General features: G+C 43.9%; 3 protein-coding genes and 3 pseudogenes across 3 annotated transcripts; 2 read left to right on the forward strand and 4 right to left on the reverse strand.

Annotated features, from left to right (window-relative positions):
• Positions 1–7,253: 7,253 nt before the first annotated feature.
• Positions 7,254–31,066, reverse strand: LOC110496790 (annotated as a pseudogene).
• Positions 31,067–46,276: 15,210 nt separating this feature from the next.
• On the reverse strand, positions 46,277–65,470 carry LOC110495980 (insulin receptor substrate 2). Its single transcript, XM_036952479.1, has 3 exons — positions 62,494–65,470; positions 61,720–62,219; positions 46,277–46,690 (listed from the first exon to the last, which is right to left on the reverse strand). Exons 1-3 carry the CDS (start codon positions 65,133–65,135, stop codon positions 46,686–46,688), a joined length of 3,147 nt encoding a protein of 1,048 aa, XP_036808374.1. The 5' UTR covers positions 65,136–65,470; the 3' UTR covers positions 46,277–46,685.
• Positions 65,471–79,093: 13,623 nt separating this feature from the next.
• LOC110496791 lies at positions 79,094–87,245 on the reverse strand (annotated as a pseudogene).
• Positions 87,246–87,593: 348 nt separating this feature from the next.
• LOC110515180 lies at positions 87,594–91,591 on the reverse strand. Its single transcript, XM_036952480.1, has one exon. It carries the CDS (start codon positions 91,589–91,591, stop codon positions 88,292–88,294), a length of 3,300 nt encoding a protein of 1,099 aa, XP_036808375.1. The 3' UTR covers positions 87,594–88,291.
• A 16,439-nt stretch (positions 91,592–108,030) lies between these two features.
• Positions 108,031–108,853, forward strand: LOC118940974 (ubiquitin-conjugating enzyme E2 A-like). The gene is made up of 3 exons (XM_036951036.1): positions 108,031–108,094; positions 108,184–108,272; positions 108,707–108,853. The coding sequence occupies exons 1-3, from the start codon at positions 108,031–108,033 to the stop codon at positions 108,851–108,853; spliced, it is 300 nt and encodes a 99-aa protein (XP_036806931.1).
• Positions 108,854–124,424: 15,571 nt separating this feature from the next.
• On the forward strand, positions 124,425–128,931 carry LOC110496792 (annotated as a pseudogene).
• Positions 128,932–144,179: the final 15,248 nt, after the last annotated feature.

Consider the following 144,179-nt stretch of genomic DNA (forward strand, 5'->3'; position numbering starts at 1 on the left):
GTCATTCAGGACCAGGAGAAGAATAGCAAGGCTGTACGGGTGATCAACAGTGTCTCTCAGACCAAAGTGTGGCTGCGTCCTCTGTGGCTTCGGAATTCTGGTCGTTATTTCCTTTTAATTTGTGTCCAATTAAGACACCCAGTAACATAATAAAAAACTCCCCATCAAAATATGTCAGATTAAGCTAGATCAACAACCAATTTCACAGAGCTTACAGAATTTTTCAAAGAATAATAGGCAATTGTTGCACAATCCAGGTGTGGAAAGCTCTTAGAGGCTTACCCAGAAAGACGCACAGCTGTAATTGCTGCCAAAGGTGCTTCTACAAAGTATTCACTAGGAGTTGTGAATACTTATGTAAATTCGATATTTCTATACATAATTTTCAAGAAATTTGCAAAAATGTCTAAAAACATGTTTTTACTTGGGTATTGTGTATAGACGGGTAGGAGAAGAAAATATATTTAATACATTTTCAATTCAGGTATGAATATTTTCTGAAGGCACTGTACATAACAGAAACTAATATAATAGCATAGTATAACGTTACTTTAAGATGGAAAAACACCACCTATTTTTTAATGAGATTTTAGGATGAATTTGCAAATGGTCAAATTTGTCTTTAATGCAGCCAAAAAACAACAGCACACACACTGGGTAAAATATGTTCTTTGATTGTAAAATAACACAGGTATGTTACAATGTATTAACACCATCAACTCTAAAATTCACTCACTGTACATAATTCAGAGCAACACTGTACTTCAAAACCACACTGTACATAACTCAAGAAAATGTAAATGCATATTCCAATGAAATTGACTGAAATCAAATGATTGGCATGCAGATGCTGTATGGACATTTCACCTGTAAAACTTGAAAAACTATCATTCACAATTGACAGTGGGAAATGTGAAGGTTGGGTGACAAAAAAAGGCATGCATAAAGTAGACGTAAAGAATCACACTCGCAGAATGTGATACAGATTTTTGGACTTTAGGGAAGAGGCTCCCATGGGTGGGACGGGGGCAAAACGGGGTGGTTACCTTCCGAAATGCAGCTACAGCCACATTTAAACTCAACTGAAGACTCTATGAAAATGTATAAGGTGTGTATTCAGGATACTTTGAACATTAAATGAACACTCAAAATTCTACGACTTTGTTACTCTGAGATTTTTGGGGGATGAAACTTTAACATCTTTTTTTTGGGAGGTTTGACACTTTATTCAGACAGTAATGAAGTGGGGAGAAAGGCAAATGCTAGAAACAGTGGGAAAGTTGGAAGCAGGGATCCCTGCTCTCAGGTGGAAAGTTGTACGCGCAGGGGTGTGTTATCACTACACCAAGACTTTGCACAGGAAATAATAATATTAATGGTTGATGGCAGTGGGTAACCAAATCAAAGATTGCAGTATCGTTCTCCATAGACTGCTTTCAAGGTAAGGACACAAACATTTTGTATTTTGCAATTTGGGTGAACTCTCTCTTTCAAATAGGTCTCGAAGAAAATCCTGCTTGCTCCCCAGGAGGGTTGGTCATCCCTGATCTATGTTTCCCAAGTGCTGGGTGTTTGAAAATGTTCTTGCTATAACAATAATTTCTCAAAATCACCCAACCTTCAAGAAAAATAGAATGAATATCAATATTCAGGTGGTTTATGTCTATTAGTTGAAGATCCTTGCCATCATCTTACTCTACATAGACAAAATGTGAGTTTATGAGTTGAGTCCCCTTACCATTTCTGTCAAGCATGTGCACAACATTAAAATGTCAAAAATGACATTTGATTCCTGGAGCATTTAATAGCCAAGCTTTTTTGTATGACTTATTCAAAACTGTCCATGAATGGCTGCAATAATATATAGCTTCATATAATACATTTTCAAAGACACAAGTAGGCATATCAGATTACCCTGGCAAAATTGGGAAGAAGTGGAATAAAAAAATAAGTGTGGAGAATAACAGTAGTGATCTTGCTGACAAGCACACTAATTGTTGATTATTTTAGACCAATGTTAATAATGATAATTGTTCCACTAATCAGCCTAAATAAAGTAAATAGATAGTCAAATCTCCTGAAGACAAGATTACATAAATCTACCCCTACACCCTAACTCAAATATTTGTATGTTCATTGTCCCTCCTCTAGAATCAAACTTACATTTTTCAGTTCACAATCTGTTTGACAAAATGATGTTCATAGCTACAAATCAGGTCACCCTACAGAAGTACCCTGCTAAAACACACTTAACCAGCATGGCTACCACAGAATTCTGCAGCAATATACAATCACATCTGGTTTGTGCTTAGTGAGACTATCATTTGTTTTTCAACATGACAATGACCCAACACACATCCAGGCTGTGTAAGAGCTATTTGACCAAGCAGGAGGGTGATGGAGTGCTGTATAAGATGACTTGGCCTTCACAATCACTCGTCCTCAACACAATTGAGATGGTTTGGGATGAGTTGGACAGCAGAGTGAAAGAAACTCAGCCTACAAGTGCTCAGCATACTGTATGTGGGAACTCCTTCAAGACTGAATATGGATGAGAGAATGCCAAAAGTGTGCAAAGCTGTCATCAAGGCAAAGGGTGTCTACTTTGAAGAATCTCAAACATAAAACCTTTGATTTGTTTAACACTTTTTTGGTTACTACATGATTACAAATGTGTTATTTCATAGTTTTGATGTCTTCACTATTATTCTACAATGTAGAAAATAGTACAAATAAAGGAAAAACCCTGGAATGACTAGGTGTGTCCAAACTTTTGACTGGTACTGTAAGTATTCAGTACCCTTTGTTATGAGACTCGAAATTGAGCTCAGGTGCTTCCTGTTTCCATTAATCATCCTTGAGATGTTTCTACAACTTGATTAGAGTCCACCCGTGGTACATTCAATTGATTGGACATGATTTAGAAAGGCACACACCTGTCTATATAAGGTCCCACAGTTGACAGTGCATGTCAGAGCAAAAACCAAGCCATAAGGTCGAAGGAATTGTCCGTAGAGCTCCGAGACAGGATTGTGTTGAGGCACAGATCTGGTGTACCAAAGCATTTCTGCAGCAATGAAGGTCCCCAAGAATACAGCGGCCTCCATCCTTTTTAAATGGAAGAAGTCTTCCTAGAGCTGGCTATCCGGCCAAACTGAGAGAAGAGAAGTGCCTTGGTCAGGGAAGCGACCAAGAACGTGATGGTCACTCTGACAGAGCTCTAGAGTTCCTCCGTGGAGATGGGAGAACCTTTGTCGTGGAAATTTCCTGTATTACCAAATCATGAGAGAGCAAACCACACACAAGTCAGAGTTATCATAGAGTCCATCTTTAATTATATGAGCTTCACCATAGCCCTGTGACTCTCAGATCAATTCAGTGTCTATAAATGAATTCTCTGATAGTGCTTACAAAACAGTCCTTAGTATCATTTATAGCCAAGACACACCCATCAAAGCTCACATGACGAATAACAGATCTTAGGAACATTATACAAAGAACCTTTTACCAGAAAAAGGAGTATTCCATAGCCAGACAGCATTGGCTATAAATTATTGTTCAGTTTGGTCTCCTAAACCAAAGCTCTTATCTCGTTCTTGGTACCACTTAGAACCAAAAACATTACCCCATTCAATGGCATATATCAAATACACCCCCTCCTGGACAAGCTTACAGAGAGATGTGACTGGCACACAGACATTGTGGAGCCAACCTAACTTGTTCCCCATTAATCACACCATCCCTTCACATGGTTTAGGAATAGTTACAGACACATTCACAGATAAGACTAACCCGACCTCTCCCCTCTCTGGGCCCAAGTAACTTTACCCACATAAGCATACTTATGAAAATAAAACATCTTATTTATAAACGTTACCTAAAGAATTCTGATTCTGCCACGACACCTTGCAGAAGGATAACCATCTCTGCAGCACTGCCCCAATCAGGCCTTCATGGTATTGTGGCCAGACTGAAGCCTTTCCTCAGTAAAAGGCATGACAGCACACTTGGAGTTTGCCATACGGCACCTAAAGACTCTCAGACCATGAGAAACAAGATTCTCTGGTCTGATGATACCAAGATTGAATGTCACGTCTGGAGGAATCCTGGCACCATCCCTACGGTGAAGCATGGTGGTAGCAGCATCATGCTTTGGGGATGTTTTGTCAGAGGCAGGGACTGGGAGACTAGTCAGGATCGAGGAAAAAATGAACGGAGCAAAGTACAGAAATGAAAACCTGCTCCAGAGCGCTTAGGACCACAGACTGGGGGCGAAGGTTCACCTTCCAACAGGACAACAGGGCAAAAATGTTAACCTGTTTTTTGCTTTGTCATTATGGGGTATTGTGTGTAGATTGATGGGGGGGAAACACAATTTAATCCATTTTAGAATAAGGCTATAACGTAACAAAATGTGGAAAAAGGGCCTCCCGGGTGGCGCAGTGGTTAAGGGCGCTGTACTACAGTGCCAGCTGTGCCACCAGAGACTCTGGGTTCGCGCCCAGGCTCTGTCGCGACCGGGAGGTCCGTGGGGCGACGCACAATTGCACAATTGGCCCATCGTCATCTGGGTTAGGGAGGGCTTGGGGAGGGCTCCTTGAGCTGACGCACAATTGGCCCATCGTCGTCTGGGTTAGGGAGGGCTTGGCAGGTAGGGATATCCTTGACTCATCGCGCACCAGCGACTCCTGCTAACCAAGGTTGCCAGGTGCAGTGTTTCCTCCAACACATTGGTGCTTCTGGGTTGGATGCACTCTGTGTTAAGAAGCAGTGCGGCTTGGTTGGGTTATGTATCGGAGGACGAATGACTTTAAACCTTCGTCTCTCCCGAGCCCGTACGGGAGTTGTAGCGATGAGACAAGATAGTAGCTACAAAACAATTGGACACCACGAAATTGGGGAGAAAAAAAGGGGTCAAATAAATAAAAAATATATTTTTAAAAAATGTGGAAAAAGTCAAGGGGTCTGAATACTTTCCGAAGGTACTGTATGTGGCACTTATTCAAATAAAATGTTCCAACTAGTTCACAGGTTGCTGTCAATGTGGACCCCAATAACTCTTAAGACTCAATTGAATTAAACCACACTGTTTACTTGGTTGAGATGGCACCTTATTCCCTACATAGTGCACTACTTTTGACTGGAGCCTTATGGGTTCTGGTCAAAAGTAGTACACTTTATATGGAATAGAGTGCCATTTCAGACAAATCCATACACTCAACAGGGACTGGTTGGGAAGGGAACAACAACAGACATTCAGTCCCACGGTACCTCTGTGACCTTTTCTCGAGAGGGAACATCTTTGCCGAGAGCCCCAGGAGGATCCTATTTTGGAGGACTCCCGTGGCTTGCCCATCTCTCTCAAGAACCCCACACGGCTCACTGATTCTCTCTACTCAAAGCATGGAAGGCAATGCACTCTTTCTCCTCTCACTCAACAGGCATGGCTACTGGAGGTGGATTGTAAGGTACAAACATGAAAAAAACAGTACACCAGCAAAGACAGATGACCATTCTTGACTTTGTTCAAGGTCAATTGTCTGTCTTTACTAGTGTGCTGTTTTTCATGTAATGTACAGTACCATGTCTTCACTATTATTCTACAATGTAGAAAATAGTACAAATAAAGAAAAGCCCTTGAATGAGTAGGTGTGTCCAAACGTTTGACTGGTACTGTAGATCTATACTGGCATATCAATAAGCTGATTAAACAGCATGATCACTACACCTTTGTTGTCGTTGGTACTGTGGCTTTTGGTGGTGTTGTAACGCAGAAGACGACCATCTAGCCGGGTACCCCTTTCGCAGTAGCAAAAGCACTTTCCCGGTCGCGACAGAGCCTGGGCGCGAACCCAGAGTCTCTGGTGGCACAGCACCTTGTGCTGGGGACAATAAAAGACAACTGCCGTTTTGTCACACATCACAATGCCACTGATGCCTCAAGTTTTGGTGGAGCGTGCTATTGGCATGCTGACTGCAGGAATGAATTTCTCTACCATAACCCACCTCCAACATCATTTTAGAGACTTTGGTAGAACATCCAACCGGCCTCACAACCACAGACCACGTGTCCGGTTGGATGTTCTGCCAAAGTCTCTAAAATGATGTTGGAGGTGGGTTATGGTAGAGAAATTCATTCCTGCAGCCGACATTGTGTGGCGAGCGGTTTGCTGTCAACTGTCAACGTTGAGAACAGAGTGCCCCATGGTGACAGTATGGTTATGGTATGAGCAGGCATAAGCTACAGACAACGAACACAATTGCATTTAACAATGGCAATTTGAATGCAGAGATATAGTGACGAGATCCTGAGGCCCATTGTCGTGCCATTCATCCACCCCATCACCTCATGAGAAATCCATAGGTTAGGGCCTTTATTTCAATTGACTGATTTCCTTCTATGAACTGTAACTCAGTAAAATCGTAGAAATTGTTGCATATAGATGTAATTTAATTACCAGCTCTGACGAATGCCTTGAGGCCGATTACGTAAAGCTTACTAGGAAGATAAGTGTGCGGGTTTCTTCTTTTTTTGTCTCAAATTAACAGATATATAAAAATCACTTTTTCTTTCATCAAAGTCAGTTAATTTACTGAAGTTAACATCATAACAACTGTTTAAATATGTAGATACCTGGACAATACATAAAGACCATCTTCTAATACCAATTCCCATATTTATTCAAATTATTTATTTTAGTTCCAAAACATGAGAATTGAAAATATTGTTTTTTTAAGATACAGTATAATATAATTTGCATTAAATGTAACAAATAGTTTAGGGGATAGACTCGGTCCTCGGGAACCCAAGGGTTGCAGTTTTGGTTTTTGCCCTAGCACTACACAGCTGATTGAAATAATCAACTAGTCATCAAGCTTTGATCATTTCAATCAGCTGTATAGTGTTAGGGCAAAAACCAAAATGTTTAACCCTTGATGTCTCCCTGTCAGTTTGGGAAACGATGGGATAGACCGTCTTTAAATATCTTAACACAATAGTCTGCATTGGTAAGGACATTGAAATAGCTTACCTCAATTACAGTAGATACACCATTAGATATAGGCCTACACTATATCCTTGAGTTCCCTTTGTCCATATTCAAATGTGTAGAAAAACACTGCATACCGCTGCCTTCTGATTCAGAAAACCCTTTAAAACAAACATTTATTTACACTCTAAAGAGATGTGTCAATCATAATGTGCTGAGTGTCCAGTGCTTGCATTAGATAACTTAATGGATTGGCTTTAACCATCACACTAGGTAATCATTGTCATTCCGCAAAAACCCTGCTTTGGTAGACTCTGTTACCCATGACTCTCTAACAATCTTAAACCGTTTGGTAAATAGTCGTCTGAGGGTTCTTAAAGCCAACACTTTTGTTTCCTCCACCACTATGACATGAGGGACCCCGAGCTTCTCCACTACTGTAACTCCGTGTAAGCGGAATTCCAGAGCCCAGACAGGTGTGTCCAGACAGGTGCTTTTAGGGTCTCCTATGTCTGCGTACCTGTCCTGGTAGACCCTGAAAGGTCTGAACATGCTAGTGGGGAGGTCATCCTAGCTATAGCGTTCCTCCAACTTAGCGATGCACTGTGCCATCAAAGTGTCCACGCTACAAATCCGACCGAAGACTTCCCTCAGCTGCTGCTCGTCCGTGTCCACGAAGTAGCTGTCTCCGTAGCAGTCGTATTCCTTGGTGGAGGGCAACATGTGTATCATGTGACACAGTTTCCATGGCACCACCTGCTTCCTGTGAAGGCACTCCAGCAGCCAGGCAGCCCACACCCCGTCGCGCTGGTCTGAAAAGATCAGGTTCTTCACATGTGTGTTCTCCACAGCGGCGATCACACAGTAGGTGTCCGGTCCCTGGTTCTGGATCACAAAACCGCTACATCGGGCCACTGCTTTCTCTAGCTCCGCCTTGGGGTGCGCCTTAATTCCGTCCATAACACAGACCTCCATGGCCTCAAACATGTTTGTCTCCTTGATGACGTCAGATAGTTCCTGGGACTTGAAGTGGTCAATTACGCCAACAGACTTCTTGGGCTTGGCTGCTGCCGGTGCCTTTCGCTTCTTCTTTTCGGGCTCGTCATTGTCATTGATGCGGAGGTGGCGCGAGAACAACTTCCCAGACGGCTTGTTGTGAAACTGATTGAGCTCAGCTAGAGTCATGCACTCGTGCCACTCTTTGTCCTCCCGGATCTTCTCGATTCTGGGGAAGCGTAGCGTGCAGTTGGTTTTGTACATGTCACGATTGACTATTTCTGCTGCCTTCACCTGGATGATGACCGAGTTGCATGGGTCAATATAGACTTCCGGTCTCTCCCTCCCACACAGGAAAGAGGCCGGAGGGTCGTTCTTCCGGTAGACTTTCCAGTGCTTGGCCAGCTTCAGCCCCAAGTCGTAGAGCTCATTCATGGTGTAGCCAGACTCGATGCGACAGAGCTTGTGGAAGACGGAGGGTTTCTCTCCAGGCTTCAGAGCTTTGGCCACCGCGACAAGTAAATGAGACATCATACCACCACCTCGCCTTCCTTTTCCCCAGTAGCCTCCGACAATCAACAGGTCGGACTCATCCATCAAGCCAACAACGTACTCCGGCTTGAGCCAGCCCTCACCTCACTTATCGGGCTTGTAGATGGATCAGGGATCTTTCACCATGATGCCCTCCTCCCTGTTGTCAATGGCTTCAATGAGGGGAGTTCACCACCTCTTGCATGGTTTCGGCCTTTGTTTTCAGAACCACGTGGAGACCGTCTGAAGGTTGTTGTGGCGCTCCTTCAACATCTCGTTGCCAAACTTGTGGTCGTTCACAAGAAGTACATCGAAAACGCAAAAGCACGTCTGCAGCTCGGAGTCGTCCACTAGCCTCTTGAAGTCAAACTTGCTTCCTTTTTGCATGAAGGTGTCAGCGGTGGGGTTGTAGACGATCTCCCCATCCTGGATGCAGTTGACTACATGGGGCTTGAAGACATTGTGGATTAAAGGCGTCAGGGAGCCATCTAGCAGCGATGCACCAAATTACTGGGTGTACTCGAAGGAGTTCCGTGTGAAGTATTTGTAGACGTCGCCATCGTTGTGCAGCTGGATGTGCTCTCCATCCAGCTTGGTCTCTATGAATAAGGTGCTATTGCCCATCTGCTTCTCCACCTGGTGCATGTTGGCCACGGCGGCCAGCATACAGTAGGTTTGAAGGCAGAGAACAGGCCAATGGACAATTCGCTGAGGGACAGAGGGGTTGTGGAGCTGCCGGCATACCTTGTTTAGGTCTGTGGTGATATTGTAGAGCTCGGCTGCATCTGAGTGGAACACCTGGAGCACGGTCTCTTTGCTGACCCCCAGCTTCATATCCTTCAGGATCATGCGGGTAAGCCAGTTCTGATCCAGTGCCGTACTTTTTGTGATAAGGCTCTTCTTCACCAAGTCCTTCTGCTTACTGACGTTGTTGATGGCCACCAAGTCCAGAAAGTCATTGACTTCTCTGATGGTGAGGTTGCCCTGGCTTGTGCAGTGTTTCTTTAACATAAAGTAGTCCATAAGCCTCACCCTGAGATGTGTTGGGGGTGCGGTAATTCAACAGATTGTTGACCTCCGGTCTGTTATTGGGGAGACCCAAGATGTCTACGTAGAGCTTGGCTGACATGCTCTCTTTAATGCCATAGGCCATATGCTCCCTTTCGAACGGGGGCACTATGAGACGCAAGGCCGGGTAGAAAGAGTCTGTGGTGGTAGGGTTGTATTTGTGGAGAGCCGTATGACCTTATCCATCACACCAGCCACATGTTTAGAAACTAGTTTGCGAGAATGTACACTGAACAATGCATAGCCTAAATATTTATTGAAAACATCTCAAGTTAGCTACCTATCTTACCTCAAAGCAACCAGCCAACTCGTGTCTTGAACTCTTTGGGGATCCCTCCTCTGCAACATGTGACAAGCCCGGGTTATGACTGCATCATACATTTCCTGACGAACCTGAAATAAACCAGACAGTAGTTGAGTACTTGATTACTAAGCACAGCTAGCTAGCATTGTTGTGCCAGAGGTTGTGCAATGGTGCATGGAAATGCAGTTGGGGCCACTTCAGTAGGCTATGCTAGTTAGCATGCAATCTATAGACACAGCTGTTCGATACTAACGTTAGATAAATTAATGTTGTCATGTTGTGTGATACGATTACAAATTCAACAAATAATGTATCAAATTACATGATTACTTCTTCTCAGTCTCAAAACATAACCATTGGGGTTTTCGATTATTATTTACTAACTGTTACTTGAGTTTCTAAAAAACACTTCCTTGTTCACAAAGCAAAAATCTGCCACGTAAAACATTCAGTCGGAAACAAAAGAAGGGACATAATGTACCTGGGGTAAAACAATTATTTAATGCGTCAGGGGAGGGCAACAGACATATGTAAAAAAATAAATAATAATAATAATAATAAATATGTCAATTCACAGCTGTATGCAGGAGTTGCATAAATGAGATATTAGTGCAGTGCTAATTAGAATGTCCTTTATTATGTGTCCACCTTTTTTATATATAAAGGTGATAGGATAACATTTATTTTAATAATGTTTCTGTAAAACATCTAATTTTGATACATATTCATTGAAGAAGATACAGTACATGGTCACAATACCTTTGGTTACATGCAGATAAATAATCATAAAGCAATAATCATTTTGTAAACACACCTCTATAATAGCTTTGAATTTGATCAAACTCATGTTCCAATGTCCATAAAAATTGGTTAAGTAATTTAAGTCCTGACACAGTATGCAACACACGCACACACCTCAAGACTGTATTACCCTCTATAGTCTGGAAATTCATTCAAATTCCTCACTGTGCACTGCCCTGCCTGCCCTGAATATAACACACAACATAGGCTTACAATCAACCAACAGATTTACTTGAGGTCAAGAGTCCCCGCACCGAGCAAAACATGAAGATAAAGATGTATATGAACTGTGGTGCTTAAGTTACCCAAAAAATGATTGTACACGGAAGATTGTGTGCACATGCAAAACATTTGTTCTTGTTTACTCTTTACATGTATTTGAATTCTATACACAGTACCAGTAAACAGTTTGGAAGCATCTACTCATTCAAGGTTTGTTTTGGGGGGTGGGGGGTTTGTTGCCATTTTCTACATTGTAGAATAATAGTGAAGACATCAAGACAGTCGTGAAGAGGGCACGACAGAGCCTATTCCCCTTCAGGAGACTAATATTTGGCATGGGTCCTCAGAGCCTCAAAAGGTTATACAGCTCCACCATCATGAGCATCATGACTGGTTGCATCACTGCCTGGTATGGCAACTGCTCAGCCTCCGACTGCAAGGTACTACAAAGGGTAGTGCGTATGGCCCAGTACATCACTGGGGCCAAGCTTCCTGCCATCCAGGACCTCTATACCACGTGGTGTCAGAGGAAAGCCCTAAAAATTGTCAAAGACTCCAGCCACCCTAGTCATAGACGGTTCTCTCTACTACTGCATGGCAAGCGGTACCTAAGAACCAAGTCTAGGTCCAAAAGGCTTCTTAACAGCTTCAACCCCCAAGCCATAAGACTCCTGAACAGCTAATCAAATGGCTACCCAGACTATATGCATTGCCCCCCCCCCACCCCCCCCCCCCCCCCACCTCTCTTTTACGCTGCTGCTACTCTCAGTTTTTTTATCTATGCATTAACATTAACGCATTAACGCTACCTACATGTACATATTACCTCGACTAACAGGTGCCCCCGCACACTGACTCTGTACTGGTACCCGCTGTATATAGCCTCGCTATTGTTATTTTACTGCTGCTCTTTAATGCTCTTTACTTCACTATTTTTTACCTAACACTTATTTTTCTTACAACTGCAATGTTGGTTAAGGGCTTGTAAGAAATAATTTCACTGTACGGTCTACTACCCCTGTGTAACGATTCTCTTCTTGTGAAGTAGAGGCGGACCAAAGCGCAGCGTGGTGGTTGTTCATTGTAATTTATTGACGACACTATACATGAACAAACTAACGAAAAAACAAGAAACGTGAGAACTCAAAACAGCCCTGTCTGGTGCAAACACAAAAACAGGAACAATCACCCACAAACACACAGTGAAACCCAGGCTACCTAAATATGGTTCCCAATCAGAGACAATGACGAACACCTGCCTCTGATTGAGAACCATATCAGGCCGAACATAGAACTAGACAAACTAGACATGAAACATAGAATGCCCACTCAGATCACACCCTGACCAACCACAACATAGAAATATACAAAGTAAACTATGGTCAGGGTGTGACAGTACCCCCCCCCCAAGGTGCGGACTCCGGCCGCAAAACCTGAACCTATAGGGGAGGGTCTGGGTGGGCATCTGTCCGCGGAGGCGGCTCTGGCGCTGGACGTGGACCCCACTCCATAATAGTCTTTGTCCACCTCCTTAGCGTCCCTAGATAGGTGACCCTCCTAAGAGACAGCTCGGGACAGAGGGACAGCTGCTCGGGACAGAGGGACAGCTGCTCGGGACAGAGGGACAGCTGCTCGGGACAGAGGGACAGCTGCTCGGGACAGAGGGACAGCTGCTCCGGGCGGAGGGGCTCTAGCAGCCCCTGGCTGACTGGCGGCACTGGCGGCCCCTGGCTGACTGGCGGCCCCTGGCTGACTGGCGGCACTGGCGGCCCCTGGTTGACTGGCGGCGCTGGCGCTGGGCTGACTGGCGGCACTGGCGGCCCCTGGCTGACTGGCGGCACTGGCGGCCCCTGGCTGACTGGCGGCACTGGCGGCCCCTGGCTGACTGGCGGCACTGGCGGCCCCTGGCTGACTGGCGGCACTGGCGGCCCCTGGCTGACTGGCGGCACTGGCGGCCCCTGGCAGACGGGCGGCATTGGCGGCTCCTGGCAGACGGGCGGCACTGGCGGCGCTGGGCAGACGGGCGGCACTGGCGGCGCTGGGCAGACGGGCGGCACTGGCGGCGCTGGGCAGACGGGCGGCGCTGGCGGCGCTGGGCAGACGGGCGGCGCTGGGCAGACGGGAAGCTCCGATGGCGCCGGGCAGACGGGAAGCTCCGGCAGAGGCGCCGGACAGGCGGGAGGCTCCGGCAGAGGCGCCGGACAGGCGGGAGGCTCCGGCAGAGGCGCCGGACAGGCGGGAGGCTCCGGCAGAGGCGCCGGACAGGCGGGAGGCTCCGGCAGAGGCGCCGGACAGGCGGGAGGCTCCGGCAGAGGCGCCGGACAGGCGGGAGGCTCCGGCAGAGGCGCCGGACAGGCGGGAGGCTCCGGCAGCGGCGCCGGACAGGCGGGAGGCTCCGGCAGAGGCGCCGGACAGGCGGGAGGCTCCGGCAGAGGCGCCGGACAGACGGGAGGCTCCGGCAGCGCTGGAGAGGAGGAAGGCTCTGGTAGCGCCGGAGAGGCGGGAGACTCCGGCAGCGCTGGAGAGGAGGAAGGCTCTGGACGGATGGGCCGGAGAGACAGCCTGGTACGGGGAGCTGCCACCGGAGGGCTGGGGTGTGGAGGTGGTGACGGATAGACCGGGCCGTGCAGGCGCACTGGAGCTCTTGAGCACCGAGCCTGCCCAACCTTACCCGGTTGAATGATCCCGGTCGCCCTGCCAGTGCGGCGAGGTGGAATAGCCCGCACTGGGCTATGCAGGCGAACCGGGGACACCGTGCGCAAGGCTGGTGCCATGTAAGCCGGCCCAAGGAGACGCACTGGAGACCAGATGCGTAGAGCCGGCTTCATGGCACTTGGCTCGATGCCCACTCTAGCCCGGCCGATACGCGGAGCTGGAATGTACCGCACCGGGCTGTGCACCCGCACTGGGGACACCGTGCGCTCCACAGCATAACACGGTGCCTGCCCGGTCTCTCTAGCCCACCGGTAACCACAGGAAGTTGGCTCAGGTCTCCTACCTGGCGTAGCCATACTCCCTGTTAGCCCCCCCCCAAGAAATTTTTGGGGCTGACTCCCGGGCTTCCATCCACGACGCCGCGCTGCCTCCTCATACCAGCGCCTCTCCGCTTTCGCCGCCTCCCGTTCTTCCTTGGGGCGGCGATACTCTCCTGGCTGAGCCCAAGGTCCTTTACCGTCTAATTCGTCCTCCCATGTCCATACCTCCTCGCGCTGCTCCTGCTGCTGCTTTTTCCTTTGCCCATTACCACACCGCTTGGTCCTGTTGTGGTGGGTGATTCTGTAACGATTCTCTTCTTGTGAAGTAGAGGCGGACCAAAGCGCAGCGTGGTGGTTGTTCATTGTAATTTATTGACGACACTATACATGAACAAACTAACGAAAAAACAAGAAACGTGAGAACTCAAAACAGCCCTGTCTGGTGCAAACACAAAAACAGGAACAATCACCCACAAACACACAGTGAAACCCAGGCTACCTAAATATGGTTCCCAATCAGAGACAATGACGAACACCTGCCTCTGATTGAGAACCATATCAGGCCGAACATAGAACTAGACAAACTAGACATGAAACATAGAATGCCCACTCAGATCACACCCTGACCAACCACAACATAGAAATATACAAAGTAAACTATGGTCAGGGTGTGACACCCTGTTGTATTATGCGCATGTGACAAATAACATTTGATTTGATATGAAACTATGAAATAACACATATGGAATCATGTAGTAACCAAAAAAGTGTTAAGCAAATCAAAATATATTTTACATTTGAGATTCTTCAAAGTAGCCACCCTTTGCCTTGATGACAGCTTTGTACACTCTTGACATTCTCTCAACCAGTTTCATGAGGTAGTCACCTGAAATTAATTTCAATTAACAGGTGTGCCTTGTTAAAAGTGAATTTGTGGAATTTCTTTCCTTCTTAATGTGTTTGAGCCAATCAGTTGTGTGGTGGCAAGGTAGGAGGGTATACAGAAGATAGCCCATATTACGGCAAGAACAGCTCAAATAAGCAAAGAGAAATGACAGTCTATCACTACTTTAAGACATGGTCAGTCAATCAGGAGAATTAAGAACTTTGAAAGTTTATTCAAGTGCAGTCGCAAAAACCATCAAGTACTATGATGAAACTGGCTCTCGTGAGGACTGCCACAGGAAAGAAAGATGGAAAGTTACCTCTGCTGCAGAGGATAAGTTCATTAGAGTTACCAGCCTCAAAAATTGCAGCCCAAATAAATGCTTCACAGAGTTCAAGTGACAGACACATCTCAACTATTCGGAGGACACTACGTGAATCAGGCCTTCATGGTTGAATTGCTGCAAAGAAACCACTACTAAAGGACACCAATAAGAAGAAGATACGTGCTTTTCCAAGAAACACATGCAATGAACATTAGACTGGTGGAAATCTGTCTTTGTCTCTGATGAGTGTCTTTGTGAGATGCAGAGTTGGTGAACGGATGATCTCCGCATGTGTGGATCCCACGGTGAAGCATGGAGGAGGAGGTGTGATGGTGTGGGGGTGCTTTGCTGGTGACACTGTCAGTGATTTATTTAGAATTCAAGGCACACTTAACCAGCATGGTTACCACAGCATTCTGCAGCGATACGCCATCCCATCTGGTTTGTGTGGGACTATCATTTGTTTTTTCAACAGGACAGTGACCCAACACACCTCTAGGCTGTGTAAGAGCTATTTGACCAAGAAGGAGACTGATGGAGTGCTGCATCAGATGACCTGGCCTCCACAATCACCCGACCTCAACCCAATTGAGATGGTTTGAGATGAGTTGGACTGCAGAGGGAAGGAAAAGCAGCCAACAAGTGCTCAACATACGTGGGAACTCCTTCAAGACTGTTGGAAAAGCATTCCAGGTGAAGCTGGTTGAGAGAATTTCAAGAGTGTGCAAAGCTGTCATCAAGGCAAAGAGTGGCTACTTTGAAGAATCTAAAATCTAAAATATATCTTGATTTGTTTAACACTTTTTTTGGTTACTTAATTTTATTTTAATTTTATTTCTTCATTATTTTACCAGGTAAATTGACTGAGAACACGTTCTCATTTACCTGCAACATACCGGGGAATAGTTACAGGGGAGAGAAGGGGGATGAATGAGCCAATTGTAAACTGGGGATTATTAGGTGACGGTGATGGTTTGAGGGCCAGATTGGGAATTTAGACAGGACACCGGGGTTAACACCCCTACTCCTAATACTCCTAATGGTTAAGGGATCTTTAATGACCTCAGAGAGTCAGAACACCCGTTTAACGTCCCATCCGAAAGACAGCACCCTACACAGGGTAGTGTCCCCAATCACTGCCCTGGGGCATGATTCCATATGTGTTTTGATGTATTCATTATTATTATACAATGTAGAAAAAAGAAAGAAAAACCCTTGAATGAGTAAGTGTGTCCAAACTTCTGACTGGTAATGTAGTTCAACCAGTGACCAATATATCTATGATTACACAAGCAGGGCTTCACTCCATTTCTTTATAATATAATAATAATTATAGGGTGTGCATTTGATGCAGAGACACTCGTTGGTACCCTGACACTGATAGAAAGTCAGATATTGTTTCATACTCCTAATGGTTAAGGTAAGAATTCGGGGTAGTGCAATCTGATCCTAGATCTGTGCTTCGGGGGCAACTTCTACCTCTGAAGCAGGTTATCTGGTTTGCTAATTAATCTTTGCCCACTAGAGGGCCTCCTCTCCCCCTACATGTGTGTGTGAGAGAGAGAGCAGCATAGTCCTGAGTCAACAGTGGTGAAGCCACCCAGGAAGCTGCAGTAGTGAAGCCAACCAGGAATAGATGGAGCCGCAGGACAGAGAACACACACAATGTTGGTTTATCATAGGGGGACATGGCTCCTTTATTTTTATTTATTTATTTTAACCTTTATTTAACTAGGCAAGTAAGTTAAGAACACATTTTTATTTACAATGATGGCCTACCCCGTAAACCCTGACAACGCTGGGCCAATTGTGCGCCACCCTATGGGTCTCCCAATCACAGCCAGATGTGACGCAGCCTGGATTCAAACCAGGTACTGCAGTGATGCCTCTTGTACTGAGATGCAGTGTCTTAGACCACTGCGCCACTCAGGAGCAGATGCCTGACTTGAGCTAAACTAACATCCACAGTCAGTCATAGCATAGGACTGCAGAGTTAGCCAGGTTCAGAACAGAGGTTGCGTAACAGTGCTCTATGTGCCACAGTCAGAGAGCGAGGTAGAGTGAGCGCCGACCTAGAAGATGGTAAACAAGTGACATCAGCTACTGCTGCTGCTGCCGATGCCGTGGCATGCTTCTGCTCACTCCAGGGTGAGGGGGGAATGCAGGATAGGATTTGAAGGGGTATGGGGGGGGGGGGGGGGTAGTATCATCTGGGACTGGCAGGTTTGTACTGCTCACTCTTCACAGAGGTGCTGGATATGGAACATGTTTGGATCTTGACTTAACTGTAAGTAAGCTTCTACTGGGACTGTTATGGTTCTAATACCAGGGGAGGTATTTATCAGTCCTAGATCAGCACTCCTACTCTGAGACGCTTTATGAATATGGACTTGCTGCAGTAATTATATCCCAGAAACCGTAATGGATGATCCATCCCTCATTTAAACTGTTGCGGAGAACAAGTGCCACAGACAAGTTACGCAAAACAAAGTCACAGGCTTTACACAAAACTCCTAAGACAAAAATTAGTATTTTCATAGTAGCATATAAGAATGACATTTTGGGGTCTACTTTGGGGCATATTTTAATTTAGCATTTTTGTGGCTTAAATATGACCTGGTACAAAATTGTGTTAAGTACGGTAAAAATACCAAGCCTCACAGATGTAGGCTCCCAGTTCTCAGAATGAGACACCTATAGGTATGTGCTGCTGGCAGTAGTTGTGTAAACAAAGATAGTGCATCAACGTTGCCAAGGTAGGTTTTATTTAATCTGCCTCCATCTGTATCTGCAGCAGTGTAAACATTATACAACAGGCAGGTCTGAGACAGGGTAAGTTCATGAAATACACACCTTACACAGTGTGTGTGTGTGTGCGTGCGTGTGTCAGTGGCGTACCACAGTTTTGCGAGGCCCGCTCGCATTGTCTGAGCAAGGAACATGGCTTATGAGGTGTTCATATGCTATCTTGGGGGACAGCGCCCCTGGACCCCAACCCCTCAAAAAAAGTATTGGGTTGAGGGCCCCCAAGAGCTCATAGTCCTGCCCACATTGCGAGGGCGTGAGGTACGCCAGTGGTGTGGATAGTCCTGCTGTGTTTGCTTTATTCTACTGGCAGTGAGAGCCAGACAGTGCAGAGCATTCTTCTACTAAATTTAGATTGACCTCCACACAATATCTGTGATCTCCTTGTCATTCCACCAGATCATCTACAGATGTTAGATATTAATTTGACCCCCCTGTTGCAGGATAACTGTTCTGCAATGCAGTGTATTTGAGGTTTAAAAATGCTTCTGAAGTTTGTATTTTCCACTTTTAAATTTCTGACTTGATTTTCCATCACAAGAAATGTAACAACATTTTGGGGGTGCTAGCAAAACAGAGCAAAGGGAAAAGGCAGGAGAATGGAAAACCACACACTAGTTGACTTGACAAACAAGACACACTGGCAACAGACAAGCAGGGAACACAGGAATAAGTACCCAGGGACTAATGAGGAAAACTGGCGACACCTGGAGATGGGTGGCGACAATCACAAAGACAGGTGAAACAGTGAAACAGGGTGTGACACTGTTACATACAAGGACCAGGGGTGGAATTTCTACATTTTGACTGACATTTTCTCCCTTTCCAAAAACTTTTCCCCCTATACCTTTTCAGGCCTCTGGGATTTGTGGTGGGAACTGAGAACAACTGAGCACATTACAACACACACTGGAACTTGTCCCAGTCATCACAACCATGGACATGAGGTCACAGAACATCTCCCTCTTACGCAGCCAACCCAGGATATCACAGGCTTTCCTTAAAAGATTTGCCTGAGGAATCAAAGTGAATTCTTCCGCTGCTCTATGTTCACTACATAGATCAGTCTTAAACTGCCATCATTGAAGTGTTTTTATGTCAAAATAAGGAGCATTGTATAAAACTAAATAACCAGTGATCGGATCATAAAAGCCTGTGACAAATTTTCAAACCACTGCTTTACCCACGTGTGTTCTCTGGCTCTGGCCCAGCCCATCGATTTCTGGGACCAATCATAATGGTTAGACTGTTTTTCCATTCTAGAATTCGTAGGGGAGGAACTCAGAGCCAGATTCAGAAACGGGATTAAATTATTCTGGCCCGGGAGCCCCGAGTTGGCGTGTGTGAAAGTTGTTTGCATTCGTTTTGGAACCGCCTCCCACTTGCCCTATTCAAAGCCCATGGCGAAGTTGGCTCAAATTAAACGTGAAGTAAATAGCAAGTGGAGTAATGAGTAGGATTGTTTTGTCAAATGTAAACGTGATTGCTTTTGATAAAAACGCTATATCTGCCTTCCAAAATGAAAACTAGTTAGAAATGTCAAAGATATTATAGCGACCCTGGTTTATGAACATGGATTTTCGACTCTGCCACTTGAGCAGGCTTTTGTGGCAGTCAGGGGTTCGAGATGTGTTTCCTGCCTGTTTCATTATATTGGTGTTGGAAGGGATCAGACCTTGCATTCTTGGCCAGTGACCGCGTTCTTGTAAGACTGGGTCCTATGGTCTAGTGTGAGGACGCGCTCTTTGAAAGGATGGAGTTCGACTTTGTCACTTGAGCATGCTTTGGTGGCACAGTCGATGACGCGCTGGACAAGGCCCGCACGCGGGTGGCAGCCCGGGATGGCCCTAAACAGTTTCTCATGCATTGTCAACCAACCCGGATGTGATATAATTCTGGCCACATGTTGATTCAGTGGGGCTTCTCCGTGCAGGACGTGGGAAGGGGAAGGGATGCACACACTGTAAACAGGAATAGGTGCATCACCGGTCACTGAGTTAGCAAGCTAAAGTTAGCTAGCTAGTTAGTCACATAAATGTACGTTCAGCCTGTTAATTATTTCAGTTTGATTTGACTTATCTTACGATAAGGGGGTGCTCAAGATAGGTACATGGGCCATACAGGAGAGTAGGAGGGTGCTACCCAAAAACACACCAGACATGATGTGCGTGGCTATTGTGGCGTCGGGGGATGTTAAAGCTCCGCCTGAGAACTTGCCCACGGCTCCCCCTGTGGCCGTTTCTCCCTCACTATATCCACAATTGACAATGGAGGCAGTTCAGCCCCCGCCATACTCAAAGGGACAAAATCACCGGAGCCCGTCACACAACCCATTCCTGCCCAGGGCACCTCCCACAATACAGGCTCCAGTTCTGAGAATAGACCAAGGGGAGTTAAAAGGGGAAATTACACTGGGGATAACGGCTGGCCATATGGTATGTGAACAGTTCGAAACTGGGATTCCAGGAGCAGGAGACCTCCCCCAGGAACGGAGGCCGCAATGCTCCTCTGTGAACTCTCTCACCTCTGAAACCAGAGGACACCTACAAACAAGATTAGATTCAAACCACTTCTATCAGACGGATAGGGAGGACTGTCATCAGAACATGGATATCGAAAACGAAGAAGAAATTGACATGGTGCTCACCCCAGCTCCGATGGGAGCTCCAAACGTGACTAAGATGCAGGAGCTGCTGAAATCATCAATAGCTCGAGCTAAGGAACTCAGGGAGCTAATAGCTAACCAAGATAACAACAGAGAGGGAGCCTACCGTGTGGAAGGCATAATGAGAGGAACAGTAACCAAAGTTACCGAATCAATGGGGTCCGAAACACTCCGTCGGTCCTCCAGAATTGCTGATAGAAGAGAGCGAGAGCAGGAGATGGCAGGACAGTACCCCCTGCGACCGACACCAGGTGATGCACACACTGTAGAGTACCAGCCCTGGAAAATGACTGATTTAACAACACTGATGGGACAGATGCCTAGCCTACATGGAGGAGCTTCAGCGTGGCTACTTCAACTGCAGACACTTACGTCAGGCCTGCAACTCTGCCTAGGAGACATGAAAGCACTTCTAGCAAGAGCCACCGACCACGGAACCATGGAGGCCCTCATGACAGCAGCTGACCTTGGATGGCGGGCCCCAACACTGCCCATAGACCACTTCCGTACCAGATTATGGGAAGTTCTACGGAGAGCATACCCTACAGAAAGAAACCATGCCACCTTATCCTCCTTTACAATCAACCCAGGTGAGCAACCTGCAGCATACCTGGACAGGGCTAAGACCACATGGAGATCGGTCCACGAAGAACCATTCGATCACACTGATACCACACTCAGCATGTGGAAGGAAATGGTGGTCAACGGGTGTCCTGGAGATGTTAAAACCAAACTCAGAGGAACGGTAGGGTTGATTGCACTTCCTCTGACCCAATTCAATACGCATGTGCACCACCATGTGACCCAGCACAACAAGGAAAGAGGGGGTGCTGAGAGCCAGGTGCAGTCCCTCCAGGTACAACTCCTGAAACTCCAATTGAAGGAAGCACAACAAGGAGAAAAACCTAAGAAACAGATGGTGGCGGAAGAAACGAAGGAGACAGGCACCAAAACAGACATCTCTCAAATAGTGGCCCAGACTATCTCCCAGATGATTCAACAGCAGGCCGGTCCTCAACCAGCCAACCCGGGGCCTACTCCAGTGGGGCAACCTGGAGTTACTCAGCCTTGGTATCCCCCGCAACCACAACTTGCATACCAGCCGCAATGGATACCAGGCCATCCAAGAGGAGGGGTTTGTTTCAACTGTAGAACTCCAGGGCACTACTCACGAGAGTGTCCATACCCACTCACACCACAACAACGCCAGTGGAACTCTACGAGAGGTCCATATGGGAAGGAAAGGGGTGGAAATAGACCTCAACAGTACGAACATCAGCAACCAGGACCCACACCCATGCATCAGCAACCCGCATACAACCAACCGCAGTTCCAGAGAATGACTGGGAACACCATCCCCTGGCCATAAAAATGCCCACCACCCACGGCAGAAGAAGGAAACAGCAACTCCCAGACGGTTCACATGTTACCCTTCAATCAGCCATCATCCCTCAACCAGCATCGGCCAAATTAGCTGAAATCATCGGATTGACGCAGGTCCTCATCAGAGGAAAAGGAAAGACTGAATATCTATACAGACTCAGCCCATGCCCATGAAGCAGGCCACACTGATGGACCCAGAACTTTTATGAGAAACACATGGCCCCACACACGAAGGCAAACTAAAGACCCTCCAAAAAGGCCTCGCACATCTGGTGGCACCCTCACATAAAAAATATGACTGACTTATTTTATGACGATAATTTATTTTGTGACGAATGCAATGTTTGTGACAGACCCAACCCAAAGAAACCATATCGAACACCAATGGGCTCATACTTAATACCTAATGCATGTTTTCAGGACATTAGTATAGACTACACCGACATGGGCCCCGACAATTTATCTAAAGGCAAACGCTATCTCCTAGTTATAGTAGATAGGTTCTCCAAATGGGTAGAGGCAATACTAACAAAAGGGGAGGATGCTAGGTCAGTCTTTGAGTGGCTACAAACCAAACTAATACCCCGGTATGGCATCACAAGACTAATCAAATTTGACAAATGGCTCACATTTAACAAACACCTGAGACAGGTGGAAGAAAGATTTGGCATAACCCACAGATTTGGATCTAAGTACAGGCCCCAATCCCAAAATCTGGTGGAACGTCAAACCAAAAGCAAAAGCTAAGATAGCTAAAGTGTGTGCCTCATGGGATAATGACTGGTAGAGTCATGCATGGTCCACCAAGGGAGGGAGGTCATATGCCCGCCCTTGATGTACAACAAATTGTAATGTCTAATTATGTGAAAAAACTGACGGTTCTCTCTGCAGCACTCTCTACCCAGGTTCACAAGGTCCAGGAGGGGGAGCTGCCGGGGGACACGCCACTACTGAAGGTAAAGGTTGGTGACTGGGTGAGGGTTAAAGTCCACAAGAGAAAGTGGCTGGAACCCAGGTGGACTGGACCGTACGAAGTGAAGGAGGTTACTTCACACTCAGTCCAGGTCAAAGGTAAATCAGGCACACCTTGGCACCGCCTTACACATTGCACCCCAGCCCCAATTCCTTCTAGAACACTGACTGAAGTCAGAGCTGATTTGAGCGGCCTAAATTCGATTCCAAATGAAGACACTCCTTCCTCAGGTGATGCGGCATCAAACTCCGCCTCCCCTGAGAAGGGAACCTCGCCCAGTTAGAGGGAAATTTCTCCCTCTCTGGGTGAGGCTGGGGATATCTGGTCCCTTATTTGTGATATTCCTACTGATATTTGGAGTAACCCTAGGACTTTCACATGGTTAATTGAACAACTATTTCACCCTGCCACATCACGTACACCAACCCCTACACATGCCCCTAACTCTTTTCCTGATATCACTCCCTCCAATCACTCCCGTCCCAAACGTAGCACTACACCTACAGACCCACCATACACACCAGACAAGGTTATAAGCACCACGAATGCAACCACCACCATTGCACTATAGTTTTCACGTCTAATAGATGTGAAGAGGGAGATTTGTTATATAAATATTCATACACATAGCTCATATAAACAAAGACATTCCGTCGTAAGAACACATACACCCAGCCATAAGACTGACCCCCTCTTCCTTATATAAACACACATCTCATCTCCCTCTAACTGGCCGGTCCCAAGAGCAAAGGACTTTTGCTGTGCACCAATGGGGTCCGCTCTGGCTAGAGCAAGGCCCGCCTCCAACCCTCCGACCAGTCAAGAAGACCGAAACGACAAGACTCCACCTACTTTATTCTATGTATAAAAATGAATGTAACCGTAGTATAAGGCCTCTTTTTCACCTGGCTCCTTGTCGAGTTATGTGAACTAGGTCCGTGCACGTAAAACTGCGGGACAAGATATCTCTGACTCATTAAAACTGTCTTTTGTTACAACTGAAATCCACTCTGTCCAGCGTCCGTGATTTGGTCTCAACTCTCCAGTATTTAAACACTAACAGTAGCATGGCTTAACATAATTTCTTTCGTTTTTGACCTCGACATTGTTGCTCGATAGGTATTTTCATGGCTACCATGCTGTCGCTGTTAGCTAGCTAATGCTAGCAGCGCTAGCTAACCTCATATCTGGATGCCTGGAAGGTTCCCGAAAGAGAGCAGCATACTGGTAAGTCAACTTTGCTTTCAAACTTTGTAATCATCTGTAAAGTTGTTTTACATGTAGTCAGACAAGCTAGATATATTGATGTTTTGTTAAAAAGACTATTGTCATTCATTGGTTGTTTCTTTGGAGCTAGCTAAACTATTACTAGCTAGCTAGGTGGATAATAATGTGATGTACAGTAGGCGACAGTACCGTTATAGCATTACTGAATGACAACAATATAGCCTATATAATCACTACTAGTTGGTTGATATGGGGTGCAGTAGGCTACAGTACAACATTCCTAAATTATAACAACGTAGCCTTGTGACCAGCTAGTAGTTGGTTGATGGGTTAGGGTACAGTATACAGCAACAATAGCCTTCCTACTGTTTTGTTTTTCGTTGGGTCCCTTTTGTTAGAGTTGCGTCAATTCGAATCTGGTATCAGGATAAATATGACAATGAGTCACCGATTGTATACTATGTATTTTTTATTAGCTAAGCAATAAGTGGTAAATGCAATTTTCGTATATACGGGCTCTCTGTCCCACCTCGCAGGGCAAGCAGAGAACTGACAAGACATGTAAACAGTATTCTTTATACTGTGATAGACAGTTCCAACCCGTCTGTTGGCCTATCACAGTAGAGACTGGGCGTGGTTTAAACTTGCTCAGCCTATTGCAGGCGCTCAGGCGGGTCCCCGCCTCTTGGCGCTTCTGTTGATAGATGTAACTTGCTGTGTCGAGTATCTATGCGCTCATTCCCTAGATACCGTTATCACATCTGGTTTCTGTTATTGTTAAGTTTGAGTTCTAACAAAAACAGTCTGTGGTTTGCTACACTACGTTCTGTATGTGTCCGTTTTTATGTTATTCTGTATTTTTCCATCATGAGAAAGGCCCATGGCCTTGAAACTGTTAACAATGTTTCAAGTCAGCTATGTTGCATAACACATACATACATCCACACAAACCAACAGCAGATAATATTCACTCATATATATAGTAATGGCTACAATGTAAAACACAGAAACCTCATACTTTACAAAATGATGTTGTTTTTGACATGGTAAAATAAGCTAATGGTTGTGTACACTCTCGCTAGATAGAATTGTGTGGTTTGGTGGCAGATTTTCAGAAGAAAATAGACATACAGTATAACATAAATTCTCTATCAGATGAGGGTACACAGCTACCCCATATTGAATTTCATTCATTCTTAAGTGTGGACACTAATTATTGTTAATATTCCAATTCTCTAGGCCCTCCATTCCCAAACCTGAAGCCAACTGTTCCCAGCAGGAAAGATCAGGAAAAGGTGTTGGCTTAAGGTACAACTTCCTATTGAAGAAATGTAAGACAACTCAATGTCATATTTACTGACATGAAAAGAAGCATATACACAATCTATCAAATGTATTTTATAAAGCCCCGTTTACATCAGCAGTTGTCACAAAGCGCTTAAGCAGATACCCAGGTTAAAACCCCAAAGATCAAGCAAGCAGACGTAGAAGCACAGTGGCTATGAAAAGCTCCCTAGAAAGGCAGGAACCTAGGAAGAAACCTAGAGAGGAACCAGGCTCTGAGGGGTGGCCAGTCCTCTTCTGTCTGTGCTTGTGGAGATTATAAAAGAGTACAGCCATTTAGGCCAGATTATTCTTAAAGCTGTTTCAGCGTTCACAGATTACCAGCAGTGTTAAATAATAGAGTGCAATAGTTCAGCACCTCAGGTGTAAATGCCAGTTGGCTCTTCATAGCTGAGCATTTAGAGGTTGAGGCAGTAGGTCCGGTAGAGAGAGGCAGGATCAAACAGCGGGTCTAGGACAAGGTAGTACCTCCGGTGAGCCTTGAGCAGGTCAGGGTTCCATAGCTGCAGACATAAACAGCAGAGACTGGATCAGCAGCACGACCAGGTGGACTGAAGACAGGGAAAGCCAGGAGTCGTCAGGCCAGGTTGTCCCGATGCATGGTCCTAGAGCTCATGTCCTGAATTTACCGTACCTCTCAATCCAGATCTGAATATTTGATATCCTTTATAATTGTACGCTGTTGAGATTAGTTTTGTTCTCAAGCTAATCACTGAGTGTCCTACTATAAGGATGTGGTCAGGTTGACACATCCTTGTCCACCTGACCAACACAGAACACACACGCATATCACATTGCAAGGGTAAGTACGATGAGCAGTTGCAAAAAAGAAGTCTGCTGCATGGGTTGCCAGACACACACACACACACACACATGAACATATTTCATTTGTGGTATTGTATTTATTGTGGATCCCCATTAGCTGCTGCCAAGACAGCAGTTACTCTTCTTCGGGTCCTGCAAAATTAAGGCAGTTATACAATTTTAAAAACATTACAATATGTTCACAACACATTAAGTGTGTGCCCTCAAGCCACTACTCTACTACCATATATATATATATATATATAAACACGAACTCCTTGTGTATGTGTGTGTATGCGTATGTTATCGCGTGTATGCATGTCTCTTCACAGTGTATGCATGCCTCTTCACAGTCCCCGCTGTTCCATAAGGTGTATTTTTATCTATTTTTTAAGTCTAATTTTTTTTGCATGAGTTACTTGATGTGGAATAGAGTTCCATGTAGTCATGGCTCTATGTACTACTGTTCGCCTCCCATAGTCTGTTCTGTTTAGGTTAGTGTGTAGTCAAGGCTTTGCCAACCTGCTCGGTGGGTGACGGGTAACCGTCTTTCCACCAAGCTGTTCCAGGCCTGGAGTGGCACGCTGGAACTTCCAGAGGCTTGTAGACCTGAAGCAGTGTGATGTGGTCCAGGTACTTATCAAACACACGTATACACACGCACTCACTCTGTTTTGTTGTATAATTATTTTAATTTGAGAAAATTGTTCCTCTCTGTCGTCTGCTCCTGCATCTGCTACACTGGCCACAACAGGTGATACAGGTAATTATCACATGAATGTATACACACATGCACACTCTCCCACACTTGGGGCTCTATTCAATCACATCCGCTTTAGCCGACATCCACATAGCGGTTGTTTTGGCGGTGTCTGAGGTGGAACTGTGTTAGAGCTGGCAAATTAACAAGCGGCTCCTGGCATTATACCTTAAGCGGACATTGCCGTTGGCTGCATGGAGTCGCATTAACAGAAATCTCATGCAGCCCTATTTACAAGTTAGAACAGTGGAATTTAAGATGTAATCTGCATCCCAATTAGGCTGATAGAAATCCTCATTATTTAGATGAATGATTTTGAATTTGAGCGTCATTGTTTCTATTGTTACATTTTCTCGTTCTGAACTTGTAACGCGAGTAGGATGGGTGTGGGTTTGTGACAATGATCAAGAGCTGCTTCTTACCAAGTTGACAGATCCAACGCAGTTACACCTCCGACACCACCAAGACATCAGCTATACATACGGGTGTCGGCTATCGCCGGTTAACGCTTGATCTGATTGAATCTAGGCCTTACACTCATTCAGTTTATGACTTTTGTATAGTTGTATAGTTATTGTATGTTAAGAAAATTGTCTTCTGCTGTGGTAGTTAATTTACCAGCTGCACCAATGCCTTCTACACTGGCCGTGAAAGGAGAAACTTTTGGGTATTCCCAGATGGATACAGGTAATTCAGAATTATTAGATGTACACACAGACATGTTGTTGAGCTGTATACTTACTGTCACTTTGTGCATCTCTCCACCACTGCCTGACAGCCTCACCCAGAAGTGCATACACTGGGCCTATCAGAGAAGGGTGTCTGACAGGGAAAAATAAAACATGCACACACACACACACACATCCACAATGTAAATAAGTTGTAATTACTTGTTTAATGTTTGCTCCATTTTATTGTAGGATTGGAGATATCTACTCCCTCATAGCCATGCTCAATATCTACATAATTACTCAAACTATCTATCAAATCAGTGTGATTGATAATATTGTAAAATACTTGCTTAATGTGTAGTTTTAGGAAATTTTTGAAAAAGTAGAAAAACATTGAAAAAGTTGAAAAACATGCCTCATGCACACATTAGACCCAATGTAAATCAGTTGTAATAACTTGTTTATTTTAATGTATGGTGAATTTGATTTGAGGAAAATATCTGCAATAAAGTACATTCTCAGTTAAAGCAATGTCCTATTTCTCAGAATACAATGTGTGGCCAGAAGGAATTCGGCAGACCTGCACCCCTTGGCCTGTGTGCAGGTTTTGTCATCTGGAGATGGGGAGGAAGAGTGAAGTTTAAAGGTTTATCATTAATATTCTATAATGATTACATATTAGAATAATACATAATAGAGTGTCCAATAGTTTCTGTATTGGGATTGTTTCATGTTTTATTTACTTAATCCTTCCCAAGGAGGGATCGAACCATGTCTCAAAAGCAGCAGAAAGGGTCAAGTAAGGTCGCCAAAATGTCCGTTACAGCTATACACGACTGGCCCCTTGTGGGTAGCCAGCACTTCTGCTTCAAAACAAGCCGTTCTGCTTTTTGATGTTGTATTTTACCTTTATTTGACTAGGCAAGTCAGTTAAGAACAAATTCTTATTTACAATGACGGCCAAATCCGGACGAGGCTGGGCCAGTTGTGCGCCGCCCTATGGGACTCCCAATCACGGCCGGTTGTGATACAGCCTGCACCAATTAATGATAACATTAGTATGATCCAATGTACTGTGAAGGTATCCCATATTGCGTAATCCTGGGGCTTAATTTATAACCGGAAACTAGAGACCTAGCCAAGAAGGTGGCTCTGGTACAAAAACAAAGGTATAACATTTAAGTATAAGGGGTAAAAATACCATATCTGTGTCCAAATGGCACCATATTCCCAAGCGCACTACTTTTGAACAGAGCCCTATAGACCCCACTCATGAAAAATACTTGTGAATTACTACACGAAACCTGTTTGAGCAGTAGTGACTATGTAGTGAATGTGTAGTTTATGCACTACTCAAGATACACAAGTAGAGTTTTGTAGTGTTCAGTAGGAAAACAGTAGTGTTTCCAGTAGTAATCAGGTAGAGATTTTTAATACTTGGTGCTACACTAGGGCCAGGCTACCAGCTTTTTGCGACCACAGAAGAAGTCAAAACAGAAAGTAGTAGTAGTTAGCTGGCAATAATCTTCCATCCTTTGTAGTCCTCTCTTTCATAGCCCTGTAGGTTTTTAGGATATACCCAAAAGCTCAGTAGTTACACAGTAGTCATTAAGGGAGAATGGAAATACATTGTAAATACATAGTGTTCACCAGTAGTGAAGCATCCCAATGTATCACTCATTACTACTTAAATTACTACATAAATCACTACTAAAGCCTGGGTATTAGTTTGGGGAGTTAATACTAGTCTCAGGCAAGTTTACTCATCACATAAGCATGATGGGGCAACGCATTGGACAATGAAACTGTTTGTTTGACTTCCGTGAGTGCAGGTTTTCCTTTTCCAGTTTCAATGCCATTGAAGGCATATATTCCCCTCAGAAAATGTCTTGTTTTAGAAAACTTTATTTCAATCTACCTATGCAATATGCATCAGTTAAGATATCTGTCACAGTGAGTTAGTTATAGCAGACATGGTCTAGCCACCCTAGACCTGAAATGCAACTATCTCCAAATGAATGAATGTTAAATCTATTAAGTTCTTACATCTATCATAGACCTGGCCAATCAAGTGTGACCTGTGACTGCAGTGTATCAATTAAAAAACAAGCCAACCTGGAAACCTTAGTTTAGCATAATCAGTAACTCAATGGGGAAGCTCCTAGTCTCTGGGAATTAAATAAACATTTGGGAACTGATCATACCTTTAGCTTTTACCGGGAGCTCGTCCGCAGTAGTCCCAATCTGAAACATTTGGCATGCTTCTCAACCCAATTAGTTGGTAAAGACCTTTAGAGTCTGTTAATCTGTAAACAAACATAGCAAGCCATTCATAGAACCCAACCAGGAAGCAAGCATATATCTAGTTCCATACCCTTTACACTAGGTGTGTGTAGCGACTGGCCTATCTAGTATCTGCTATGCTCACATGTAAATCATAGAGCAATGGCCTGTATTTAAATGATGAGGGTATAGGAACACTTTGAGTTATATCATAAGGTTATGTAAGTCATTAAAGGATAGTTCAGTATTTTACAACTTGATGTTAGATGGTTCTTCAACCTGATAGTAGTCTATTGTTCAAGAATAAATGTAATCCAGGATTCTGTTTTTTAAACAGCCACTACAAACTTCAGCTAAACCTAGCCACCATAAGCAATGTGGTGACAGACAGACAGAGACAGACAGACTGTGTAAATCAGTGGTGTGTGTGTGTGGTGTAAATCAGCTACTGCAGCTTTACTGCTGAACTCACTGGCACTTGACTTCTCCATGTGTCTGATCCATCAGGGAAACCCTGGGCTGCAGAAGGGCAAGTTAGATTTTGAATTCTAGTACCCCTTTAGGTATAGAAAATATATATTACAAGATTATTTGATGAAACACTGAATTTGGCCTTACTGCTATTAGCCCACACAACCCCATTGAATAACCGATTTGTACGATATAAAAAATAAATTACCACAAAAACAATCCTAATATTGAGTCGTCGGGCATGGACTCTACAAGGTGTCGAAAGCATGTCAATGCTTACCACAGTTGTGTCAAGTTGGCTGGATGTCCTTTGGGTGGTGGACCATTCTTGATACACACAGGAAACTGTTGAGCATTGTTGAGCAAATGTTGAGAAGGCTACCTTCAGATTAGCCTTGTGAGGCTTGTACAACATGTACTTATTTGTGTTTGTGAGAGTCTCACCTTTCCACAGAGGGGTCATACTAGTGTTTAGGCCAAACTGTTCGGACGCAACAGGCAGAAGTTGGCAGATCGGGGGTACCGACTTCAGGCGAGTCCCGTGACTCTTGTGGGCGTCGTAGAGCAGAACGGAGAAAACCATAGAGTTCGTGAGAGTCTCATCTTAGAGTGGTCATATTAAACCATTTGTGGACGCAAGAGCTCTTTTCGTGAGAAAAGCGATTTTTTTAGATGTCTCATGGTCTGACAAACACCGCTGTATCTCGGCCACCTTCCACCGCAGATCTGGAAGGTCGCCATTGGTAGATGTGGTGGATTGAGCCATGCAAAAAACAGATATCTCTAGTTTAAACAGACGGAATTTGATGGGAATATGTTTATTATGCTAATTACATTTTTGGAACATGCTGCCGTACATGTCGATCCAGAGCATACCAAACATGCTAAAATTGGGTGACATTGTCTGGTGAGTATGCAAGCCATGAAAGAACTAGGACATTGTGTACAGCTTCCAGGAATTGTGTACAGATCCTTGCGACATGGGGCTGTGCATTGTCATGCTGAAACATGAGGTGGCGGCAGATGAATAGCACAACATTGGGCCTCAGGATCTCATCTAGATATCTCTGTGCATTCAAATTGCCAATGATAAAATTAAATTGTATTTGTTGCTCGTAGCTTATGCCTGCCCGTACCATATCCCCACCGCCACCATGGGGCACTCTGTTCACAACGTTGACATCAGCAAACCGCTTGCCCATACCAGGCCATACACGCTGTCTGCCCGCTACAGTTAAAACCTGTTCAGTGATTAATCCGTGAAGAGCAAACTTCTAGAGTAGGAGAGGATGAGTGATATATAATGAGAAGGATGGATGATATTGTTCTCCCCTAAGTGGAGAGCTGAACAGACATGGGGTACCTGATGTAGATAAAGAAATGGAGGAAACTACTCTACACTCTACCGTACATCTCAAAAATGTAGAGTTATTTCCTCTCCTTTTCTTAATTTACACTGATCTGAGAAGACATCTGGACCTTTCAAATCAGCGCAGATTACAGAAATCAAATAGTCCCAAATGGCGTCCCAAATGGCATGCTATTCCATATGAAGTGCACTACTTTTGACCAGAATCACTATGGCTCTGGTCACAAGTAGTGCACTATATACAGATGTAGGATCTTAATTTGATCACTCTTTTGTTGTGGAGAATTTTCCTATACAGCAGGAAATGCAAACTTGCAGTGTGTTCAAGATTTAAAAAGGCTTTTAAATGTTGAAATTTCCACTTTAAAATGTCTAACTTTTTTGCCCTAACAAAAAAGTATCCATTAATTATAATTCACATTTCTTGTTACTGCAGGATTATTTTCCTGCTATTGCAAACTAGCTCAAATTAAGATAGAGTGTAATTTGGGACACTGCCAGGGAGAATAAATAACTTTACATTATTGAGATCTCTCTCTGTCAAGACAGTCCTCCATGTCACTTTGAACTTGTCTTACAGCTGTGCCAAACTTTAGGGAGCCCCCGGCTTTAGCCTTGTTTGGGTAGCTTTGATTCGAGTTTGGGTACAGCAGCTTTACTTTAGGCTTCTCTGCTAGATTTGGCTACAGTCGTGTTGCGTGCCATTAAGCCCCTGAAAATGTATGTCTCTGTCTACTCAGTACTGTGTACTCTAAGCTTTAGCCTGGTGCCTGGCATGTTCCAGGTGGCAGTTTACTGGGAGACTGGACACGCAAACAGCACAACCCATCCTGTGAGCAGTGTCACATCCACTACTAACAGGGGGTCATACTGGGACTTGTGTGTGTGTAGCTACAGTACATTGAGGGAGCAGTGTCGGTGGCTTGTTGGGTGAGACTTACAAGGCTCTCAGCCACCCCGGATAATAGGATTGGGCTGGGTGCCAAAGGATTCCGGGCCGACAGAAGACCGCTTCAAAGGTCAGGGGTCACAGGGAAACTTAAATAGGAAGCAGCGGGATGCAAAGGCCAAGCAGAGAGAGGAAGGTGGGGGGAGTTTGGGTTTTCTGCATCAAGTTTTGTTGATCCGGTTGAAAGGGATTTGATCAGAGCCCCCATTCTGTGAGCAGGTAATTCGTAGGGAAACACGCAGTATTTGAGATCATGAAATTGTTTCCCCAGCCTTAATCTGAATGTTTTTGGTCTTTTGACCTGTTGGTAATGGGAAGGCAGCAGTGTAAATAGCATCAAAACAAGCAGATATCAAGTCATTTTGAGCAAACACACAGCGTAGCAAATCTATTACATAGTTTATACCTAGGAATGTCTGCCTCATGGCTCTGGTCCATCCCCACAGACTTACCACAAGGTCAATGAAGGACCCCAAGAGTGTATTATGTTGTAGTGTGTATGAGCCTGTGTTCACAATGGAACCAATGAAATAGTCCCAATAGAAAAACCCCATGTGGCACTGCTGAATGGCTCAATCAAAAGTTCAAAGTATTTGAAAGAAAATAAATACTATTCGGACCCATACAGCACTACACTGATGTGTCATATGTCATCATGTTATGTCATAAGTCATGTCATATATCATCATGTTATGTATGGATTACATAAAGCTAATCTGTGATCCATCATGCCATTGTTTGCAGTAGCTTTATGATGGGACTACTCATTAATGAAGCTGATCTGAGATCTGTCATTCCTGTGTTTTTCCCATAGCCTAATGTTGATACTCCTCAGTAAACATGCCCTGAGGAGTGTGTTTTCACTATGTTCAGCAGCGTGAGCTGATTATGCTGTTATCGTTGGCATGACCATAAAAACCTGGCTATGGCTCATAAAAGAGCTATGCACTGGGACACACTGAGCCCGATCGGGCTGTTAACATCATAAAACAGAGGCAGCACAATATTATTGAGTAAGTGCGTGCACACACACACCCACATACACACAGATACATAGATACAGACACGGAAGTGTCAAAGTCTGGCCAGTTGCCAAGAAGTGTGTGTGTGTGGAGAACATTTCCTGTATGATAGACTATGGCATTAGGTAAAATTACTCTCTTTAGGTAAACATCCTTTAGGAGTACGGGTTCCGTAACATTACTGATACACTGTAGCTGATCACCTTTAAAGTATTCCATAGAATAAACCATTTTGACCTGAGGAATGGTTACCACTTAACAATCACTGCTGAAAGTACAAATAACAAGCCTATAATAACCATATAATAGAGTATGTTAGTGTAAGGGTATTCGGGCAATGTGCAATCAAAGTTTGATGAGGACAAAAGGTAACGCCTCTGAACAAAGTGGTGAATCCATGTGGTGAAATGGTGACGCCATGCTCAAGGTCACATCGACAGATTGTTCACCGAGTCGGCTTGGGGATTCAAACCAGCGACCTTTTGGTTAGTGACCCAACACTCTTAACCACTAATGGTGTCACACCTGCCGCCCAATGGAGTGAGTAACTCCTGAGGCACTGAACACACACACACACACATATCCCTTCTATCCCCACACTATCTGTCCAGAGGCATTCTTTTGATAAACGGCATTTTGAATGTTGATATGAACTTACTGGCCTTAGAATATTGAACAGGATGACATTTAGGGCTCCCGAGTGGTGTAGTGGTCTAAGGCACTGCATCTCAATGCAAGAGGCGTCACTACAGTACCTGGTTTGAATCCAGGCTGTATCACATCTGGACGTAATTACAGCGTCGTCCCGGCTTAGCTGGGGTAGGCTGTCATTGTAAATACGAATTTGTTCTTAACTGACTCGTTAAATAAAGGTTAAAAAAAAATTAAATGACGTGATATGTTTGCAGTCAGGAGAACAAACCTCTCCGGAAATCTATCTGAACTATGTGAAGGGAATAGAAATAAAATATTTCCATATTTTTGCCAGGTAAGTCAGCAAACAATACCTTTGGGAGCTCATTTAAATGGCAGAATCAGCTACAGCAGTAGTAACAGCTAATGTATACAACAATGCGAGAGAGTTTGTTGAAATATCATTTGCAATGCGAAAAACTTGCTGACTGCACAAACAGTTATATTTTATTATCATCATAAAAATTGACTAATTGAGAATGTGCTTAGAGTTTTGAAACAACTGGCTTTTGATGATCTATTTTAAGTTTTGTAGTAAGAGTTGTGAAAATGTACCACATACAGTGCCTTGCGAAAGTATTCGGCCCCCTTGAACTTTGCGACCTTTTGCCACATTTCAGGCTTCAAACATAAAGATATAAAACTGTATTTTTTTGTGAAGAATCAACAACAAGTGGGACACAATCATGAAGTGGAACGACATTTATTGGATATTTCAAACTTTTTTAACAAATCAAAAACTGAAAAATTGGGCGTGCAAAATTATTCAGCCCCCTTAAGTTAATACTTTGTAGCGCCACCTTTTGCTGCGATTACAGCTGTAAGTCGCTTGGGGTATGTCTCTATCAGTTTTGCACATCGAGAGACTGAATTTTTTTCCCATTCCTCCTTGCAAAACAGCTCGAGCTTACTTTCAGTGCAGTAAACTCTCTCCAGAAGTTCAGTAATGATCTCTGAATGATCCAATGTTGACCTAAATGACTAATGATGATAAATACAATCCACCTGTGTGTAATCAAGTCTCCGTATAAATGCACCTGCACTGTGATAGTCTCAGAGGTCCGTTAAAAGCGCAGAGAGCATCATGAAGAACAAGGAACACACCAGGCAGATCCGAGATACTGTTGTGAAGAAGTTTAAAGCCGGATTTGGATACAAAAAGATTTCCCAAGCTTTAAACATCCCAAGGAGCACTGTGCAAGCGATAATATTGAAATGGAAGGAGTATCAGACCACTGCAAATCTACCAAGACCTGGCCGTCCCTCTAAACTTTCAGCTCATACAAGGAGAAGACTGATCAGAGATGCAGCCAAGAGGCCCATGATCACTCTGGATGAACTGCAGAGATCTACAGCTGAGGTGGGAGACTCTGTCCATAGGACAACAATCAGTCGTATATTGCACAAATCTGGCCTTTATGGAAGAGTGGCAAGAAGAAAGCCATTTCTTAAAGATATCCATAAAAAGTGTTGTTTAAAGTTTGCCACAAGCCACCTGGGAGACACACCAAACATGTGGAAGAAGGTGCTCTGGTCAGATTAAACCAAAATTGAACTTTTTGGCAACAATGCAAAACGTTATGTTTGGCGTAAAAGCAACACAGCTCATCACCCTGAACACACCATCACCACTGTCAAACATGGGGGTGGCAGCATCATGGTTTGGGCCTGCTTTTCTTCAGCAGGGACAGGGAAGATGGTTAAAATTGATGGGAAGATGGATGGAGCCAAATACAGGACCATTCTGGAAGAAAACCTGATGGAGTCTGCAAAAGACCTGAGACTGGGACGGAGATTTGTCTTCCAACAAGACAATGATCCAAAACATAAAGCAAAATCTACAATGGAATGGTTCAAAAATAAACATATCCAGGTTTTAGAATGGCCAAGTCAAAGTCCAGACCTGAATCCAATCGAGAATCTGTGGAAAGAACTGAAAACTGCTGTTCACAAATGCTCTTCATCCAACCTCACTGAGCTCGAGCTGTTTTGCAAGGAGGAATGGGAAAAAAATTCAGTCTCTCGATGTGCAAAACTGATAGAGACATACCCCAAGCGACTTACAGCTGTAATCGCAGCAAAAGGTGGCGCTACAAAGTATTAACTTAAGGGGGCTGAATAATTTTGCACGCCCAATTTTTCAGTTTTTGATTTGTTAAAAAGGTTTGAAATATCCAATAAATGTCGTTCCACTTCATGATTGTGTCCCACTTGTTGTTGATTCTTCACAAAAAAATACAGTTTTATATCTTTATGTTTGAAGCCTGAAATGTGGCAAAAGGTCGCAAAGTTCAAGGGGGCCGAATACTTTCGCAAGGCACTGTACGATAAAAAAAAACGAACATAAGTTTACATTACGTTATATTGCATTGAGGATCCCTACAGGTTCATGAATAAGCACTTTATGTCACATTGCAGCACAAGCTTTGCTTTTAAGGAGTTTTTTATGTCCAAAAACGTAAATCACAGGTGTTTGATGGGCCATGTGCTATTATGATTTAGGGTGGAGGACTTTTGTCTTTAGAGAAATCAAGCCTAAGACGGTTAAATTACAGTCAACTACTTCGTATAGGACCATCTTACCATTATTATGGGTTAGTAATGAGAAAGTAAATTAGAATTGTATTCTATATGGTTAATGGCATTAACCTGCAGTCACATGGGTATATGGTAATAATAGACCTTATTGATGATTGGGTGCAGAATGGGGGAGGGGGGGAAGGTGAGCATGGAGGGAAGAGCTGTAAGAACCAGCTATTCACTCTGATTATATTTTTACATCAAATTTGTGTCCCAAATGGCTCTATGTTGTGCACAAACTTTTACCCTGGCCTATAGGACTCTAGTCAAAAGTAGTGCACTATATAGGAAATGGGGTGGCATTTGGGACACAGGTCTAAACCGTTTTCTCTGTGAAATGCTATTGGGGCCAGTTGCACGGGAATGGACATCACATGGACACATCATTAAAACCTCTTCCCACATATGTCTGAGGGCCTCCTGCTGAAGAGAAAGAGGGAGAGAAGGGGGAGAGAGAGTGCAAGGGAGCGAGAGAGAGAAAGAGCATGAGAGAGAGAGAGAGAGAGTGGTGGGTGGGTGGAAGGAAAGATGGACGGATGGAGAGGAGGGAAAGTCTTCAACCATTTCCATTGCTGAAAGTACAGTTGGAACACAAAAATAAAATACTATGACCTATGAAGACTCTCAGATAGCAGGTGAATGTGTGCTCTCAGCAGTGTAAATAACCAAATTACCAGGGGTAATATCTGTTTTTCAAATAAAATCAAATTTTATTGGTCACATACACATATTTTAGCAGATGTTATTGTGGGTGTAGCGAAATGCTTGTGTTCCTAGCTCCAACAGTGCAGTAGTATCTAACAATTCACAACAATACAAAAATCCAAAAGTAAGAGTATGGAATAAAGAAATATGTAAATATTAGCACAAGCAATGTCAGAGTGTCTGTCACGTGTGCTCCCTGTCTGGCCTCTAGGTCACCAGGCTGCTCGTTAGGGCGCACACCTGTCACCAGCATTACACGCATAATGACACTTACCTGGACTTCATCACCTCCCAGATTACCTGCCTATATGTCACTCCCTTTGGTTTTTTCCCCAGTCGTCATTGTTGCTAATTATCCGCATAATTTTCCTCCCTCATAATGCCTATCTATTTTGTGAAGTGCACCAGTCCCTCCTGCAGCTAAGCACTCCCAGAACGAGATGCTGCCACCCACGTTCTTCACGGTTGGGATGATGTTCTTCAGCTTGCAAGTCTCCCCCTTTTTCCTCCAAACATAACGATGGTCATTATGGCCAAACAGTTCTATTTTTGTTTCATCAGACCAGAGGACATTTCTCCAAAAAGTACGAACTTTGTCCCCATGTGCAGTTGCTAACCGTAGTCTTGCTTTTTTATGGCGGTTTTGGAGCAGTGGCTTCTTCCTTGATGAGCGGCCTTTCAGGTTATGTCGATATAGGACTCGTTTTACTGTGGATATAGATATTTTTGTACCTGTTTCCTCCAGCATCTTCACAAGGTCCTTTGCTGTTGTTCTGGTATTTATTTGCACTTTTCGCACCAAAGTACGTTAATCTCCAGGAGACAGAAGGCGTCTCCTTCCTGGTCCTCAGAGCCTCAAAAAGTTCTACACCTGCACCATTGAGAGCATCCTGGTTGCATCACTGCCTGGTATGGGAACTGCTCAGCCTCCGACCGCAAGGCACTACAGTGGGTAGTGCGTACTGCCCAGTACATCACTGGGGCCAAGCTTCCTGCCATCCAGGACCTCTGGTGGTGTCAGAGAAAGGCCCTAACATTTGTCAAAGACTCCAGCCACCTGTTCTCTTTGCTACCGCATGGTACCGGAGCGCCAAGTCTAGGTCCAAGAAGCTTCTAAACAGCTTCTACCCCTAAGCCATAAGACTCCTGAACATCTAATCTAATGGCTACCCAAACGAGTTGCATTGCCCCTCCTCTTTTAAGCTGTTGCGACTCTCTGTCTATGCAGTCGCTTTAATAACTCTACCTACATGTACATATTACCTCGACTAACTGGTGCCCTAGCACATTGGTCTCTGTACCAGTACCCCCTGTATATAGCCTCACTATTGTTATTGTTACGTTCCCCAGTTTCTGTGTTGTTGTGGGTTTGTATGTGTGTGTGTATTTCAGGAAATGGAATCCTGGATTCCTCAAGCAGCTGATTGGTCGGCCCCATCAATGATTGGAGCTCTGAACCCTCCCTCTCGTCAGGGGAAACAGCTGTCTTCAATTACCAACTCCTCAATAAAAGCCAGTGTTCCTTTTTCAGGAAGAGAGAGCTTCTTTGATGTCTTGTATTGGTTGTTAGTCCATGAAAGTGTTTGTTGAAAGTATTTTGTAGCTGCTACTCCTGAGGTATGTGTATGCCAATACATTAATTATTCAGTTTTATTTGTTCCCCGGGGGGAAGGGGAACAAACCTTGGGAGTGTTTAGGCAAGAGGCCTGGGGGCATACATATCCTGTAGTATTTACTCGGTCTATACACACTAGGTAAGACCTAGGTGGATCACCCCCTGTATTTTGGTTAGCGTGCCAGGTGCTAAAAGATTAGGTAAGTAGTGGGTAGGCAGGTAAGGTAGGAGAGGGGCTCTGACTTTTACTTTCTTTGCTTTGGTTCCGTCCAGCTCCTTTTCCCCACAATACCGTGTTAGGAATTTTTTTAAATCCCTGTAAACGGTAATTTTCTCTGCCTCTGTTGTCCCTGCACCTATAATCACATACCTTTTTCACTCCACTGGGAGTTGAGTTGTAGCAGGGTGTTGCGTTCCCTCCGCCAAGAGACATATGTAAGTAATTTTACTGCTGCTCTTTAAATTAGTTAAGGGCACAGGGCGAGACCCAGGTTCAGACACGGGAGGCAGATGGTTTGAGTCTCTGATATGTATTATAATCCAAGGGGCAGGCAAGTAAATAGTTGTGGACAGGCAAAAGATCATAAGGTCAGAGTCCAGGAGGTACAGAGTGGCAGGCAGAAGGGTCAGGCAGGCAGGGTCAGAGTCAAGGCAGGCAAAGGTCAAAACCAGGAGGAAAAGCAGGAACACAGAACAACCTTATGGTTGAACTGGCAACAGGAAACACTGGAATAAGTACCCAGGGACTAATGGGGAAAACAGGTGACACCTGGAGGTGGATGGAGATAATGACAAAGACAGGTGAAATAGATCAGGGTGTGACAATTTGTTAGATTAAAAAAATACAAAAAAATAAAATATATTAAATATATTTTGTAAGAGCTTGCAAGTAAGCATTTCACTGTAAGGTCTATTGTATTTGGCGCATGTGACAAATACAATTTGATTTGAAGTATGTGATGCTTGGTGTGTGGATACAGTGTATTTTAGGCTCTGCAATCCAATTTCTCCCACACCTAAAGTTAGTGGTGGCACGTTCCATGTTGTCTTTTTTGCAGTCATCTCAGTAGATTTCTACATGATATTGATGGGGTTTGTGGGGTGTTAGTTAGTGTGTGCATGTGTGTGTAGTTAGTGTGTGCATGTGTGTGACCTGTTCTTATTATTGTTGTCTTTACCGCCCATGCTTCGTTGTCCAGCAGGCGTCACATGTATGCAGGTACACTACCGGTCAGAAGTTTTAGAACACCTACTCATTCAAGGGTTTTTCTTTATTTGTACTATTTTCTGCATTGTAGAATAATAGTGAAGACATCAAAACTATGAAATAACACATATGGAATCATGTAGTAACTGACTGGACCTGATTGGAGTCTACATGTGGAATATTCAATTGATTGGACATGATTTGGAAAGGCACACACCTGTCTATATAAGGTCACACAGTTAACAGTGCATGTCAGAGTAAAAACAAAGCCATGAGGTTGAAGGAATTGTCCTTAGAGTGCAGAGACAGGATTGTGTAGGCATTGAAGGTCCCCAAGAACACAGTGGCCGCCACCATTCTTAAATGGAAGAAGTTTGGAACCACCAAGACTCTTCCAAGAGCTGGCTGTCTGGCCAAACTAAGCGAACATGGGAGAAGGGCCTTTGTGAGGGAGGTGACCAAGAACCTGATGGTCACGCTGACAGAGCTCCATAGCTCCTCTGTAGAGATGGGAGAACTTTCCAGAAGGACAACCATCTCTGGTGGAGTGCTGCAATCAGGCCTTTATGGTAGAGTGGCCAGACGGTTGGAGTGTTGGAGTGTGCCCCTGACTATTCTTAAATAAATAAACAAGAAAATTGTGCCGTCTGGTTTGCTTAATATAAGGAATTTTAAATTATTTATACTATATTTTTGAAATTACATTTACTTTTGATACTTAAGTATATTTTAAACCAAATTATTTTAGACTTTCACTCAAGTAGTATTTTACTGGGTGACTTTGTAAGTAAAATTAATTAATTGTCTGTACCTTGCGGGTTTAAGGGAGAGGGATGGCATATCTCTTTAGACAGATAAAAATGTTTGTTTGATGTTCCATTAGTGAAGAGTATATCTTTTAGACAGATTGGAATGTTTGTTTTATGAGGGGAGTAGAAGACGATCTCCAGACCTGAAGACACTGCGCTATTGTGTGGATCGGAGAGAGTGTGAGAAACTGATGACGTCACTTTATGTTCTCTCTTTAAAATGTAATGTTCTTTGTATTTTGGGTCAGTACTCATCAAGAATAAATGCTGAACTTGTTTTTAAGACTGGTCCCTTTCTATTTCATGCAAATGATAAATTTACAACTTATCATGAAATAGTGTGAATTTGGTTTTGGCTACAAAACATATAGGAATTTAGAATTCCTCTAACAGAAACCAAGATTGAACTTTTTGGCCAGATGCCAAGCATCACGTCTGAAGGAAACCTGGCACCATCCCTACGATGAACCATGGTGGTGGCAGCATCATGCTCTGGGGATGTTTTTCAGCGGCAGGGACTGGGTGACTAGTCATGATTGAGGGAAAGATGAACGGATAATAGTACAGAGAGAACCTTAATGAAAACCTGCTCCAGAGCAGACTGGGAGGAAGGTTCACCTTCCAACAGGACAACAACCCTAAGCACACAGCCAAGAGAATGCAGGAGTGTCTCTGAATGTCCTTGAGTGGCCCAGCCAGAGCCTGGACTTTAACCCTATCTAACATCTCTGGAAAGACCTGAAAATAGCTGTGCAGTGATGCTTCCCATCAAACCTTGAGAGGATCTGCAGAGACGAATGAGAGAAACTCCCCAAATACAGCTGTGCCAAGTTTGTAGTGTCATACCCAAGAAGATATGGCTGTAATCGCTGCCAAAGGTGCTTCAACAAAGTACTGAGTAAAGGGTCTTAATACTTATGTAAATGTGATATTTTGTTTTTGTTTATACAAACTGTTTTTGCTTTGTCATTATGGGGTATTGTGTGTAGATTGATGGAGAAAACAATCATTTAATCAATTTTAGAATAAGATTGTAACGTAACAAAATGTGAAAATGCACGGTATGTACATATAGTTAGGGGTAAATTGACTAGGCAACATGAGAGATAAACAGTAGCAGCAGTGTATGTGATGAGTCAAAAGAGTTCAATGCAGATAGTCCGGGTAGCTATTTTGCAGTCTTATGGCTTGGGGGTAGATACGGGCTACCCACTGGGCAAAAACTGGTTTAATAAACGCTGTTTCCACGCTATTTCAACAAAGAAATTACATGTGATGATGTCGAATCAACATGGAAAACTTTTTATAAATGTTTTATTTAACTAGGCAAGTCAGTTAAAAACAAATTCTTATTTTATAATGAAGGCCTATCCCAGCCAAACCCAGATGACACTGTGATACAGCCCGGGATAGAACCAGTGTCTGTAGTGACTGAAGGGGTTAAACCAAGGCCTTATACCTTTTAAAGGGTTAATAAATTGTAGTGAATAAACTGTAAGGTCTCCTCTTTAGGATAAAAAATAATAATAATTTGTTGCCAGGGAAAGTCACACAAGGAGGACTGGGGAGGCTATATGTTACAGGATCTCTTAGACATTTTGCAGAACCTGGGGAGAGCTATCATATACTGTACTCTGTACCAACTTCTGCCTACAATTGTATTACTAAAGGAGATTTTTAATACTTAAAGAGTCTGTGTTTACTTTCCATTACTAATATATGTTTGATAATTATATAGATCTGATCATCTGTTGAGGAAATTGACCAAAACGACTCCTCTAAGCACTAAGATGCAGTGCCTTAGACCGCTGAGCCACTTGGGAGTTTGGGAATTTCATATTTTTTTCACCCAACTTTGAACCTAAATCCAATGTCATTGTGTAATTTTTGTTGATTTCACATTAAATTCACATTAGTTAACAAATTAAATCAAAAATAGACATTGAACTGACATCTGTGGCAAGTGGGCAGTTGATCTGGACATTAATAAATCATCTCTAAGGTCTGCCATGACCAACATGACGAGGAAAACTCCTCATGCACTTCCCAATTTTGAAAATGCACCCTGTGCATTCTATTATTGCAACTTTCAAGAGTAAGTTGAAAGCCTGAAAAGGCAGATGGAAGGATGGTGGATGTGTATTCTTTAGTTAATGGTCTGGAACTGTTTGGAAAACTCTGATTTAGCAGTGGAGTTAAAATGACCAGATGTTGGGAGATGGAGAGAATTTGAAGGACCCTTGAAGGAAGCTTAATTTGATGGGCCAAATGTCACTGTCACTCTGAGGTCGTGGTGTGGTCCTTTTGTGGAGGTCAGTGCTTTTTGACCACATTCGGTCGTGTGGTTGAACCTCCAGTCGAGCCCCAGGGTCAAAAGAAAACCAAGGCAGCTGGGGTTGCGGGGGTTCTATTTGTGTTTCAGTGTTCCTCTCAGCTGGGTGCGTAGGTGTGAGAGCAAAAGAGAATGAGACCGAGAAAGGATTCGGTTATTTGGTTGTCATTTTTGTGTGTGTATATATGCAGCAGCGGAAAAACAATTATGTTTTCCCATATCCTCCAGATGCTGATAAAATGATCAGAAGAAACTATTTCCCCAACACACTCCACCAGCGGTCATACAACACGCTCTCTCAAAGAAGACTGAAGGCGCCCTTTATTCTATATTCTTATCCATCCTTTCTTTCCTGCTGTAGTTTGAAAAAAATATGTCCATAAACAGGGCCTGTGAGACTGGAACAGAACAGTAGCTCAGTGGGGGTATGGAACACTTTGTACTTGATATGATGACAGGCATTGCATAAGACTGCCTGACCTCCTGGCTTCTGAGCTCCAGTCATCTAGTACTGCACGACCCTTTCTGGCTGCCTTATTATGCCTTGTCCGATACTAACCAGGAAGGAAGTCATTTGCTGAACATGAGCTTCCTATGGTCTCCTTCTAAAAGGGGAAATGTTTGCAGGCAGCAGGAAAAGGCAACGATACTAAAAAGCCCAAGAATATCCCGATGGGAGTTATGGGGATGCAAATGTGCAGGTATCTTCTGAATGGAGAGAGGACATGGTCTCTGTTACGCATTTTTTCGCAGTGGCATGTTGTTTGTCCCATCAAGCGTACCTAGGAGGGATAGAGCCTCCACAGGGACAATAGAGCCGAGTACTCTGTGCACTACGGTTGAGAACTGGAGCAGTTGGCCTATTGATGTGAGTGTTGTAGCGTGAGTGAGAGAGAACCCTCTTGACCCTCTCTGGCTGCCCAATTAAGCCCTGAGTCAGACACTAACCAGGAAGGAAGTTATTTGCTGAATGAGTTTTCTATGGCCTCCTAAATAGGATACATTTTTCAAGCAGCAGAAATACACAGACGCCTGGAATATCCTGATGGGAAGGAGGGTTCTCTTTTCGTTTCAACCCATTACATAAGTTTGTCCACTGAGTCCCAAATGCCACCTTATTTCCTACATAGTGCACTACTTTTGACCAGAGCCCTATTGGGCTCTGGTCAAAAGTAGTACACTACATAGGAAATAGGATGCCATTTGAGACAACAAAAAAGTGTTAGTTGGTGATACTGACTAATACAATTAAAAATCTCTTTAGAGCATCACAATCAGTTTTTATGAAGACATGTTCAATCTGTGCCATCTCAGTATAGTTCACATTTCAATCTTCGAGTAAGAAACAGTAGACATACACTAAAAGTGAGTGCACTGTTGAATATATATACACTATATGTCTCCAGTGACAAAAAAAGCATAAAAAGTAGGTAGAAAGGTATACAAAGATCAAAATAGTTTCCTTTGTTCAAAAACGTAAAATATAAATCAACAATGTGTACATTTGGTTACAAACTAAGTTAATGTGTTTCACTATTGAATATGCCATGTGGGTAAAGTGTTGTCAACAAGGCAAAGATAACTAAATATACTGAAGGTAATTCTCTTTAAATATTAAAGACTTATTCACAAGTAAATGTGAGGGGGTAAAGTCATACATTACAATCCAAAAACATTTTCTTTACATTGTTTAGTAATTTCATTGCAACATGACTAAATGTATCTTCACAATCGACATCCTATTTCAGATAAACTCTTATGTACATAATCTACACAAAAAAAGCCTTTGAGGAAATACTTCATAAGTGTAGTACATATTAAATAATACAGTTTGATAAATGTCTCCCCCTCCCACTTAATTTTCAATGGTCGTTTCTACTACATTCAGATGTGTCTCTAGTTTGTTACAATCTAACGAGTTGTGAGAAATGTGAGAGAAAACTGGGTAGTAAAAGCCTCCAAACATTTACAGTATATGTCCAAGTAGTCTTCCCTTGTTTCAGTCCATTTTCTTCCGTTTGGTGCCTGGGTTAGTTGAGGTTCCGACTACTACTAGGAAGTACACAGACCAACATCTTTGCATTCTTACTACATGAATGTACTTAAAAAAATATTTCTCACCTCATAATTGGAACTAGTAATAAATGCTCTTAAATAGTATCATATTGCATGAAATTAGAATTAAAAAAATACTTTAATAGCAGAAGAATAAATCAGATTGTTTGTATTTGTAAGGCACAACAAAGACACAGTAAAGACCGTAGGCTTTGGGTTGGTCTTTATGAAACATTCCAAAATAAATACAACCTAAATATACACACATTACTCAGTATGCGGCCTTGCTCTTTCTGAGTTAGGGATTGGATTATTTTAAATGGTTTGCTAGCGAATGTGTTACTGAAACTATCATGGTGTCTGCTTTTACACAAACAAACTTCGACCCATCCATACTCATGTAAGTAAATAAATATTATATGCGTGCTGTGTGTTGTTGGGGGGGGGGGGGGGGGGGGGGTTGTTGACTAATCTTTTGAGGAGGGTGTAAGTACTGTGCCTTACATGTCCTGTCTTGTGGGTCAACAGACAGGCTACTCACATTCCACGAGACAAAACCAAAAACGAGAGGGAAAATTCAAAACAAATAAACAGAGCCAGAAATATAGCCTCTAGACACATACAGGGGTCCCCCATATACAGGAGCCTCTGGCCCCATCTCCTTTTTAGTACAGAGTCTCTGGGACAGCACCAGTGTTAGGATTCCCGTCCATGGGCGAGGGAGTTAGTCATGGTGGGGATGTTTGTTGGGTCACAGCCTTACTTCTCAAGTTTATTTACAGCAGCAGGTTGTCTCGGTCACCCCAATGTATGACTGTCCATCTCAGAGCATGGATGATGAGGGCTTGGATCGTTCACTGTCCTGTTCAGTCTTGGGGGGGGGGGGGGGGGTTAAGAATGAAAGAGCGAAAGAGAGAGAAGAGCATGTTAAGTATCATTGCATTACATAGCGCTTTGAGTCAATACAGACTGCAATTAGCTTAGAAATTCTTGGATTTCTTTGAAATATCTTATGTTAGCCAAACTACCTCAAATTAGGGTTCTTAGTTTCCACTGCTACCACAAACAACTCTTATAGACCAAAAATCCCACAGTTATATCTGACATTTGGAGAGGGATAGATGTAAAACAGACTCCTGTTACCATTCATTCCATCCTCGGAGAGATTACACTGTTGAGCCTGTTTGTGTGTCAGAACAACACACTCCGAATTATAGATGTAGGATCTTAATTTGATCAGTCTTTTGTTGGGGAGAAATTTCCTGCTCAACTATAATCCACATTTCCTGTTACTGCAGGATTATTCTCCTGCTGTAGCTCATATTAAGATCCTATATCTGTAGCTGTTGGGGTAAAAAAAAAAAAATCTAGACAACCGGAACAGCAAGTGTGCGTAGTACGGCTCTCGCGCACACACGACTAGAAGGAGTCCAACCGCAACTGATTTGATTGTGCAGGGTTCAAACGTTCTGCCGGTGTTACAAAAAACCCCACAGCGAGTGGCTGTGTGACTTGCACCCATCGTCTCCCTCTCTCCTCCCTGCTGGAGCCAGTGTTTATCGCGCTGTCCGTGTTGCTGAGGCTGCAATATAACGACAGCCATTTGTGACTGAAAAAGTATTTTACCGAAATCCCTCATTTGTTTAGGAAAAACATTCTCTATTCCCTCAACCCTTGCTCTCTGTATATAACACATGTATGCATCGCATGCATGTGACCAATAGGGCCTGACCTATAGCATATCATAATCACATCAATAAATTCAACAAACTCAGAACACGTGTGACACCAAAATGGATGCAGAGGACTTGACAAATGAACTCGAAAATGGGGGAATGTTTAGGTTGCTAAGGAGGTAAAGGGGAAGTCAGACTTTGGAATAAATTTGACTAGTTATGGAAAATACTGGAGATGAAGAAAAATAAAAGTTAAGGAGCAAGCACTGAGTGCATATTATGTGTGCCAATTGCCAAACAGGTGCTGTTTGATTACAATATATTTTCTCTGACTGTTTGGAACAATGTAAACAACACTAAATAAATTACAAGCATACCAGAGTCTTTTTTGTTGTTGTTGTAAAGCCTTTATTACAGCAAAGTCTAAAATCAGTCGCAATCATTAGTGAATGCAATTTCCAAAATGCATGTTTATTTATTGTTTATGCTAATTATTCAAGAGTCACTTTGCTATTTTATTTTAAATCTAAAGGGTTGATTGCATTTTAAATCATGAATGACTTGTATGCTGTGTGATAACATGAATTAATTAATGATTGATACAGTATATACGCTACAGTAATGTAAGTATTGAAACATAATACCATAACTTACTTTGGCCTAAGACTAAACAGGATGCACTTAGGCCTACAGCTCGATGGTGGCTACACAAGGTTGCTATACTAAGCCAACTAATGATAATGACATTACTTGTTATAATAATGATTATCATAACAATAACAATAAGGAGATCAAGAAAAAGGAGGGCTATTATTATTATGGCTCAGTGGGGCGATGCGTTTGGGACGCCATCACGCCAAGCAAGCAGCAGCAGCTTTGTAGGGGCTGAGGAGGGAGGAGGGGGGTTAGGAGTACTGCAGTAGGGGGATAAAGCACCAGCTGTGGAGCTCCTCTATGCCATCTGGGTCTTCCAGAATTGGGCCCGGCCAGCGATGATGGGGGCTTGGAGAGCAGAGTGGCCCTGCAAACCGTATTACAGAGGGCACGGTTGGGGCAGAGAGCCTTGTACCTCACTGCAAAGGCTCTGATATGTTGCTGTTCAGTGATTGTACATCTCATAGACTGCTTATTCACATATAATACACATGCCACTATGGTGGGCTTCGGCAGTTTACAATGTCGAAACTGAACTGCAGTGCAGCTAACAACTAAAGCAAATTTGTGAATGGTTTTGGAAGATGGTGTGTGTTAATGTGAGTCTAAGGCAGAGAGAGAGACAGAGATTGAGAGTGTATGCACACACCCTTTCATCCCACCTCCATAACGAGCAACCTGGACACGGCTGCGGTGTCTAATCCCCAGCCACACACGGTGTGTAATCTCATCTCTAACTCTAACCCTGGCTGCAGCGGCTGAGGCTAAATGTAAGGGAGTGCTGCCTGGCGACGCCTGCCGCGTGGGTTATCTGGCGCCGGGAACATCCTGGCCTAGTTTAGTCACCGTGTCACAGCGTCTGCACTGCAACCGCCACCTGCTGGAAACTCTGACGCAGCAGTGCGTGTGTTTGGAGGGGATGTTTGTGTGTGATACTAAACAGAGTGTGAAAGAGAGAAACATGAAAAGAGCGTTAGCACAGAGTAAGCAAAAAACTACAAGGATAGAAAAGAACACCAAAAGAGGAAAGAGAGAATAGGAAAAGAGCAGGAAAGAGTGAGAAAATAAGCCTGCGGAAAAGAGCGGGAGCAGAGGGGGAGACAAATCAAGAGAGGAGAGGGAGGGTCGAACTGCCTCTAATATCTCAATTTCTTTTGCAATGAAAGCAGAGCCTCATTGAGCATGCTCCCTGACTTCTACTCTCTGAGCAATAGAGAGAAAGTAAAAGGTGGGGAGGGGAGTGTGTTGTGCAAGAACAAACCCGTAACACACACACTTGGCCTGGCCCAGAGCGAAAATAATCTGCATCTGGCGTGCGGGATGTTCCACTATTCTACTGTATTTGGGTGTTCTAAACCAAAAGCAGCACTGACAAATGATGATGATCTTTGATCACATCCGATTCAACACGCAATCTGGAGATGAAGACCAATCGCGGCTCTGATTCACAGTCACGGACAGGATGGATATCTGAGAGAGCTGTGCTAGAGAGTGAGCTACTGGCTACGGCTTCATCCCCCCCACCTCAACCCCCCCCGTACCCCTCCCCAGGTTGATGGACATTAGATTGGCCCCTGGGCTGCACCTGCAGCAGCAACAGAGGCAGCACATGGTGTGCAGTAGGGCTGGGCAATAAATCAATATCAATAATTATTGAGGTAATTACTTCCCTCAATAACAATATAAAACGTTTAGATTAATTTTCCATAATGTCGATATAGAGTAATTAGGTACAACAGTCCATTTCACCTCTGTGATGTTTCAGGAACATGCGGAGAAGTGACAATATGCACTTGGAGAGGTATACTCCCACTAAAAACCACTTAGCACCTTGAGTGATGGAGTAGCCACTATTAACCACGAAAAATGAGTGATGTAGGTGAAAACAGTGGCAGTGATAGCCATGGAGAAGGAGCAGCTTCCAACAAAGAAATAATTGATAAAAAGGGTTCAACTGTTTCAGTTATTTGGAAGTGGTTTGGCTTTTTGAAGTCCGACAAAGAGCAGAGCAATGTTCGGTGCAAATTGTGCCGTAGACAGGGGGCTACCAAGTCTGGTAATACGACAAAACTTTTTCACCATCTGAAGCAAAATTACTCTTTGCAACAAAGCAGGAAGTTTGAGTTTGCGTCACGATATTGATAAACGCCCCTCAAGCACCAGCCAATCTAGGGATGTTTGCCCGAAGCAGTCAACACTGACAGCGTTACAAGCAAACATCAAAAAGACAAAGACATCACAAATGCTATTATGCATTGCATTGCTAAAGACATGCTACCAATTAGCACAGTTGAAAATGAAGGTTTCAAGAGGCTTATCAATTTAATTGACCGCAGGTACGTGCTCCCTGGCAGCAAACATTTCTCTCACACCGCACTGCCTAAACTACGCCGAGTGTAGGGAAAAAGTTGAGGAACAGCTCAAGACAGATATTACGTATTTTGCTACTACTACCGATCTGTGGTCTAGTCGCATGTCCGAGCCTTTCTATACTGACAAAGAGTGGAATCTTATAAATAAATGCCTTCAAACATCATACATTCCCGACGACCACATGGGTGAAGCTATAAGCAGAGGGGCTCATTGATGCTCTCGCCTTCTGGAGACTCAGTCAAGACAGACAGGTCTGCATTACAACGGATAGTGGTGCGAACGTGGCGAAAGCCGCTCAAATCAACAAATGGACTAGACTGAAATGTTTTGGACAGCATCTGCACTTGGCCATTGGTCAAGTAACCTTGTCAATTGTGCATTTTGAAGTGATTGGATAAATTAAACTAAATGTGCATTTTTTTCATCAACTGATTAAGTTAAATATTACATTTGTACATAACTAAAGGGATTATTGTTATTTTAACATTTTATTAAAATCTCTTGATTTCTCTTAGAGAGTGGGTAGAGACAAAGGGGTGGATCGCGCAATTGGAGTGTGTAAGAAAGTGGTAGGTGCCTTTTCCTATTCATGGAAAAAGAAGAGAGACCTGGCAGTTGTGTAACGGTTTTCTTGAGTTGAAAGAGAAGCGGACCAAAATGCAGCGTGGTTTCTATTCATGTTTAATAAAGATGAAACACGAACAGTTCAAAAACAATAAACGTAACGAAAAAACCTAACAGCCTATACTGGTGCACAAACAGAGACAGGAACAATCACCCACGAAACACTCAAAGAATATGGCTGCCTAAATATGGTTCCCAATCAGAGACAACGATAAACACCTGCCTCTGATTGAGAACCACTCCAGACAGCCATAGACTATGCTAGATACCCCCACTAAGCCACAAACCTAATACCTAACAAAACCCCAAGACAAAACACACCACATAAAAAAACCCATGTCACACCCTGGCCTGACCAAATTAATAAAGAAAACACAGAATACTAAGACCAGGGCGTGACAAGTTGCTCAAAAAGAACACAACCTACCCCAGCACAAATTGGTGACAGAGTGGGGATCAAGTCAAAAGGTGGTGCAGAGTACTGGAGCAGGATAAAGCCATTTCACAGGTCTTGTCCAGTGACAAGAAGACCCGGCGCTTAGCTCCCACCTATACAGATATAGACGTTCGAGTCCATTAACCAGGCATTGACCCAACTCCTAGAATTCACAGATGCTCTGTCTGGTGAGTCTTATGTCAGTGTGTCTTAGCTGAAGCTAGTGTTACACCTATTCAATACAGAGGTCATGAAACCTGATGATGGTGAAACAGAGCTCACCCAAACCATCAAAACAATAGTCATGGACTATCTGAACGAGAAATATGATGACCTAGCCACAGATGAGCCACGTTGGTTGACCCTCAGTTTAAAACACATTTATATCAAAGAGGAGAAGGTGGGCCACATAAAAGCAAGAGCTGTCTCAGAGATGGTCAATGAGGGACATGAAAACCCAAGCCCAGCACAGGGAGACAATGCTGCTGCTGCTTCACCACAACTGCCAGCTAAAAAGAGAAAGTCACTGGGCAGTTTTTTCAAAAAGCCATTCTCCACTACCACAGGTCTCACTGAAATCCAGCTGGTAGAAAAGGAACTCAGCTGCTACCTTCAGTGTCCTGATGCTGACAGTGAAGCCAATCCACTGGACTGGTGGAAGATCCACCAAAAAAACTTTCCCAAAGTCAGCCACCTGGCAAAGCGCTACCTGTGAATTCCTGCGACCAGCTCCCGCTCAGAATGTGTTTTTAGCACAGCTGACCTGCCATAGGGCAGCTTTAAAGCCAGAGACCATAGACAGACTTGTCTTTCTAGAAACTACCCCAACTTCAACTGTGATGTGCCACTAGGCTAACAGTAATAATGCATATTGACTTGCACTATTTTATTTTTTATTACTCATGAATTGTAACGGTTTATTTGTGAGTTCTACTTCTGACAATAAATAAGAAACATTAAAGCCTTTGGTTTGTTCAGGCATTCTTGAGTCTGAAGCAGATATGAACCTTTAAAACATTTGATTAATATCGTGATAATTATCGTTATTACATTAAAAAAAGTGTTATATATATATATATATATATATATATATATATATATACACACACACACACACACAGTGGGGCAAAAAAGTATTTAGTCAGCCACCAATTGTGCAAGTTCTCCCACTTAAAAAGATGAGACCTGTAATTTTCATCATAGGTGCACTTCAACTATGACAGACAAAATGAGAAAAAAAATCCAGAAAATCACATTGTAGGATTTTTAATGAATTTATTTGCAAATTATGGTGGAAAATAAGTATTTGGTCAATAACAAAAGTTTCTCAATACTTTGTTATACCCTGTGTTGGCAATGACAGAGATCAAACATTTTCTGTAAGTCTTCACAAGGTTTTCACTCACTGTTGCTGGAATTTTGGCCCATTCCTCCATGCAGAACTCCTCTAGAGCAGTGATGTTTTGGGGCTGTTGCTGGGCAACACAGACTTTCAACTCCCTCCAAAGATTTTCTATAGTGTTGAGATCTGGAAACTGGCTAGGCCACTCCAGGACCTTGAAATGCTTCTTACAAAACCACTCCTTCGTTGCCCGGGCGGTGTGTTTGGGATCATTGTCATGCTGAAAGACCCAGCCACGTTTCATCTTCAATGCCCTTACTGATGGAAGGAGGTTTTCACTCAAAATCTCACGATACATGGCCCCATTTATTCTTTCCTTTACACGGATCAGTCGTCCTGATCCCTTTGCAGAAAAACAGCCCAAAAAGCATGATGTTTCCACCCCCATGCTTCACAGTAGGTATGGTGTTCTTTGGATGCAACTCAGCATTCTTTGTCCTCCAAACACAACGAGTTGAGTTTTTACCAAAAAGTTATATTTTGGTTTCATCTGACCATATGACATTCTCCCAATCTTCTTCTGGATCATCCAAATGCTCTCTAGCAAACTTCAGACGGGCCTGGACATGTACTGGCTTAAGCAGGGGGACACGTCTTGATTTGAGTCCCTGGCGGCGTAGTGTGTTACTGATGGTAGGCTTTGTTACTTTGGTCCCAGCTCTCTGCAGGTCATTCACTAGGTCCCCCCGTGTGGTTCTGGGATTTTTGCTCACCATTCTTGTGATCATTTTGACCCCACGGGGTGAGATTTTGCGTGGAGCCCAGATCGAGGGAGATTATCAGTGGTCTTGTATGTCTTCCATTTCCTAATAATTGCTCCCACAGTTGATTTATTCAAACCAAGCTGCTTACCTATTGCAGATTCAGTCTTCCCAGCCTGGTGCAGGTCTACAATTTGTTTCTGGTGTCCTTTGACAGCTCTTTGGTCTTGGCCATAGTGGAGTTTGGAGTGTGACTGTTTGAGGTTGTGGACAGGTGTCTTTTATACTGATACGTTCAAACAGGTGCAATTAATACAGGTAACGAGTGGAGGAAAGAGGAGCCTCTTAAAGAAGAAGTTACAGGTAAGTGACAGCCAGAAATCCTGCTTGTTTGTAGGTGACCAAATACTTATTTTCAAATACTCATCTTTTTAAGTGGGAGAACTTGCACAATTGGTGGCTGACTAAATACTTTTTTGCCCCACTGTGTGTGTGTGTGTTATATATATATATATATATATACACAGTGCCTTGCGAAAGTAATCGGCCCCCTTGAACTTTGCGACCTTTTGCCACATTTCAGGCTTCAAACAAAGATATACAACTGTATTTTTTGGGGAAGAATCAACAACAAGTGGGACACAATCATGAAGTGGAACAACATTTATTGGATATTTCAAACTTTTTTAACAAATCAAAAACTGAAAAATTGGGCGTGCAAAATTATTCAGCCCCTTTACTTTCAGTGCAGCAAACTCTCTCCAGAAGTTCAGTGAGGATCTCTGAATGATCCAATGTTGACCTAAATGACTAATGATGATAAATACAGTCCACCTGTGTGTAATCAAGTCTCCGTATAAATGCACCTGCACTGTGATAGTCTCAGAGGTCCGTTAAAAGCGCAGAGAGCATCATGAAGAACAAGGAACACACCAGGCAGGTCCGAGATACTGTTGTGAAGAAGTTTAAAGACGGATTTGGATACAAAAATATTTCCCAAGCTTTAAACATCCCAAGGAGCACTGTGCAAGCGATAATATTGAAATGGAAGGAGTATCAGACCACTGCAAATCTACCAAGACCTGGCCGTCCCTCTAAACTTTCAGCTCATACAAGGAGAAGACTGATCAGAGATGCAGCCAAGAGGCCCATGATCACTCTGGATGAACTGCAGAGATCTACAGCTGAGGTGGGAGACTCTGTCCATAGGACAACAATCAGTCGTATATTGCACAAATCTGGCCTTTATGGAAGAGTGGCAAGAAGAAAGCCATTTCTTAAAGATATCCATAAAAAGTGTCATTTAAAGTTTGCCACAAGCCACCTGGGAGACACACCAAACATGTGGAAGAAGGTGCTCTGGTCAGATTAAACCAAAATTGAACTTTTTGGCAACAATGCAAAACGTTATGTTTGGCGTAAAAGCAACACAGCTGAACACACCATCCCCACTGTCAAACATGGTGGTGGCAGCATCATGGTTTGGGCCTGCTTTTCTTCAGCAGGGACAGGGAAGATGGTTAAAATTGATGGGAAGATGAATGGAGCCAAATACAGGACCATTCTGGAAGAAAACCTGATGGAGTCTGCAAAAGACCTGAGACTGGGACGGAGATTTGTCTTCCAACAAGACAATGATCCAAAACATAAAGCAACATCTACAATGGAATGGTTCAAAAATAAACATATCCAGGTGTTAGAATGGCCAAGTCAAAGTCCAGACCTGAATCCAATCGAGAATCTGTGGAAAGAACTGAAAACTGCTGTTCACAAATGCTCTCCATCAAACCTCACTGAGCTCGAGCTGTTTTGCAAGGAGGAATGGGAAAAAAATTTCAGTCTCTCGATGTGCAAAACTGATAGAGACATACCCCAAGCGACTTACAGCTGTAATCGCAGCAAAAGGTGGCGCTACAAAGTATTAACTTAAGGGGGCTGAATAATTTTGCACGCCCAATTTTTCAGTTTTTGATTTGTTAAAAAAGTTTGACATATCCAATAAATGTCGTTCCACTTCATGATTGTGTCCCACTTGTTGTTGATTCTTCACAAAAAAATACAGTTTTATATCTTTATGTTTGAAGCCTGAAATGTGGCAAAAGGTTGAAAAGTTCAAGGCACTGTATATATAGTGATAATTTATTTTCTATATGTCCAGCCCTAGTGTTTAGTCATTCATGTATAGTAGTGGGTGGTGCTAGCCTGACATGACTGTCGTGCAACGCACTGTCCAGTACTCACCAGTGACTGCTGCTCTTGTGGCTTGTGTCCCAAATAGCACCCTATTCTCTATGTAGTGCACTACTTTTGACAGGGCCAATTGCACTCTGTCAAAAAGTAGTGTATCATATAAGGGTGCAATTTGGGACAGAGCCACGTGTGCTACATGCTTGTGGTCCATCGGTAATAAGGTGGAGGTAGTGGGGGTGGAGGAGGGGACAAAGGTGGGGATTGACGGGGAGATAGTGGTGCATGGCAGGTGCATTACCCCCCCTTCCTCCCGGATGCAGAGCCATCTGCCATCACTCAAGAAGAGTTTGCAGTTTTCACCAAGCGCCACTCATAGGAGCACTCACTCTCCTCTCAAGGAGGCCCAAGTGTGTGTCCGCACGTGTGTGTCCGCACACAAAAACACTCTGGGTGTTTACCCTCGTTGCTGCCAGCCATTAGGGCAAAACACCTGACGTCAAATCACAGAGAGTGATGTCAAATGAGAGAGAGGGGGATTGAAAAACAAGACAGACCTGATCAGATAAAAGGCTATTAGTCTCCAGAGAGGAAGAGACATCCCTAAACCTCTGCCTGCCACTTCTATTAATCTCTGAACACCTTGTTCACCTACGATGAGCACCCAGGTCATGGGGTTAGCTCACATTAGCACACTCTCAGGTCATTGTGATAGGATTTACATTAGCATACATTAGTACACAGAGGTAAACAGAGTTGGTGCCCACGTGCCCTGGCCTGCCGATAAGGTAGAAATTAAACACAGTGACTGTTCTGTGACCTTTCTATTTATGCAACCAACTGTCATCTGGATAATCACGCAAAATATCTATCCATCAACAATGTCACCGCCGAGGCCCAAGTCCTTTGACTGATTGATAGTGACGGAGGGGGAAGTTCGGGAGTCTGTCTGAGGGGCGCCGTTTATCCGTAAACAACCCTGTGTTGGCATTTCAGGCAGACGCACATGGTGTCGGAGGCTCTAAATACCTGGGATGGCTGAGTTGGTACATTGTACATAGCAAAACTGCCATGTCTCTCTCCCTCAATGTGTGGCTTTGAAGTTAAAGATAGACACCGTATTAGGCCTCTGACTAGCAAGAAGTCACCGAAGATATGTGAACACCTGCTCGTCGAACATCTCATTCCAAAATCATGGGCAATAATATGGAATTGGTTCCCCTTTTGTTGCTAGAACAGCCTCCACTCTTCTGGGAAGGCTTTCCACTAGATGTTGGAACATTGTTGAGTGGACTCGCTTCCATTCAGCCACAAGAGCATTAGTGAGGTCGGGCACTGATGTTGGGAAATTAGGCCTGGCTCACAGTCGGCGTTCCAATTCATCCCAAAACGTGTTCGATGGGGTTGTGCAGGCCAGTCAAGTTCTTCCACAAGTTATTTTTCCACATTTTGTTTTGTTGTAGCATACATTTAAAATTAATTACATTGAGATTTTGGGTCACTGGCCTATACCCAATAATGTCAAAATATAATTGTTTTTGGACATTTTTACAAATTAATAAAAGCTGAAATGTCTTGAGTCAATAAGTATTTATCCTCATTGTTTCGGCAAAATGTGCATAAGAAGTCACATAATAAGTTGCATGGACTGTGAAATAATAGTGTTTAACATGATTTTTGAATGACTACCTCATCTCCACACATACATATAATTGTAAGGCCCCTCAGTCGAGCAGTGAATTTCAAAACATAGATTGAAACACAAAGACCAAGGAGGTTTTCCAATGTCTCCAACACCCAGTCACTACAAAAGATACCTGCGCCCCTCCTAACTTGCCGTAGAGGAAGAAAACTACTCAGGGATTTCACCATGAGGCCAATGGTGACTAAAACAGTTACAGAGTTTAATGTCTGTGATAGGAGAACACTGAGGATGGATTGTAGTTACTCCACAATACTAACCTAAATGACAGAGTGAAAAGAAGGATGCCTGCACAGAATACAAATATTTCAAAGCAGGCATCTTAAAGTAAAACTGCAAAAAAATTGTCCTGAATACAAAGTGTTATGTTTGGGGCAACTCAACACAATATATTCCAGAGTACCGCTCTTCATATTTTCAAGAATGGGGGTGGCTTCATAACATTATGGGTATGCTTATCTTTTTTTTTAAATGTTATAAAAAAAAGTTTTTTTTAAATTTACCCCATTTTCTCCCCAATTTCGTGGTATCCAATTGTTTAGTAGCTACTATATTGTCTCATCGCCACAACTCCCGTACGGGCTTGGGAGAGACGAAGGTTGAAAGTCATGCGTCCAAGCCGCACTGCTTCTTAACACAGCGCCATCCAACCCGGAAGCCAGCCGCACCAATGTGTCGGAGGAAACACCGTACACCTGGCAACCCTGGTTAGCGCGCACTGCGCCCGGCCCGCCACAGGAGTCGCTGGTGCGTGATGAGACAAGGATTTCCCTATCGGCCAAACCCTCCCTAACACGAACGACGCTAGGCCAATTGTGCGTCGCCCCACGGACCTCCCGGTCGCGGCCGGTTGTCTCTGGTGGCACAGCTGGCGCTGCAGTACAGCGCCCTTAACCACTGCGCCAACCGGGAGGCCTGGGTGGCGTATGCTTATCATCAGCATGGACTAGGGAGTTTAGGATAATAATGTATGTTCAGTTGACCCGTTCCTCCCAGCAGCCTTTGCAACACAGACAGGAATTCCGAACGTGACACTTCGTCATTACCTGGCGTCTAGTAAACAACGAGCTCACTTGTTATTCTGACCTGCGGAGCGACTAGTGACTAGCCAAATACATGAAAGACATTGGCGTGGATGCCTTCTCCAAGGGACCCGCACATGGATGAGGCCTCACACACAGAGAAACAGTCACATACGCTCTCGCTCTCTCTTTCAAACACACTGTTTGATAAAAGTGCAAGCAACTAAAAAAAACCTCACCTGTCAAAAAGTCTCCTGCACCTCAATGTTTACAAGCTACAATGAGTGAATGACTGCCAAAACACTGACTCCGTGTGCCTTGCCCCCGAGACTGGAACATTGGTTTGTTTATAGCCACCACAGGGACTATTCTGGGCCAGAAAACTGAGTGACACCAGGACAGTCAGATGGACCTGGGATATGCCTTGGATGATTTAGTGACGCGTGTTTGGGGCTGCAGCATGTTTTATTGCCTGTCTGCTTTTCTGACTGAGGCATGGAAGGAACAGGCAGTGCCTAGGGCTGATGTGTCATAAAAACACTGACAAGATGTTCTAGCTTTCTTAGGCTGGATCCCTACTTTGAGTACAGCATTCTCACAGCACTTTCCTAAACAGATCTCTGAAGGAGTTGCATACAAGTTCTGCAGGTGAGTATTTATGAATGAATAACGTGAAAAGTGTTATTACAGTAGATGTACAGTACCAGTCAAAAGTTTGGACACACCTACTCATTCAAGGGTTTGTCTTTATTTTTACTATTTTCCACATTGTAGAATACTAGTGAGGACATCAAAACTATAAAATAACACATGGAATCATGTAGTAACCAATATATTTTACATTTGAGATTCTTCAAAGTAGCCACCCTATGCCTTGATGACAGCTTTGCACACTCTTGGCATTCTCTCAACCAGCTTCATGTGGTAGTCATCTGGAATGCATTTCAATTAAAACATGTGCCTTGTTAAAAGTTCATTTTGTGGAATTTCTTTCTTTCTAAATGCATTTGAGCCAATCAGTTGTGTTGTGATAAGGTAGGAGGGTATACAGAAGCTTGCCCTATTTGGTAAAAGACCAAGTCCATATAATGACAAGAACAGCTCAAATAAGCAAAGAAAAACGACAGTCCATCATTACTTTAAGACATGAAGGTCTTCAAGTGCAGTCGCAAAAACCATCAAGCGCTATAATGAAACTGGCTCTCATGAGGACCGCCACAGGAAAGGAAGACCCAGAGTTACCTCTGCTGCAGAGGATACGTTCATTAGAGTTAACTGCACCTCAGATTACAGCCCAAATAAATGCTTCAGAGTTCAAGTAACAGACACATCAACTGTTCAGAGGAGATTACGTGAATCAGGCCTTCATGGTTGAATTGCTGCAAAGAAACCATTACTAAAGGACACCAATAAGAAGAAGGGACTTGCTGGGGTCAAGAAACACGAGCAATGGACATTAGACCGATGGAAATCTGTCCTGATAAGTTCATATTTGCGATTTTTGGTTCCAACCACTGTGTCTTTGTGAGATGCAGAGTAGGTGAATGGATGATCTCGGCATGTGTGGTTCTGAAGAAGGTTAAACCAAGGCCTTATATCGTTTAAAGGGTTAATAAATTATGTTATGATAAACTGTAAGGTGTGTTAAAACCTGTTTTGAGTGTTGTGACCTTCAGACACTATCAGAAGGCGTCTACATTCAGACTCCTCCTGTCTGGATCCCACCTTGGTTATCTGGTTTCCCCGAGAACACAAAGCTGCCAGAGACCTGATGAAACCAAACACCTGTCAGAAGATGCTTACACTCGTTCACATTGTTATGACTCCATACTTGTAGTGAAACACCACGTGACACGTGACTGGGTACTACCATAAGCTTCATAAAAATGTAGCTTGTGAAATTAAGAATGCAATGTTCTTTATCTCCTAATGTATTGCACAAGTTGACTGCAGGTATTTACTTAAAAAGTAGCTACAAATATTCACTTTTTTAAAATTTTTATTCCAAGAAATTGTTTAAACAGTATTGACGGTAATGAAAAACCATCCTTTGGCTATTTACAAATACCCTGGTATATGGTATACCACCCAAGCCTAAAGGTGATGCCATTGCGCAGTATATTAAACATGTAATGCAATGATAATTGCTATAAAAATGTGCTTCTCAATAGGAGATCAATGTAAGTTTAATGTAAACAAGCCATTATATCGACATTAATCTATATTGACATTATTTAAACCCTTCGTTCTTCACTGTCCATGTATACACCTCGCCTGCGCACTGAGCGTAATATCAGTGTGTAATTCGATCAACCATATTCGCTCATGTGTCTTTTCTAATATAATTAGTATGACACAGAGAATAAACACTTCTCACTTGTTTTATAAAATGGCTGGTGCCCAAAATCAATTTTGTCCTGCAGTGTCATGGTGCCTACGTAACCACCCACCACTTGTTTACTTCAGTGGTTTCAAAAGTCCAACATTCGTCACGCAGCAGGTCCGTTTTGAATACATGTACCACCTACGCATCTTCGGTGGTAAACATTAGAAATTCAAGGCCGCCACAGCAAATAATCTCAACGTGTCCATTTCGAAAGATGTGTTTTTCATTATCTCGTCTATCACAATACACTTGGCAGAATAGCAAGCTGAAGAGTAGTAGGAGGGGGCCTATGCTGTACTAACTGAAATAACATTAATTTTTAATTATCTCATTGCCAGTCCTTCATTCAGGTTTTCCTCTCATGCAATATAAACCCCTTATTGTTGTTGACAGTGACAGCACCCTCCAGTATAAATGAGGGAAGCCATAAACTAAAATGTCCATGATCACCATAGAGTTGGACACATTTTTCACCCCAAACATACCATCAAAGTCTCATAGTCTCTAAGGCAGCCAGTCAACAAGCATTTAAATTATTTTCTCCCATTTCTAAAAATGTGTTGATTTAATTATCATCATGTTTCTTCATATAAAGTATGGACAAAGTTGTTTTTAGCAACATTGCCTTAAGTATATGACCACTGCAGACCTCTAACCCTACCTTTACAAACTCTGACCAGCCATGAAATGGGCAGTTAAAACACACACACACACACACAAACAGGAGCATCACTCACCTTTGACAGTGGTCGCCGCCTCCTTGAACCCCAAACAGACATACGGCGTGACGTGTAATCCATGGAGGGATCCCTTGCAGCTGGTGGCCGGCTTAAAGCTGACCGTGGGCAGGTCTTCGCAACAAGGTCCCTCCAGGTCCCTGTCCCGGTTCTCCATTAGGTTCAGGGCAATATAGTTCAGTCCATTCTGGAAGCCTGCAGAGGTCTCTCTACTCATGGGGCTGTCACACTCCTCGTCTGAGCCCTCGCTGCTCCGTATCGACAGGTTCTCCACCGAGCTATGGCGTTTGGCATTCCCATGGGCGAACGAGGGGAACACAGGGGTGACGGTAGCCGTAGAGGAGAAGGTTTCGGAGCTGTGCCGCCTGCGCCCATTGGGGTCGGCCCGGATCACCTTAGCGGCCCTGTCAGGATCCACGGGGTTGACGGCGCCAAGGAGGAACACCCCAATGCCGACAGGGAGGCCCTGCTTACCCAGGGATAGCCTCTTCTCTCTGGCACTGGGGTTGAAGATAATAAACAGAGTTAATATGTATTACAGTACATGGTCTATTACAAAACATCCATAGATAGATGCGATATAGAAAATATTTTATACTTATCATGAACTCAATCCACTTGAACTTAATACACTTACAAACACAACAAAGTGCCTGCCGTGCCAGGGGAATCTTAATCCTATTCATAGTTTGAGATGCTTTTCTATAACTAGACAAATAACTTTGCTGAATAATGTATTTATAACTGACATTATGGCTAGAGTACTGAGTGTACCTTGCTGAGGTCTGAGGGACGAACTGGGGAGGCATGTTGGCCATTCCAAGTCCAAATGTCATCTCGGTGTACTCATCCTTGCCTCTCTGGGGGCACTTGGATTCCCTCTTCGATCGGAGATGGTACACTGCCTCCCTATCCAGACAAGGGCACAGGGATGACTCAGGGACCGTGTCCAACCGTCCAGCAGGGGTGTCTCTGGCCTTGGGTGAGTGCGAGACAATGTGGTGCAGGTTCACGTAGTCGGAGAGAGGGGACCTTGGCTGGCTGCCGATGGAGCCCAGAGACAACTCCTGACTCTCATTGGATGCTGACGGCGAGGAGTACTTGGTGCTCTCACTGAAGTCTATGTTGATATACTCGCCCGGGCTCCTGGGTTCCCCGGGCAAGAGGTGCTCGTTCATGCTGGGCAGGATCCTAAAGCTGTCGAGAGACAGCCGGTTGGGTCGCCCCATCTTCCCCCGGTGGGACGTCAGGCTCTCAGTCCCCCGGCTCTGTCTGATGGCCGAGGGCACCGAGGAGTTGAGCGTGGCCGCATTGGTCATCACTGAGTAGTAGTCATCTGACTCCCCACCTATCGACTGATGGCCTTGAGGGCTCATCAGGACGTACTGGTCATCAGTGTTCCCCACCTCCTTGGAAGTCTGGTGGAGTTTGGTGGGGCGTGGCAGGGAGTCGGCAGAGTAGATGGAAGACTCAACACCCGGAAGCTGCTCCAGGAAGTAGTCTGGGGGGGTCTGCGAGGTGGTGTAAGCAGAGTTGCTAGGGGACATGTTCATGTAGGTCGAGCGGCTGTCAGGGCTTTCAATGGACGACTTGGAGCTGCACCACATCCTCATGTAGCCACTGTCCTCCAAGGAGCCTCCTCTGCTGGGTGAGTTGGTCCGGTAGCCGCCCCCGTCCAGGTGGATTTGGGCCCAGGGATTGATGATCTGCTTGGGAGCCGAGACACACATGGGGCTCATGGGCATGTAAGCGTCTGCCTTGCTGTTGTTTCTGTTGGATTTGGGGTAGGACACCTTTGGGGAGGCAGAGATGGAGCTGTTTCTGGAGTGGTGCTCACTGTTGGTGTGGTGGGCAGCCCACAATAGGGTGTACTCATCCAACGAAGCAGACGACAGCTGGGCGGGCACCCTCTGTTGGCGTGGTGTGGTGAGAGAGTATGTCCTCTTCCTGTACGCCTTCTCCAATGTCAGGCCCTCCTCCTGGCACGCCCGCTGTTGGTCATTCGTCCTGTCCATAATCATGTAGCCACACAGGTTGTTGGCCTCCCAGGAGGGGGGAGTGCTGGAGAGGGAGTCGTGGGTGTCACTCCTGGTGAGGGGTAGGAGCCTGGAGGTGTCGCCTGGGCTGGAGCTGTACTCGTCGCATGGCATGAAGCTTGCATCACTGAGGGAACCTGAGATGGAGGCACTGCAGCTGAAGGGGCGGTGGACCGCATCAGGGGTGGGGAGGGTCCCACTCATGGGAGAGAGGCAGATGGAACTGCAACCTGGGGGGGGGGAGTTGGAGACGGGCAAGGAGCGGCTGTGCTGGAGGCTAGACTCCAGTATCTGGCAGATGCGCCCGCTGGAGAGTGTATTTGACCGGCTCAGGGGGATCCGGTTGGAGAGGGGACTGGTGGGACTCCCGCTCATAGATATTGACATAGACACTGGCCTGACAATGCTGCCATCCCCCCCATTAGCAGTCCTTATCCGACAGGATGTGAACTTGCTCATTGGGGATGTGGCCACTATGCTGTTTGTTCTCGGCCTCCTCACTAACCCTATCTGACTTGGGGGAAGATTGTTCAAGTTGCGTCTTGTGGGCACTGAAATGGGGTTGGTTCTAGCCGACTGACTCTTACTGCGAGGTCTGAATTCGGACAGCTCTTTCATGGCTTTCATTGCCTCCAGGATGGTTTCGTGGATGTTTTGCGCAACCACCGAGTCATCAGCCTGCATCCAGAGCTCACCGGGGCCTGTGACAGCCGACCTACCAACCTCGATGAAGAAAAAGCTGTCAGAGTGGCCACATCTCCGGATATTCATGAGCTGTAAACTGACAGCCGCAACCTCCGAGTTCAGTTTCACAAAGCTGATAGTCCGACTGGATAAACACAGCCTAAACACCCCTATCAAATGTTTTGTTTGACCCAGTCCTGTGGATTTCAAATTAACTTGCCATACCTCCTTGTAAAAGGCAGTGGTTGGCGTGATCATACCGTAATTCGCCTCCTCGAAACTGAAAAGAGAGGTGGAATTAGACGCGGAGCTGTCATAGACTTTCCCCTCTTCGATCATATCCGACAACACTCGAAACCAGCTCTCCTGCTCCTGCTCGTTTTCGGCTGCCACTGCAAAGTATTCGTCCTTGGTGTAAAAGGCGATGAGGTGTTTGTGCTTAGAGTCAGCTCGCTTGTTTATGCAAAGACATGAGTCCAGCAGTATCACCCTTTTAGCAGCCGACTTATTTTTCCACTTCTTCTCGCTCTCGTAGTATTCCAGCCGGGCAGGAAAGCTCTCGCTGGGTTCTCGCAACACGAAAAAACGTCTGTGTCCATGCTTCTGTTTCTTTAGATATCCACATTTGTTAATGTTATTACTGTTATTGGTCACATTAGACAACATCTGTCCTCCACTCGTTGGAGGTCTCGCCATTCTAATGCACACGCTTCACTTATTTTAGAGAAGTTGTTCGTGCTATTTTCCAAAGTACCGAAAAAACGAATGTAAATCCGCTTTACTTATTCCATTCCCCGAAACGGGTATTTCCTCCCGCTGTCTGCAACAGTTAAGCACCAAATAACACCACCGTGAATGCGCTGGAGAGAAAAACAACATGTGACGTTATTACATCCAGTTCTGGCTTGCAATAAAAAGTAGAAGAAAACTACACAGCCATAAAAGGCGGCGCAACCTTGGAAAGGCGTGCCTGTCAATCTAGCCAATTCTGCCCAACTCATTGGTGGAATGAACGAACAGCTGGTAAACGGGACCCGACTCACAGCAGCCATAGCCATCCCTTCTGTTCTTTTAAACCCGACTCCTATATTACCCGTTTTTCCTTTCCATGTACATATAGTACAGCAGACATCACTGTAACGTAGGGTAACTGTATCAAAATAGCAAATGAACGCCTCCTTCCGCTACATTGTAACGATGTAATAATCGAGTAAGTGTCCAAATGCAGGCGTTCTACATAGCAGAAATAGGCTCGATGTTGCCTCTTGCATTGCACTCTGATCATTTTGGCAGAGACGCGCATAGCCTTCAGCATCGGTGCATAATATAGAGGATTACATTTTTGTATTATTTTTTTGCTGTGGAAATACAATAGGCCTACCCTGTATAATGTGGTAAACTGTGAATGTTTATTCTTTATCAAATGCACAATATGTAGCTAAGCACTATTCGCATTGTTGTGAGACTGCAGTGCATGTCATGGAGCGTCGCAATCGCTAAATAAGCATCGCCCTACTTTTAAATAACCGTGCGTTGTGATATATTTTGCGCGCTTGGGTATCCCTCTCCCTGTCCAGCAGAGAACTGCGTATCCGACCTCTATATTCTTTCTACTTTCTACTCATGGTTCATCAACAAGCCTGCAATTTAAAGCATTTGATCTCCCAGATGGAACTGTGATAATTGTGTTTCTATGCACATTGATAGTTTTTCAACAAAATAATTTTAATCGCTTGTCATACTGTGGGAATCACGTTTAGGTTGGAGGGTGGCTATTTACATCGTGATGGTGATGAGATGGATGAGATGTGTTTTGGGGGGTTCTATTTACTTCTATTGCGCGTAAAAGCCTGAAATGCTGCCACCGTCTGGCTATTTTTGATATAACTTTATTTCTCGCGTGAAAAATAGTAATAGTCTCACCAGACACTTCCAGTCTCGGGATGTTACATATAGGCCTACTGGAGCAACTCGACTAGATTTAATACCATTTATTTCATTTAATGGACTTAATCGACCCCTTAGCCCTATTCTGTTTTCTCTAAAATACAAATCTGCATGCACAGTTGACCTCTCAGCTAACACAACATTCTCAGTCATGGATACATGATGCCCCCCACTCCCATTTGGTGTGTAGGCTATGCGTCATCAACACACTTGTTATTCATTGTGCTGTAAAAACAAGTGCTTAATATAGGCTAACCTAAGCTCATGGTCCCTGCATAGAAAAACACCTCTGTTTGTAAAGCTACTGCTTTATTGATTTGTCTTATGGTGCATTTCCATACAGAATTTACCCCAGTGTTTTACACAAAAGGCTCAGACTTTTCTGTTTCCATCTATGTGGGCTGGCATTCGTATCTCACTGGGCCATGGCTCTAGGGGACCTGCTCTCACTTGGGGCCACTGGTACTTTTCAGCTGTCCTTTACATAACAATGATTACTGTGAAGTTCAACTTCTTCTCACAAAGCAACTGTTTGGATTATGCAGAGGTTGTTGATTCTGCTCCTCATTGCCGGGGTGGCAGGGTAGCCTAGTGGTTAGAGCATTGGACTAGTAACCGGAAGGTTGCTAGTTCAAATCCCTGAGCTGACAAGGTACATGTTGAAAATAAGAATTTGTTCTTTCTTAACTGACTTGCCTAGTTAAATAAAGATCAAATAAATAGCCCAAAGGCTGGCAGATGATATTGAGTGGTTTCTTCTTAAAGGTAGTGCATGCAGCCGGCTATGCATTCGTACCCCCGTGGACTGGTTTGGACATGAAACATTCTCCATTCAGGCTGCTAAATTGTATGGTGAGAACGTGGGAAAATATGCATACTTTCTTTATGAAACACCATTTTCCACACCCATGCTAGAGTGGCTAATGCTCTCGGATGTTCCGTATAGCATTCAGCCAATCAGGTTGAAGCAGCGCCCCTGGCTGAACACAGGGCGCAACATCAGGAAGTAGCATTAGCCACTCTAGCATGGTGGTAGAAAATTGTGTTTCCTAAAGAAAGTACGCATTTTTCCAACCTTTTTTGTCTGCATTCTCGCAATTAAATATAGTTAAGGAGGAAATTGCTGCCTTTTCAGCCTGAATGGAGATGTATTATGTTCGAACCGGTCCACGGTGGATATGAGTGTATTGTCAGCTACATGCTCTCCCTTTGGAAGGTAAAATGAAATTACTCAATATCAACATCTGCCGGCCTTGGGCTATGCTCTTCACAAGTCTACACTGTCAGCCATAGGTATGGAAACCCAATTTTCCCTAGTATAACATAAGGGTGTAAACACTAGAGTATCACTGGTGTTACAGTCAAAAAGCAGCATTAGTGTCTTTACAATAAGCAGAGGAGCAAATATCTGCCAACTCTTGGATCATCCAGCCAATTGTGGGCCACGATGCTAAATACTACCTACATTTGATTTGTCTTGTCCTGCTCTCTGAACTTTAATGTCACAGCCTCCCTCCACCCCCAACCCTCTAACAGTCATATGAAACCCCACTCAACACCCCATTTAACCCCCCTGTCCTCCAGGCTCAGCTGCCCTGATTGGTTTCATAAGCTTTCAAAACACACACACGTCAGAACAGATTAAATACAATCCCCAGGGGTGTCTAATAAGTGTTGTTCTCTGGTGTTATTGTTTATGGCATTGTGTTTGTGATCCTTGTGACGTTTGACCATTGCCTATTTTTCTGTTTTTGATTAAAGTGTTGATTCAGAGGTTTAAGCTTGACCACAACATGTGTTCTTGGTACTAACCACCACCTCTTATCAGACAAAAAAACATAGTGTACTGAGGAGAGGGCTTATAGCTACGATACTGGTAATCACCAAGAGAAACCTGGCCTGGCTTGGCCTTTCTGAGACAAACAGAAAACACACTTTTGTGTCATTGTTTTTGGTGGGAATTGTTGTTGTTATTAAACATTGACATAACAGTGACTTAAACCATTTGTATTGGTTATTTAGGAAATTGTTAAAATCCACAAACTGAAAAAGTAAATCTTGGGCCTCCCGAGTGGCGCAGCGGTCTAAGGCACTGCAGTGCTTGAGGCGTCACTACAGATCCGGGTTCGATGAGGCGACGAACAATTGGCCCAGCGTCGTCCGGGTTAGGGGAGGGTTTGGCCGGCCGGGATGTCCTTGTCCATCGCGCTTTAGCGACTCCTGTGGCGGGCCGGGCGCATTCACTCTGACACAGTTGCCAGTTGAAACATTGGTGCAGCTGGCTTCCAGGTTAGGTGAGCAGTGTGTCAAGATGCAGTGTGCCTTGGCAGGGTCGTGGCGCATTGGCTCTCGACCTTTGCCTCTCCTGAGCCCTTACGGGAGTTGCAGCGATGGGACAAGACTGTAATTACCAATTTGGGAGAAAAAGGGGTAAAAAAGTCAATGCTGACTCACAGCAAGCTGTAAATACATACGTTTACAGAGAACGCACGTCGCTCACTCAGGTTGCCCAGCCCGGGGGTGATACAATCTTCGGCAAAATCATTCGCAAGGAGATTCCTGCAAAAATATTATTTGAAGGTGAAGAGAAAAGAAACAGAATGTACGCACTCTCTCCCTCGCTCCCTCAATGCTCTCTTACCCTGTTTCGCTCTCTTTAACGGTAATGTTTTTCTGTTTCTGTTGTTTATGTCCCTCCTTCAACCCCCTCACTATCTAGCCTATAATCAAAAACCTTTCCACAAAAGTAGTGCTATGGTATTTTACTAGTCCTATACGGGCCCTGTTGGCACTCCCACCCCCAAACATCTTCACACAGCTATGTTTCTGTCTCTCTGTTTTTGTCGCTCGATCAAATCCCTCACCCTCTATATTCATCTGTTCTCTCCATATATGTGATAAATGTTTTATGATTCAAACATACATTTTTGTCTAGCAAATTTATTTCTGTTTTTTTGTTTTTGTCCTTCTTTCAACCCCCTCACCCTCTTTATTCATGTGTTCTTTCCATATACAGTACCACACCTACTCATTCAAGGGTTTTTCTTTATTTTTACTATTTTCCACATTGTAGAAAAAAACTATGAAATAACACATATGTAATCATGTACTAAACAAAAAAGTGTTAAACAAATCTAAATATATTTTATATTTTAGGTTCTTAAAAGTTAGCACCTTCAGCCTTGATGTCAGCTTTGCACACTCTTGGCATTCTCTCAACCAGCTTCACCTGGAATGCTTTTCCAACACTTTTTGAAGGAGTTCCCACATATGCTGAGCACTTGTTGGCTGCTTTTCCTTCACTCTGCGGTCCAACTCATCCCAAATCATCTCAATTGGGTTGAGGTCGGGTGATTGTGGAGGCCAGGTGATCTGATATATGTATATTATTTAACCTTTATTTAACTAGGCAAGTCAGTTAAAAACAGATTCTTATTTTACAACCCCGGCCAAACCCTCCCCTAACCCAGATGATACCGGGTGCCAATTGTGCGCCGAACTATGGGACTCCAGATCACGGCCGGTTGTGATACAGCCCAGGATCAAACCAGGGTCTGTAGTGACGCCTCCAGCACTGAGATGCAGTGCCTTGGACTGCTGCGCCACTTGGGAGCCAACACTCCGTCACATTTTTTCTTGGTCAAATAGCCCTTCCAACACACATCCAGGCTGTGTGTCATGGTCCTGTTGGAAAACAAATGATCGTCCCACTAAGTGCAAACCAGATGGGATGGCATACTGCTGCAGAATGCTGTGGTAGCCATGCTGGTTAAGTGTGCCTTGAATTATAAATAAATCACTGACAGTGTCTTTAATTTTATTAAACTTTAAACTAGGCAAGTCAGTTAAGAATAAATTCTTATTTACATTGACGGCCTAACCCGACCAAAACCCTTACCCGGACGACGCTGGGCCAATTGTGCGCTGCCCCATGGGACTCCCAATCGTGGCCAGTTGTGATGCCTTAGACTGCTGCGCCACTCGGGAGCCCTAAGAAGAATCTCAAATTTACATTTAGTATTGTTGAACACTTTTTTGGTTACTACATGATTCCATTTGTGTTATCTTATAGTTTGATGTGTTCACTATTATTCTACAATGTAGTAAATAGTACAAATAAAGAAAAACCATTGAATGAGTGGTTGTGTCCAAACTTTTGACTGGTACAGTATGTGACAACTGTTTTATGATTTCAATATATTCCTCTCTGGGTGATTGCCAGGCAAAGCCATAGAAGAGGGGGGAATGAGGAATGTCTTACCATGATGATCATTCCCAATGTTGCTAACCCGATACATGTAATCTTCACAGAGCTGAGTAGGGCAGAGAGGTTCTACTCAGCTCTGTTCCAAATGGCACCCTATTCCCAAATAGTACAGGGCTCTGATCAAACGTTCTGCACTTGGAAATACCGTGCTATTTGGGACACCGCCTAAGAGATGCAGCTGCTCTGCACTTCCTCCCCACCACCTGTCACAATGCATAAATCCACATGATTACCCAGCATACAGGGGAAGTCTTGAGAATATTGGGCAACGTTCCCATTAGGTCCCTTAAGGGTTTCGGCGCAATGAAACAAGAGGTTCGCGGCATGATGCCATGAACCACAGCGATGCCGTGAACCAAGACGTTGTGAGTTTCAATCCCAGGTGTGGAAATATTAAATAATAAACACTGTTTGAATAAATATACACAATGTAATCATGTACACTACCATTCAAAAGTTTGGGGTCACTTAGAAATGTCCTTGTTTTTGTCCATTAAAATAACATCAAATTGGTCAGAAATACAGTGTAGACATTGTTAATGTTGTAAATGACTTTTGTTGCTGGAAACGGCAGATTTTTTATGGAATATCTACATAGGCGTACAGAGGCCTATTATCAGCAACCATCACTCATGTGTTCCAATGGCACATTGTGTTAGCTAATCCAAGTTTATCATTTTAAAAGGCTAATTGATCATTAGAAAACCCTTTTGAAATTATGTTAGCACAGCTTAAAACTGTTGCTCTGATTAAAGAAGCAATAAAACTGGCCTTCTTTAGACTAGTTGAGTATCTGGAGCATCAGCATTTGTGGGTTTGATTACAGGCTCAAAATGGCCAGAAACAAAGAACTTTCTTCTGAAACTCGTCAGTCTATTCTTGTTTCTTAGAAATTAAGGCTATTCCATGCGAGAAATTGGTAAGAAACTGAAGATCTCGTACAACGTTGTGTACTACTCCCTTCACAGAATAGCGCAAACTGGCTCTAACCAGAATAGAAAGAGGAGTGGGAGGCACTGGTGCACAACTGAGCAAGAGGACAAGTACATTAGAGTGTCTAGTTTGAGAAACAGACGCCTCACAAGTCCTCAACTGGCAGCTTCATTAAATAGTACCCGCAAAACACCAGTCTCAACATCAACAGTGAAGAGGCGACTCCAGGATGCTGTTGCAAAGAAAAAGCCATATCTTAGACTGGTCAATAAAAATAAAAGATTAAGATGGGCTAAAGAACACAGACACTGGACAGAGGGAGTGGCCAGCACAGTCACCTGATCTCAACCCTATTGAGCTGTTGTGGGAGCAGCTTGACCACATGGAACGTAAAAAGTGACCATCAAGCCAATCAACTTGTGGGAGGCGCTTCAGGAAGCATGGGGTGAAATCTCTTCAGATTACCTCAACAAATTGACAACTAAAATGCCAAAGGTCTGCAAGGCTGTAATTGCTGCAAATGGAGGATTCTTTGACGAAAGCAAAGTTTGAAGGACACAATTATTATTTAAATTACAAATCATTATTTATAACCTTGTCAACGTCTTGAATATATTGCAACTCATTTCATGTATGTTTTCATGGAAAACAAGGACATTTCTAAGTGACCCCAAACTTTTGAACGGTAGTGTGTCAAAGTGTGCCAAATATGTAAGTTCAAAACACTATGTTAAAAGCACTGTTTGTGTGTGGGGGGCGAGCATTGCCAAAAGACAAAGAGCTGTGACTGGATCAGTGGTTCACCAATCAGGGCCTTGATGGTCTTGGCAACAGTAAAATGGGATGTGGGTAATGAAACTAGGGTGCTCGTGCCTTGGGGGTGGGGACGTTTCTTTAAGACCATCAGGTGACGTCCCTAGGACAAACCAGGAACAAGGCAAGACCACCAGGGGACCATGACACAACGTCCCAAGAACGACCTAAAAACGTTTTCAGAACATCCGCGTAACCAACCGGGAACTAGACAAAACCTCCAGAGGACCATTTCGTGACAACCAAGAAACAACCTATTTACTCATTTTTGTTTGCATTGTATGCCATCTGTGGCCAATTGCAAATCCCCAACCCTTCGTGATTGACTAAGATGTGTGAATTTCTTTTGCCCGAGCAAAATTCTTAGAAAATCATAGAGATCCCAAATGAGGTTAATTGATATTCCACCTTACTGTGTACATTATGTGAAGCCTGTAAGTTCCTGCTATCAAGATGTTTCCCCTATCTGTGTTCTGAATCACAGCTATGTTCCTATCAAAATGGAAAAAAGAAAATTATATGTAACAGTGGTACCAATCAGGTAAAAGTAACTGCATGTACATACCAAACCTCTTATATGGAATACACAAGTCTGTTATTCCACTGTGCTTATTATACTACAATAAGACCATGTTTTTCTCATCCTATATAGGAAACAACTATCATAGTTCATACATATTTTTTTTCTTATTCGATTGAACTTAAAATGGTCCTAGAATCATGTTCCCACTAGCTATTGTAGTATATCAGGAAATGTGGATTATGTCAACGGTAGGTTGTGTATAAAACACCTGTGTTGGCCCGGTGATATTTCTATTTGAGTATGATTAGTTAAGATCATTTTAAGCCCTTCACATTCCACTTGACTGGATGTTTTTGTTTATGTTTTTCAGCTGTGCAGAATTACACATGAAATTAGAGAGCAGGGCCTGGTAGGGCTACATAATCCTATTTTCTTCAGTTAAATATAATTTTATGTGTTTGAGGTGTTGACATAAGTGGCATATGGAAACTAATAGAGCTGTGTAGTGTGAATAAATAAAGGAGAATATGCAGAGAGAGAGAGAAACAGAGAGAGAATAACATAATACCTAACAATAATATAATATCATAACAACAAGTCGTTTTTTGTATCATGAGATAGAAGATGATTGCATTAGAAGATCATAAGGGGTTGGATTACATTTTGTTGTAAGATGGAAAAGGGCCATCCAATGGAATGGAAATAACTTGAATGAAAAACTAAAATAGAAAGCTCAGAGTTCAAAGATCACGATAATAAATAAATAATAATATTAATAATAATAGGGCCAAAACAGAGGGGGTAAACAGACATTATTTATGTCTGTCTGTGTGTGTGTGTGTGTGTGCTAATTACACAGAGTGTAAAGGCTGATTTCTTCCTCTGAAGAGGTGTAGCAAGGATCGGACCAAGATGCGGCATGGTAAGTGTTCATGTTTTAATAAGAAAAACTCAACATGAACACAAAAACAATAAATATGAACAAACCGAAACAGTCCCTTGTGCCACAAACACTGACACAGGAAACAATCACCCACAAACCAACAGCTACCTATGTATGATTCTCAATCAGAGACAACTATCGACACCTGCCTCCGATTGAGAACCATACTAGGCCGAACACAGAAATAGAAAGACATAGAAACACAAAACAGACTGCCCACCCCAACTCACGCCCTGACCATACTAAAATAAAGACAAAACAAAGGAAATAAAGGTCAGAACATGACACAGAGTGTATGTGAGCGTAGGTGAAAAAATTATTGGCACCCCCAAAAAAAATGTATAAGTAAAATCAAACAATATTAAATCTGCATTACCATTCAACTTTTTTTTAGGTTAATCTCATTTTAAGGAAATGTTATGTGGCCTTCCATGGCTTCCTGTTTCACTGGGATATAAAAAATTAGGTAACACACAAGTGCAATCCATTTGTATTCCATCACTATGGAGAAAGGCAAAGAACTCACAATGAAAAAATAGAAAAATGGTGTGTGACTTTTATAAATCAGGCAATGATAACAACTGAAAAATCTAATATAACACTTACCATTATTAGGGCAACAATTAAGACATTTACAACCACTGTTGGTACACTTGCCTGGTAGAGGACGCAAGTGTATCTTGTCCACACATACAGTGAGGAAGATGGTTTGGAAGGCAATGAAAAGTCCAAGGGCCACAGTTGGAGAATTACAGAACTTGGTCATATCTTGGTGTCACCAAGTCTCAAAATCTACAATTAGACACCACCTCCATGCCAATAGGCTATTTGGAATGGTTGCCATAAAAAAAACTTTGAGAGCATTGCCACTTGGATTGTAATTGAGTGCTATTGTCAGATGAAACCAAAATATAACTCTTTGGCCATGCACACCAATGGTCGGTTTTGCCTCGAAAAAGAAGGATGCATATGAAGAAGAGAACCTCATACCTTCTGTAAAGTATGGTGGTGGATCTTTGATGTTATGGGGCTGTTTTGCTTCCTGGGTCATGAACCAGGACATTTTAGACCTAAACCTGGTTTCTCTTCCAGAAGACTAAAACTTAGCTACAAGTGGGTCTTCCAGCAAAACAATGACCACAAACACACATCAAAATCCACAAATAAATGGTTAATTGACCACAAAATCAATGTTTTGCAATGACAATCTCAGTCCTCCGACTTGCCCCCAATGAAAACCTGTGGTTTGAATTGAAGAGGGCAGTCCATAAGCGCAAACTGAAGGATTTCAAGAATCTGGAAAGATTCTGTAAGGAATGGTCTAAGAACCCTCCCAATGTGTACTCCAATCTCAAACATATACAGTTGAAGTCGGAAGTTTACATACACTTAGGTTGGAGTCATTAAAACTTGTTTTTCAACCATTCCACAAATTTCTTGTTAACAAACTATAGTATAGGCAAGTAGGTTAGGACATCTACTTTATGCATGACCTACCTTCAAACTCAGTGTCTCTTTGCTTGACATCATGGGAAAATCAAAAGAAATCAGCCAAGATCTCAGATAAAAACAATGTAGACCTCCACAAGTCTGGTTCATCCTTGGGAGCAATTTCCAAAGGCCTGAAGGTACCACGTTCATCTGTACAAACAATAGTACGCAAGTATAAACACCATGGGACCAAGCAAGCCGTCATATCGTTCAGGAAGGAGACGCATTCTATCTCCTAGAGATGAACGTACTTTTGTGCAAGAAGTGCAAATCAATCCCAGAACAACAGCAAAGGATCTTGTGAAGATGCTGGAGGAAACAGGTACAAAAGTATCTGTTTCCACAGCAAAACAAGTCCTATATCGATGTAACCTGAAAGGCCACTCAGCACAGAAGAAGCCCCTGCTCCAAACCTGCCATCAAAAAGCCAGACTACGGTTTGCAACTGCACATGGGGACAAAGATTATACTTTATGGAGGAATGTCCTCTGGTCTGATGAAACAAAAATATAACTATTTGGCCATAATGACCATTGTTATGTTTGGAGGAAATAGGGGGAGGCTTGCAAGCCGAAGAATACCATCCCAACCGTGAAGCACAGGGGTGGCAGCATCATGTTGTGGAGGTGCTTTGCTGCAGGACGGACTGGTGCACTTCACAAAATAAATGGCATAATGAGGAAAGACAATGATGTGGATATATTGAAGCAACATCTCAAGAGATCAGTCAGGAAGTTAAAGCTTGGTCACAAATGGGTCTTTCAAATGGACAATGACCCCAAGCATACTTCCAAAGTTGTGTCAAAATGGCTTAAGGACAACAATGTCAAAGTATTAGAGTGGCCATCACAAAGCCCTGACCTCAATCCCATAGACAATTTGTGGGCAGAACTGAAAAGCGTGTGCAAGCAAGGAGGCCTACAAACCTGACTCAGTTACACCATCTATGTCAGGAGGAATGGGCCAAAGTTCACCCAACTTATTGTGGGAAGCTTGTGGAAGGCTACCCGAAACGTTTGACCCAAGTTAAATAATTTCAAGGCAATGCTTCCAAATACTCATTGAGTGTATGTAAACTTCTGACCCACTGGGAATGCAATAAAATAAATAAAAAGCTGAAATAAATCACTCTCTCTATACTATTATTCTGACTAACTGGTCCTAATTGACCTAAAACAGGGAATTTTAACTAGGATTAGATGTTAGGAATTGTGAAAAACTGAGTTTACATGTATTTGGCTAAGGTGTATGTCAACTTCCAACTTCAACTGTACAGTATATTTAAAAAGGCTAAGTGCTGTTTTCCTCAAAAGGGGATGGTGAACACTGAACAATGAGCCTTCTTCTTTCCTAGAATCACAACATGGCCAGATGGCCACTACATCTATAATTCACTAATTTATTCTATACTTATTCAGGTTATGAGTTGTCATTTATACCAATGCCCTACATTCAATAACCATTAAGCCCAGATGATATTTCAAAACAAGAATTTTGTTTATGCCAGGCTAGCCCATCTGATATTTAAATCAGGAGGCCCCCTTTCCTCACAGTGTTGCACAGATCTGGTGTGGAGCCATAAGAGATGCAGTATTTGGGGCATAAGGGTCAGTTACAGCAACCACAATGACATTGAAACTGCATCCTACTTTAGCCAAGGACCAACCAGCATGGACAAGATGGTGGCGGAAGTTAGAACTGCTGCTGAGAAACACTTAAGCCATCCACCTAATGTTTCTTAAAGGATCACTCAAATCAAATTCAAATTTCTTAAAGGAACACTCAAATCATCACAGACTTGTGACGCAAATGAGAGATTCATGTTTCGGAGCAGCATGAAGACAGTGTCACCGCAAAAAGTGAATCACAGCACCATAATTTGTGAATTATTAACAATTACTCACTGTAAGACATGACTGACACAAGGATACATCAGTGCCAATCAGCCTGCATCCCCTCTTCAAGTGTGTGGTTGGGTCATTTACAGTGCCTTGCGAAAGTATTCGGCCCCTTTGAACTTTGCAACCTTTTTCCACATTTCAGGCTTCAAACATAAAGATATAAAACTGTATTTTTTTGTGAAGAATCAACAACAAGTGGGACACAATCATGAAGTGGAATGACATTTATTGGATATTTCAAACTTTTTTAACAAATCAAAAATTGAAAAATTGGGCGTGCAAAATTATTCAGCACCCTTTAATACTTTGTAGCGCCACCTTTTGCTGCGATTACAGCTGTAAGTCGCTTGGGGTATGTCTCTATCAGTTTTGCACATCGAGAGACTGAAATTTTTTCCCATTCCTCCTTGCAAAACAGCTCAAGCTCAGTGAGGTTGGATGGAGAGCATTTGTGAACAGCAGTTTTCAGTTCTTTCCACAGATTCTCGATTGGATTCAGGTCTGGACTTTGACTTGGCCATTCTAACACCTGGATATGTTTATTTTTGAACCATTCCATTGTAGATTTTGCTTTATGTTTTGGATCATTGTCTTGTTGGAAGACAAATCTCCGTCCCAGTCTCAGGTCTTTTGCAGACTCCATCAGGTTTTCTTCCAGAATGGTCCTGTATTTGGCTCCATCCATCTTCCCATCAATTTTAACCATCTTCCCTGTCCCTGCTGAAGAAAAGCAGGCCCAAACCATGATGCTGCCACCACCATGTTTGACAGTGGGGATGGTGTGTTCAGCTGTGTTGCTTTTACGCCAAATATAACGTTTTGCATTGTTGCCAAAAAGTTCAATTTTGGTTTCATCTGACCAGAGCACCTTCTTCCACATGTTTGGTGTGTCTCCCAGGTGGCTTGTGGCAAACTTTAAACAACACTTTTTATGGATATCTTTAAGAAATGGCTTTCTTCTTGCCACTCTTCCATAAAGGCCAGATTTGTGCAATATACGACTGATTGTTGTCCTATGGACACAGTCTCCCACCTCAGCTGTAGATCTCTGCAGTTCATCCAGAGTGATCATGGGCCTCTTGGCTGCATCTCTGATCAGTCTTCTCCTTGTATGAGCTGAAAGTTTAGAGGGACGGCCAGGTCTTGGTAGATTTGCAGTGGTCTGATACTCCTTCCATTTCAATATTATTGCTTGCACAGTGCTCCTTGGGATGTTTAAAGCTTGAGAAATCTTTTTGTATCCAAATCCGGCTTTAAACTTCTTCACAACAATATCTCGGACCTGCCTGGTGTGTTCCTTGTTCTTCATGATGCTGTCTGCGCTTTTAACGGACCTATGAGACTATCACAGTGCAGGTGCATTTATACGGAGACTTGATTACACACAGGTGGATTGTATTTATCATCATTAGTCATTTAGGTCAACATTGGATCATTCAGAGATCCTCACTGAACTTCTGGAGAGAGTTTGCTGCATTGAAAGTAAAGGGGCTGAATAATTTTGCACGCCCAATTTTTCAGTTTTTGATTTGTTAAAAAAGTTTGAAATATCCAATAAATGTCGGTCCACTTCATGATTGTGTCCCACTTGTTGTTGATTCTTCACAAAAAAATACAGTTTTATATCTTTATGTTTGAAGCCTGAAATGTGGCAAAAGGTTGCAAAGTTCAAGGGGGCCGAATACTTTCGCAAGGCACTGTAGCTAAAGATGTTAACATAATGTTATAATAAGGCTTCATTAATGTGCATCATTGGTGCAGGATGTATTTTTAGAGACACTAGATGGCATAAAGTATCCAAGTGTTCAACTTCTTAGATTAGTTTTATCCTATAGTTTACTTGAGGAAATCTAAAAATGAAAAAAAAAAAATGAACAAGGCAGTTAACCCACTGTTCCTAGGACGTCATTGAAAATAAGAATTTGTTCTTAACTGACCTGTGTCAGTTAACTAACGTGTCAGTTCATATTGCAAGAGCTCTGATATGTTGGAGGACGTCCTCTGGAAGTCGTTGTAAATTTTGTAAGTCTATGGAAGGGGGTGAGAACCATGAGCCTTCTAGGTTTTGTATTGAAGTCAATGTACCCAGATGACGAAAAATAGCTGTCCTCCGGCTACACAATGGTGCTACCCGAGAGAACGTTGTTGAGGCTACTGTAGACCTTCATTTCGAAACATTGTGTTTTAAATCAGTTATTTGAAGTGCATATATTTAGTATAGATTTTCTCAAAAGGACAACTTAAAGTTTCACTATTTTTATGAAATTCACTGAGTAGGATCGTCTTCCCCTTCCTCCTTTGAGGAACATTCCACTGACCTACACACACCAACCCTTATGTGCCCTCCCAAAGGTCTTTCCCGCAGGGTGTCGCAGGCTGTGAGGAGGGGTACCCTTTCTGAGTGTGGTCTTGGACTGGCATGGGTGGGCTCTCTCTTCATCGCTACGGAACCGAGCCAATTGCTCCACCATGTTCTCTTGGGTCCCCGAAGAATCTACAGAATGAGCCTCCTGAAGGTGAAGATAGGTGAGATATGGGAACAAGTAAACCAGTTAGGGTTATGGTACCTTATGGTCCTGTGTGGCTCAGTTGGTATTGCATGGCGCTTGCAACGCCAGGGTTGTGCGTTCGATTCCCACGGGGGACCAGTATGCTCTGGATAAAAGTGTCTGCTAAATTACTAAAATGTCAAATGTAACATAAAATAGTATAATCATAAAATAGTATAATTATTATAGATAACCTGATTTTAAGCCCATAATTGGTGCCATTTTAACCACAGAAAGAAAAGTGTAACATTTATGGACATTTACCATTAAAATGGTGCACACACACCATGTACACAATCATATGTTGCACTGGAAAAAGGCAGGGATTTAATCCATTCAGTGGTACACCATAAGCCATCACCTTATGAAACACAGGAAAATCTACATGATAAATTGTGTCATGTGAAGGTATGACTTGTGATGTTACATCTTATTCAGGTTAGTTGTGCTGACATGCTGAGATGTTGACTTTCTTAGCCTGAACCTGTTCCTCAGATGGGTACGCTACATTTGTCATGGTTCTCATCTTGACAGGTTACCTTAGTGATGGGCTGAAGATGGCGGTTCCCATGGTAAAACAAGGCTCATGATGGCGTTGACGACCCTTGGCGTATCAAAGTCATCTGACGACGTTTGCTTTGGTTTCAGCCAACCTTGAAAACACAGACGCCAAGGAATTGGTCAAGGTTTATCTGTTTACCGTCTGAAGGACATGGGCTATGGTAGGAAAATTAACTGTTCAACCAGACTTATTAAACATAGACATGAGTGACCCACCTTGTGTAAAATATGCAAGCAAATATATCACCTTGACAAAGGCATCATTGTTAGGAATTTTATGAATAATGACTAAACAATATCCCCATTTGAAATAGAACTGTAACTAAGTAAACTTATACTCTGTTTTATTATATCTGATTAACAATATTAATTCATAAGTGAGGGATTGTGGAGCCTGAAACAGGGGGGTCATTACATTAAATAAATACCATTCCAGCCAGGTTTTTTTTTTAAGTAAGCAGAAAGGGTCATAAACCTATGGTTGAACCACCTCAACTTAGCTCTGGAATGTTCAGATAAGGCAGTGTGTGTTTTCTTAGGTTTTCCATTAGCTGGAACTGTCTGCTGAATGGTGATGGATGAAAACTTCAGAAGGTTTATCTAGAATGAACTTTTGAACTGTTGGGAGAAATAATATTTTATAACCTATGATGTCATATTTTGTATATAAACTGTCATTCGTTGTTACATGGCTCTGAGAATAAATACTATTATCTATTTTTGATAAGACTGGTCTCTGTCTATTTTATGCAAATAAGAATCTTACAAATTCTCATAAAATAGAATAAGTGAATTCAATTAATGAAAACATATTGGAATTATTAAATTATACCAACAATCATCAAAACTGAAAATTGCAGTAATGTCTCAATCAACTGAGAATGCAAGTGACTCTCCTGATGCGATGTTCCTGAATTAGAATGAACTTCTGTGTGTATTCAACGCTGTACTACACTGCATATAAGTATAATAGCAGAAAGGAGATGTAGGCCCTACCTTTCCCATAATGCCCCCTCCTGCACAGCCTGGCACTGCAGCTGGCCCCTCATGTAGGCCTTGGCATCATGGGTGAAGGCAGTAATGGTTGCCAGGGAGCTCCAGGCTTCGTTCAAGCTGGCGTCACTGTAGTTGATTGCTATGAACAACAAAAACGATGAGCTCAACATCACTTGAGTAAAATGAAAACCAGTGTACCACAAAAACCACCAAAAAGTGTTCACACCTGATCTGTATTTGGTCAGCAGGCAGAACATTCGGAATTCATTGACGGAGTAAGATTCTAGGAAGTCCGACAAGTGAGAGAGATGGACACACATGAAGTAGATATTACCTCAATTAGGAAGAATGAAGACTTGTTATAAAACGAATTACCTTTTCTATAGTGCAAGCCTGAAACAATTTAATGAAGTTTATTGATTTAAAAGTAGTAATGTACTGTAGATCAACACTTTACCTTTATCGTTATATAATTATTCAAGGACTTTGAAATTCTCAGCACTTCCTTTAAGATGAAAATGTCATGTATAAGAAAATAAAGTACAAGTAGAAATACAGATATAATATATATATTTTGCCGTTCTCCATCATTAATAATCAGGACTTAAGTCAAATCCAATTAAAGTTTATTTGTCACGTGCGCCGAATACAACAGTGAAATGCTTACTAACCAATAGTGCAAAAAAGGTATTAGGTGAACAATAGGTAAGTAAAGAAATAAAAACAGTAAAAAGTAGAAAAACTGTAGCGAGGCTATAACAGTAGCGAGGCTATATACAGTAGCGAGGCTATATACAGTACCGAGGATATATACAGTAGCGAGGCTATATACAGTAGCGAGGTAGTATGTACATGTAGATATGGTTAAAGTGACTATTCATATATGATGAACAGAGAGTAGCAGTAGCGTAAAAGAGGGGTTGGCGGGTGGCGGGACACAATGCAGATAGCCCGGTTAGCCAATGTGCGGAAGCACTGGTTGGTCGGGCCAATTGAGGTAGTATGTACATATATACTTGAATATATAGTTAAAGTGACTATGATTACATGATAAACAGAGAGTAGCAGCAGCATAAAAGAGGGGGGGGGCCCACAATACAAATAGTCCGGGAAGCCATTTGATTACCTATTCAGGAATCCTATGGCTTGGGGGTAAAAACTGCCTTTTTGTCCTAGACTTGGCACTCCGGTACCGCTTGACATGCGGTAGAGTAGAGAGAACAGTCTACGACTGGGGTGGCTGAGGTCTTTGACAATTTTTAGGGCCTTCCTCTGACACCGCCTGGTTTAGAGGTCCTGGATGGCACGAAGCTTAGCCACAGTGATGTACTGAGCCGTACGCACTACCCTCTGTAGTGCCTTGCGGTCGGAGGCTGAGCAATTGCCGTACCAGGCAGTGATGCAACCGTTTGAGTATCTCAGGACCCATGCCAAATATTTTTAGTTTCCTGAGGGGGAATAGGCTTTGTTGTGCCCTCTTCACAACTGTCTAGGTGTGTTTGGACCATTCTAGTTTGTTGGTGATGTGGACACCAAGGAACTTGAAGCTCTCAACCCTGCTCCACTACAGCCCCGTCGATGAGAATGGGGGCGTGCTCAGTCCTCCTTTTCCTGTGGTCCACAGTCGTCTCCTTAGTCTTGGTTACGTTGAAGGACAGGTTGTTATACTGGCACTACTTCATGGCTACAGACGTGAGTGCTACGGGTATGTAGTCATTAGGCAGGTTGCCTTTGTGTTCTTAGGCACAGGGACTATAGTGGTCTGCTTGAAACATGTTGGTATTATAACCTCAATCAGGGACATGTTGAAAATTTCAGTGAAGACACCTGCCAGGTGGTCAGCACATACCCGGAGCACACGTTCTGGTATTCTGTCTGGCCCCGCAGCCTTGTGTATGTTGACCTGTTTAAAGGTATAAAAGTATAGCTGAAAACTCTCTCGGCAAGTAGTGTGGACTGCAATTTATCACAATATGCTCTACTTCAGGCGAGCAAAATCTTGAGACTTCCTTAGATTTCGTGCACCAGCTGTTGTTTACAAATATGCACAGACCACCCCCCCTCGGAGTGTGCTCTTCTAGCTTGCCGGTGCAGCGTATATCCCGCTAGCTGAATATCCATGTCGTAAAGCATAATCCATCGAAGTGGGCATCACAGTCATGTTTATGATCTTTTAAACTAAATAAAACCGACTGAAACAGAAAGAGACTTCCTTGGACATGTACAATAAGAAACTCTCCTGTTTGTTTTGCTACGGTGTGCCCTACTGAACACAACCTACGTGTCACAGGACTGTGGAGTCCTACCTGAGTGCAAGAAGTAGTTCCCTTACTGGCCACACTGGCGGTAGGCCTCACACTGGGCGATCTCATTCTCATGGTGAGGGAAGACCAGATCGACACCCCTAGAGTGAATATCCAGCTGCCAGATTAACACAAGCCATGGTAGGTAGGAAAATATGTATTACTATGACAGAGAATGAGTTGAAAACAATAAGCAAAGAAATTATGACCTAAAATAGCCTGGTTCCAGATCTGTTTGTGCCATCTTGCCAACTCCAGTGGTCATTTTCATTTGCAAGACAGGACAAACAGATATGGGAGAGCTAGCATAGTGCTAGTCCTAAATTATGAATATTGGGTTATTCTTCAATAACAAAGGGTTAGTAAAATGAAGTTGGCACCTGGCAATGGTGGAGCATTGGATGTGGCAGCCGGGTCTTCTCTTGCCCCAGGGAGACTTCCAGGGGTGCTCCTGAGGCTTGGAAGCCTTACACAGGGCAAAATCCCTGCTGTTCCGTTTCTCTGTGTCCGCTAGGAAACAGTATGTTAAAGCTTAGTTCCTACCCAAAGCATGTATTAGTTAGTCAATCATTGCCTTGCTTATGGTCTTAAAGTAACATACTGTAGTCTTCCAAACACAACAGAAGTTAGAGTCACTGTGTGACAAAAACATGTCACAATGAAGTGATGTAAACACGTACCAGGCTCACCAGCTGCATCTCCAGCACCCATAAGCTTGCCGTAACAGTCCCCGATGAACCTGATATCGAAATGCACGTCCCTTGCAGCAGAATGAACACACGGAATTCAGATTCTGCAACTATTTGCAAACTGATCTTGCCTTGAGAATGTAACAATGACTTTTACATATAGACATACCTTGTTTTGTGGCATAGGCGTGTTCAATTCTGATGATGCCCTCGATGAAAGCCACGATTTGCGGTATAGTCTCAGTGACCCTCAAGTGCACAGCAGGAGGAAGAACCTTGAAAAATATAAAGAAACATGCATATCAAATATATGTGCAGTAATTAATGTATGCAGGGTAAGTACTATATAGTACACAGCTAACAAAAGCTCCTTTCTTCCACCCAACAAACATTACATACTCACACACCTTCACGGCTAACATGTCATTTTTAAATTCCTCTAAGGGCATTCTGGCCAGGATTGTTGGAGACATGATTTTCTGCAATGTCAAAAATATAATAAAATTATGAAAATTACACCAATATCATCAGCACAAAAGCATCTCAATTATAGGTGCTGCATCAGAGGTATAATAAGCCTACCTCCAAAGCTCTTCTGATGACTTTATCATCGATGTCTGATGACCATGACATGGATGACATTAATGCCAAAGACCCTGGATAGATCCATCTGGATGATGTCAAATCTGACATAGGCGCTATGAGAGAGAGAAAAGCTCAGCGGTATCAGTATAGCAAAATCAACTTATCACATTTCATTTTTGTATCATTGCAAAAAATACTTTGAGAGTGGGTTCCCCAGGTGAGCATGGTCATAGACAGTGGGTCCACAGCTATACCTGCAATTACAGTACAAATAATTACTACCGTCAATACCAGTAAGGTCAGTTGTAGTAGCTATGTGAAATCCCATGTTTTCCATACTGTTGATAATGGGATATGTAGGAGGGTGAGCCGGTCAAGGATCGATTCAGACAAGGTGGTCTATTGTATGACAAGTGACAGTTTAATTATGAGTAAAGATATCTGGTACAATGTATACGGGCCCATTTCATTCGGTTCTTAAGGAACCAGCAGAAAAGAAGCCCCGCTAACAGTTTGCACATGTCTCATATACAGAACAGAAAGTAGGTTGATTCTAGAAGATCGGGTCTTCGGGTTGGTTCAGGCTGAGGTGTAGTCTTCTTGGATTGGCCCTGTTGGGCCGTCCGTCATCCCTCTGAGTCTTGTCGTGCCGTTCCTTGTCACACAATGTTCAGCTAAAAAAGGAGATTAGGTGTGTGCGCTGTCCTCAGTCACACAATGTTCGGCTAGAAAGGAGATTAGGTGTGTGCGCTGGTTTCTGCAAGTCAAGGCTGTCTCTTCCTCCCAATGTGTGGGTGTATGTCTTATCTGTGTGTCCTCGGCAGTTAGTGTGTGTAATGTGTGTGTGCTGTGTGTGTGGGTGTGGGAGCTATCCTGTATGGGACCTAACATGTTTTACTGTGAAAATACGTTGTCTCAGTTATAGCAATGTAATAGCAGTAGGCTGGTCACCTGCATAAGAAATAGCACTTCCTTACAAATCCCTCTCTTCACGTCTCCCCAGAGACGTGACACAACCTAACTAGATCCAGACACAAAAATAAAACTTTTCCCAGAAGGAAAAGTTTTGTGATTCCCTCTCTTCACATCTCCTAAGAGATGTGACATAAACTAGGCTAACAATTACAAAGTTTAAAATACCTTCATGTTCTCCATTCGATCCCACTATGTACTAGATTGGCTACCAGCCACCTAGGAACTTGCAACCCTCATGTCAAAAGAGAACAACAGCTCATTGAAAAACAGAACAAAAGAAAATGATGTGAAATTTAAGCCCCCCTTTTTGACACCCACCAGGGTGTCACTCATTATCCCTTATTTCAGCAGTCATAGCATTTCATGAAAAGAAAAACAAAACCTAGTAGGCACTCTCAACCTCATCCTCAAATTCGGGCAGGTCATTAGCAAGCAGAGGAAACATCTGGGAAAGGGGGGAAGGGTCAATAGCTCTAGAGATAACCCTAGTGGTAAGGGAACGGATACATGGAATGCAACAGCATCCACAGAGAACCAAAATGGCCGCGAACACCGAAATGGAGACCAAAATGGAGGAGACCAGGGTTTTATATTTACCAAAGGCACTCATCCAGGAGTCCCACATTGAGGTATCAATCCCAGAATGAGATTTCATTTTACCATTAAGAGTCCTCAAACCTTCTAGGGCTACGGTCAAGCTTCCATCACTAGCAGTGTTATTAGGGATAAAAGTACAGCATTGTTCCCCAAACATAGAACAGACACCTCCTTTCTCAGCTAGGAGCATGTCAACTGCGATACGATTCTGGAAGGCCATAAGGCTGGTTGCAGCCAGTTGACCATGGACGGCTTCAAAACCTTGCTGTGTCCAGTTGCCCAATTTCTGAACATTAAAATGGATATAGTTAATTCGATCTACATTTTTGTTGATGGTACACCACCAGCAAATAGAAGATTCAATCCCAGCAGAAATCTGGTTAGCAAGTTTATACTCATCCGGGACCCCTCTGGGAACTCCTATGGCGTCTATATACGTAGGGTCACCACCATCAGATCCAGCCATCCTCTTTTTCTTGGACGGGAAGGCATCCTTTTCAATTTGGGCCACCAACTCAGTCACACCTATTGGGTATACTGAAATGGGAAGAAGCAGAGAGACAAGAGCACAAAGACCAGTAGAATTTTTAGGGAAACGCCCAAACAGCCGCTTACCACCGCACCACCACCAGACATCTGCTCTGGCGACAACTGTAAGGGGAGAATTAGGAAAGTAAGTAGCATTACACCAGTGGGGTGGGACAGTACCTAAATCTGGAGGTCCTCGGGTCATGTTCACACATGTGAAATTCCCTTCAGCAACATCTGAGGAGAAAATCGGTGCCTGTCTGCCCTTGACTAGTGGATAAACCTTGTCCCAGGAAGAACAGTTCTGGGGTGGGTTATTAAATCTCATAACAGGGAAAACACAATTGTCAGGTAAGGCTGCAGGCACAATGCGAAGGAGAGGCCTAGCTCCCATACATACCACACAGTCAGTACGGGCCGCCTTTCCAGCTTCTTCAGTCAGTAGTAACCAATTATTGGAGAAACCTGAGACTCCAGACGTCATAAGGATGGAATCATCTACTGTAGGCGGATTCAATCCGGACGAGATGATAATAGGCCCCAATCTAGGATCCGAAGTGGATACCACCTGTCGCTTAGAAAGAACAGCTTGAGGGGTGGTTATGTTAGTAAAACAAATCTTAAGATGCCAATAGACTCTCTGCTCTTCCCATGGTGCCAATAAGAAGGGGGTACAGCCGATACCACCTTCCCTGTGTTTGATTACCAATTTCAAACCAGTTGTAACTTTAGTTAACGTCAACCTGCTCCGCCACAGGAGTGCCATCTGATGCACTGTCCAGCTAGACCAGTCAGGACCAGTCTCTGCCACTAAATTCTTCCACGTCATGTACCACACTGATCTAGACCAACTGATTGCATGAGTACCATAACCGCCACCTGGGCTTCCAATAACACCCCAGGTAAGTATAACAGTGGTAGTAGCGTTAGGCGGGATACACAGAGTAGCTGACCTAATCAATTCTGCAGTACACTCAAAGTCATTATTCTGAACTTGACGTTTAGACAGAACATGCGTATCCGAGAATATTGAAGCATTGGTGATGTTTAGCTGGGTAGTCTGTTCCTGGTCAGTGATTATACGCTGGGCTGCCCATATCATTACTCCCAATGTCAAAACAACATTGACTATAATTAGGACAAACAATGGGCCAGAACAACCCAGTCTTTCCCATGGTCTCCTAGCCCTTCTAGCCCATGGTGCTACTCTAGTGTCCCTATCATCTGAGGATGGGAGTCTCCTCCACATGATCAGACGGGAGGGATGTCAGAATTTGAATTCGAATTGGATGTGAGTAAATCACTTCTTACTTCAGCCAGAGTTCTGGCAGGGGTTGGGGCTGGTGTACAATGTGTCAGGTGGTGCCAAGGTACGCCTGATTTACCTTTGACCTGGACTGAGTGTGAAGTAACCTCCTTCACTTCGTACGGTCCAGTCCACCTGGGATCAGCCCACTTTCTCTTGTGGACCTTGATCCTTACCCAGTCCCCAACTTTTACCCTTGGTTGTTCCGGGACGTCAGTCAGCTCCCTCTCTGCGACACGGTGTATCTTTTTGGAGAGAGCTGCAGACAATTCCGTCAATTTCTTCACATAGTCAGACATCCCTATTTGGTGCACATCAAGAGGGGGCATATGACCTCCCTCTCTTGGTGGCCCTGGCATTACTCTACCTGTCATTATTTCATGGGGTGAAAGATGTGTCCCTGCACCTGGTGAGGACCTCATGGCCATCAGTGCCAGGGGCAGGGCTTCCACCCAGGTCAATTTGGTCCCTGCACACACTTTAGCTATCTTAGCTTTCAGATTTTGATTACAGCGTTCCACAAGGCCCTGCGACTGCGGCTTATACACTGAGCCAAACTTGTGTGTAATGCCAAACCTCTCCTCCACCTGTCTTAGGTGCTGATTTGAGAAGTGGGACCCATTGTCGGACCTGATTTGTCGAGGAACCCCATACCTAGGTATAAGTTCCGTTTGTAGCCACTTAATGACTGACTTCGCATCCTCCTTTGCTGTAGGAATGGCCTCTACCCACTTAGAGAATCTGTCTACCATTACTAGCAAATATCTCTTTCCTCCCTTCACCTGATCCGCTCCCATGTCTGTAAAATCTATGCTGATGTCTTGGAAACAGGCATTGGGTACCGGATAGTGACCCATTGGTGTTTGGTAAGGTTTCTTTGGATTGTGACTTCCACAGATGGCACAACTGTCACAGAACAAATCTGTCATTTCTTTCATGTATGGATGCCACCATACGTAGGAGACTCTCTGTAGAGTCTTCAGTTTCCCTTCGTGTGTTGGTCCATGTGCTTCTCTGATTAGTTCAGGACAGAGGTTTGCAGGGGCCACTAGTCTGCCATCATGGCATCGCCACAGTTCATCAGGACCTTTCGTCGCTCCCCTCTGTCCCCACACTGAGTGTTCATATGGTCCGGCTGCTTGTTGTAGTTCTTTGATGTGTTGGTTAGTCAATTCAGTCCTAGGTGGACTGATTTGGAGAACCATTTGTCTGGGAGTGTATCCTCCTGCTTTCTTAGCTGCCTGGTCTGCAGCATCATTTCCCTTGCTGATCTTGGAGTTCAATATCTGATGGCCCTTGCATTTCATTATGGCCACTTTTTCAGGAAGTGATACAGCAGCAATCAGACGCTCCATCTGGGTCTTGTGCTTGATTGGTAGATTTCCAGTAGTGGTAAAGTTTCGTCTGACCCATTGTGGTCCATCGATGTGTACTGCTCCATGAGCATATGCTGAGTCAGTGTATATGTTGACCTTTTTCCCTTTGGCCAGTGTTAATGCTTGGGTGAGTCCAATTATCTCTGCCAATTGGGCTGATGCGGGCTGAGGTATTATACCTGATTCCAGGGTGGTGTGAGCTCCATCCACAGTCTGTTGTACTACTGCGTATGCTGCTATGTTGCCTTCTTCTCCTCTGTAACAACACCCGTCAGTGTACAGCCATAGGTCTGCAGTCAATATGGGTTCATTTTCCAGGTCTGGTCTGAGTTTAAGTTCTTGAGCAGCTCTTTCTGCGCAGACGTGGGTCATTCCTTCTTCCGCATTAAGGGCATCAGCCATGTTCTTGTCTGTGTTGACAAACGTGATGTGTGACTGTGTACATTTGTTCTGAATTTTGTTTTTTCTCTCTGCACTGAAGGTGAATTCCTTCGCCATCAAGTACGCTGCAACACCATGGTGGGTGTGGATCTCCATTTTGTGGCACATTACGAGGTGAGCAGTTTTTTCAATGGCTTTAGCAACAGCTGCAACGTATCTTGAGCATGTGGTTTGCCCCATTTCAATGTGATCCAATTTTGAGGAGTGGTACATCAGGACTCTTCTCTCCCCCTCATGTTTCTGGAAAAGAACGGATGAGGTGAATCCTTCTTTTTCAGAAACATCCAAATGGAAAGTCTTGCCATAGTCAGGTGCAGTGAGAGCTGCAGCCACAGCCAAGTCTGTTTTCAACTGGCCAAATGCAGCAGAGGCCTCAGGTGACCAGATAAGAGGAGCATGAAGGTTTCTTGAGCCTGCATGTCTGACTATTTCCCTCAGTGGTTCAGTCCTGGCAGTGTAGTCAGGAATGTGTGTACGGCTGTACCCCGTCAAACCCAAAAACGAGAGCATACCAGCAACTGTGGTTGGTCTGGGATGGTGAAGAATGGAGCTTCTGTGTGAAGTAGAGAGTCCAGCTCCGTCTCCTGATATTTCTCTACCCAAAAAGAGTACTGTCCTTCTGCACATCTGGACTTTTGATTTCTTGACCTTGTACCCTTTGCTAGCCAAAAAGTCCAGCAGGACTTTGGTGATTTCTAAGCACAGGTCCGAAGTGGGGGCTCCCAGGAGGAGATCGTCAACGTATTGGATGAGTACCGTGCCTTCCGGAAGGGTGAGTTCTCCCAAGTGTTTTTTCAGGATGTAATTGAAAATTCCGGGGGAACAACGGTAGCCCTGGGGAAGCACAGAATACGTGTACTGCTGGTTTTCGTAAGTGAATGCAAACAGAGGCTGAGACCCCTCATCCAGAGGAACGCTAAAGAAAGCATTAGCAAGGTCCACGACAGTGAAATATTGGTGTTTCGGCGACAGATTGCTCAGGGTGATGTGTGGATCAGGAACAGGTAGGTCAACCCCCAAAGTAGCTTCATTGATAGCTCTGAAGTCTTGTACCATCCTGTAGGTTTCACCATCTGCCTTCAGAACAGGCAGAATTGGGGTGTTCCATGGAGATTGAGTTCGGTAAATGCAGTTAGCTCCCAATAGCCCCTCAATAGTGGGGCGAATCCCCTCTACCTGCTCAGGCTTGAGACGATATTGGGGTCTGTAGATTGGAGGTTGAGACGGATCCAACAGGGTGATGGCAACTGGGGTAACTTGTAGTTTGCCCACATCGAAAGGTGAGGTACTCCAGATAGATTTGTCAATGGAATCCAGCAGTGCTGTAGACGATGGGTGATCTGAATAGGGTTTACCATGGTGCCTGGGTAGGGCAAGACGCTCAGGCTTACAGGTTTCTTCCGTGTCTACCATTGTTAGTCTCCACATGTCTTCAGTAGTAGCTTTCATCAACCCTGGTGTGGAGGTAGGTACCCATTGGAGTTTCGATGCTCGACGTATCATAGGACCCAGGCTTCTGGCTTCATGTCCATTCCCCACTGCCAGTGTCACATGGGGTGATGAGTCAGGCCCCAACAGATACCAGGGCTTCAGATGAGAAGGTAAAATCACAGGGGCAGCTACCCCCTCTGGTCCACAAACAATTGAGACACACCTAATGGTTGGGGTTTGGTGCATCATGTTTTCATCCCAATCATCAGTGTAAGGTGTATTTTCATCCTCAGTTACATTGAGAGTACAGTGTAACTCAGCTTGGGGAGTCTTGTAAGGATGTAGAGTATAGATAAGCTTTCTCCACAAGTTAAACTGGAACTGTATCTCCGGGGTGGAGGGTCCATTTTCCAGGCATTTTAGCCAATAGATTTCCTGGGTCAGAGACAGTGGGGGAGTCGGTAAAATGGGAAGCATTAACACTCTTCCCGTTGGCGTAGGTCTGACTGACACTTCAACTCCGTTTTCGGTGAGACAGATGTAACACCCCATTTTACAGAGTAGGTCTCTCCCCAACAGATTAATGGGACAATTAGGACAGTATAGAAATTGGTGCCTCAGCTTTGAAGGTCCCCACTGGAAAAGGAGAGGTTCAGTTTTGTGTTGTGTTTCCGGTCTTCCCGACACCCCCACCACCTGTATGGAATCAGTAGACAAAGGCTGAGGAGATCTGATCGCAGAATATGTACATCCGGTGTCCACAAGAAATTGATGAGTGACACCTCCTACTTCACACGTGACAGTAGGCTCCGTATATACAGAAAAATGTTGGACCTCCGCCTCGTCAGGTGGTGGTGGGCACCTTCATTCCCATGGAGGGTATGCTTCAGACATTCCCTGGAATGGTACTGGAGGTGCTGGTTGTCCTGGGTGGTTGTACACAGGTTGTGGATAGGGGGATCCTGGTGGTGGTGGTGGTGGTGGTCCCGTCATTCGAGGTGCACCCCTTCCCCTAGGGCCGTATCCTCTTCCTCTGTTCATTATGAACTGCTGTTGTTGAGGCGTCAATGGGTACGGGCAGTATTTGGCAAAATGTCCAATTTGGTGACAATTGTGACATTGGCCAGTAGGTCTCAATCCCCACTGCGGATTTGATTGGGGGCTGTAGTATGTTGTAGTAGGTCCTCTGGGTGTGAAGCCTTGGGCAGGATAGGCCTGAGGTGGGTAAGATATTGGGGAAGCAGCGTAGGCTACAGAGGTTGGTGTGCTAACTGGAGCTGCCCCCGCCATCATTTGTTTCACGGTAGCTTCCACCACTTGTGGAATGATTTGGTCCTCAGCCAACATCTGCTTCTTTGGCTGTGCTGCCTTTTGGGCCTCTTTAAGCTGTATCTTCAGCAGTTGTACCTGTAGAGCTTTCACCTCTGTGTCCGCAGCTCCTGTATCCTTGCAGTGCTGGGTGATATGGTGGTGCACATGGGAGTTGAATTGGGTTAGTGGCATGGCACATAGCCCGACTGTGTTTCGCAATTTAGTCTTTACAGTTCCCGGTGTCCCATTCACCACCATTTCTTTCCACATAGCCATGGAGGTTTCTGAGTGGTCGAACGGTTCTCCATGCACTGACCTCCATGTTGTCTTAGCCCTATCCAGATATTCGGCTGCCTGTTCTCCTGCATGCATGGTGAAAGATGATAGTGCAGCAAAATTCTTCTCGGTGGGGTAGGCTCTTCTGAGTTCTGCCCATAGTTGAGTGCGATACTTCTCTGGTGGAGTGGCACCTGGGTGGGTCCCCAGACCAGCGGTATTTATCAATACATTCATGGTGGTGTGATCGGTTGCTCTTGCCAACAACGCTTTCATGTCTCCGAGTGCCAGCCGGAATCCTGATGTGAGGGTCTGTAACTGTAGTAGCCAAGCTGATGCTCCTCCGTGGAGACTAGGAAGTTGTTCCATTATGGCGGTGAGGTCTTGCATTTTCCATGGCACATATTCTTTGTTTTTTTTGTTCTCACTCAGTCTCAGAGGCATTTGTAGTTCTTGTTCTCTTCTTAGTTGATTTTTGTCTTGTATGCGTTTAGACCTCCTAGGTGCCGGTCTCGGCGGTATCTGTCCATGCAGGTCTTCAACATCTCCCAAGTAATACCCATTCAGTTGCCATGGTCCACCCTTTCCGGTTGCATGTCTGTGTTCCGCATTAAGTTGTAGGGCAGCTTGCCATACTTCATCAGTTGTCACTCTTTCTAGCTCATCTTCGTCCTCTTCCTCAGGCTCGTTGTGTGAATAGGTATATTCACGTTGGACATCCACTTCAGGACAGGAATGCTCATGCTCCCCACTGTAGACAGTAGTTCCCCTGGTTCTTTCGTTCAGGTGGGATCTGGCTGACCCAACACTTCGAGATGCAGGGGATCTGATGGAGTCTGGTAGCTCTCTGAACTGAATGGAAGGCTTTGACTGAAAGGAGTGAGACGTGAGTGTCTGATAACTTGATGGCTGCAGTAGGCTGGTGTTCATTAAGGGTTCTTGGGAAAATTTGAGTGACTTACATGAGTCACGGCTCCTTTCTCCCACGGTTACCTGTCCTTCTCCACATTCTTGTAGGCTTCGACCCCCATGGGGTGTGGACACCAATCCGCCTTCTAGAGAGCAGGGGGTGGAGGGTTGTCCTACCTCCTCACAGTCTATATAGCCTCCAGTCAAATGCATTGACACCTGTCCCTGTAGCAGGCCTTCCTCGATGTGGAGAACTGGTGCCTGGATGGAGGGGGCTGAGGGAGCTTGGGTTGTCAATGAATATGGTGGTGGTTGAGTGACCTCTTCTGGTAGCTTCGGGTATAAACGTGGCACAGGAGTGGGGGAGACTGCTGCAGGGGCCAATTTGACTTCGTCACTCCCCTGTGTCGCCTCCATTGATGACTCCGCCTCCGCCCCAGCCACTACCCCCATCACTTCCGTTTTTTTGTTCAGTTGTGCTCTACGGGTCTCCTCGATAGCCCAAGTGCCTATTCTCAATTCAGCTTCTGCTTTCTCTCTCTGTTTAGTCCCTTCCTTCTTGAATACATGCAATTTGTTCTGTTCTATCTCCCTGTCTTTAGCTTCCTGTAATGCTTCACGCAACTCGCCTTCCATTGTGCTAAGCTGGACCCTATTTGGCGTTCCCCCTACTAAATAACCTGCCTGTGTCCACTTCAACTTCAACCCTTCCCAAACCTTCTTTATTGACTTCCACTGTTCCTTTCCTCCTGACCTATCTTGCATACGTTGATCTAGAAAATCATTGAATTTTAATTTTGGAGGTTGCGGAGTCGCCATTTTAGTTTAATAATATTTACGTGTTTTTTGGAAATATTTTGTACACTCTCTGGATATACTTAGCCCGTCACTGGCTCGTGCCAGTGATGTATTCTTAGGAGACACTATTACTCGTACTCTGTCTTAACTCAGAGCCTCTCCGTCATATATCCAGAATTTTCGGCAATAATGTTTTAATGATTAAACACGAGCCCCCAATTCAGGAAATGATCTTCAACATTAATGTTTTAACAATTTGGATAATATATATATATATATATATATTTTTAGAATTTAGGAAATACTTTTTTCCACAATAATTTTAAATATTGGTAATGATATCAGGGACTTGTGAAACGCCGATTACATTTAGTCTATAGTCAACACACAAATATTCTTACATGGACATAGTCTTAAACAAAATTGATCAATTAGAACATCTTATTCTATGACATCACACATTAGTACATTTATCACATTAATTCTGGCCACAACACAAAGCGGACTTTTCAGTCCAACATACATTAATCTATTGTAGACACCTCACCGGACACAGCCGGCTATTGGATTTTAACCTCACCGGACACAGCCTGGCTATTGGTTATCACTACGCCTAATTGGAGTTTCTATATACTACTTTTGCAGACGCCCGACCGGTCACTAACCGGACTATCGGTAGCAACTCTGGTCACGTCCTTTTTCAGACGCCCGACCGGTCACCAGCCGGACAATCGGTAGCAACTCTGGTCACGTCTATGTTCAATTATAGATCACCTTACCGGACTCAAGCCGGACCGGTCACTAGCCGGACTATCAGTAGCACTCTATATTGACTATTTTATCCCTTACCGGTGTCTGCCACCGGACCGTTCGCAAGCCGGACTATCAGAATATTCTACGTTGTAAGTTCATTTAGGTCTACTTCTACTTATCCCTTACCGGTGTCTGCCACCGGACCGTTCTCAAGCCGGACTATCAGAATATTCTAATTACTACTTATCCCTTACCGGTGTCTGCCACCGGACCGTTCTCAAGCCGGACTATCGGGATATTCTAATTACCACATATGTTTTCTTCACTGTCAATTTCAAGTCCATTATTTATGTAAAATTTACACAAAAATTCTTACCCACACTCGGTACTACTGATCGTAATTTGGTATGACTATTCGACAATATGCAAAGTTTGATAAAACAGGTTTTGCTTACCTTATTTTGTGGTCGACCAGAGATCAGTTTCCCGAGTTGAGCAGAATTGTTGTCCACCCCCGAATGGTTTTCACCTGTCCTCCGGGAACCGTCCTTTCACCAACTCGCCCCCTCACACCCACATCAACCACTCTGGACTGGGTCGTTAGTAAACCATCTCTCTGCTACCAAGATTCTGTTGATAATGGGATATGTAGGAGGGTGAGCCGGTCAAGGATCGATTCAGACAAGGTGGTCTATTGTATGACAAGTGACAGTTTAATTATGAGTAAAGATATCTGGTACAACGTATACGGGCCCATTTCATTCGGTTCTTAAGGAACCAGCAGAAAAGAAGCCCCGCTAACAGTTTGCACATGTCTCATATACAGAACAGAAAGTAGGTTGATTCTAGAAGATCGGGTCTTCGGGTTGGTTCAGGCTGAGGTGTAGTCTTCTTGGATTGGCCCTGTTGGGCCGTCCGTCATCCCTCTGAGTCTTGTCGTGCCGTTCCTTGTCACACAATGTTCAGCTAAAAAAGGAGATTAGGTGTGTGCGCTGTCCTCAGTCACACAATGTTCGGCTAGAAAGGAGATTAGGTGTGTGCGCTGGTTTCTGCAAGTCAAGGCTGTCTTTTCCTCCCAATGTGTGGGTGTATGTCTTATCTGTGTGTCCTCGGCAGTTAGTGTGTATAATGTGTGTGTGCTGTGTGTGTGGGTGTGGGAGCTATCCTGTATGGGACCTAACATGTTTTACTGTGAAAATACGTTGTCTCAGTTATAGCAATGTAATAGCAGTAGGCTGGTCACCTGCATAAGAAATAGCACTTCCTTACAATACCAAGTAGCAATTCCTTCCTGAGCCATTAACAGTGGATCTTTCTGGTTGTGGGAGGCTGTTGTAGGTCTTCAACCCCGTGTAGTTAGTATCCTGTTGGTCGAGTCCATTTCTTTCCGCCCCTGTACATGGTGCACTGGGTCTGAAGATCAGTTTGCTTGGTGACACTAACGTTGGCTGAGTGTCCTTGGAGAAAGCATACCCGCTTCTTCATTTCAATAGAAGCGGCCTAAATAGTGTATTGCAGGGCCACAAGTTAACAACTGAGTGCAAAATAATAGGATGTAGCTGGCGGTAGTCCACAGTCCCTTGGGTCTAATGTGACAGACAAGTAACTAGCTAACTTGACAGTTCTCAAAATAGCTAATGTTGATTAGCAGACAACTCAACTGCTAACTCCAAATGTGTCGTTCAGTCGTCCGTTGTGCCGGGACGATACCTCGACATGCTTCAATATTATGAAACGCCGATTTGGTCTTAAATCAAGTGGTCAAAACGCAATCTTTTTAATGCTACGCGTGTAAAGTAAGCAGGTGCAGGCGCTAAATTAACCCCTATACGCGTCAAATAAGCACGTGCTAAATAAACGGATGCAAGCGGTCCTGCACACATCAATTATTGACGTATGTATTTGATTGTAAAGCGCAAGTGTGTAAATTGAATCTTGACAGCTGCTGTACTCGGCATTACAAAGTCGCATTCCGTTCACAGCTAGCGTCGTACAATACATCCAGATCGCGCGAGCTCTTCTATGATATAATGGTAGTTCGCAAACCAACGTTAAAGGTGCATGCCGCCAACTACTGTGTTGGAGTGTTTGGTCAATCACGGTTTATAACATTTCTAAATCATCCTACCTAACTCAGTACCTCGGAGAAAATAAAAAAGAGCCCTACTAACTTCTAATAGAATCTTACCCCATCCCCTAAATCCTTTCCCAACCTCGTCTAACATCAATGGCCATACACTTTCCCTCTCTTTAACATACTTACAACAATATAACAACACGCTCCACCTTTCACCGACCATACACTCCAGACACAAACCATTCACATGCTTGCCAACCACATGTAATCACAAGTTCAATGTACAATTTCTTAAGTGCAATGATGCAATGATTTTATTTTTTAAATCCATTTTATAATAAGGCTGTAATGTAAGAAAAAGTGGAAAAGGGGGTCTGAATACTTTCCAAATGCACTGTAAATACTTGTGCTCAGAGTCCCATCTCTTCTGCTACACATCTGTCAAAATGGCTCTGATCTTACATTTGGACTCACCTCTACCCAGTGGAACATTAACATCAATGATATCTTGTTTCAAAGCTCTTGGCTAGCTGGTCTACAATTTAATTCCCTTCCACACCCAAATGTGCTGGGACACAGCAGAATCAGTCTACTGCACCCATTCTCTCAATTCATCATAACAACATTAATACTTCCAATAGTAGGTCACTCCTATTAGATTTACCAGATGATTCAATACAGACAGAATCTCAGCATACTATAATTCTATCAGGTTGTATGTCCTCCACCCACTGGAAGGCAACTATTATTGCCAACAGTTCAACTAAGTATACTGACAGTTCATCTGTTAGTCTTCTACATATCTGCACATCAAATTCAGGAACGTAAATGCCTGCTCCTGTGCGCCTACTATCTGGGTCCTTGGATCCAACTGTGAAACATTTCTACCAATGTAATTGTTAACCAGTTTCCTTATATCACTGACTTCTGACCATTCGTTCCTTTTCTCTACCAAGGTTAGATCAACAACAGGATCTGGGAGTAACCACAGAGGAACATCCCCTATCACAAAGGGCTAACCTCCAACTCCCTCAAACCACTCTCATCAGCAAGCTTTCCAACTGTCCAACCAAAACCTCTGCCTTGTCTACTAGTATACTTTAATGACCATGTTTTACTCTGTCTGTCCAGCTTCTGAAGCCAAGTCTTCGCCGCTGTTTTCTCGTGAGCTCACAACACTAGTCACCACATCACTTCACTAATGTCACAAACCTGTCTGACGCGGGAGGAACTTAGCTGAGACAACCCATAAAGCGAAGATTGTCCCAGACACACAGAGTTTTACCAAACATTAGGAACACCTTCCTAATATTGAGTTGCACTCAATATTTGTCCTCAGAACAGCCCCAATTCGTTAGGGCATGCTCTACAAGGTGTCGAAAGCATTCCACATACTCCAATACTTTATGCTTCCCACAGTTGTGTAAAAAATCCTTCTTTAACCTGTCTCCTCCCCTTCATCTCCACTGATTGAACATCAATAAAGGATCATAGCTTTCACCTGGATTCACCTGGTCAGTCTGTCATGGAAAGAGCAGGTGTTCTTAATATTTTATATGCTCAGTGTATAATTTGTATTTGTATTAATTAGGTATCCACATTAGCTTCTGCCTTGGCAGCAGCTACTCTTCCTAGGGTCCAAACACACCAAAGCACCCACATTACATATAAAACAAAAGATATAACAGTGAACTGTTTGCACTGAATGAGCTAAAGATAAAACAGTACATCATATAACATCCCTACACCACCACATATCCACAACACAAAATGTTCAATACCACCATACAACAATATCACAATGTGTGCGTTGTTAGATTTGCGTCAATTCGAATCTGGTATCAGGATAAATATGACAATGAGTCACCGATTGTATACTATGTATTTTTTATTAGCTAAGCAATAAGTGGTAAATGCAATTTTCGTATATACGGGCTCTCTGTCCCACCTCGCAGGGCAATACAGAGAACTGACTTGTTCCTGACAAAGATATTATAATATACCCTGATGACAGTAGTAGTTCCGGCTTCCGAGCCGGCCTGTCAGAGTAGAGACTGGGCGTGGTTTAAACTTACTCAGCCTATTGCAGGCGCTCAGGCTGGTCCCCGCCTCTTGGCGCTTCTGTTGATAGATGTAACTGTTGCTGTGAAGAACATCCATGCGCTCATGCTCGATACCGTTATCTCGCACCTGGCTCCTGTTATCTAACAAAAGACAGCTTGTTCTCGCAACACCCCGCTCTGAATGTGCCCCCCCCAACTCATTGAACAGTTCATGTCTTGATGCTACTCTGTATTTTTCCATCATGAGAAAGGCCCATGGCCCTGAAACTGTTAACAATGTTTCAAGTCAGCTATGTTGCATAACACATACATACATGTACATCCACACAAGCCAACAGCAGATAATATTCAATCATATATATGGTACGGGCTATAATGCATAACACAGAAACATCATAGCGTATGCATGTGTCTGTTCCTTTGTGTGTGTCTCTTCACAGTCCCCGTTGTTCCATAAGGTGTATTTTTACCTGCTATTTAAATCTGATTCTACTGCTTACATCAGTTGCAAAATGCAATGTCCGTACTGTGAGACACCTAAGACAGCACTATAGGGAGACAGGATGGACAGCTGATTGTCCTCGCAGTAGCAGACCACATGTAACAAAACTTGCACAGGATCGGTACATCCGACCATCACACCTGTGGAACAGATACAGGATGGCAACAACAACAGCCCGAGTTACACCAGGAACGCACAATCCCTCCATCAGTGCTCAGACTGTCCGCAATAGGCTGAGAGAGGCTGGGCTGAGGGCTTGTAGGCCTGTTGTAAGGCAGGTCCTCATCAGACATCACTGGCGACAACATCACCTATGGGCACAAACCCACTGTCGCTGGACAAGACAGGACTGGCAAAAAGTGCTCTTCACTGACAAGTCACAGTTTTGTCTCACCAGGGGTGAGTGTCGGATTCACGTTTATCGTCGAAGGAATGAGCGTTCCACCGGGCCTGTACTCTGGAGCGGGATCGATTTGAAGGTGGAGGGTCTGTCATGGTCTGGGGCGATGTGTCACAGCATCATCGGACTGAGCTTGTTGTCATTGCAGGCAATCTCAACGCTGTGCGTTACAGGGAAGACATCCTCCTCCCTCATGTGGTAGCCTTCCTGCAGGCTCATCCTGACGTGAACCCCCAGCATGACAATGCCACCAGCCATACTGCTTGTTCTGTGCGTGATTTCCTGCAAGACAGGAATGTCAGTGTTCTGCCATGGCCAGCAAAGAGCCCGAATCTCAATCCCATTGAGCACGTCTGGGACCTGTTGGATCGGAGGGTGAGGGCTAGGGCCATTCCCCACCAGAAATGTAAGGGAAGTTGCAGGTGCCTTGGTGGAAGAGTGGGGTAACATCTCACAGCAAAAAACTGCAAATCTGGTGCAGTCCGTGAGGAGGAGATGCACTGCAGTATTTAATGCAGCTGGTGGCTACACCAGATACTGACTGTTACTTTTGATTTTGACCCCCCTCCTTTGTTCAGGGATACATTATTCAATTTATGTTAGTCACATGTCTGTGCAACTTGTTCAGTTTATGTCTCAGTTGTTGAATCTTATGGTCATACAAATATTTACACTTTAAGTTTGCTGAAAATTAACGCAGTTGACAGTAAGTGGACTTTTTTTTTATGTTGCTGAGTTTAGTACTGTGCACCTCCCATAGTCTGTTCTGGACTTGGGGACTGTGAAGAGACCTCTAGTGGCATGTTTTGTGGGGTATGCATGGATGTCCGAGCTGTGTGCTAGTATTTTAAACAGACAGCTCGGTACATTCAGCTTGTCAACACCTCTTACAAAAACAAGTAATGATGAAGTCAATCTCTCTTCCACTTTGAGCCATGAGAGATTGACATGCATGTCATTAATATTATCTCTCCATTATACTTTTGCTGTTCTGAGCCAACTGCAATTTTCCCAAGTCCCTCTTTGTGGCACCTGACCACACTACAGAACGGTAGTCTTGGTGTCACAAAACCAGGGCCTTTGGGACCTGCCTTGTTGATAGTGTTGTTAAGAAGGCAGACTTCACAGACTTCTCAACATGTTTTGACCGTGGCAGTTTGCAATCCAGGGTTACTCCAAGCAGTTTAGTCACCTCAACTTGCTCAATTTCCACATGATTCATTATGAGACATAGTTGAGGTTCAGGGTTTAGTGAATGATTTGTCCCAAATACAATGGTTTTAGTTTTGGAAATATTTAGTCGTAACCCATTCTGAAACTACTACAGCTTTGTTAAGTGTTGCAGTCATTTCAGTCGCTGTAGCAGCTGACGTGTATAGTTGGGTCATATATGAATAGTAATTTAAAATTCTATAATTACAGCAAGCTGTAAAATAATTACCATAAAACGTGTATATGACACCATTACTAATAAACAACCTGAAAAGGTTTCCTGTGTTGTTTCAACAGATTTTAATCCCCAAATAAGGTCACAATTGTGTTGCTGCACTGGTGCCCTCTTTTGTGTTTTATATTTAGCTAGTTCTGACACTATTAGCATGTTATGTGGTTTTATGTAGCCATTTGTAATGTGCATAATGTGCAGCAAAGCTAATGTTGCTCTTTTCACCTGGTCTATTGTGGGGTTACACAGTGGAGCTACACAATTAACATTACATCGAATATTTATTTAAGATTATTGGCAAAATTAGATGGTTGTTAAAATATCAAAGACGTCGCTCAATATCTGCATTACACACCAATATCCCATTATTATTCAGGATACTCAACTATTCTGTTTGAGTTATATAAACATCATATCCTGTTTACAATAACCCGAAAAAGCTTAAATCCTGGTTTTGAGAATCCTGGATAAGATGCCTCGGATCTGCTGATCTTAGACAGGATACTGTGGCATCTTACCCCATTTACTGTTGTTTTTCATGGGCTTAGGCTTAGTTTCGGAAATCCTGGGTGTTGTGTGAAGATGTTTACATCTGATTGTCAAACAAATCACTTCAGAAAGTTGGCTACCTGCACAGTTCTATCCACCATAATCATTGATTTTGCTGATACTCTATACTGGACCTTGTAGCCCACTGGCTTAGGCTACTTTCACCCCTAATTTAGATACATTTCTGCTTATAATCTCTGACATTTGGTTGGCCATTTATTTGTCAACTGTAGTTAGATACATGCAGGTTCTCGTCGGTCATAACTTGTTGCTCCAGAAGACTAAATAAAGTAGTGCTCATGTCACGGTTTTCTTTGGGTGAAGTAGAGTCAGACCAAAATGCAAAATGGCTATTGCGATTCATGTTTAATAAAACAAGGTAAACACGAATCAAATACAAAAACAATAAACGTAACACAAAAGGCGAAACAGCCTAATACTGGTGCAAAGTAACACAGAGACAGGAACAAGGACATCAGGACACTAAGGACAATCACCCACAAAACCCAACAGGCTACCTAAATATGGTTCCCAATCAGAGACAATGACGAACACCTGCCTCTGAGAACCATATCAGGCCAAACATAGAACTAGACAAACTAGACATGTAACATAGAATGCCCACTCAGCTCACACCCTGACCAACCAAAACATAGAAACATACAAAGCAAAACATGGTCAGGGTGTGACAGCTCACCAGAATAATGTCTTACATCGATAGAATGAATGCATTAGTATTCTAGTTAACACCCATAAAGTTGTCTTTCGTTTAGGGACCGGAAAAAATGCAATAACTCCAAAACAGTGGAAAGCTAGTTCCTCTGCGAAATGTCCAAATATCATCAGTTTGAGCAGTTTCAACGAAATGAGAAGCTGGGAAAACGATGAAACAGGTTTCTTATAATACTTCAGTTCAAATTGGGTGCATATTGTATGTGGTTTAAATACTGTCTGCTTGCATAACAGTGTCAAAGATACCATGTTGCATTCACATTTTCTCAAGGGATGCTGAAAACTTCAAACATGCACCACTCTGTGAGAGTCGGTGAGAGGAGAGTCGGACCAAAATGCAGCGTGTCGATTGCGATTCATGTTTAATGAAAAAACACACTAAACACAAACACTACAAAAACAATAAACGTAACGAAAACCGAAACAGCCTATACTTGTGTAAACTAACACAGAACAAGGACATCAGGACTCTAAGGACAATCACCCACGACAAACTCAAAGAATATGGCTGCCTAAATATGGTTCCCAATCAGAGACAACGATAAACACCTGCCTCTGATTGAGAACCACTCCAGACAGCCATAGACTTTGCTAGATAACCCCACTAGCTACAATCCCAATACATACACACCAAAACCCCCAGACAAAACACACCACAATACAAAAACCCGATGCCACACCCTGGCCTGACCCAATACATGAAGAAAAACACAAAATACTTAGACCAGGGCGTGACAGAACCCCCCCCCCCCTAAGGTGCGGACTCCCGAACGCACCTCAAAACAATAGGGAGGGTCCGGGTGGGCGTCTGTTCATGGTGGCGGCTCCGGCGCGGGACGTGGAACCCACTCAGTCAATGTCTTAGTCCCCTCTCCTCGCGTCCCTGGATAGTCCACCCTCGCCGCCGACCATGGCCTAGTAGTCCTCACCCAGAAACCCACTGGACTGAGGAGCAGATCGGGACTGAAGGACAGCTCGGGACTGAGGCAGCTCGGGACTGAGGGGAAGCTCGGGAGTGAGAGAAAGCTCGGGAGTGAGAGAAAGCTCGGGAGTGAGAGAAAGCTCGGGAGTGAGAGAAAGCTCAGGCAGGTAGGTAGATCTACCAGATCCTGGCTGGCTGGTGGTTTTAGCAGATCCTGGCTGACTGGCAGATCCTGGCTGACTGGCAGATCTGGCGGATCCTGGCCGACTGGCGGATCCTGGCCGACTGGCGGATCCTGGCCGACTGGCGGATCTGGAAGAGTCTGGCTGACTGGCAGATCTGGAAGAGTCTGGCTGACTGGCAGATCTGGAAGAGTCTGGCTGACTGGCAGATCTGGAAGAGTCTGGCTGACTGGCGGATCCTGGCAGACTGAAAGATCTGGCTGCTCCATACTGTCTGGCGGCTCTGGCTGCTCCATGCTGACTGGCGGCTCTGGCTGCTCCATGTAGGCTAACAGCTCTGGCGGCTTCTTACAGACTGGCAGCTCTGGCGGCTCCGTGCAGAATGGCAGCTCCTTGCAGACTGGCAGCTCCTTACAGACTGAGAGCTCTGTGCAGACTGGCAGCTCCGTGCAGACTGGCAGCTCCTTGCAGACTGGCAGCTCCTTGCAGACTGGCAGCTCCGTGCAGACTGGCAGCTCCGTGCAGACTGGCAGCTCCGTGCAGACTGGCAGCTCCGTGCAGACTGGCAGCTCCGTGCAGACTGGCAGCTCATTGCAGACTGGCAGCTCGGGCTGCTCCATGCAGACTGACAGCTCTGGCTGCTCCATGCAGACTGACAGCTCTGGCTGCTCCATGCAGACTGACATCTCTGGCTGCTTCATGCAGACTGACAGCTCTGGCTGCTTCATGCAGACTGACAGCTCTGGCTGCTCCATGCAGGCTGGCAGCTCTGGCTGCTTCATGCAGACTGACATCTCTGGCTGCTTCATGCAGACTGACAGCTCTGGCTGCTTCATGCAGACTGACAGCTCTGGCTGCTTCATGCAGACTGACAGCTCTGGCTGCTTCATGCAGACTGACAGCTCTGGCTGCTCCATGCAGGCTGGCAGCTCTGGCTTCTCTATGCAGGCTGGCAGCTCTGGCTGCGCTGAACAGGCGGGAGACTCCGGCAGCGCAGGAGAGGAGAGAGGCTCTGGCTGCGCTAAACAGGCGGGAGACTCCGGCAGCGCAGGAGAGGAGAAAGGCTCCGGCAGCGCTGGAGAGGCGAGGCACACTGTAGGCCTGATGCGTGGTGCTGGTACTGGTGGTACTGAACCGAGAACACGCACAGGAAGCCTGGTGCGGGGAGCTGCTACCGGAGGGCTGGAGTGTGGAGGTGGCACAGGATGGGCTAGACCGTGAAGGCGTACTGGAGATCTTGAGAGCAGTGCTGGCACAGGACGTGCAAGGCTAGGGATGTGCACAGGAGGCCTGGTGCGTGAGGCTGGCACCAACTTCACCAGCCGACTAACACGCACCTCAGGACGAGTATGGAGCGCTAACCCGGGTGCCATCAAATCCCCGACACGTTCCGTCGGGCGAATTCCATGCAAAAAGCACCAACACAGCAACTCCCTCATTTCTCTCTCCTCCAATTTCCCCATTAACTCCTTCACAGTCTCTGTTTCGCTCACCAACACCGGCTCTGGTTCTGGTCTCCTCCTTGGCTCCTCACGATAAACAGGGAGAGTTGGCTCAGGTCTGACTCCTGACTCACACTCTCCCTGAGCCCCCCCCCCAATACATTTTTGGGGCTGACTCTCAGGCTTCCTTCCGAGTCGCCGTGCTGCCTCCTCATACCGGCACCTCTCCGCTTTCGCCGCCTCCAGTTCTTCTTTGGGGCGGCGATATTCTCCAGGCTGAGCCCAGGGTCCTTCTCCGTTTAGGATTTCCTCCCATGTCCAGAAATCCTTATAGCGCATCTCCTCTTTGGGCTGCTCCTGCCTGTTGACACGCTGCTTGGTCCGTTTGTGGTGGGTGATTCTGTAACGGTTTTCTTGGTGAGAAGGAGAGTCGGACCAAAATGCAGCGTGTCAATTGCGATTCATGTTTAATGAAAAAACACACTAAACACAAACACTACAAAAACAATAAACGTAACGAAAACCGAAACAGCCTATACTTGTGTAAACTAACACAGAACAAGGACATCAGGACTCTAAGGACAATCACCCACAACAAACTCAAAGAATATGGCTGCCTAAATATGGTTCCCAATCAGAGACAATGATAAACACCTGCCTCTGATTGAGAACCACTCCAGACAGCCATAGACTTTGCTAGATAACCCCACTAGCTACAATCCCAATACATACACACCAAAACCCCCAGACAAAACACACCACAATACAAAAACCCGATGCCACACCCTGGCCTGACCCAATACATGAAGAAAAACACAAAATACTTAGACCAGGGCGTGACACACTCGATACCTTTATAAATCTCCATTCTTGAATGCTTAATGTGAACCTGTGCTTGTCCTGATTGTTATAGAGTTGTCAGTTGGATTTGGAATCCATATTTTTTAAATAAATTGCATTATTTGTCCCCTGCCCAAACCAAAAAATACAGGCTGCTCCTTCTCCTTTAATAACAAACAACGGCTTCCTTGGCAGAGGTTGCATAAAATGCTACTCTTATCAAAAACGATGGATTTCAGCACCAAAAGAAAGCTTGCTGTTACACAGGACAGACATAGGTATAAGGAAAACTTTAAAGAATGGACATTTTTACAAGTATTTACTAATAGTGACTCAATGTTGTCGGTGGTACACACTGCCGGCACATCTCGCCTCCTTGGACGGAATTTTGTTTACTAAGCCAGTCCAAAGTAGAATCAACTGACAGATCCATAAGACCATGTAGACCACTTGATGTAGGTTCTCTGAGAGTAAGTCATTCAATGCATTATTTCCATTGCAGGCCAGAGAGAATACCTTTTGAGGATGGTAAGTAGGCCAGCCTTCGTTCTGACATCTGAAGCCTATACATGTCATGTCAGATACCATTGGTGTTAGTTCACTTGATCTGCTGCAGCTCTTTGTCTCACAACTCTCCCATCCATTAAACAACTTTTTGCTCGCTTTGCTCGCTTTGAGGACAATACATTGCCACTGACATGGCCCGCTACCAAAACCCGCTATCATCCAGAAGGCGAGGTCAATACAGGTGCATCAAAGCTGGGGCCGAGAGACTGAAAAACAGATTCTATCTCAAGGCTATCAGACTGTTAAACAGCCATCGCTAACATTGAGTGGCTGCTGCCAACATACTGACTCAAATCTCTAGCCACTTCAATAATTAAAAATGGGATGTAATAAATGTATCACTAGTCACTTTAAACAATGCCACTTTGTATAATGTTTACGTACCCTACATTACTCATCTCATATGTATATACTGTACTCTATACCATCTACTGCATCTTGCCTATGCCGTTTGGCCATCGCTCATCCATATATTTTACATGTACATATTCTTATTAATTCCTTTACACTTGTGTGTAAAAGGTAGTTGTTGTGAAGTTGTTAGATGACTTGTTAGATATTACTGCACGGTCGGAACTAGAAGCACAAGAATTTCACTCCACTCACATTAACATCTGCTAACCATGTGTATGTGACCAATAAAATTTGATTTGATTTGATTTTGAGGTCATGGAAGAGTATCCAAACAAACCACCCACAGTCAGATTCGTCTCTAAGATGTTTCATCCAAATAGTATGGCATTTGTCTTCTTTTCCTTTTCGGAATGTAATTTGTTACTATTGTGCTTTGATCCTGTTCTTGTGGTTTCCTCTATCCCCCAGTGTATGCTGATGGCAGTATATGTCTCGATATTCTTCAGAATCGCTGGAGTCCAACCTATGATATATCATCAATTCTCACCTCTGTCCAGGTATGTTGTATGGACAACCTCATGATCAAAGTTAACTGACCACATATGCACAGTATGTCTACACAGTGTGTTTGCATAGATCAAGGAAGTGGCATGCATAACTAATGTACAGTGCACAATGACACTAGTGCAGGATTCTCCAATCTTGTCCCAGAGAGCTACTGGTTGTGAAGCCCTGCAGTAACTCACCTGCTTGAAATATTCAACTAATCATGGTCTTCTCTCTAGAGTCTGGACCATAAGTAGCTGGGTCAGGTGTGTTATTGCAGGGCTGGAACAAAAGCCTGCACAGCTAGTAGCTCCACTAGAGTTGGAGAACCCTGCACTAGTGTAATCTATCCATAATGTCTATGATCCATACACACATTTAAACTTACCTCCATCATGTTTAATTGTTGCTGTTTGGTCATGGAACTTCTTCCTTGTCTTTCCAGTCTTTGCTGGACAAACCAAATCCCAACAGTCCTGCAAACAGCCAAGCGGCACAGCTGTACCAGGAAAACAAAGAGTCTCGGCCAAGAGAGTCTCGGTACGAGAAGAGAGTCTCGGCCATCATCAAGCAGAACTGGAGGGACAGCTGACCCTCCTCGAGATGACCTCTGACCTCCCAAAGAACGTTCTGGAACGTTGTTTGATTTAGCGTAGCTGAGTGATTCGTGAGTCATTTCTTATTCTCCTTTCTCTCTTTTGTTTTTGAGAAATCATGTGCACTTTAATGGTTTGCTCTACCAAGGGGGGTATCTTACAGGTTCTCCATCTCACATCTCAATCCTCCAGCTCACAGAAATAGCAACACTTAACCACGAACAAAACATGTGGGAACCAGAGGGTAAAATAGTGTATAAATAATAATGTCACGGAAACCAGATGTGTACAATAAAGAAAAAACAAATGGACAATGAAACGTACATCGGCACCTACTTCGGCGGAAGAGAGGCACCTACTTCGGCAGAAGTCGTGACACAAATGTAGCCTAATATAATATTAACTCCTGCAGAATTATGCATTTCTTGCAGTAAAATGATACAACTGTTACGGTGCGTGAATGAGGACCCAAAAGCGAATTAACTTAAACAGAGCTTCTTTAATTACCAAACATAGGTAGGCTCAGACGGACCGGCAGATTCCGACAGGACAAGACAAGGTTACAGCAAACATGACGACAGTCTGGTTCAGGCATGAAACACAACAAACAAGAATCCGACAAGGACAGGAGCAGAAACAGAGAGAGATATAGGGACCTAATCAGAGGGAAAAAGGGAACAGGTGGGAAAAGGGGTGACGAGGTGGTTAGGAGGAGACAAGACACAGCTGGGGGAAAGAGGGGGAGAAAAGGTAACCTAACAACGACCAGCAGAGGGAGACAGGGTGAAGGGAAAGGACAGAGACAAGACACAACATGACAGTACATGACAGTACCCCCCCACTCACCGAGCGCCTCCTGGCGCACTCGAGGAGGAAACCTGGCGGCAACGGAGGAAATCCTCGATCAGCGCACGGTCCAGCACGTCCCGAGAGGGAACCCAACTCCTCTCCTCAGGACCGTACCCCTCCCAATCTACGAGGTACTGGTGACCACGGCCCCGAGGACACATGTCCAAAATTCTACGGACCCTGTAGATGGGTGCGCCCTCGACAAGGATGGGGGGGGGGGGGGGGGAAGACGAGCGGGGGCGCGAAGGACGGGCTTGATGCAGGAGACATGGAAGACCGGGTGGACGCGACGAAGGTATCGCGGAAGAAGAAGTCGAACTGCGACAGGATTAATGACCCGAGAAATACGGAACGGACCAATGAACCGCGGGGTCAACTTGCGAGAAGCCGTCTTAAGGGGAAGGTTCTGAGTGGAGAGCCAAACTCTCTGACCGCGACAATATCTAGGACTCTTAGTTCTACACTTATTAGCAGCCCTCACAGTCTGCGTCCTATAACGGCAAAGTGCAGACCTGACCCTCTTCCAGGTGCGCTCGCAACGTTGGACAAAAGCCTGAGCGGAGGGGACGCTGGACTCGGCGAACTGAGATGAGAACAGCGGAGGCTGGTACCCGAGGCTACTCTGAAAAGGAGATAGCCCGGTCGCAGACGAAGGAAGCGAGTTGTGGGCGTATTCTGCCCAGGGGAGCTGTTCTGACCAAGACGCAGGGTTGCGAAAAGAAAGACTGCGTAAGATGCGACCAATAGTCTGATTGGCCCGTTCTGCTTGACCGTTAGACTGGGGGTGAAAGCCGGAAGAGAGACTGACGGAAGCCCCAATCAAACGGCAAAACTCCCTCCAAAATTGAGACGTGAATTGCGGACCTCTGTCCGAAACGACGTCCGACGGAAGGCCATGAATTCTGAAAACATTCTCGATGATGATCTGTGCCGTCTCTTTAGCAGAAGGAAGCTTAGCAAGGGGAATGAAATGAGCCGCCTTAGAGAACCTATCGACAACCGTAAGAATAACAGTCTTCCCCGCTGACGAAGGCAGTCCGGTGACAAAATCTAAGGCGATGTGAGACCACGGTCGAGAGGGAATAGGAAGCGGCCTGAGACGGCCGGCAGGAGGAGAGTTACCGGACTTAGTCTGCGCGCAGACCGAACAAGCAGCCACGAAACGACGCGTGTCATGCTCCCGGGTGGGCCACCAAAAACGCTGGAGAATGGAAGCAAGCGTACCCCGAACGCCAGGGTGGCCGGCTAACTTGGCAGAGTGAGCCCACTGAAGAACTGCCAGACGAGTAGGAACGGGAACGAAAAGAAGGTTCCTAGGACAAGCGCGCGGCGACGGAGTGTGAGTGAGCGCTTGCTTTACCTGCCTCTCAATTCCCCAGACAGTCAACCCGACAACACGCCCCTCAGGGAGAATCCCCTCGGGGTCAGTGGAGGCTACTGAAGAACTGAAGAGACGAGACAAAGCATCAGGCTTGGTGTTCTTAGAGCCCGGACGATAAGAAATCACGAACTCGAAACGAGCGAAAAACAGCGCCCAACGCGCCTGACGCGCATTAAGTCGTTTGGCAGAACGGATGTACTCAAGGTTCCTATGGTCAGTCCAAACGACAAAAGGAACGGTCGCCCCCTCCAACCACTGTCGCCATTCGCCTAGGGCTAACCGGATGGCGAGCAGTTCGCGGTTACCCACATCATAGTTACGTTCCGACGGCGACAGGCGATGAGAAAAATACGCGCATGGGTGGACCTTGTCGTCAGAGAGGGAGCGCTGAGAAAGAATGGCTCCCACGCCCACCTCTGACGCGTCAACCTCGACAACGAACTGTCTAGAGACGTCAGGTGTAACAAGGATAGGAGCGGATGTAAAACGATTCTTGAGGAGATCAAAAGCTCCCTGGGCGGAAACGGACCACTTAAAGCACGTCTTGACAGAAGTAAGGGCTGTGAGAGGAGCTGCCACCTGACCGAAATTACGGATGAAACGACGATAGAAGTTCGCGAAGCCGAGAAAGCGCTGCAGCTCGACGCGTGACTTAGGGACGGGCCAATCAATGACAGCTTGGACCTTAGCGGGATCCATCTTAATGCCTTCAGCGGAAATAACAGAACCGAGAAATGTGACGGAGGAGGCATGAAAAGTGCACTTCTCAGCCTTCACAAAAAGACAATTCTCTAAAAGGCGCTGGAGGACACGTCGAACGTGCTGAACATGAATCTGGAGTGACGGTGAAAAAATCAGGATATCGTCAAGGTAAACGAAAACAAAGATGTTCAGCATGTCTCTCAGGACATCATTGACTAATGCCTGAAAGACAGCTGGAGCGTTAGCGAGGCCGAAAGGAAGAACCCGGTATTCAAAGTGCCCTAACGGAGTGTTAAACGCCGTCTTCCACTCGTCCCCCTCCCTGATGCGCACGAGATGGTAAGCGTTACGAAGGTCCAACTTAGTGAAAAACCTGGCTCCCTGCAGAATCTCGAAGGCTGAAGACATAAGAGGAAGCGGATAACGATTCTTCACTGTTATGTCATTCAGCCCTCGATAATCTATGCAGGGGCGCAGAGACCCGTCCTTCTTCTTGACAAAAAAAAAACCCCGCTCCGGCGGGAGAGGAGGAGGGGACTATGGTACCGGCGTCAAGAGCTACAGACAAATAATCTTCGAGAGCCTTACGTTCGGGAGCCGACAGAGAGTATAGTCTACCCCGGGGGGGGGTGGTTCCCGGAAGGAGATCAATACTACAATCATACGACCGGTGTGGAGGAAGAGAGGTGGCCCTGGACCGACTGAACACCGTGCGCAGATCGTGATATTCCTCCGGCACCCCTGTCAAATCACCAGGCTCCTCCTGTGAAGAAGAGACAGAGGAAACAGGAGGGATAGCAGACATTAAACATTTCACATGACAAGAGACGTTCCAGGAGAGGATAGAATTACTAGACCAGTTAATGGAAGGATTATGACAAACTAGCCAGGGATGGCCCAAAACAACAGGTGTAAAAGGTGAACGAAAAATTAAAAAAGAAATGGTTTCACTATGATTACCAGAAACAGTGAGGGTTAAAGGTAGCGTCTCACGCTGAATCCTGGGGAGAGGACTACCATCCAGGGCGAACAAGGCCGTGGGCTCCTTTAACTGTCTGAGAGGAATGTCATGTTCCCGAGCCCAGGTCTCGTCCATAAAACAGCCCTCAGCCCCAGAGTCTATTAAGGCACTGCAGGAAGCTGACGAACCGGTCCAGCGTAGATGGACCGACAAGGTAGTGCAGGATCTTGAAGGAGAGACAGGAGTAGTAGCGCTCACCAGTAGCCCTCCGCTTACTGATGAGCTCTGGCCTTTTACTGGACATGAAGTGACAAAATGACCAGCGGAACCGCAATAGAGACAGAGGCGGTTGGTGATTCTCCGTTCCCTCTCCTTAGTCGAGATGCGGATACCTCCCAGCTGCATGGGCTCAGCACCCGAGCCGGCAGAGGAAGATGGTAGTGATGCGGAGAGGGGGGCAACGGAGAACGCGAGCTCCTTTCCACGAGCTCGGTGACGAAGATCAACCCGTCGCTCAATGCGAATAGCGAGTTCAATCAAGGAATCCACGCTGGAAGGAACCTCCCGGGAGAGAATCTCATCCTTTACCTCTGCGCGGAGACCCTCCAGAAAACGAGCGAGCAAAGCCGGCTCGTTCCAGCCACTGGAGGCAGCAAGAGTGCGAAACTCAATAGAGTAGTCTGTTATGGATCGATTACCTTGACATAGGGAAGACAGGGCCCTGGAAGCCTCCTCCCCAAAAACAGATCGATCAAAAACCCGTATCATCTCCTCCTTAAAGTCCTGATACTGGTTAGTACACTCAGCCCTTGCCTCCCAGATTGCCGTGCCCCACTCACGAGCCCGTCCAATAAGGAGAGATATGACGTAGGCGACACGAGCAGTGCTCCTGGAGAAAGTGTAGGGCTGGAGAGAAAACACAATATCACACTGGGTGAGGAACGAGCGGCATTCAGTGGGCTCCCCAGAGTAACACGGCGGGTTATTGATTCTGGGCTCCGGAGATTCGAAAGCCCTGGAAGTGGCCGGTGGATCGAGGCGGAGATGGTGAACCTGTTCTGTGAGGTTGGAGACTTGGGTGGCCAGGGTCTCAACGGCATGTCGAGCAGCAGACAATTCCTGCTCGTGTCTGCCTAGCATCGCTCCCTGGATCCCGACGGCTGAGTGGAGAGGATCCGAAGTCGCTGGGTCCATTCTTGGTCGGATTCTTCTGTTACGGTGCGTGAATGAGGACCCAAAAGCGAATTAACTTAAACAGAGCTTCTTTAATTACCAAACATAGGTAGGCTCAGACGGACCGGCAGATTCCGACAGGACAAGACAAGGTTACAGCAAACATGACGACAGTCTGGTTCAGGCATGAAACACAACAAACAAGAATCCGACAAGGACAGGAGCAGAAACAGAGAGAGATATAGGGACCTAATCAGAGGGAAAAAGGGAACAGGTGGGAAAAGGGGTGACGAGGTGGTTAGGAGGAGACAAGACACAGCTGGGGGAAAGAGGGGGAGAAAAGGTAACCTAACAACGACCAGCAGAGGGAGACAGGGTGAAGGGAAAGGACAGAGACAAGACACAACATGACAGTACATGACAACAACAAATATACATTTTGTCTCGGGAACAGAAGTGGAGAAATGTCTTTCTTTCAGCATCTCTTGAGAAAATGTGAATGCAACATGGTATCTTTGACACTGTTATGCAAGCAGACAGTATTTAAACCACATACAATATGCACCCAATTTGAACTGAAGTATTATAAGAAACCTGTTTCATCGTTTTCCCAGCTTCTCATTTCGTTGAAACCGCTCAAACTGATGATATTTGGACATTTCGCAGAGGAACAAGCATTCCACTGTTTTGGAGTTATTGCATTTTTTCCGGTCCCTAAACGAAAGACAACTTTATGAGTGTTAACTAGAATACTAATGCATTCATTCTATCGATGTAAGACATTATTCTGGTGAGCACTACTTTATTTAGTCTTCTGGGGCAACAAGTTTTGACCGAAGAGAACCTGCATGTATCTAACTACAGTTGACAAATAAATGGCCAACCAAATGTCAGAGATTATAAGCAGAAATGTATCTAAATTAGGGGTGAAAGTAGCCTAAGCCAGTGGGCTACAAGGTCCAGTATAGAGTATCAGCAAAATCAATGATTATGGTGGATAGAACTGTGCAGGTAGCCAACTTTCTGAAGTGATTTGTTTGACAATCAGATGTAAACATCTTCACACAACACCCAGGATTTCCGAAACTAAGCCTAAGCCCACTAAGCCCATGAAAAACAACAGTAAACGGGGTAAGATGCCACAATATCCTGTCTAAAATCAGCAGATCCGAGGCATCTTATCCAGGATTCTCAAAACCAGGATTCACGCTTTTTCGGGTTATTGTAAACAGGATATGATGTTTATATAACTCAAAAACAGAATAGTTGAGTATCCCGAATAATAATGGGATATTGGTGTGTAATGCAGATATTGAGCGACTGTCACGCCCTGACCATAGTTTACTTTGTATTTTCTATGTTTTGATTGGTCAGGGTGTGATCTGAGTGGGTATTCTATGTTTCATGTCTTGTTTGTCTATTTCTATGTTCAGCCTGATATGGTTCTCAGTCAGAGGCAGGTGTTCGTCATTGTCTCTGATTGGGAACCATATTTAGGTAGCCTGGGTTTCACTGTGTGTTTGTGGGTGATTGTTCCTGTCCTTAGTGTTAGTTTGCACCAGTTTAGGCTGTTTCGGTTTTCATTACGTTTATTATTTTGCACTGTTTGTATTTAGATTCGTGTTGCTATAGTCAATAAACATGGATCGTAATCTACACGCCGCATTTTGGTCCGACTCTCCTTCACATACAGAAAACCGTGACAGAATCACCCACCACAAAAGGACCAAGCAGCGTGTCAACAGGCAGGAGCAGCGCGAGGAGATGCGCAATAAGGATTTCTGGACATGGGAGGAAATCCTCGACGGGAGAGGACCCTGGGCTAAACCAGGGGAGTGTAGCCGCCCAAAGGTGCAGCGGGAGAAGAAACAACAGGAGCAGCCCAAAGAGGAGTGCAGTATGGAGTATACGACTTGGGAGGAGATCGACAGGTGGGCGGCCGACCCAGGGAGAGTGCCGGAGCCCGCCTGGGATTCGATGGAGCAGTGCGCGGAAGGATATAGGAGAATGGAGTTTGCGAAGCAAGCAAGGCGGCGCGGACGGAGGCCCCATAGTCAGCCCCAAAAATTTCTTGGGGGGGGGCTCAGGGAGAGTGTGGCAGAGTCAGGAGCCAGACCTGAGCCAACTCTCCCTGTTTATCGTGAGGAGCCAAGGAGGAGAGCAGAACCAGAGCCGGTGTTGGAGGTGAGTGAAACAGAGACTGTGAAGGAGTTAATGGGGAAATTGGAGGAGAGAGAAATGAGGGAGTTGCTGTGTTGGTGCATTTTGCATAGAATTCGCCTGACGGAACGTGTCAGGGATTTGATGGCACCTGGGTTAGCGCTCCATACTCGTCCTGAGGTCCGTTTTAGTCGGCTGGTGAAGTTGGTTCCAGTCTCACGCATCAGGCCTCCTGTGCCCATCCCTAGCCTTGCACGTCCTGTGCCAGCACTATGCATCAGGCCTACAGTGCGCCTCGCCTGTTCAGCGCAGCCAGAGCCTCTCTCATCTCATGCGCTATCGGAGTCTTCCGCCTGTTCAGCGCAGCTAGAGCCTCTCTCCTCTCCTGCGCTGCCGGAGTCTCCCGCCTGTTCAGCGCAGCCAGAGCCTCTCTTCTCTACTGCGCTATCGGAGTCTCCCGACTGTTCAGCGCAGCCAGAGCCTTTCTACTCTCCTGCGCTGCCGGAGTCTCCCGCCTGTTCAGCGCAGCCAGAGCCTTTCTGCTCTCCTGCGCTGCCGGAATCTCCCGCCTGTTCAGCGCAGCCGGAGCCTCTCTCCTCTCCTGCGCTGTCGGAGTCTCCCGCCTGTTCAGCGCAGCCAGAACTGCCAGTCTGCATGAAGCAGCCCGAGCTGCCAGTCTGCAAGGAGCTGCCAGTCTGCAAGGAGCTGCCAGTCTGCAAGGAGCTGCCAGTCTGCAAGGAGCTGTCAGTCTGCATGGAGCAGCCTGAGCTGTCAGTCTGCATGGAGCAGCCTGAGCTGTCAGTCTGCATGGAGCAGCCTGAGCTGTCCGTCTGCATGGAGCAGCCTGAGCTGTCAGTTTGCAAGGAGCAGCCAGAACTGTCAGTCTACATGAAGCAGCCAGAGCTGCCAGTCTGCAAGGAGCTGCCAGTCTGCAAGGAGCTGCCAGTCTGCAAGGAGCTGCCAGTCTGCAAGGAGCTGCCAGTCTGCAAGGAGCTGCCAGCCTGCAAGGAGCTGCCAGCCTGCAAGGAGCTGCCAGTCTGCAAGGAGCCGCCAGAGCTGCCTGTCTGCAGGATGCCGCTAAAGCTGCCAGCCTGCAAGGAGCCAGCCTGCAAGGAGCTGCCAGTCTGCAAGGAGCTGCCAGTCTGCAAGGAGCTGCCAGTCTGCAAGGAGCTGCCAGTCTGCAAGGAGCTGCCAGCCTGCAAGGAGCTGTCAGTCTGCATGGAGCAGCCTGAGCTGTCAGTCTGCATGGAGCAGCCTGAGCTGTCCGTCTGCATGAAGCAGCCCGAGCTGTCAGTTTGCAAGGAGCAGCCAGAGCTGTTAGTCTACATGAAGCAGCCAGAGCTGCCAGTCTGCAAGGAGCTGCCAGTCTGCAAGGAGCTGCCAGTCTGCAAGGAGCTGCCAGTCTGCAAGGAGCTGCCAGTCTGCAAGGAGCTGCCAGTCTGCAAGGAGCTGCCAGCCTGCAAGGAGCTGTCAGTCTGCATGGAGCTGCCAGTCTCCAAGGAGCAGCCAGAGCTGCCAGTCGGCATGGAGCTGCCAGTCAGCATGGAGCAGCCAGAGCTGCCAGTCAGCATTGAGCAGCCAGTCAGCATGGAGCAGCCAGATCTGCCGGTCGACCAGACTCTCCCAGATCTGCCGGTCGACCAGACTCTTCCAGAGCTGCCGGTCGACCAGACTCTTCCAGATCTGCCAGTCGACCAGACTCTTCCAGATCTGCCAGTCGACCAGACTCTTCCAGATCTGCCCGTCGTCCAGACTCTTCCAGATCTGCCCGTCGTCCAGACTCTTCCAGATCTGCCCGTCGTCCAGACTCTTCCAGATCTGCCAGTCGTCCAGACTCTTCCAGATCTGCCAGTCGTCCAGACTCTTCCAGATCTGCCAGTCGACCAGACTCTTCCAGATCTGCCAGTCGACCAGACTCTTCCAGATCTGCCCGTCGTCCAGACTCTTCCAGATCTGCCCGTCGTCCAGACTCTTCCAGATCTGCCAGTCGTCCAGACTCTTCCAGATCTGCCAGTCGTCCAGACTCTTCCAGATCTGCCAGTCGTCCAGACTCTTCCAGATCTGCCAGTCGTCCAGACTCTTCCAGATCTGCCAGTCGTCCAGACTCTTCCAGATCTGCCAGTCGTCCAGACTCTTCCAGATCTGCCAGTCGTCCAGACTCTTCCAGATCTGCCAGTCGTCCAGACTCTTCCAGATCTGCCAGTCGACCAGACTCTTCCAGATCTGCCAGTCGACCAGACTTTTCCAGATCTGCCAGTCGACCAGACTCTTCCAGATCTGCCAGTCGTCCAGACTCTTCCAGATCTGCCAGTCGTCCAGACTCTCTCAGATCCGCCAGTCGTCCAGACTCTCCCAGATCCGCCAGTCGACCAGATTCTCCCAGATCCGCCAGTCGACCAGATTCTCCCAGATCCGCCAGTCGACCAGATTCTCCCAGATCCGCCAGTCGACCAGATTCTCCCAGATCCGCCAGTCGACCAGATTCTCCCAGATCCGCCAGTCGACCAGATTCTCCCAGATCCGCCAGTCGACCAGATTCTCCCAGATCCGCCAGTCGACCAGATTCTCCCAGATCCGCCAGTCGACCAGATTCTCCCAGATCCGCCAGTCGACCAGATTCTCCCAGATCCGCCAGTCGACCAGATTCTCCCAGATCCGCCAGTCGACCAGATTCTCCCAGATCCGCCAGTCGACCAGATTCTCCCAGATCCGCCAGTCGACCAGATTCTTCCAGATCTGCTAGTCGACCAGGATCTGCTGAAACCGCCAGCCAGCCAGGTTCTGGTAGTTTCTACTACCTGCCTGGGCTTCTTCTCAGTGCTGAGCTTCTTCTCAGTGCTGAGCTTCCTCTCAGTGCTGAGCTACCCATCTGTCCCGAGTTACCTCTGTCCCGAGCTGTCCCTCTGTCCCATGTTATCATTGTGGTGGGTAACCTATTTAGGGACGTTTAGGAGGGGGATTAAAACTGTCATGGAGTGGGGTCCACGTCCAGTGCCAGAGCCGCCACCGCGGACAGATGCCCACCCAGACCCTCCCCTATAGGTTCAGGTTTTGCGGCCGGAGTCCGCACCTTGGGGGGGGGGTACTGTCACGCCCTGACCATAGTTTACTTTGTATTTTCTATGTTTTGATTGGTCAGGGTGTGATCTGAGTGGGTATTCTATGTTTCATGTCTTGTTTGTCTATTTCTATGTTCAGCCTGATATGGTTCTCAGTCAGAGGCAGGTGTTCGTCATTGTCTCTGATTGGGAACCATATTTAGGTAGCCTGGGTTTCACTGTGTGTTTGTGGGTGATTGTTCCTGTCCTTAGTGTTAGTTTGCACCAGTTTAGGCTGTTTCGGTTTTCATTACGTTTATTATTTTGCACTGTTTGTATTTAGATTCGTGTTGCTATAGTCAATAAACATGGATCGTAATCTACACGCCGCATTTTGGTCCGACTCTCCTTCACATACAGAAAACCGTGACAGCGACGCCTTTGTGATATTTTAACAACCATCTAATTTTGCCAATAATGTTAAATAAATATTTGATGTAATGTTAATTGTGTAGCTCCACTGTGTAACCCCACAATAGACCAGGTGAAAAGAGCAACATTAACTTTGCTGCACATTATGCACATTACAAATGGCTACATAAAACCACATAACATGCTAATAGTGTCAGAAATAGCTAAATATAAAACACAAAAGAGGGCACCAGTGCAGCAACACAATTGTGACCTTATTTGGGGATTAAAATCTGTTGAAACAACACAGGAAACTTTTTCAGGTTGTTTATTAGTAAATGTGTCATATACACGTTTTATGGTAATTATTTTACAGCTTGCTGTAATTATAGAATTTTAAATTACTATTCATATTTGACCCAACACTATACACGTCAGCTGCTACAGCGACTGAAATGACTGCGACACTTAACAAAGCTGTAGGTTGTTTCAGAATGGGTTACGACTAAATATTTCCAAAACTAAAACCATTGTATATGGGACAAATCATTCACTAAACCCTGAACCTCAACTACGTCTCATAATGAATCATGTGGAAATTGAGCAAGTTGAGGTTACTAAACTGCTTGGAGTAACCCTGGATTGCAAACTGTCATGGTCAAAACATGTTGATATAACAGTAGCTAAGATGGGGAGAAGTCTGTGAATAATAAAGCACTGCTCTGCCTTCTTAACAACACTATCAACAAGGCAGGTCCTAAAGGCCCCGGTTTTGTGACACCAAGACTACCGTTCTGTAGTGTGGTCAGGTGCCACAAAGAGGGACTTGGGAAAATTGCAGTTGGCTTAAGAACAGCAAAAGTATAACGGAGAGATAATATTAATGACATGCATGTCAATCTCTCATGGCTCAAAGTGGAAGAGAGATTGACTTCATCATTACTTGTTTTTGTAAGAGGTGTTGACAAGCTGAATGTACCGAGCTGTCTGTTTAACATCCATGCATACCTCACAAAACATGCCACCAGAGGTCTCTTCACAGTCCCCAAGTCCAGAACAAACTATGGGAGGCGCACAGCACTAAACTCAGCAAAAAAAATAATAATAACTGTCAACTGCGTTTATTTTCAGCAAATTTAACATGTGTAAATATTTTTATGACCATAAGATTCAACAACTGAGACATAAACTGAACAAGTTCCACAGACATGTGACTAACATAAATTGAATAATGTGTCCCTGAACAAAGGAGGGGGGTCAAAATCAAAAGTAACAGTCAGTATCTGGTGTAGCCACCAGCTGCATTAAATACTGCAGTGCATCTCCTCCTCACGGACTGCACCAGATTTGCCGTTTTTTGCTGTGAGATGTTACCCCACTCTTCCACCAAGGCACCTGCAACTTCCCTTACATTTCTGGTGGGGAATGGCCCTAGCCCTCACCCTCCGATCCAACAGGTCCCAGACGTGCTCAATGGGATTGAGATCCGGGCTCTTTGCTGGCCATGGCAGAACACTGAGATTCCTGTCTTGCAGGAAATCACGCACAGAACAAGCAGTATTGCTGGTGGCATTGTCATGCTGGGGGTTCATGTCAGGATGAGCCTGCAGGAGGAAGGCTACCACATGAGGGAGGAGGATGTCTTCCCTGTAACGCACAGCGTTGAGATTGCCTGCAATGACAACAAGCTCAGTCCGATGATGCTGTGACACACCACCCCAGACCATGACGGACCCTCCACCTTCAAATCGATCCCCAGAGTACAGGCCCCGGTGGAACGCTCATTCCTTCGACGATAAACGCGAATCTGACCCTCACCCCTGGTGAGACAAAACTGTGACTTGTCAGTGAAGAGCACTTTTTGCCAGTCCTGTCTGGTCCAGTGACGGTGGGTTTGTGCCCATAGGTGATGTTGTTGCCGGTGATGTCTGGAGAGGACCTGCCTTACAACAGGCCTACAAGCCCTCAGCCCAGCCTCTCTCAGCCTATTGCGGACAGTCTGAGCACTGATGGAGGGATTGTGCGTTCCTGGTGTAACTCGGGCAGTTGTTGTTGCCATCCTGTATCTGTCCCGCAGGTGTGATGGTCCTGTGCAAGCGTTGTTACATGTGGTCTGCCACTGCGAGGACAATCAGCTGTCCATCCTGTCTCCCTGTAGCGCTGTCTTAGGTGTCTCACAGTACGGACATTGCAATTTTTTGCCCTGACCACATCTGCAGTCCTCATGCCTCCTTGTAGCATGCCTAAGGCACGTTCACGCAGATGAGCAGCGACCCTGGGCATCTTTCTTTTGGTGTTTTTCAAAGTCAGTAAAAAGGCCTCTTTTAGTGTCCTAAGTTTTCATAACTGTGACCTTAATTGCCTTCCGTCTGTAAGCTGTTAGTGTCTTAACGACCATTCCACGGGTGCATGATCATTAATTGTTTATGGTTCATTGAACAAGCATGGGAAACAGTGTTTAAACCCTTTACAATGAAGATCTGTGAAGGTATTTGTATTTTTTACAAATTATCTTTGAAAGACAGGGTCCTGAGAAAGGCACGTTTCTTTTTGAGCTGAGTTTACATAGAGCCATGACTACATGGAACCCTATTCCATATCAGGCAACTGATGCAAGCAGTAGAATCAGATTTAAATAGCAGGTAAAAATACACCTTATGGAACAACAGGTACTGTGAAGAGACACACACAAAGGTACAGACACATGCATACGCACACATTGTGATATTGTTGTATGGTGGTATTGAACATTTTGTGTTGTGGATATTTGGTGGTGTAGGGATGTTATATGATGTACTGTTTTATCTTTAGCTCATTCAGTGCAAACAGTTCACTGTTATATCTTTTGTTTTATATGTAATGTGGGTGCTTTGGTGTGTTTGGACCCCAGGAAGAGTAGCTGGGGGATACCTAATTAATACAAATGCAAATTATACACTGAGCATATAAAATATTAAGAACATCTGCTCTTTCCATGACAGACTGACCAGGTGAATCCAGGTGAAAGCTATGATCCCTTATTGATGTTAGATGTTAAATCCACTTCAATCAGTGGAGATGAAGGGGAGGAGACAGGTTAAAGAAGGATTTTTGACACAACTGTGGGAAGCATAAAGTATTGGAGTATGTGGAATGCTTTTGACACCTTGTAGAGCATGCCCTAACGAATTGGGGCTGTTCTGAGGACAAATATTGAGTGCAACTCAATATTAAGAAGGTCTTCCTAATGTTTGGTAAAACTCTGTGTGTCTGGGACAATCTTCGCTTTATGGGTTGTCTCAGCTAAGTTCCTCCCGCGTCAGACAGGTTTGTGACATTAGTGAAGTGATGTGGTGACTAGTGTTGTTGTGAGCTCACGGGATAACAGTGGCGAAGACTTGGCTTCAGAAGCTGGACAGACAGAGTAAAACATGGTCATTAAAGTATACTAGTAGACGAGGCAGTGGTTTTGGTTGGACAGTTGGAAAGCTTGCTGATGAGAGTGGTTTGAGGGAGTTGCAGGTTAGCCCTTTGTGATAGGGGATGTTCCTCCGTGGTTACTCCCAGATCCTGTTGTTGATCTAACCTTGGTAGAGAAAAGGAACGAATGGTCAGAAGTCAGTGATATAAGGAAACTGGTTAACAATTACATTGGTAGAAATGTTTCACAGTTGGATCCAAGGACCCAGATAGTAGGCGCACAGGAGCAGGCATTAGAAGACTAACAGATGCACTAACAGATGCACTGTCAGTATACTCAGTTGAACTGTTGGCAATAATAGTTGCCTTCCAGTGGGTGGAGGAAGTACAACCTATTATAATTATAGTATGCTGAGATTCTCTGTCTGTATTGAATCATCTGGTAAATCTAATAGGAGTGACCTACTATTGGAAGTATTAATGTTGTTATGATGAATTGAGAGAATGGGTACAGTAGACTGATTCTGCTGTGTCCCAGCACATTTGGGTGTGGAAGGGAATGAAATTGTAGACCAGCTAGCCAAGAGCTTTGAAACAAGATATCATTGATGTTAATGTTCCACTGGGTAGAGGTGAGCCCAAATGTAACATCAGAGCCATTTTGACAGATGTGTAGCAGAATAGATGGGACTCTGAGCACAAGTATTTACAGTGCATTTGGAAAGTATTCAGACCCCTTCCCCTTTTCCACTTTTTCTTACATTACAGCCTTATTATAAAATGGATAAAAATAAAAAAAAACATTGCATCATTGCACTTAAGAAATTGTACATTGAACTTGTGATTACATGTGGTTGGCAAGCATGTGAATGGTTTGTGTCTGGAGTGTATGGTCGGTGAAAGGTGGAGCGTGTTGTTATATTGTTGTAAGTATGTTAAAGAGAGGGAAAGTGTATGGCCATTGATGTTAGACGAGGTTGGGAAAGGATTTAGGGGATGGGGTAAGATTCTATTAGAAGTTAGTAGGGCTCTTTTTTATTTTCTCCGAGGTACTGAGTTAGGTAGGATGATTTAGAAATGTTATAAACCGTGATTGACCAAACACAGTAGTTGGCGGCATGCACCTTTAACGTTGGTTTGCGGACTACCATTATATCATAGAAGAGCTCGCGCAATCTGGATGTATTGTACGAAGCTAGTTGTGAGCGGAATGCGACTTTGTAATTCCGAGTACAGCAGCTGTCAAGAATCAATTAACACACTTGCGCTTTACAATCAAATACATACGTCAATAATTGATGTGTGCAGGACCGCTTGCATCCGTTTATTTAGCACATGTTGGACCGCTTGCAAGCACATTTGCACGTGCTTATTTGACGCGTATAGGGGTTAATTTAGCGCCTGCACCTGCTTACTTTACACGCGTAGCATTAAAAAGATTGCGTTTTGACCACGTGCTTTAAGACCAAATCGGCCTTTCATAATATTGAAGCATGTCGAGGTATCGTCCAGGCACAACGGACGACTGAACGACACATTTGGAGTTAGCAGTTGAGTTGTCTGCTAATCAACATTAGCTATTTTGAGAACTGTCAAATTAGCTAGTTACTTGTCTGTCACATTAGACCCAAGGGACTGTGGACTACCGCCAGCTACATCCTATTATTTTGCACTCAGTTGTTACCTTGTGGCCCTGCAATACACTATTTAGGCCGCTTCTATTGAAATGAAGAAGCGGGTATGCTTTCTCCAAGGACACTCAGCCAACGTTAGTGTCACCAAGCAAACTGATCTTCAGACCCAGTGCACCATGTACAGGGGCGGAAAGAAATGGACTCGACCAACAGGATACTAACTACACGGGGTTGAAGACCTACAACAGCCTCCCACAACCAGAAAGATCCACTGTTATTGGCTCAGGAAGGAATTGCTACTTGGTATGGAAAACATGGGATTTCACATAGCTACTACAACTGACCTTACTGGTATTGACGGTAGTAATTATTTGTACTGTAATTGCAGGTATAGCTGTGGACCCACTGTCTATGACCATGCTCACCTGGGGAACCCACTCTCAAAGTATTTTTTTCAATGATACAAAAATGAAATGTGATAAGTTGATTTTGCTATACTGATACCGCTGAGCTTTTCTCTCTCTCATAGCGCCTATGTCAGATTTGACATCATCCAGATGGATCTATCCAGGGTCTTTGGCATTAATGTCATCCATGTCATGGTCATCAGACATCGATGATAAAGTCATCAGAAGAGCTTTGGAGGTAGGCTTATTATACCTCTGATGCAGCACCTATAATTGAGATGCTTTTGTGCTGATGATATTGGTGTAATTTTCATAATTTTATTATATTTTTGACATTGCAGAAAATCATGTCTCCAACAATCCTGGCCAGAATGCCCTTAGAGGAATTTAAAAATGACATGTTAGCCGTGAAGGTGTGTGAGTATGTAATGTTTGTTGGGTGGAAGAAAGGAGCTTTTGTTAGCTGTGTACTATATAGTACTTACCCTGCATACATTAATTACTGCACATATATTTGATATGCATGTTTCTTTATATTTTTCAAGGTTCTTCCTCCTGCTGTGCACTTGAGGGTCACTGAGACTATACCGCAAATCGTGGCTTTCATCGAGGGCATCATCAGAATTGAACACGCCTATGCCACAAAACAAGGTATGTCTATATGTAAAAGTCATTGTTACATTCTCAAGGCAAGATCAGTTTGCAAATAGTTGCAGAATCTGAATTCCGTGTGTTCATTCTGCTGCAAGGGACGTGCATTTCGATATCAGGTTCATCGGGGACTGTTACGGCAAGCTTATGGGTGCTGGAGATGCAGCTGGTGAGCCTGGTACGTGTTTACATCACTTCATTGTGACATGTTTTTGTCACACAGTGACTCTAACTTCTGTTGTGTTTGGAAGACTACAGTCTACAGTATGTTACTTTAAGACCATAAGCAAGGCAATGATTGACTAACTAATACATGCTTTGGGTAGGAACTAAGCTTTAACATATTGTTTCCTAGCGGACACAGAGAAACGGAACAGCAGGGATTTTGCCCTGTGTAAGGCTTCCAAGCCTCAGGAGCAGCCCTGGAAGTCTCCCTGGGGCAAGAGAAGACCCGGCTGCCACATCGAATGCTCCACCATTGCACTATGCTAGCTCAGTGTGAGGCCTACTGCCAGTGTGGCCAGTAAGGGAACTACTTCTTGCACTCAGGTAGGACTCCACAGTCCTGTGACATGTAGGTTGTGTTCAGTAGGGCACACCGTAGCAAAACGGACAGTATCGTTTCATATTGTACATGTCCAAGGAAGTCTCTTTCTGTTTCAGTCGGTTTTATTTAGTTTGAAAGATGATAAACATGACTGTGATGCCCACTTCGATGGATTATGCTTTACGACGTGGATATTCAGCTAGCGGGATATACGCTGCACCGGCAAGCTAGAAGAGCACACTCCGAGGGGGGGTGGTCTGTGCATATTTGTAAACAACAGCTGGTGCACGAAATCTAAGGAAGTCTCAAGATTTTGCTCGCCTGAAGTAGAGCATATTGTGATAAATTGCAGTCCACACTACTTGCCGAGAGAGTTTTCAGCTATACTTTTCGTGGCTGTTTTATTTACCACCACAGACAGATGTTGGCACTAATACCACACTCAGTCAGCTGTATCAGGAAATAAGCAAACATGAAACCACTCACCCAGAGGCGGCGCTCCTAGTGGCTGGAGACTTTAATGTAGGGAAACTTAAATCAGTTCTATCAAATTTGTATCAACATGTAAAATGTGCAACCAGAGGGAAATCAAATCAGGATCACCTGTACTCTACACACAGAGATGTATACAAAGCTCTCCCTCGCCCTCCATTTGGTAAATCCGACCACAACTCTATTCACCTGATTCCTGCTTACAAGCAAAAATTAAAGAAGGATACACCAGTGACTCGGTCTATAAAAAAGTGGTCAGATGAAGCTAATGCTAAACTACAGGACTGTTTTGCTATCACAGATTGGAACATGTTCCGGGATTCTTCTGATGGCATTGAAGGGTACACCACATCAGTCACTGGCTTTATCAATAAGTGCATTGAGCACGTCGTCCCCACAGTGACTGTATGTACATACCCAAGCCATAAGATTTCTGAACAGGTAATCAAATAGCTTCCCGGACTATTTGTATTGTGGGTCCCCCCCCCCAACCCCTGTTTTATGCTGCTGCTACTCTCTGTTTATCATGTATGCATAGTCACTTTAACTATATTTTCATGTACATACTACCTCAATTGGCCCGACCAACCAGTGCTTCCACACATTGGCTAACCGGGCTATCTGCATTGTGTCCCGCCACCCGCTAACCCCTCTTTTACACTACTGCTATTCTGTTCATCATATATGAATAGTCACTTTAACCATATCTGCATGTACATACTACCTCAATCGGCCTGACTAACCAGTGTCTATGTATCCTCGCTACTGTTATAGCCTCGCTACTGTATATAGACTCGCGACAGTTTTTCACTTTTTGTCTTTGTCTTTTTACTGTTTTTATTTCTTTACTTACCTATTGTTCACCTAATACCTTTTTTGCACTATTGGTTAGTAAGCATTTCACTGTTGTATTCGGCGCACGTGACAATGAATTCCAAATGTTCTTCCTGCTGACCAAATACAGATCAGGTGTGAACACTTTTTGGTGGTTTTTGTGGTACACTGGTTTTCATTTTACTCAAGTGATGTTGAGCTCATCGTTTTTGTTGTTCATAGCAATCAACTACAGTGACGCCAGCTTGAACGAAGCCTGGAGCTCCCTGGCAACCATTACTGCCTTCACCCATGATGCCAAGGCCTACATGAGGGGCCAGCTGCAGTGCCAGGCTGTGCAGGAGGGGGCATTATGGGAAAGGTAGGGCCTACATCTCCTTTCTGCTATTATACTTATATGCAGTGTAGTACAGCTTTGAATACATACAGAAGTTCATTCTAATTCAGGAACATCGCATCAGGAGAGTCACTTGCATTCTCAGTTGATTGAGACATTACTGCAATTTTCAGTTTTGATGATTGTTGGTATAATTTCATAATTCCAATATGTTTTCATTAATTGAATTCACTTATTCTATTTTATGAGAATTTGTAAGATTCTTATTTGCATAAAATAGACAGAGACCAGTCTTATCAAAAATAGATAATAGTATTTATTCTCGGAGCCGCGGTGCCATGTAACAACGAACGACAGTTTATATACAAAATATGACATCATAGGTTATAAAATATTCTTTCTCCCAACAGTTCAAAACTTCATTCTAGATAAACCTTCTGAAGTTTTCATCCATCACCATTCAGCAGACAGTTCCAGCTAATGGAAAACCTAAGAAAACACACACTGCCTTATCTGAACATTCCAGAGCTAAGTTGAGGTGGTTCAACCATAGGTTTATGACCCTTTCTGCTTACTTTAAAAAAAAACCTGGCTGGAATGGTATTTATTTAATGTAATGACCCCCCTGTTTCAGGCTCCACAATCCCTCACTTATGAATTAATATTGTTAATCAGATATAATAAAACAGAGTATAAGTTTACTTAGTTACAGTTCTATTTCAAATGGGGATATTGTTTAGTCATTATTCATAAAATTCCTAACAATGATGCCTTTGTCAAGGTGATATATTTGCTTGCATATTTTACACAAGGTGGGTCACTCATGTCTATGTTTAATAAGTCTGGTTGAACAGTTAATTTTCCTACCATAGCCCATGTCCTTCAGACGGTAAACAGATAAACCTTGACCAATTCCTTGGCGTCTGTGTTTTCAAGGTTGGCTGAAACCAAAGCAAACGTCGTCAGATGACTTTGATACGCCAAGGGTCGTCAACGCCATCATGAGCCTTGTTTTACCATGGGAACCGCCATCTTCAGCCCATCACTAAGGTAACCTGTCAAGATGAGAACCATGACAAACGTAGCGTACCCCTCTGAGGAACAGGTTCAGGCTAAGAATGTCAACATCTCAGCATGTCAGCACAACTAACCTGAATAAGATGTAACATCACAAGTCATACCTTCACACATTGCATTGAATTGTTACAAAGATGACACAATTTATCATGTAGATTTTCCTGTGTTTCATAAGGTGATGGCTTATGGTGTACCACTGAATGGATTAAATCCCTGCCTTTTTCCAGTGCAACATATGATTGTGTACATGGTGTGTGTGCACCATTTTAATGGTAAATGTCCATAAACGTTACACTTTTCTTTCTGTGGTTAAAATGGCACCAATTATGGGCTTAAAATCAGGTTATTTATAATAATTATACTATTTTATGTTACATTTTAGTAATTTAGCAGACACTTTTATCCAGAGCATACTGGTCCCCCGTGGGAATCGAACGCACAACCCTGGCGTTGCAAGCGCCATGCAATACCAACTGAGCCACACAGGACCATAAGGTACCATAACCCTAACTGGTTTACTTGTTCCCATATCTCACCTATCTTCACCTTCAGGAGGCTCATTCTGTAGATTCTTCGGGGACCCTAGAGAACATAGTGGAGCAGTTGGCTCCGTAGCGATGTGCGGACCTTCGCTTTGTCCGTGGAAGACATGCCCCTTGGAGAGCCCACCCATGCCAGTCCAACACCACACTCAGAAAGGGTACCCCTCCTCACAGCCTGCGACACCCTGCGTGAAAGACCTTGCACCTTTGGGAGGGCACATAAGGGTTAGTGTGTGTAGGTCAGTGGAATGTTCCTCAAAGGAGGAAGGGGAAGACGATCCTACTCACTGAATTTCATAAAAATAGTGAAACTTTAAGTTGTCCTTTTGAGAAAATCTATACTAAATATATGCACTTCAAATAACTGATTTAAAACACACTGTTTTGAAATAAAGGTCTACAGTAGAATCAACAACATTCTCTCGGGTAGCACCATTGTGTAGCCGGAGGACAGCTATTTTTTGTCATCTGGGTACATTGACTTCAATACAAAACCTAGGAGGCTCATGGTTCTCACCCCCTTCCATAGACTTACAATATTTACAACGACTTCCAGAGGACGTCATCCAACATATCAGAGCTCTTGCAATATGAACTGACACGTTATGTTACCAATCAAGAGTGTGGACATTTACAAGCTAAAAATAACGAGATTTTGTTAGCATTTTGGTAGTAAGACACCCAATGGGCTTTTACATTTTTAGTGCCCCCTTGTATGCTAAGCCGGTAATAGCATAAATCCCAGAATGGCAGAAGAATGGTATGAAAATCGGCTTTACTGTACTGCGTGATTGTAGCAGGTTTACTAACACATTACTTCTAGTAGCTATGTTGACTAGTATTTTTTTTAACCTTTATTTAACTAGGCAGGTCAGTTAAGAACAAATTCTTATTTTCAATGACGGCCTAGGAATGGCACTGAGCACGGCCTGGTCGTAAAGCTGCTCGACGTGCACCAAGCTGCTGTGCTCCTCTGCCGTGTCCCCGACACCATGGTAGTGTCCGTAGTGCAGGGTGTCCCCCGGGTCGCTGGCCATGGCCTTCCAGGAGGGCCGGTGGGACACGCAGCTGCTGGGGCTTCCCGTCAGGTGTAGTGAACCGCACATCTCGTGGGCTGAACGCCGCCGGGTCTCCTCCGCTTCCTGATAAGTTGGCCGTGATGACGACAGCCCGTTTTCAGTTGAAGTAGCCACGGCCAGCAGTCCCCATGGCGAGGAGAAGTTGGTTGACAGCACGGCAGTGTTGGCCCCCTTGAGGTGTGTTGGCATGTGGCCATTGGTGGAGATGGCACCGTTCTGTGGCCAACCGTTGCCATTCGTCTGACCCATGGTGGCTTTGGGTTCATCTGCCGTGGGGGAAAAAAGACATGACTCGTCAGATTCAATGTTGGAATGCACATAGCACACGTGGCAGGTTCATGAACACCTAAATAAATGGTAAGCATATTGATTTTATTTTGCAAACACGTCCTTGCCTAATTCTCATGATACGTTTACCATTGTGGCTCTGCTCACACCATCACACTTTTCCTCCAACATCTGAATTTGTTGTATTTTGGAGTTTATAGAATAATTTAGGAAATATTGATTCTACCACAGAATAGATTAAGTTTGAAAATGTGTATAAAATACAGAGGCAGTGATCATGTCAGTCTTTCCTATGGCCACTAGAGGGGGATAACACAACAAAAATAAACCTTTGAATTTGACCCAGACAATTACTTTACCCCAGACAGAGGATTTCAATGTAATTAAATGCCTATGAAATATCATAACGTCAAGGTCATCAAATAGGTGCGGGGCGGGCGGCAGGGTAGCCTAGTGGTTAGAGCGTTGGACTAGTAACCAGAAGGTTGCAAGTTCAAACCCCCGAGCTGACAAGGTACAAATCTGTCGTTCTGCCCCTGAACAGGCAGTTAACCCATTGTTCCTAGGCCGTCATTGAAAATAAGAATTTGTTCTTAACTGACTTGCCTGGTTAAATAAAGGTTCATTAAAGTATAGTACTTTGAGTATACATTCTCTCTCGGTGTGCCTTTCAAACACACATGACAATGTACCATAAATACATACCCCTGGTCAAACTAGATTTGTACTTACAAGGATGAATAATTGAATGGATACATTGTAACAAAACATGAATAGAAAAAAAATTATAGTCATACTATAAACATATGTAATTATTACTATAATGTACAGTTGAAAGATACTGTGTCAAATTAATCACTACCATCCATATCACATTGAGAATGTATTATTTGCTAAGGGTCGTCAAATACAGTGATACAGGACAAATCCTTATTTAGCCTATTATACAATGCAGTCCATATTGTTGTATGTTTCATGAAACTGATTCAACTTAATTAAAATCTCAACTGGCCAACTTTATAGTACAAACAAGTTAATTTCCCATTGCTTCCCTTTGGAATTTAGAATCAGTCAGGGGAGTAAGAAGTCTGCCCTTTGGCTCTTAAACACAGTTAAACGAAAGCTCCAGCTTGTATCTCATTATTTCATTTTTTTAAAAGATCAAACAGGGTATGGGGACAAGGTTACTCTAGTTTTGTGATTTTGTATTAGTTTCTATTTCAATTTTTATTTCATTCAGTTTAGTTTCAGTTAATTTTACTCATTTTTATTTAGTTTTATAAAATCACATATATTTTGTTTTTGTATTATTTAATTTTACGGACAGAAAGTAGCCCATGTGTAGGAGGCTAGGAGCCATTTATGTGTCGTAGGCCTATAGTTTTTTTTGGGGATGTCACATCTTGCCACTGGGGGCATTAACACAAGATGAAGGGTCAGGTCAACGGTTTGGCTATGTTTTAAAGGATCTTAATGTGACTTGGATTTTAAAAAGGAAAATCGTCTGTGTCCGACTCAGATTCAGACATTTATGCCAAGCCGTTTAAAATCATGGCCAGCTCTGGTTGTCGTCGTTCAAGGGTATTCTCTTGCCTGTTTGGAAAGCTATGTTCGCCCTGTTGTCAGTTACGAGTAGGCTCTTCTACTCTGGTATGTCCAATGTGTAGTCAATTAACACTCCGGTGTGTGGATCTAAAATCCAATGGAGGATGATCAACACATGTGGTGTCTTGTTGGAGGAGCGGTGATAGAAGCAGGCTGATGTGTACACAAACAGAGCAGTTAGTCCTTTCTCGCTTTTAGAATGTCCTTAACTTTATGGGTTGCTGTATCCATTTGCAACGCAATCAACACGTTTACTCCAGCAGAGGCAGGTGTTTTAAATTTGGTATCAAGTCCCACTGGGCACAGATATCAATTCAGCATCTATTCCACACTGGTTCAACATAATTTCATTGACATGACGAGGAAACAACTGATTCAACCAGTGTATGCCCAGTGGGGTATCTGGTAGAATTTTGAGGCCTGGTTCATCACACAGTCTTGTGGTATTGCCAGACTGGATGAATAAATTAACCATTGCTTCTTTTATTTTTTACACATTTGAAATGAGGTTTCCATGTTTCTGCTATTTTCATTCAAAACTGCTAGTTGGTTGTCCTAATGTTGCCGTGCAGCTACTTATAGCTTCACCTTGTCTTTAGCCTGAAATTGTATGATTCGCTGTTGGGTTTTGGTTGGCTTTTCCCTTTTATCCCTGTTCCATACAAGCTGCTGACACTACAATACATGGTTCTTTCCAGCAATGTACTCAAAAAAATCCCATACAGGGTTTCACCTTTTGTTGCCACCATTGTTTTTGTTGCAACCATTTTGTTGCCACCATATGGTTCATGCTCACCCTCAATTTCCCCCCCCAATTTCCCCCCCCCCCCCGTTAGGTTGTTATAGTGATGCTCAAGCAAGCTTATTTGAAACATGGCCATCTACTGGCAGCATTTATCCACCAGATTCAGAATTTGAATTGTGTTTTACCCCCTTTTTCGATCTTGTCTCGTCGTTGCAACTCCCCAACGAGCTCGGGAGGCGAGCAGGTGCCACAAGGAGTTGCTAGAGTGCGATGAGCCAAGTAAAGCCCCCGCCGTCCAAACCCTTCCCTAACCCAGACGACGCTAGGCCAATTGTGTGCCGCCCTATGGGCCTCCCAGTCACGGCCACTTGTGACACATCCTGGGATCGAATCTGGGTCTGTTGTGGCACCTCAAGCACAGCAATGCAGTGCCTTAGACCACTGCGCCACTCAGGAGGCCGAATGTTTTTATTTTAATTTGTTATACAGTCAAAGATATTTAGAAAAATAAACTATTCTTAATTTTATTTTAACTAAAATTGGAAAAACTATTTAGTTTTGTATACTATAATAACCTTGGTATGGGTGGAAGGGAATATGTAGGGGGCGAACTTGAAATGCCACTTATACCATGTAATCAGTCAATGTACTTTCATAAACACCCTCTTTCAAGAAAACCTTAATCTACAGGATACAGTCATTAGCCGTACAGTTTTATTCCAGGTATGGATTATTGGGTTGCCAAAGCATAAAATTACACAGGGATGTGGATATATCCATATTTTCTACACAGGATTCGACTAGAGCATTACCAAAATATGGATGACAAAGATGTTTGTGAAAAACAAAATGTGTAAAATTTGTTGAGGTTCATTCACACAACTACCATATCGTGGAGGCCTATCAAAAACATTCAAACTGAACAGTAAGGAAAGAGCATTTGGGTACACACGGAATGGGAAAATGCATTAAATGGATTCCATGAATAAAATACGCATGTCTGGATTTGTGTGCATACCTACATCTTGAAATTCAATGTGCTAGAAATGCAGGTGTAGTATGAGCTTCTCAGAGATGGTGAAATATAAATAACATTGACATTACTAGAAGCTTAATGCATTTCTGGACCATGGAACATTTTCAGATGCCTTGACAAGATATTAAACCATAACAACCTAGCTTATACATACACATGATTCAGAGCGTGAAACTGGCTTAAGGCAGACCACTTCAAATAGGCACAGGAGTTAATGCAGCGGCATAGGATCTGCATGGAGGCCCCAGTAGAGATATCCTGCACTTTGGGGCTGTGGAGAGGCAAGTCCCACCTGAGATGGGGTCTGGGGCTGCATACTCCATATACATGGTCTCCAGCTCCTCCCCACAGCCATGCTGCATCCACGTGGGCAGGTCCACACCTGAGGGACAACAGACAGAGCTGCATTAGACATAGTTAAGGACCTACTATAAGAATGTCTACAGATCAAATTTTGTTCGCATATGGTATCTATACGAGTTGTAATAGTTTTTGTAAATAGCTAGAAAAATAGTCCAACTGATTCATATCAAATCAGCATATTGGCAAAGATAAATACACACATTTGAACATGTCTCTGGCCCTGCAACAGACTAGACAGGCCCTTTACCATCTGTTCTGGCCTTCTTGATGTGATTGGCCTTCACGCTGTCCAGAAGCCTCTTTCTATTGGCCAGGCCATTGAGGAAACCCCTGCTTTGGCTGAGAGAGCGGTGGCTTAGCTCCCCGTTGAGCTGGTTTTGAGCGTTGGAGAGCAACTGGGCACACTCCCAGAAGCCCTGGGCGTGGGCCAGGTCTGCCGCCGTCAAGCCATTAGCGTTCCTTAAGCTGCACGGTGAGATGGGACCGAAGTTAGGAACTTTCGCAAGCTATAGCAAGAACATACACATTAGCATTCCTTAAGCTGCACGGTGAGATGGGACCGAAGTTAGGAACTTTTGCAAGCTAAAGCAAGAACATACAAGACAAGTCACACAGGTCTCTCTATAATCAACCCTGTCTGCTCTACTTCTGCTATCGTTCTACAGATTATTGGACTGACTCAGTGTTACACTGAAACTGACCCAATTCTTATCCTGACATAACAAAAATAGACAATGGATGGTAGAAACCAACACTGCAGTAAGAGATGATTAACGTCCATCTATGGGTAGCATTAAACGTGACAATCCAATAAATAATTACTTTCCGTAGTAGTTCAGTAGATAGAGTAGGTATAGATAAACATGAAAGGACCATAGCTTCAACTGCAAAGTCATCCAAAGTGAGATTTTAGAGAACGCAGTCCAGTTCTACCAACTGGTAGAAAGAGTGTTCTGTTTACATATTTTCTGGATAGCAAGGTAGAATGTCCCACCATGTAGACAGAGCATCTTAGTTGTTTATAAGGATTAAAATAGTTAGCATTTCTTTGCTTTGAAATTCACTACAATACTCAAACAGTTGATTGTTGTAATTAATCATTCATTGACTCCATGGTAAGAAGAGTTAACACATGTAAGAAAACTATCCTTTTAAAGACAGACTTAGGCTACTGCAAAAACATAGGTGCTGGGTGCAGTCTTGCCAAGAGGATGCCATGTCAACAAGCTCCACAAAGTCCAGATCTTCATGATGTGGTTGATGATGGAAAAATAAGAGTGGGATCCATCGAGAAAGTGAAGACCGGGTGTGGTGTCCCTTCAATATAGACATTACAGAAAAGCCAAGATCGTCAAGCTTCATGGATATGGACAGGAGAATGTTCAAGCGAAAGGCCCTGCCGGAATGTCGATCTGCATCAAAGCCATGATCCCATATGGTATTTCAGGCATTGAATAGGTCTAGAAGTTCAGTCCATATAAATTCAGTCCATATTCATAGCTAACAAGGTTAGATATTCAGAAGCAGGAACAGAGAAGACCAAAATAATGTGTAATTGAAGTTAAGGAACTGTATTCCTTTCTCCTAAGTGGATAACGTGAAAGTAGTAAGGCTGTGTTTACACAAGTAGCCCAATATGGATCTTTGCCTATAATTGGCCTGTCTGTGTAAAACACAGCCTCACACAGGAAAGACATGTTGGCCAAATGACTGCTTGGAATGGACAGCATCAACATGGATTGTAAGATAATCCTGGTCTGAATTCATGAATGAACAAAACCCTTTAATTTGTGTCGTAACTCACTTGTATGATGAAGCAGGGACTCCCAATACTATTCAATGAAGAAATCTGGTAATAAAGTGCATGTCACTAGTATGGGTTGTCTGTGCCACAATACATCAAGATGTTCAGAAATCTAATTGAATATATTTGTATATTTTTAATATGACTAGTTGGAAAAGTAGAAGATGTTACTTGATCTTTATCTTGTCATTTAAGAAAATATGTTCTGAGACTAAAATAACCTTGGTTTTAATGATGGGAAGAAAAAAACATTTATAGTTACATATCAGTATATTATTTTTGACGATATCATATGGTATCAATTTGACAATATTGCAATATTATTTGTGCGCTAGTTAACTGTAACTGCGGCAAAACTCTGCTTAGCTTGTTCTCCATCTTTTGTAAAATACAGAGCCAATTTGTTATCAGCACTTATAGGACTGAGGGCGAAAATGTAACTTATATAACCAGAGGGCGAAAATCTTGAAAAATGTTGGAAGTGATCAGAACTACAAGAACCTTGGCATCTACTTTAGGAAGCAGTAAAACGGTGGTCAATGATGGTTGTAATTGAGATCAGCTGTGCAGGAAATAACCTTGTGTTAGTCCGTTGGCCAATGTTCGTTGCAATAGGCCCTACAGGTCTTATATAACATTAATTTGGCCATTACTACTACTTATGGAGATTGATCATTTATGAATTCAGACAAATGCAATATATTGGCCTAGCTCTACCTTATTCCTCATCACTTATATAACAAGCTCAAATAATGTAGTAAAATAAACAGCAAAATGCAATTAGTTGTAAGTTACAGAATTTCAAGTGCACAATCATATCACAATAATAATTAAATGAACAGATTATCTGCATACAGCTATTTCGCCAGTAGCCCCCAGCTATCCTCTACTTAAAAATAAAATGTTTCCAAACATGATCAGAATCATTTTTTAAAAACTGTCTCATAACAGACATAAGTATTGGACAGTCTCCCTCAATTCCAGGCAACCTGCAAGGAAGACCCCTAACCCAATACTTTTGAATGGTCTGCTCATCAGTTGAATGGAGGTTGGTTATAACCAAATCTGTAGATCCTAATAAATCACAGTTAGGAAAGCACCATTTGGGCTCCCGAGTGTCGCAGCAGTGTAAGGCGTTGCATCTCAGTGCTAGAGGCGTCACTAGACAGCCTGGTTCGAATTCAGGCTGAATCACAACTGGCCGTGATTGGGAGTCCCATAGGGCGGCACACAATTGGCCCAGCGTCATCCGGGTTTGGCCGATGTAGGCCGTAATTGTATATAAGAATTTCTTCTTAACCGACTTGCCTAGGTAAATAAAAGGTTAAATAAAAAATAAAAACATTTAGGCTCTGTCAAAAAAACAAACAAAAAAAACACTCAGTGATCATGCTTGTTTGGGCTTTCTTTCAGCGTGGAAAGAATAGGCCTACTGTTTTGCCTTGCACTGCTAACATCCAGATACCAGAGGTCCATGAAAACAGACCAATATAGCAACAGTCTTTGCTATTAATAGAGATGTCTGTGTATGCAATATCCTATGAAGGACTTGGGCCTGTTGCACATGGTGTTGTATGCCAGTGGCTACTGTTGTCATTTAGTCTGATTTATAAAATAATTATCAAGATGCTTATCAGGCTTTCAAGAATTGATATTTTTCTAATGACATTGATTGGGTCTATGGGATTTATACCCTGTCAAGAATGGGTATCAAAATTAGGTCTACTTCTTGTCTGGCATTGAGAGTAAGACCTATAACAAAAGTTGAAAATGTCAAGAACATTCCCAGATAGCAAGAAATAATTAAAGATCATGTTTGAGGAAACAATTTATTTTTGAAAAATCCTGAAATGCTTTGCTTCTAATGTCAGAAAACACATGTCACAATTTGCTACCTGGCTTGCTACTTCCACTAAGATATGGCTAAATGCATACTAATGATTAAATTGGACTGCATTCTGCAATATTTCTGATTTGTAAATCCTGAGCTTGACCAATAATCCTGTAGTTATTTAGCAAGTATCTGAATAAGATTAGATTAACAATTAGATATAAACTAAACATGCAGGTCTAGACGTGACTACCATGACTGCTCTCCTAGCATTAAAACCAATCACTGCAAGAAATACCTTGACAGTTTGCCAGTGTGGTGTAGAAACCAAGCGATAGTGTGAACACTCAATGCCACAACTGTAAGATGTTCGCTGTAGCACTTGTGACAGATTCTGCAGTGCCTATTTGTAATGCTCCCCCTTTCTGGGATTACTTGAGAAATGCATGTTCAAATTCAATAGCTGCAAAACATCGAAACGTGTAGGGGATTTGTTTCTTTGTGACAGTAGTTTTTTTGCAATCAATACTTAGAGATGGTCATTTAGCAAATTATTTCAAAAATATCTAAATCAAATATATTTAAACATTCAAAACAGTGAAACAATCCTACATAAACATGGGGACATTAAATGAATCATTACTATGCTGTAATACGTAAGCAACCTAAACTCACAGGAACTGCTGTCCTAACATATCTCTCTATTTTCACCCCTTCACTGATGTCCCACTATGCATTTGGTTTCTCTTGAAAATGTCTTTAAATTAATTAGTAATTCTTGCAAAGACATTATAAAGTCTTGTCAAAATCTGGTAATTATGGCACTTGGAGGATTGTTAATAAGTATTAGAAAGACACTAAATTGGAAAATGGAACCAGAATAGGAACGCAGGGGGTAAAATATAAACAAACACTGGATGGGTACATATATTTGTCCTGTTTCACACATGTGCAAGTGTGTATTAAATGCATGGAATTGAAATGTGTTTTTTGCATATCCCAACTCCCCCTAAGACAACCTTGGAGAATAAGTTCACATGCCAGGGTCAGCCATTATCAACTGCAACCCTAGGGCAAAGTGTCTTGCTCAAGGGCACGTCGACATGTTTCACCTTGTCAGCTCGGGAATTGAACCTGCAACTTTTCGGTTACTGGCCCAACAATCTAACCGCTAGGCTACCTACAGCCCGGTGATCAAGGTACTGGCACGTAGACAACTTGATTTCGGAAAAGTATAAGCAAGAATTTGGAACAACATAGAGGCCTTCGATTATTCCATGCAAAACAATTGCTCACATTTAGCTCCATTAGAGTTACACATCAAGTAACTGCATGCTTTTCATGATCAGTAAACATCAATTGATGTATGATGGGAAAATGATGATTAAATGACTGAACAAATAATTTCAAATAAGAATTGTAACTAAGTAAACATATACTCTGTTTTATTATATCTGATTAACAATATGAGTTCATAAGAAGGGACTGTGTGACACGGACAAGGAGTAATTAAAGTTAATGAACACCATTCCAACTAGGAAGAATAAATTCTATTACCTATTATTGAAAGATTGGTCTGCGTCTATTTTATGCAAACAAGAAATCTTAGAAATTCTCATAAAATAAATTAAGGGTTTTCAATTGATGAAAGCATATTGGCATAATTAAATTACACTAACAATGTATTTTCAGATACGTGAGGGTAGCCTATCCATTTGGCATGTAGCTAGCTAGATAAGCAACGTGTCATTTAACTTGCTTTATCAGAGATTAGGTTGGTAAAGTTGTCATCACCACTATAGATTGCAAGCAAATCAAACAATATTTGGATATAGCCATCTAGTTTATCCCCTGAAGATATCTTGTTAACTAGCCATATTGGCGTGATCTGTTATTAGCTAGCTAACCAATTTGATGTGGTTCATCAATAAATGAAGCCTATGATGTCTGTCAGCAGCAATCATGATTAACACTCCAAAAGCAATGTTGAAAAGGGTGTTAGCCAACTAAGCTAGGTAGGCCTACATTGGTTGGACAAAAATGTACATTAGGTCTAGTCAACTGTACAAAGTTTCTACCTGTAGCTTGCAAAGTAAACATGATCAGCAAACAGTACATTGGCAAATGCGCCCTTCTGCTGCTTGACAGGCTGAACCCAGAAAGGATGGGAAATGAACCTAAACCACTCATTCTTGTCAGGTTTAGTTCACTTTTATTTTATAATCACTCAAATATCCAATTAATGGTGGCTAATATTGAGAGATATCATGAGGCTACCCTCACCTATCTGAAATTACATGATAAATGGATGTTTACTGATCATTTAAAGTATGCAGTTACTTGCTGTACAACTATGATGGAGCTAAATGTGAGCAATTGTTTTGCATTGGAAATGTAGTTCTGACTATGCTCTTTAAAAGGAGGTGATATTACAACCAAATAGTTAAATAAATGTTAAGAATCCCTTGAAAACGTCACACAGTTGTCAAATGGTTTTTAGCTTGGAGTCTCCTTGCTCCCCAGCAGGCAAATCTGATCCTCTGCACCTTATTGTGATGTTTTATTGACAACATACAGTGCCTTGCGAAAGTATTCGGCCCCCTTGAACTTTGCGACCTTTTGCCACATTTCAGGCTTCAAACATAAAGATATAAAACTGTATTTTTTTGTGAAGAATCAACAACAAGTGGGACACAATCATGAAGTGGAACAACATTTATTGGATATTTCAAACTTTTTTAACAAATCAAAAACTGAAAAATTGGGCGTGCAAAATTATTCAGCCCCTTTACTTTCAGTGCAGCAAACTCTCTCCAGAAGTTCAGTGAGGATCTCTGAATGATCCAATGTTGACCTAAATGACTAATGATGATAAATACAATCCACCTGTGTGTAATCAAGTCTCCGTATAAATGCACCTGCACTGTGATAGTCTCAGAGGTCCGTTAAAAGCGCAGAGAGCATCATGAAGAACAAGGAACACACCAGGCAGGTCCGAGATACTGTTGTGAAGAAGTTTAAAGCCGGATTTGGATACAAAAATATTTCCCAAGCTTTAAACATCCCAAGGAGCACTGTGCAAGCGATAATATTGAAATGGAAGGAGTATCAGACCACTGCAAATCTACCAAGACCTGGCCGTCCCTCTAAACTTTCAGCTCATACAAGGAGAAGACTGATCAGAGATGCAGCCAAGAGGCCCATGATCACTCTGGATGAACTGCAGAGATCTACAGCTGAGGTGGGAGACTCTGTCCATAGGACAACAATCAGTCATATATTGCACAAATCTGGCCTTTATGGAAGAGTGGCAAGAAAACCATTTCTTAATTAATGGAAAAGTGGTTATTTCTGTAATTGCTGCAACTTGCTGAAAATCGTCCATAGTGTCTAGTTTGAACAGTTATGTTTAAAACATTGTATCCAGAGTGCAACCAAACATGATTTAGACCTTGTTTATTGGAAAAGTGGTTATTTCTGTAGTTCAATTGCTGCAACTTACTGAAAATCGTCCATAGTGTCTAGTTTGAACAGTGATGTTTAAAACATTGTATCCAGAGTGCAACCAAACATGGTTTAGACCTTGTTTAATGGAAAAGTGGTTATTTCTGTAGTTCAATTGCTGCAACTTGCTGAAAATCGTCCATAGTTTGAACAGTTATGTTTAAAACATTGTATCCAGAGTGCAACCAAACATGATTTAGACCTTGTTTAATGGAAAAGTGGTTATTTCTGTAGTTCAATTGCTGCAACTTGCTGAAAATCGTCCATAGTTTGAACAGTTATGTTTAAAACATTGTATCCAGAGTGCAACCAAACATGATTTAGACCTTGTTTATTGGAAAAGTGGTTATTTCTGTAGTTCAATTGCTGCAACTTGCTGAAAATCGTCCATAGTTTGACCAGTTATGTTTAAAACATTGTATCCAGAGTGCAACCAAACATGATTTAGACCTTGTTTAATGGAAAAGTGGTTATTTCTGTAGTTCAATTGCTGCAACTTGCTGATAATCGTCCATAGTGTCTAGTTTGAACAGTGATGTTTAAAACATTGTATCCAGAGTGCAACCAAACATGGTTTAGACCTTGTTTAATGGGAAAGTGGTTATTTCTGTAGTTCAATTGCTGCAACTTGCTGAAAATCGTCCATAGTTTGAACAGTTATGTTTAAAACATTGTATCCAGAGTGCAACCGAACATGATTTAGACCTTGTTTATTGGAAAAGTGGTTATTTCTGTAGTTCAATTGCTGCAACTTGCTGAAAATCGTCCATAGTGTCTAGTTTGAACAGTGATGTTTAAAACATTGTATCCAGAGTGCAACCAAAAAGGGTTTAGACCTTGTTTAATGGAAAAGTGGTTATTTCTGTAGTTCAATTGCTGCAACTTGCTGAAAATCGTCCATAGTTTGAACAGCTATGTTTAAAACATTGTATCCAGAGTGCAACCGAACATGATTTAGACCTTGTTTAATGGAAAAGTGGTTATTTCTGTAGTTCAATTGCTGCAACTTGCTGAAAATCGTCCATAGTTTGAACAGTTATGTTTAAAACATTGTATCCAGAGTGCAACCGAACATGATTTAGACCTTGTTTATTTGAAAAGTGGTTATTTCTGTAGTTCAATTGCTGCAACTTGCTGAAAATCGTCCATAGTGTCTAGTTTGAACAGTGATGTTTAAAACATTGTATCCAGAGTGCAACCAAACATGGTTTAGACCTTGTTTAATGGAAAAGTGGTTATTTCTGTAGTTCAATTGCTGCAACTTGCTGAAAATCGTCCATAGTGTCTAGTTTGAACAGTGATGTTTAAAACATTGTATCCAGAGTGCAACCAAACATGGTTTAGACCTTGTTTAATGGAAAAGTGGTTATTTCTGTAGTTCAATTGCTGCAACTTGCTGAAAATCGTCCATAGTGTCTAGTTTGAACAGTGATGTTTAAAACATTGTATCCAGAGTGCAACCAAACATGGTTTAGACCTTGTTTAATGGAAAAGTGGTTATTTCTGTAGTTCAATTGCTGCAACTTGCTGAAAATCGTCCATAGTGTCTAGTTTGAACAGTGATGTTTAAAACATTGTATCCAGAGTGCAACCAAACATGGTTTAGGCCTTGTTTAATGGAAAAGTGGTTTTTTCTGTAGTTCAATTGCTGCAACTTGCTGATAATCGTCCATAGTGTCTAGTTTGAACAGTGATGTTTAAAACATTGTATCCAGAGTGCAACCAAACATGGTTTAGGCCTTGTTTAATGGAAAAGTGGTTTTTTCTGTAGTTCAATTGCTGCAACTTGCTGATAATCGTCCATAGTGTCTAGTTTGAACAGTGATGTTTAAAACATTGTATCCAGAGTGCAACCAAACATGGTTTAGACCTTGTTTAATGGAAAAGTGGTTTTTTCTGTAGTTCAATTGCTGCAACTTGCTGATAATCGTCCATAGTGTCTAGTTTGAACAGTGATGTTTAAAACATTGTATCCAGAGTGCAACCAAACATGGTTTAGACCTTGTTTAATGGAAAAGTGGTTATTTCTGTAGTTCAATTGCTGCAACTTGCTGAAAATCGTCCATAGTTTGAACAGTTATGTTTAAAACATTGTATCCAGAGTGCAACCAAACATGGTTTAGACCTTGTTTAATGGAAAAGTGGTTATTTCTGTAGTTCAATTGCTGCAACTTGCTGAAAATCGTCCATAGTGTCCCAATCATCTAGTTTGAACAGTGATGTTTAAAACATTGTATCCAGAGTGCAACCGAACATGATTTAGACCTTGTTTAATGGAAAAGTGGTTTTTTCTGTAGTTCAATTGCTGCAACTTGCTGATAATCGTCCATAGTGTCTAGTTTGAACAGTGATGTTTAAAACATTGTATCCAGAGTGCAACCAAACATGGTTTAGACCTTGTTTAATGGAAAAGTGGTTTTTTCTGTAGTTCAATTGCTGCAACTTGCTGATAATCGTCCATAGTGTCTAGTT

Source organism: Oncorhynchus mykiss, chromosome 18, assembly GCF_013265735.2.
Source record: "Oncorhynchus mykiss isolate Arlee chromosome 18, USDA_OmykA_1.1, whole genome shotgun sequence".
Classification (NCBI taxonomy): domain Eukaryota; kingdom Metazoa; phylum Chordata; class Actinopteri; order Salmoniformes; family Salmonidae; genus Oncorhynchus; species Oncorhynchus mykiss.

Excerpts from the sequence above, each read along its gene's own strand:
- LOC110495980 (XM_036952479.1), bottom strand. The coding sequence starts at position 65,135 with ATGGCGAGACCTCCAACGAGTGGAGGACAGATGTTGTCTAATGTGACC. Across the intron at positions 62,220-62,493 it reads GTCCCTCAGACCTCAGCAAG|TGCCAGAGAGAAGAGGCTAT; the intron begins GTACACTCAGTA and ends CTTCAACCCCAG.
- LOC110515180 (XM_036952480.1), bottom strand. The coding sequence starts at position 91,591 with ATGTGGAGACTAACAATGGTAGACACGGAAGAAACCTGTAAGCCTGAG.
- LOC118940974 (XM_036951036.1), top strand. The coding sequence starts at position 108,031 with ATGGAAGAGTATCCAAACAAACCACCCACAGTCAGATTCGTCTCTAAG. Across the intron at positions 108,095-108,183 it reads TAAGATGTTTCATCCAAATA|TGTATGCTGATGGCAGTATA; the intron begins GTATGGCATTTG and ends TCTATCCCCCAG. Across the intron at positions 108,273-108,706 it reads CAATTCTCACCTCTGTCCAG|TCTTTGCTGGACAAACCAAA; the intron begins GTATGTTGTATG and ends TTGTCTTTCCAG.